Source organism: Coregonus clupeaformis, unplaced genomic scaffold (genome assembly GCF_020615455.1).
Source record: "Coregonus clupeaformis isolate EN_2021a unplaced genomic scaffold, ASM2061545v1 scaf0892, whole genome shotgun sequence".
NCBI classification, from domain to species: domain Eukaryota; kingdom Metazoa; phylum Chordata; class Actinopteri; order Salmoniformes; family Salmonidae; genus Coregonus; species Coregonus clupeaformis.
In genome coordinates, this window is record NW_025534346.1 from 1 (window position 1) to 116,715 (window position 116,715).

The 116,715-nt window shown below is 41.3% G+C and overlaps 2 protein-coding genes, 14 non-coding genes and 16 pseudogenes across 16 annotated transcripts; 22 read left to right on the forward strand and 10 right to left on the reverse strand.

The window, feature by feature from the left end:
* Window positions 1–494: 494 nt before the first annotated feature.
* Window positions 495–611, forward strand: LOC123485890 (annotated as a pseudogene).
* A 1,244-nt stretch (window positions 612–1,855) lies between these two features.
* LOC123485892 lies at window positions 1,856–1,964 on the forward strand (annotated as a pseudogene).
* A 1,170-nt stretch (window positions 1,965–3,134) lies between these two features.
* Window positions 3,135–3,253, forward strand: LOC123485887. Its single transcript, XR_006659180.1, has one exon. It is a non-coding gene; the product is annotated as a 5S ribosomal RNA (ribosomal RNA).
* Window positions 3,254–4,463: 1,210 nt separating this feature from the next.
* On the forward strand, window positions 4,464–4,572 carry LOC123485893 (annotated as a pseudogene).
* A 1,168-nt stretch (window positions 4,573–5,740) lies between these two features.
* Window positions 5,741–5,849, forward strand: LOC123485891 (annotated as a pseudogene).
* A 1,192-nt stretch (window positions 5,850–7,041) lies between these two features.
* LOC121559363 lies at window positions 7,042–7,160 on the forward strand. The gene has a single exon (XR_005998765.2). It is a non-coding gene; the product is annotated as a 5S ribosomal RNA (ribosomal RNA).
* Window positions 7,161–8,321: 1,161 nt separating this feature from the next.
* On the forward strand, window positions 8,322–8,439 carry LOC121559335. Its single transcript, XR_005998754.2, has one exon. It is a non-coding gene; the product is annotated as a 5S ribosomal RNA (ribosomal RNA).
* Window positions 8,440–9,606: 1,167 nt separating this feature from the next.
* Window positions 9,607–9,725, forward strand: LOC123485885. Its single transcript, XR_006659179.1, has one exon. It is a non-coding gene; the product is annotated as a 5S ribosomal RNA (ribosomal RNA).
* Window positions 9,726–19,107: 9,382 nt separating this feature from the next.
* On the forward strand, window positions 19,108–19,226 carry LOC121559345. Its single transcript, XR_005998763.2, has one exon. It is a non-coding gene; the product is annotated as a 5S ribosomal RNA (ribosomal RNA).
* A 410-nt stretch (window positions 19,227–19,636) lies between these two features.
* Window positions 19,637–19,755, forward strand: LOC121559321. Its single transcript, XR_005998741.1, has one exon. It is a non-coding gene; the product is annotated as a 5S ribosomal RNA (ribosomal RNA).
* Window positions 19,756–20,024: 269 nt separating this feature from the next.
* Window positions 20,025–20,143, forward strand: LOC121559342. The gene has a single exon (XR_005998760.1). It is a non-coding gene; the product is annotated as a 5S ribosomal RNA (ribosomal RNA).
* A 550-nt stretch (window positions 20,144–20,693) lies between these two features.
* Window positions 20,694–20,802, forward strand: LOC121559364 (annotated as a pseudogene).
* A 409-nt stretch (window positions 20,803–21,211) lies between these two features.
* LOC121559358 lies at window positions 21,212–21,329 on the forward strand (annotated as a pseudogene).
* Window positions 21,330–27,955: 6,626 nt separating this feature from the next.
* LOC123485888 lies at window positions 27,956–28,074 on the forward strand (annotated as a pseudogene).
* A 409-nt stretch (window positions 28,075–28,483) lies between these two features.
* Window positions 28,484–28,601, forward strand: LOC123485889 (annotated as a pseudogene).
* A 551-nt stretch (window positions 28,602–29,152) lies between these two features.
* LOC123485886 lies at window positions 29,153–29,271 on the forward strand (annotated as a pseudogene).
* A 588-nt stretch (window positions 29,272–29,859) lies between these two features.
* Window positions 29,860–29,978, forward strand: LOC121559338. Its single transcript, XR_005998757.1, has one exon. It is a non-coding gene; the product is annotated as a 5S ribosomal RNA (ribosomal RNA).
* A 409-nt stretch (window positions 29,979–30,387) lies between these two features.
* On the forward strand, window positions 30,388–30,505 carry LOC121559354 (annotated as a pseudogene).
* A 1,899-nt stretch (window positions 30,506–32,404) lies between these two features.
* On the forward strand, window positions 32,405–32,523 carry LOC121559331. Its single transcript, XR_005998751.1, has one exon. It is a non-coding gene; the product is annotated as a 5S ribosomal RNA (ribosomal RNA).
* A 275-nt stretch (window positions 32,524–32,798) lies between these two features.
* LOC121559341 lies at window positions 32,799–32,917 on the forward strand. Its single transcript, XR_005998759.1, has one exon. It is a non-coding gene; the product is annotated as a 5S ribosomal RNA (ribosomal RNA).
* A 1,078-nt stretch (window positions 32,918–33,995) lies between these two features.
* On the reverse strand, window positions 33,996–34,114 carry LOC121559359 (annotated as a pseudogene).
* Window positions 34,115–34,524: 410 nt separating this feature from the next.
* LOC121559326 lies at window positions 34,525–34,643 on the reverse strand. Its single transcript, XR_005998746.1, has one exon. It is a non-coding gene; the product is annotated as a 5S ribosomal RNA (ribosomal RNA).
* A 410-nt stretch (window positions 34,644–35,053) lies between these two features.
* On the reverse strand, window positions 35,054–35,172 carry LOC121559332. The gene has a single exon (XR_005998752.1). It is a non-coding gene; the product is annotated as a 5S ribosomal RNA (ribosomal RNA).
* Window positions 35,173–36,389: 1,217 nt separating this feature from the next.
* LOC121559344 lies at window positions 36,390–36,508 on the reverse strand. Its single transcript, XR_005998762.1, has one exon. It is a non-coding gene; the product is annotated as a 5S ribosomal RNA (ribosomal RNA).
* Window positions 36,509–36,923: 415 nt separating this feature from the next.
* LOC121559337 lies at window positions 36,924–37,042 on the reverse strand. The gene has a single exon (XR_005998756.1). It is a non-coding gene; the product is annotated as a 5S ribosomal RNA (ribosomal RNA).
* A 415-nt stretch (window positions 37,043–37,457) lies between these two features.
* On the reverse strand, window positions 37,458–37,576 carry LOC121559367 (annotated as a pseudogene).
* Window positions 37,577–41,212: 3,636 nt separating this feature from the next.
* On the reverse strand, window positions 41,213–41,321 carry LOC121559366 (annotated as a pseudogene).
* A 6,994-nt stretch (window positions 41,322–48,315) lies between these two features.
* Window positions 48,316–48,434, reverse strand: LOC121559362 (annotated as a pseudogene).
* Window positions 48,435–49,074: 640 nt separating this feature from the next.
* LOC121559357 lies at window positions 49,075–49,194 on the reverse strand (annotated as a pseudogene).
* A 6,436-nt stretch (window positions 49,195–55,630) lies between these two features.
* LOC121559313 (putative solute carrier family 22 member 31) lies at window positions 55,631–70,045 on the forward strand. The gene is given in 10 exon segments (XM_041872595.2): window positions 55,631–55,672; window positions 58,538–58,641; window positions 58,850–59,004; window positions 64,490–64,658; window positions 64,798–64,943; window positions 66,503–66,611; window positions 66,813–67,027; window positions 67,356–67,467; window positions 67,681–67,694; window positions 67,696–70,045. Coding segments are annotated over 10 exon segments (1,497 nt in total). The 3' UTR covers window positions 68,127–70,045.
* Window positions 70,046–70,135: 90 nt separating this feature from the next.
* On the reverse strand, window positions 70,136–84,035 carry LOC121559314 (annotated as a pseudogene).
* Window positions 84,036–104,622: 20,587 nt separating this feature from the next.
* LOC121559307 (sulfotransferase 2B1) lies at window positions 104,623–107,281 on the forward strand. The gene is made up of 6 exons (XM_041872587.2): window positions 104,623–104,828; window positions 105,209–105,417; window positions 105,541–105,667; window positions 105,764–105,861; window positions 106,537–106,717; window positions 106,866–107,281. The coding sequence occupies exons 1-6, from the start codon at window positions 104,690–104,692 to the stop codon at window positions 106,988–106,990; spliced, it is 879 nt and encodes a 292-aa protein (XP_041728521.1). The 5' UTR covers window positions 104,623–104,689; the 3' UTR covers window positions 106,991–107,281.
* The last annotated feature ends 9,434 nt before the right edge of the window (window positions 107,282–116,715 follow it).

Sequence of the window (116,715 nt, forward strand, 5' to 3'; positions counted from 1 at the left end):
GCGCACCGCACACATGCACACAGACAGGGGCATTCCTGTGCCGTTTCAGAAAGTTCATGGAAATAGAATCACTGATGCATTTTGTTCATGTCTTATGATTGACTTGGGCAAATGAATGCGTTTTAACAAGTTGAATAGATTTAGTTGATTTCTTACTAAGTTCAATAAATGTTTGAATATTGTTGAATTTCGGTTTAATGTCTGGATTCCGTGATTCGGTCCGCAACGCCTATTTTATAGGGCCCTAGTCAATGAACTTGTCATAAATCAACATAGGATATGCCCTCTTCCCCCGTCCCCCAACAAGACTCAAAATATATATATATATATATATATATATATATATATATATATATATATATATATATATATATTGGAAATGTAAGCAAGGGTTGAGCTTCTTCAGTTTGTGTGACAAAGTGGATACGTTTCTGTGTCCCTTTCAGAGTGAGTGACACATTGACTTTATATAGTGTACCAAGAGTTGTTCCCTCGCTTACTGCCATACCAGCCTGAATGCGCCCGATCTGTCCGATCTCGGAAGCTAAGCAGGGTCGGGCTGGTCAGTACTTGGATGGGAGACCGCCTGGGAATACCAGGTGCTGTAAGCTTTGTCCCAGTACAGTGTGCTCTTGTGTCATGGAGCAACTGCCTTTTATTTATCACCCTAATAATATCATGGATTGTTATTGGACTAAATGCAGTTTGTGTGTGCTGCCCTGCCCCTGAACAAATCAAATAATGGACAGTGCGTTTCCTCAAAATATAGGCAGTACATGCAGCCTTTGTTTTTAGTCTAGAGACAGTCAATGTTCTGTAGTCCATTAGGGAACTATAAAATCCCTTCAATGTTTTGCCGATTCCGTTAATTCCCAAGTTCCCTTTTCTCCATTTAGATTTCCCGTTGACCGCTTTGTCCCTGTTTTGGCAGGTTTTCGCTCCTCAAAAGTACACCTTTTAATAGCAAAACAGCACAATTGGATGTTCTATGTCCACAACAATGTTTAAACCCTATCAGGTGACCATTTGTGAGGTCTGGGAAAAATGTAAGACATTTAGATTTTGGGGGTGTAGTTACCCTTAAATGCAAGCGTGCACCAGGAAGAGACCTTTGTTTGGTTAAGCGGTGTTGCTGTAGAACAAATGGCCACTGGAGTGATGCAAATGATCATGGTATAATTCTGCCAGGCAGGCATAGGCTACTTTGTAGTTAACATTTACTTGCGAAGGTTTTTGGGAAAGCCATTCCTTCCCTACCAGAAGAAGGTTATCATTAGCATCATCGCTAACGGCTACACAAAGTGTAGACATACGCGCGTACCGCACACATGCACACAGACAGGGGCATTCCTGTGCCGTACAGAAAGTTCATGGAAATACGAATCACTGATGCATTTTGTTCATGTCTTATGATTGACTTGGGCAAATGAATGCGTTTTCTAACAAGTTGAATAGATTTAGTTGATTTCTTACTAAGTTCAATAAATGTTTGAATATTGTTGAATTTCGGTTTAATGTCTGGATTCCGTGATTCGGTCCGCAACGCCTATTTTATAGGGCCCTAGTCAATGAACTTGTCATAAATCAACATAGGATATGCCCTCTTCCCCCCCCAACAAGACTCAATATATATATATATATATATATATATATATATATATATATATATAAAAAAATATATATATATATATATATATATATATATATATATATATATATATATATATATATATATTGGAAATGTAAGCAAGGGTTGAGCTTCTTCAGTTTGTGTCACAAAGTGGATACGTTTCTGTGTCCCTTTCAGAGTGAGTGACACATTGACTTTATATAGTGTACCAAGAGTTGTTCCCTCGCTGACGGCCATACCAGCCTGAATACGCCCGATCTCGGAAGCTAAGCAGGGTCGGGCCTGGTTAGTACTTGGATGGGAGACCGCCTGGGAATACCATGTGCTGTAAGCTTTTTGTCCCAGTAGAGCGTGCTCTTGTGTCATGGAGCAACTGCCTTTTATTTATCACCCTAATAATATCATGGATTGTTATTGGACTAAATGCAGTTTGTGTGTGCTGCCCTGCCCTGATCAAATCAAATAATGGACAGTGCGTTTCCTCAAAATATAGGCAGTACATGCAGCCTTTGTTTTTAGTCTAGGAGACAGTCAATGTCTGTAGTCCATTAGGGCACTATAAAATCCCTTCAATGTTTTGCCTGATTCCGTTAATTCCCAAGTTCCCTTTTCTCCGTTTAGATTTCCCGTTGACCGTTGTCCCTAGTTTTGGCAGGTTTTCGCTCTCAAAAGTACACCTTTTTAATAGCAAAACAGCACAATTGGATGTTCTATGTCCACAACAATGTTTAAACCCTATCAGGTGACCATTTGTGAGGTCTGGGAAAAATGTAAGACATTTAGATTTTGGGGTGTAGTTACCCTTAAATGCAAGCGTGCACCAGGAAGAGACCCTTTGTTTGGTTAAGCGGTGTTGCTGTAGAACAAATGGCCACTGGAGTGATGCAAATGATCACGGTATAATTCTGCCAGGCAGTCATAGGCTACTTTGTAGTTAACATTTACTTGCGAAGGTTTTTGGGAAAGCCATTCCTTCCTACCAGAAGAAGGTTATCATTAGCATCATCGCTAACGGCTACACAAAGTGTAGACATACGCGCGCACCGCACACATGCACACAGACAGGGGCATTCCTGTGCCGTTTCAGAAAGTTCATGGAAATACGAATCACTGATGCATTTTGTTCATGTCTTATGATTGACTTGGGCAAATGAATGCGTTTTCTAACAAGTTGAATAGATTTAGTTGATTTCTTACTAAGTTCAATAAATGTTTGAATATTGTTGAATTTCGGTTTAATGTCTGGATTCCGTGATTCGGTCCGCAACGCCTATTTTATAGGGCCCTAGTCAATGAACTTGTCATAAATCAACATAGGATATGCCCTCTTCCCCCCCCCCAACAAGACTCAAATATATATATATATATATATATATATATATATTGGAAATGTAAGCAAGGGTTGAGCTTCTTCAGTTTGTGTGACAAAGTGGATACGTTTCTGTGTCCCTTTCAGAGTGAGTGACACATTGACTTTATATAGTGTACCAAGAGTTGTTCCCTCGCTTACTGCCATACCAGCCTGAATACGCCCGATCTCGTCCGATCTCGGAAGCTAAGCAGGGTCGGGCCTGGTCAGTACTTGGATGGGAGACCGCCTGGGAATACCAGGTGCTGTAAGCTTTCTGTCCCAGTACAGTGTGCTCTTGTGTCATGGAGCAACTGCCTTTTATTTATCACCCTAATAATATCATGGATTGTTATTGGACTAAATGCAGTTTGTGTGTGCTGCCCTGCCCTGAACAAATCAAATAATGGACAGTGCGTTTCCCTCAAAATATAGGCAGTACATGCAGCCTTTGTTTTTAGTCTAGGAGACAGTCAATGTCTGTAGTCCATTAGGGAACTATAAAATCCCTTCAATGTTTTGCCTGATTCCGTTAATTCCCAAGTTCCCTTTTCTCCATTTAGATTTCCCGTTGACCGTTGTCCCTGTTTTGGCAGGTTTTCGCTCTCAAAAGTACACCTTTTAATAGCAAAACAGCACAATTGGATGTTCTATGTCCACAACAATGTTTAAACCCTATCAGGTGACCATTTGTGAGGTCTGGGAAAAATGTAAGACATTTAGATTTTGGGGTGTAGTTACCCTTAAATGCAAGCGCACCAGGAAGAGACCTTTGTTTGGTTAAGCGGTGTTGCTGTAGAACAAATGGCCACTGGAGTGATGCAAATGATCACGGTATAATTCTGCCAGGGCAGGCATAGGCTACTTTGTAGTTAACATTTACTTGCGAAGGTTTTGGGGAAAGCCATTCCTTCCTACCAGAAGAAGGTTATCATTAGCATCATCGCTAACGGCTACACAAAGTGTAGACATACGCGCCAGCACCGCACACATGCACACAGACAGGGGCATTCCTGTGCCGTGCCAGAAAGTTCATGGAAATACGAATCACTGATGCATTTTGTTCATGTCTTATGATTGACTTGGGCAAATGAATGCGTTTTCTAACAAGTTGAATAGATTTAGTTGATTTCTTACTAAGTTCAATAAATGTTTGAATATTGTTGAATTTCGGTTTAATGTCTGGATTCCGTGATTCGGTCCGCAACGCCTATTTTATAGGGCCCTAGTCAATGAACTTGTCATAAATCAACATAGGATATGCCCTCTTCCCCCAACAAGACCAATATATATATATATATATATATATATATATATATATATATATATATATATATATATATATATATATATATATATATATATTGGAAATGTAAGCAAGGGTTGAGCTTCTTCAGTTTGTGTCACAAAGTGGATACGTTTCTGTGTCCCTTTCAGAGTGAGTGACACATTGACTTTATATAGTGTACCAAGAGTTGTTCCCTCGCTGACGGCCATACCAGCCTGAATACGCCCGATCTCGGAAGCTAAGCAGGGTCGGGCCTGGTTAGTACTTGGATGGGAGACCGCCTGGGAATACCATGTGCTGTAAGCTTTTTGTCCCAGTAGAGCGTGTTTTGTGTCATGGAGCAACTGCCTTTTATTTATCACCCTAATAATATCATGGATTGTTATTGGACTAAATGCAGTTTGTGTGTGCTGCCCTGCCCTGATCAAATCAAATAATGGACAGTGCGTTTCCTCAAAATATAGGCAGTACATGCAGCCTTTGTTTTTAGTCTAGGAGACAGTCAATGTCTGTAGTCCATTAGGGCACTATAAAATCCCTTCCATGTTTTGCCTGATTCCGTTAATTCCCAAGTTCCCTTTTCTCCGTTTAGATTTCCCGTTGACCGTTTGTCCCTGTTTTGGCAGGTTTTCGCTCTCAAAAGTACACCTTTTTAATAGCAAAACAGCACAATTGGATGTTCTATGTCCACAACAATGTTTAAACCCTATCAGGTGACCATTTGTGAGGTCTGGGAAAAATGTAAGACATTTAGATTTTGGGGTGTAGTTACCCTTAAATGCAAGCGTGCACCAGGAAGAGACCTTTGTTTGGTTAAGCGGTGTTGCTGTAGAACATATGGCCACTGGAGTGATGCAAATGATCACGGTATAATTCTGCCAGGCAGGCATAGGCTACTTTGTAGTTAACATTTACTTGCGAAGGTTTTGGGGAAAGCCATTCCTTCCCTACCAGAAGAAGGTTATCATTAGCATCATCGCTAACGGCTACACAAAGTGTAGACATACGCGCGCACCGCATCACATGCACACAGACAGGGGCATTCCTGTGCCGTTTCAGAAAGTTCATGGAAATACGAATCACTGATGCATTTTGTTCATGTCTTATGATTGACTTGGGCAAATGAATGCGTTTTCTAACAAGTTGAATAGATTTAGTTGATTTCTTACTAAGTTCAATAAATGTTTGAATATTGTTGAATTTCGGTGTAATGTCTGGATTCCGTGATTCGGTCCGCAACGCCTATTTTATAGGGCCCTAGTCAATGAACTTGTCATAAATCAACATAGGATATGCCCTCTTCCCCCCCCAACAAGACTCAAATATATATATATATATATATATATATATATATATTGGAAATGTAAGCAAGGGTTGAGCTTCTTCAGTTTGTGTCACAAAGTGGATACGTTTGTGTCCCTTTCAGAGTGAGTGACACATTGACTTTATATAGTGTACCAAGAGTTGTTCCCTCGCTTACGGCCATACCAGCCTGAATTCGCCCGATCTCGGAAGCTAAGCAGGGTCGGGCCTGGTTAGTACTTGGATGGGAGACCGCCTGGGAATACCATGTGCTGTAAGCTTTTTGTCCCAGTAGAGCGTGCTCTTGTGTCATGGAGCAACTGCCTTTTATTTATCACCCTAATAATATCATGGATTGTTATTGGACTAAATGCAGTTTGTGTGTGCTGCCCTGCCCTGATCAAATCAAATAATGGACAGTGCTTCCCCTCAAAATATAGGCAGTACATGCAGCCTTTGTTTTTAGTCTAGGAGACAGTCAATGTCTGTAGTCCATTAGGGCACTATAAAATCCCTTCAATGTTTTGCCTGATTCCGTTAATTCCCAAGTTCCCTTTTCTCCGTTTAGATTTCCCCGTTGACCGCTTGTCCCTGTTTTGGCAGGTTTTCGCTCTCAAAAGTACACCTTTTTAATAGCAAAACAGCACAATTGGATGTTCTATGTCCACAACAATGTTTCAACCCTATCAGGTGACGATTTGTGAGGTCTGGGAAAAATGTAAGACATTTAGATTTTGGGGTGTAGTTACCCTTAAATGCAAGCGTGCACCAGGAAGAGACCTTTGTTTGGTTAAGCGGTGTTGCTGTAGAACAAATGGCCACTGGAGTGATGCAAATGATCACGGTATAATTCTGCCAGGCAGGCATAGGCTACTTTGTAGTTAACATTTACTTGCGAAGGTTTTGGGGAAAGCCATTCCTTCCCTACCAGAAGAAGGTTATGATTAGCATCATCGCTAACGGCTACACAAAGTGTAGACATACGCGCGCACCGCACACATGCACACAGACAGGGGCATTCCTGTGCCGTGACAGAAAGTTCATGGAAATACGAATCACTGATGCATTTTGTTCATGTCTTATGATTGACTTGGGCAAATGAATGTGTTTTATAACAAGTTGAATAGATTTAGTTGATTTCTTACTAAGTTCAATAAATGTTTGAATATTGTTGCATTTCGGTGTAATGTCTGGATTCCGTGATTCGGTCCGCAACGCCTATTTTATAGGGCCCTAGTCAATGAACTTGTCATAAATCAACATAGGATATGCCCTCTTCCCCCAACAAGACTCAAAAATATATATATATATATATATATATATATATATATATATATATATATATATATATATTGGAAATGTAAGCAAGGGTTGAGCTTCTTCAGTTTGTGTCACAAAGTGGATACGTTTCTGTGTCCCTTTCAGAGTGAGTGACACATTGACTTTATATAGTGTACCAAGAGTTGTTCCCTTGCTTACGGCCATATCAGCCTGAATACGCCCGATCTCGTCCAATCTCGGAAGCTAAGCAGGGTCGGGCCTGGTTAGTACTTGGATGGGAGACCGCCTGGTAATACCAGGTGCTGTAAGCTTTTTGTCCCAGTAGAGCGTGCTCTTGTGTCATGGAGCAACTGCCTTTTATTTATCACCCTAATAATATCATGGATTGTTATTGGACTAAATGCAGTTTGTGTGTGCTGCCCTGCCCTGATCAAATCAAATAATGGACAGTGCGTTTCCCTCAAAATATAGGCAGTACATGCAGCCTTTGTTTTTAGTCTAGGAGACAGTCAATGTCTGTAGTCCATTAGGGCACTATAAAATCCCTTCAATGTTTTGCCTGATTCCGTTAATTCCCAAGTTCCCTTTTCTCCGTTTAGATTTCCCGTTGACCGTTGTCCCTGTTTTGGCAGGTTTTCGCTCTCAAAAGTACACCTTTTTAATAGCAAAACAGCACAATTGGATGTTCTATGTCCACAACAATGTTTAAACCCTATCAGGTGACCATTTGTGAGGTCTGGGAAAAATGTAAGACATTTAGATTTTGGGGTGTAGTTACCCTTAAATGCAAGCGTGCACCAGGAAGAGACCTTTGTTTGGTTAAGCGGTGTTGCTGTAGAACATATGGCCACTGGAGTGATGCAAATGATCACGGTATAATTCTGCCAGGCAGGCATAGGCTACTTTGTAGTTAACATTTACTTGCGAAGGTTTTGGGGAAAGCCATTCCTTCCCTACCAGAAGAAGGTTATCATTAGCATCATCGCTAACGGCTACACAAAGTGTAGACATACGCGCGCACCGCACACATGCACACAGACAGGGGCATTCCTGTGCCGTTTCAGAAAGTTCATGGAAATACGAATCACTGATGCATTTTGTTCATGTCTTATGATTGACTTGGCCAAATGAATGCGTTTTCTAACAAGTTGAATAGATTTAGTTGATTTCTTACTAAGTTCAATAAATGTTTGAATATTGTTGAATTTCGGTGTAATGTCTGGATTCCGTGATTCGGTCCGCAACGCCTATTTTATAGGGCCCTAGTCAATGAACTTGTCATAAATCAACATAGGATATGCCCTCTTCCCCCAACAAGACTCAAATATATATATATATATATATATATATATATTGGAAATGTAAGCAAGGGTTGAGCTTCTTCAGTTTGTGTCACAAAGTGGATACGTTTGTGTCCCTTTCAGAGTGAGTGACACATTGACTTTATATAGTGTACCAAGAGTTGTTCCCTCGCTACGGCCATACCAGCCTGAATACGCCCGATCTCGTCAGATCTCGGAAGCTAAGCAGGGTTGGGCCTGGTTAGTACTTGGATGGGAGACCGCCTGGGAATACCATGTGCTGTAAGCTTTTTGTCCCAGTAGAGCGTGCTTTGTGTCATGGAGCAACTGCCTTTTATTTATCACCCTAATAATATCATGGATTGTTATTGGACTAAATGCAGTTTGTGTGTGCTGCCCTGCCCTGATCAAATCAAATAATGGACAGTGCGTTTCCCTCAAAATATAGGCAGTACATGCAGCCTTTGTTTTTAGTCTAGGAGACAGTCAATGTCTGTAGTCCATTAGGGCACTATAAAATCCCTTCAATGTTTTGCCTGATTCGTTAATTCCCAAGTTCCCTTTTCTCCGTTTAGATTTCCCGTTGACCGCTTGTCCCTGTTTTGGCAGGTTTTCGCTCTCAAAAGTACACCTTTTTAATAGCAAAACAGCACAATTGGATGTTCTATGTCCACAACAATGTTTAAACCCTATCAGGTGACCATTTGTGAGGTCTGGTAAAAATGTAAGACATTTAGATTTTGGGGTGTAGTTACCCTTGGTTAAGCGGTGTTGCTGTAGAACAAATGGCCACTGGAGTGATGCAAATGATCACGGTATAATTCTGCCAGGCAGGCATAGGCAACTTTGTAGTTAACATTTACTTGCGAAGGTTTTGGGGAAAGCCATTCCTTCCCTACCAGAAGAAGGTTATGATTAGCATCATCGCTAACGGCTACACAAAGTGTAGACATACGCGCGCACCGCACACATGCACACAGACAGGGGCATTCCTGTGCCGTACAGAAAGTTCATGGAAATACGAATCACTGATGCATTTTGTTCATGTCTTATGATTGACTTGGGCAAATGAATGTGTTTTATAACAAGTTGAATAGATTTAGTTGATTTCTTACTAAGTTCAATAAATGTTTGAATATTGTTGCATTTCGGTGTAATGTCTGGATTCCGTGATTCGGTCCGCAACGCCTATTTTATAGGGCCCTAGTCAATGAACTTGTCATAAATCAACATAGGATATGCCCTCTTCCCCCCCAACAAGACTCAAAATATATATATATATATATATATATATATATATATATATATATATATATATATATATATATATATATATTGGAAATGTAAGCAAGGGTTGAGCTTCTTCAGTTTGTGTCACAAAGTGGATACGTTTCTGTGTCCCTTTCAGAGTGAGTGACACATTGACTTTATATAGTGTACCAAGAGTTGTTCCCTTGCTTACGGCCATATCAGCCTGAATACGCCCGATCTCGTCCAATCTCGGAAGCTAAGCAGGGTCGGGCCTGGTTAGTACTTGGATGGGAGACCGCCTGGTAATACCAGGTGCTGTAAGCTTTTTGTCCCAGTAGAGCGTGCTCTTGTGTCATGGAGCAACTGCCTTTTATTTATCACCCTAATAATATCATGGATTGTTATTGGACTAAATGCAGTTTGTGTGTGCTGCCCTGCCCTGATCAAATCAAATAATGGACAGTCGTTTCCCTCAAAATATAGGCAGTACATGCAGCCTTTGTTTTTAGTCTAGGAGACAGTCAATGTCTGTAGTCCATTAGGGCACTATAAAATCCCTTCAATGTTTTGCCTGATTCCGTTAATTCCCAAGTTCCCTTTTCTCCGTTTAGATTTCCCCGTTGACCGTTTGTCCCTGTTTTGGCAGGTTTTCGCTCTCAAAAGTACACCTTTTTAATAGCAAAACAGCACAATTGGATGTTCTATGTCCACAACAATGTTTAAACCCTATCAGGTGACGATTTGTGAGGTCTGGGAAAAATGTAAGACATTTAGATTTTGGGGTGTAGTTACCCTTAAATGCAAGCGTGCACCAGGAAGAGACCTTTGTTTGGTTAAGCGGTGTTGCTGTAGAACAAATGGCCACTGGAGTGATGCAAATGATCACGGTATAATTCTGCCAGGCAGGCATAGGCTACTTTGTAGTTAACATTTACTTGCGAAGGTTTTGGGGAAAGCCATTCCTTCCCTACCAGAAGAAGGTTATGATTAGCATCATCGCTAACGGCTACACAAAGTGTAGACATACGCGCGCACCGCACACATGCACACAGACGGGCATTCCTGTGCCGTGCCAGAAAGTTCATGGAAATACGAATCACTGATGCATTTTGTTCATGTCTTATGATTGACTTGGGCAAATGAATGTGTTTTATAACAAGTTGAATAGATTTAGTTGATTTCTTACTAAGTTCAATAAATGTTTGAATATTGTTGCATTTCGGTGTAATGTCTGGATTCCGTGATTCGGTCCGCAACGCCTATTTTATAGGGCCCTAGTCAATGAACTTGTCATAAATCAACATAGGATATGCCCTCTTCCCCCAACAAGACTCAAATATATATATATATATATATATATATATATATAGGAAATGTAAGCAAGGGTTGAGCTTCTTCAGTTTGTGTCACAAAGTGGATACGTTTCTGTGTCCCTTTCAGAGTGAGTGACACATTGACTTTATATAGTGTACCAAGAGCTGTTCCCTCGCTTACGGCCATACCAGCCTGAATACGCCCCTTTTTGGAATTTCAGGAAGTGGATGAGCGGCAGGTGTCTGAGTGCTTGAGAGAAGATATCGTTTTTTGGAGGTTTATTTGATTTATAAGTTTGAAAGTTTGTGTGTGATTGTAGTTGATTTTCTTTGAAACTTTTTTGTTATTATCCCCATCGGCGTGAGCTGTTTGGGGGATATTTATTAAAATAACCGGATGGACAACATGGCGTCAACATCAAGAATACAAACGACGACGAGAAAGGACAACAGTGAAATCAGAATTTCAAATGAAGAACTGAAGAAAAGAAAGTATGAGAAGGAACTGACGGTGAACGTAGAAATAATTGGAGAAGGGAAAATAACAACGATGGAATTGCTGAGAGGAATAAGGGAAGTTTGTGGAACAATACTTGGATGTAGAATGAGAGACGGAAATAAGTATGAAATAACAATGTCTCATGTAAAGGGAAAAGAAAGACTAATGGACGGGCTAAAGATAAAGAACTGTCAAATCATGGCTAAAGAGCTAGGGAACGATGAGCTTGTGGTGTCCTTTTTTGAACTTGCCTGCATACATTACAGATGGGGAGATATATGAGAAACTAAGAGGCTGGAAAGTGAAGGCGACCACGCCAATCAAGAGGAGGATGTGGCCAGGAACAGACATTGTAGACGGGACGAGATTTTGCAAGGTGAAGTTCACAGACAATGTGCAATCCTTGCCATATTCTACCAAATTTAACACTGTCGAGGGATTTGAATATTTTCGTGTAATCCATGACAATCAAGTGAAGGTATGTAGACTATGTATTCAGCCGGGGCACATACTTAAGGAATGTCCAGAATTCACTTGCCATAAATGCAGTGAACAAGGGCATTATGCCAGAGAATGTTTGAACATAGGTAATGTGTGTGAAATGTGTGACAGACCGAAAGTTAGATGTAGCTGTAAGAAGGGAAAAGATCACTTACTTTTGCAAACAATGGACCTCACTTCTGAGGAAGAGGAGGGGAGTGTGTTTATGGAGGGAGAAAAAGAGAGTGACATGGGGGAGTGTGACTTCAGAGACAGTGGCAGATATGCCTGAAGAGCCTGTAATGTCTTCTGGCAAAACACGAGAAACAGTAGGTTTTGAAAGGACTTGTTTTGCTCTGATTATACCTCTGCACACATTAATAATGATTACAGTCGCATCCCTAAATGGTAACAGTTTGAGAAACATGAGCAAATTTGAGCAGGTTTTAGTGTCTGTTAAGGCAGACATGTTGTGTTTTCAAGAGACCAATTGGACAGATTCCAAAATACAGGAGTCACAAAGTGGATACGTTTCTGTATCCCTTTCAGAGTGAGTGACACATTGACTTTATATAGTGTACCAAGAGTTGTTCCCTCGCTTACGGCCATACCAGCCTGAATACGCCCCTTTCGGTAATTGAGGAAGTGGAAACAGGTGCGGTGGTATTGGAGGAGAAGGAGAGGGAATTGGTTGCTGCGTTTTGAAATCTTTTTTGTTTGGTTATTTATGTGGAATTTGATTTTGTTTTTGATTTATTAGTAAGAGTTGTTTCTCCCCAGCAGCTTTTGCTGGGGGGAAGGAAAGGAGGGAAAAATACAGATATAATTAGTTAATCGGACGGACAACAATAGATACAACGACCTACGCGATGGAACAGACAAAGAGTACTGGACATGGAGGAAAAAGTTCCTGATGCACCATCATCGAGGGAAAAGTCCTATGATAAGACTTGTACGGTGGCGGTGGATATCACTGGGGAAAAGAAATTAACGATGATGGAATTGCTGAGAGGGATAAAGGAGGCGTGTGGAACGGTGATAGGGTGCAGATTTAAAGGTGATCAGAAGTATGAGATTACGATGTCCCATGTCCATGGGAAGGAGAGGTTAATGGATGGACTAAAAATCAAATCGGGCACGGTAATGGCGAGGGACATTTCAGCGGATGAGCTGGTGGTGTCCTTTATGAATTTACCAGTGTATATTAGTGACGATACTATCGTGGCAAAATTGGAAGGATGGGGTGTGAAGGCGGTTTCTGGGATTAAGAGGAGATTATGGCCAGGAACAGAGATCGCTGATGGCACAAGATTCTGTAAAGTTCGGTTTACAGACGTGGTGCGCTCACTACCATATTCTACCAAGTTTGAGACGTTGGAGGGGACTGAGTACTTTCGAGTGATACATGACAGGCAAGTTAAAGTGTGCCGAATTTGTATTCAGTCTGGCCACGTAGTACGGGACTGTCCTGATTTTCTATGTCGGAGATGCGGAGGCACAAGGGCACTATGCAAGAGAGTGCGTCGAGAGAGAGGAGAGACCATGTAATGGATGTGGGGAGAGAAGAATGCGCTGTACGTGTACTGGGCCAACAGATGGTGAAGACATGGAACAACAGGAGGAGGAGATGGAAGAAGAGAGAGTGGAGGAGGGGGACGTGATGGAGGACGGGGAAAAAGGAGACAAGGATGGTGGAGGAGGAGGAGATGGTGAATCTACTGCGACAGAGGGGGGATGGAATTGGGGCGAGCATGGATGTCGAATTCCTAGATGACTACTGCACAGATGGAAAGGAGCCTGATGGTGGAGAAGGAGGAGGAGGTGAGCAGGAAACGGAAACATCTGAAGGTGAGGGAGATGAAGATAATGGAGGGGTTGTACCTGACACTATTCCTGAAAGTATGGATGTGAAGGGGGAATCCGCCAAGAGGAAGGACTCTGAGAGTGAAGTGTCCGCGGGTGAAGTCCAAAGGGTGAGGGAAGAAGCAAAGGAAAGTAGGAAGAGCAAGATCAAGAAGAAGAAGAAAAAGACTGGGTCTTGATGATGGGAAAAATCAACATATTAATTGTACTTATGGTGAGTGTTGTATCTGTTAATATTAATGGACTAAGGAATATGGGAAAGTTAGAACAGACAGTGAGTCTACTACAGGCTGATATTTTATGCTTCCAAGAGACACACTGGACTGACAGTATGATGGATGGAGTAAGAAAGAGATGGATGGATTTGATTTATTATAATAATGGTGGGGAGAGGACGTGTGGGGTTGCTATATTAATTAAGAGGGATAGTGTACAGAATATTAGGCAAGTGTATGCGGATAAAGAGGGTAGACTTTTGAGTGTTAAATTTGAATTTCTAAATGTGCAATACACTTTATTGAATGTTTATGCACCTAATAATGAGAGTGACCGAGAAGTATTTTTTAAGGCACTTGAGCAACATTGTGTGGGTAACTGTATATTGGTTGGGGATTTTAACGTTAGATTGACAAAACTGGACACGTCAAGGAGTACTTTGTTGCGCTCTGACATGTCTAGGCGAGTATTGTTGGGGATAATGAAGGATCATTGTCTGAGTGATGTATGGAGGGGAATGCATCCAGGTCAGAGAGTTTTTTCAAGGAGGCAGGTTGTTTTGAAGGTTCTCAGGCAAAGCCGCATAGATTATTGTTTAGCGGCGGAAAATATAGTGCAATATATACAAAAGATTAGGTATGATTTTAATACATTAAGTGATCATGCCTCTCTTGGTTTCCTGCTGGGTCCTAGTGTGCCTTCTAGAGGGGGTGGTGTATGGTGTTTGAATGCTGAGCTACTAAAAGAAGGAAAATATATTGATATGATTTCTGATTGTATAAATAGAGAAATATTGAGTGATTTTAAAAGTGTTAATATTGGTTTGTGGTGGGAGGGTCTAAAAGAGAAGATTAGAGGGTTGAGCATTAAATATGCAAGACGAAGGAATTTTCTTTTAAAGAGGGAGAGGATAGCTTTGAATAAAAGACTAGACATTGAGCTGGGGAAAGTTGATACGGTGGAGGGTTATGATATGGCAGGTTTTATGGAAGCTCAGGCTGCGGTACATAACTTTGAAAAGAGTGCATGTATGGGGGCAATAGTAAGGAGTAGAGTACAGTATGCCATAGAAGGAGAGAAATGTACATCCTTCTTTTTAGGGTTAGAAAAGAAGAAGCAGGCTAGAAACTATATTACAGAAATCGAGAATGAGAGGGGGGAGACAGTGAATGATCTGGTGGGGATTTTAGATACAATAGAATGTTTTTATAGTAATCTTTTTAAAAAAGAATGCAATGATCAAGGATGTATAGAAGAGGTGTTGAGCTATGTAGATGCCAGAATATCAGAGGATGAAAGACTCATGTGTGACACAGACTTGGCGGTCACAGAGATACGGGAGGCGATTTTGTCTGCTCATAGAAATAAGAGCCCTGGCTCTGATGGGCTGACAAGTGAGTTTTACAAAACATTTGTGGATATAATGGCACCTGTTTTATTAGATGTGTACAAATATATGGAGCAATCTCAGGAAGTCTCGGAATCGATGGCGACTGGCTTAATAACTATAATATATAAAAACAAGGGAAGTAGGAAAAGATTAGAAAATTTTAGGCCATTATCTATTTTAAATGTAGATTATAAGATCTTAACTAAGGTGCTGGCTAACAGAATTAATAAAGTAATGGGAAGTATTATTTCAGAGACACAGGCTTACAGTGTTCCTGGTAGAGAAATAGCAGACATTATTTGCACTTTAAGGGATGTCATAAGACATATGAAGGGTGAGGGAGGTGTAGTATTGAGCATTGATTTAAATAAAGCTTTTGATAGAGTAGAACATTCATTTCTAATGCAGACGCTTAAAACTTTTGGATTTGGGAGCAGAATGGTGGCCTGGATACAGCTGCTATACGGTGCTGCAGTAAGTAGAGTAAAATGTAACGGGTTACTTACTGATGCTTTCCCATTGGAGAGGTCGGTGAGGCAAGGATGTCCATTGTCTGCGGCCTTATATTGTATGTCGGTTGAGCCTCTGGTGGCTCTCCTTAAAGCAGACCACCAGATCCGAGGCGTTTCTATTCCAGGGGGTGGAGTCAGCATTGTGCAGCAATATGCAGATGACACTACAATTACTGTTAGAGATGTGGAAAGTGTAAATAGAGTGATGGAGTGTTTTGAGCTCTTTGGGAAAGCATCAGGTGCTAAGATTAATGTAGAAAAGACTGAGGTTTTGTATGTGGGGCTAGTGAATGATAATGGGTGTAGGTATCATTTTAAAAGAGCTAATGGCTATTTTAAAGCGTTGGGAGTTATTTTGGGTATTGATGAAAAGGAGGCATGTGATAGGACTTGGGCAGGTGTATTGAATAAAATCAAACAAACTATGGCATTTTGGAGATGGAGGAATTTAAAATTGAAAGGAAAGGTAGTGGTAACAAATTCTTTACTAATATCTAAATGTGTATATGTCATGGATGTGCTTCAGATGCCAGAGTGGGTTTTAAAAGAACTTAATTCTATTGTTTCTAACTTCTTGTGGGATGGCAAAGGGGCTAGAATATCTAGGTCTACACTTGCTGCAGAATATAAAGATGGGGGTCTAAAATTAGTGGACATAGACGTGAAAAGAAAAGCATTAAGAATTAAAATTATACAGAAGTATTTATATGGGGAGGAAGAATATGGGTGGAAGAGGTTCTTTAGGAATTATTTGTATAATAATGGAGGATGTGAAGAGAGTGGGTTATTAATGATATGGAAAAAGCCTATGTATGAACAAGTTCCTCTGTTTTATCAGGAAGTGTTACGTGCATGGGGAGAATTTCTTCCTCGTGTAAAATATGTGTGTGTGAACATAAGGATATAATACTGAATCAACCTGTGTTTTTAAATCCCAAAATTATGTTCAATGATGAAGTGTTGTATAATCCCCCTTTTTATGAGGGCTGGACTGAGACTTATTAAAGACTTTGTATATGAAGTTATTCCTGGGTTTCTAAGAGGCCAGGCCATTTATGACAATGTGAAGGATGTGGATGATACAGTTTGGAAAGGTACTATATTGAATGGATTTGAACGGGTGAAAAGTAGCATTCCAGCAGAATGGGTTTCTGTCATTAATGGAGATGGAATTTGGGGAAGATTTATATGTATTACCGAATTTATATATTGACAATGGGGATAAATGGAAAACATTGGCTAGTGTCAGAACAAATGTTTTTTATAAACAATTACTGGTTACTGACAGGCCTGCTGCTGAGAAGAGGTGGGTAGAACTGTTTCCGAAGATGGATCGAAAAGTATTATGGAAAAACTTATACTTACATGGGAATAAATTGGAATGTGAAAATAACGATTTTAAAATAAGACATAATCGGATATACACAAAAGTAGTGCTGCATCAAATAAATAAAGAAATAAAAAGAGAATGTGATATATGTGGTAAGGCACCAGAAAATTTATTACACTTATTTGTAGAATGCGAGGATTTAAAAGATATGTTTTGTAAAGTAAAGGAAATAATATGTAAAAACTGGGGGAGTGGTTTGTTGGAAAAGAATGCGTGGGAGGAATTGGTTTTATTTGGAGTGGGAGATGAATGTAAAGGGGTTAATGTGAGGTTGTTGAATATTGTATTGAGTTTTGTTAGGTATGCTATTTTTTGTGGGAGGAATTATGCTTATTTTGAAGGGAGGAGGGTAAGGGTGTGGGGTATTTTTGTAGCTTTGTTTAAGAAGCACATCGATATGTTTTATAGTTATGGATTGGAAGATTTTGATGAACTTTTTGTAGAGGGGAGTGGGTTAATTGCAAGGGTGGATGGTGGAGGAATCACTTATAATTTTTGAAAGGAATATTTTGATATTTTCTATGTTTATTTTTATTTGACAGGGAGATGCTTTTAAATCTGCCTATTTAATATGTGGAATTTGATATGTCTTAGTCATGTCTGGTTTTTGTATACTAGGTTTTTGTTTTTATTTCTTTGGGTTCTTTGATTTGATAGGGGGTGAATTGTTCGCCTGCCTATGGTAGAATAGTTTCTAGTGTATGGTTTTTTGTATATAACACTGTACATGGTATAATATAAGTGTATTTGATGAATATTTTACAATAAAAAAAAAAAAAAAAATACGCCCGATCTCGTCTGATCTCGGAAGCTAAGCAGGGTCGGGCCTAGTTAGTACTTGGATGGGAGACCGCCTGGGAATACCAGGTGCTGTAAGCTTTTTGTCCCAGTAGAGCGTGCTCTTGTGTCATGGAGCAACTGCCTTTTATTTATCACCCTAATAATATCATGGATTGTTATTGGACTAAATGCAGTTTGTGTGTGCTGCCCTGCCCTGATCAAATCAAATAATGGACAGTGTGTTTCCCTCAAAATATAGGCAGTACATGCAGCCTTTGTTTTTAGTCTAGGAGACAGTCAATGTCTGTAGTCCATTAGGGCACTATAAAATCCCTTCAATGTTTTGCCTGATTCCGTTAATTCCCAAGTTCCCTTTTCTCCGTTTAGATTTCCCCGTTGACCGTTTGTCCCTGTTTTGGCAGGTTTTCGCTCTCAAAAGTACACCTTTTTAATAGCAAAACAGCACAATTGGATGTTCTATGTCCACAACAATGTTTAAACCCTATCAGGTGACCATTTGTGAGGTCTGGGAAAAATGTAAGACATTTAGATTTTGGGGTGTAGTTACCCTTAAATGCAAGCGTGCACCAGGAAGAGACCTTTGTTTGGTTAAGCGGTGTTGCTGTAGAACAAATGGCCACTGGAGTGATGCAAATGATCACGGTATAATTCTGCCAGGCAGGCATAGGCTACTTTGTAGTTAACATTTACTTGCGAAGGTTTTGGGGAAAGCCATTCCTTCCCTACCAGAAGAAGGTTATCATTAGCATCATCGCTAACGGCTACACAAAGTGTAGACATACGCGCGCACCGCACACATGCACACAGACAGGGGCATTCCTGTGCCGTGCCAGAAAGTTCATGTAAATACGAATCACCGATGCATTTTGTTCATGTCTTATGATTGACTTGGGCAAATGAATGCGTTTTCTAACAAGTTGAATAGATTTAGTTGATTTCTTACTAAGTTCAATAAATGTTTGAATATTGTTGCATTTCGGTTGAATGTCTGGATTCCGTGATTCGGTCCGCAACGCCTATTTTATAGGGCCCTAGTCAATGAACTTGTCATAAATCAACATAGGATATGCCCCCCCCCAACAAGACTCAAATATATATATATATATATATATATATATATATTGGAAATGTAAGCAAGGGTTGAGCTTCTTCAGTTTGTGTCACAAAGTGGATACGTTTCTGTGTCCCTTTCAGAGTGAGTGACACATTGACTTTATATAGTGTACCAAGAGTTGTTCCCTCGCTTACGGCCATACCAGCCTGAATACGCCCGATCTCGTCCGATCTTGGAAGCTAAGCAGGGTCGGGCCTGTTTAGTACTTGGATGGGAGACTGCCTGGGAATACCAGGTGCTGTAAGCTTTTTGTCCCAGTAGAGCGTGCTCTTGTGTCATGGAGCAACTGCCTTTTATTTATCACCCTAATAATATCATGGATTGTTATTGGACTAAATGCAGTTTGTGTGTGCTGCCCTGCCCTGCCCTGATCAAATTAAATATTAGTCAGTGCGTTTCCCTCAAAATACATGTGTCATGGAGCAACTGCCTTTTATTTATCACCCTAATAATATCCTGTATTTTTATTGGACTAAATGCAGTTTGTATGTGCTGTCCTAACCTGATCAAATTAAATAATAGACAGTGCATTTCCCTGAAAATAAAGGCAGTACATTCAGCCTTTGTTTTTAGTCGGTTCATTAAGTTGCATGGAAATACGAATCACTGACAAATTTTGTTCATGTCTTTATATAGTGTACCAAAAGTTGTTCCTGCGCTTACGGCCATACCCTCCTGAATACACCCGATCTCGTCTGATCTCGGAAGCTAAGCAGGATTGGGCCTGGTTAGTACTTGGATGGGAGACCGCCTGTGAATACCAGTTGCTGTAAGCTTTTGCTTCCACTAGAGAGTGCTCTTGTGTCATGGAGCAACTGCCTTTTATTTATCACCCTAATAATATCATGTATTTTTATTGGACTAAATCAGTTTGTATGTGCTGTCCTAACCTGATCAAATTAAATAATAGACAGTGCATTTCCCTGAAAATATAGGCAGTACATTCAGCCTTTGTTTTTAGTCGGTTCATTAAGTTGCATGGAAATACGAATCACTGACAAATTTTGTTCATGTCTTTATATAGTGTACAAAAAGATGTTCCTGCGCTTATGGCCATACCAGCCTGAATATGCCTGATCTCGTCCGATCTCGGAAGCTAAGCAGGATCGGGCCATGTTAGTACTTGGATGGGAGACTACCTGGGAATACCAGGTGCTGTAAGCTTTTTGTTCCACTAGAGAGTACTCTTGTGTCATGGAGCAACTGCCTTTTATTTATCACCCTAATAATATCATGTAATTTTATTGGACTAAATGCAGTTTGTATGTGCTGCCCTGACCTGCCCTGAACAATTTAAATAATAGACAGTGCGTTTCCCTCAAAATATATGTGTCATGGAGCAACTGCCTTTTATTTATCACCCTAATAATATCATGTATTTTTATTGGACTAAATGCAGTTTGTATGTGCTGCCCTGCCCTACCCTGATCAATTTAAATAATAGACAGTGCGTTTCCCTCAAAATATATGTGTCATGGAGCAACTGCCTTTTATTTATCACCCTAATAATATCCTGTATTTTTATTGGACTAAATGCAGTTTGTATGTGCTGTCCTAACCTGATCAAATTAAATAATAGACAGTGCGTTTCCCTGAAAATATAGGCAGTACATTCAGCCTTTGTTTTTAGTTGGTTCATTAAGTTGCACGGAAATACGAATCACTGATACATTTTGTTCATGTCTTTATATAGTGTACCAAGAGTTGTTCACTCGCGTACTGCCATACCATCCTGAATATGCCTGATCTCGGAAGCTAAGCAGGATCGGGCCTGGTTAGTACTTGGATGGGAGACTGCCTGGGAATACCAGGTGCTGTAAGCTTTTTGTTCGACTAAAGAGTACTCTTGTGTCATGGAGCAACTGCCTTCTATTTATCACCCTAATAATATCATGTATTTTATTGGACTAAATGCAGTTTGTATGTGCTGCCCTGCCCTGCCCTGATCAAATTAAATAATAGTCAGTGCGTTTCCCTCAAAATACATGTGTCATGGAGCAACTGCCTTTTATTTATCACCCTAATAATATCCTGTATTTTTATTGGACTAAATGCAGTTTGTATGTGCTGTCCTAACCTGATCAAATTAAATAATAGACAGTGCATTTCCCTGAAAATAAAGGCAGTACATTCAGCCTTTGTTTTTAGTCGGTTCATTAAGTTTCATGGAAATACGAATCACTGACAAATTTTGTTCATGTCTTTATATAGTGTACCAAAAGTTGCTCCTGCGCTTACGGCATACCAGCCTGAATATGCCTGATCTCGTCCGATCTCGGAAGCTAAGCAGGATCGGGCCTGGTTAGTACTTGGATGGGAGAATGCCTGGGAATACCAGGTGCTGTAAGCCTTTTGTTCCACTAGAGAGTGCTCTTGTGTCATGGAGCAACTGCCTTTTATTTATCACCCTAATAATATCATGTATTTTATTGGACTAAATGCAGTTTGTATGTGCTGCCCTGCCCTGATCAAATTAAATAATAGTCAGTGCGTTTCCCTCAAAATACATGTGTCATGGAGCAACTGCCTTTTATTTATCACCCTAATAATATCATGTATTTTATTGGACTAAATGCAGTTTGTATGTGCTGCCCTGCCCTGCCCTGATCAAATTAAATAATAGTCAGTGCGTTTCCCGTAAAATGCATGTGTCATGGAGCAACTGCCTTTTATTTATCACCCTAATAATATCATGTATTTTATTGGACTAAATGCAGTTTGTATGTGCTGCCCTGCCCTGCCCTGATCAAATTAAATAATAGTCAGTGCGTTTCCTTCAAAATACATGTGTCTTGGAGCAACTGCCTTTTATTTATCAACTTAATAATATCCTGTATTTTTATTGGACTAAATGCAGTTTGTATGTGCTGTCCTAACCTGATCAAATTAAATAATAGACAGTGCGTTTCCCTGAAAATATAGGCAGTACATTCAGCCTTTGTTTTTCCTCTGTTCATTAAGTTGCACGGAAATACGAATCACTGATACATTTTGTTCATGTCTTTATATAGTGTACCAAGAGTTATTCCTGCGCTTACGGCCACACTATCCTGAATACACCCCTTTTTGGAATTTCAGGAAGTGGATGAGCGGCAGGTGTCTGAGTGCTTGAGAGAGGATATCGTTTGTTTGGAGGTTTTTTTGATTTATAAGTTTGAAAGCTTGTGTGTGATTGTAGTTGATTTTCTTTGAAACTTTTTTGTTATTATCCTCCATCGGCGTGAGCTATTTGGGGGATATTGATTAAAATAACCGGATGGACAACATGGCGTCAACATCAAGAATACAAACGACGACGAGAAAGGACAACAGTGAAATCAGAATTTCAAATGAAGAACTGAAGAAAAGAAAGTATGAGAAGGAACTGACGGTGAACGTGGAAATAATTGGAGAAGGGAAAATAACAACGATGGAATTGCTGAGAGGAATAAGGGAAGTTTGTGGAACAATACTTGGATGTAGAATGAGAGACGGAAATAAGTATGAAATAACAATGTCTCATGTAAAGGGAAAAGAAAGACTAATGGACGGGCTAAAGATAAAGAACTGTCAAATCATGGCTAAAGAGCTAGGGGAACGATGAGCTTGTGGTGTCCTTTTTGAACTTGCCTGCATATATTACAGATGGGGAGATATATGAGAAACTAAGAGGCTGGAAAGTGAAGGCGACCACGCCAATCAAGAGGAGGATGTGGCCAGGAACAGACATTGTAGACGGGACGAGATTTTGCAAGGTGAAGTTCACAGACAATGTGCAATCCTTGCCATATTCTACCAAATTTAACACTGTCGAGGGATTTGAATATTTTCGTGTAATCCATGACAATCAAGTGAAGGTATGTAGACTATGTATTCAGCCGGGGCACATACTTAAGGAATGTCCAGAATTCACTTGCCATAAATGTAGTGAACAAGGGCATTATGCCAGAGAATGTTTGAACATAGGTAATGTGTGTGAAATGTGTGACAGACCGAAAGTTAGATGTAGCTGTAAGAAGGGAAAAGATCACTTACTTTTGCAAACAATGGACCTCACTTCTGAGGAAGAGGAGGGGAGTGTGTTTATGGAGGGAGAAAAGAGAGTGACATGGGGAGTGTGACTTCAGAGACAGTGGCAGATATGCCTGAAGAGCCTGTAATGTCTTCTGGCAAAACACGAGACGCAGTTTTGGTCTCTGCTGCTGACAAGGTGGAACAGCAGCACATGATGGGTGAAATACATACACAGGTAGAGATGGTGCAAGGTGCTTCTCAGGTGCCTGAGCCAGTTTCAAGCGTGTGTAAAAATGACACCAAAGAGCGAGCTGGGTCCACTGAAGTCACTGGCACTGTTAAAGCGCACTTTTCAAAAGGCTTCCCTGCCGCTCCAAATCAGGAGACGGAGGATGAAATAGATAGTGAGGATCATCAGTTGTTTGCAAAAAATAAGAGGTCATTGTCGAAAACTAGGGAGATGATGGGATTTGGAAAAAAGAAAAAGTAGGTTTTGAAAGGACTTGTTTTGCTCTGATTATACCTCTGCACACATTACTAATGATTACAGTCGCATCCCTAAATGGTAACAGTTTGAGAAACATGAGCAAATTTGAGCAGGTTTTAGTGTCTGTTAAGGCAGACATGTTGTGTTTTCAAGAGACCAATTGGACAGATTCCAAAATACAGGAGATTAAGAGTAAATGGTCTGATTTAATTTTTGTAGTCATGGAAGTGATAAAACATGTGGTGTGGCTATTTTGATAAAAAACGATGTGGTTCAAAATGTAAAACAAATATATGCTGACAATGATGGCAGACTTATTGCAATTGAATTTGAAGTGCAAAATGTAGTTTTTCGTTTAATCAATGTTTATGCTTCAAACATTGAATCTGAAAGGAGAGAAATGTTTCACAACTTAAAAACACTGTGCTCAGAAAACTGTATATTGATAGGAGACTTTAATGTGAGGTGTAGTAGAATGGATGCCTCTAGTTGTGCTAGATTCAGATATGACTCTTCTAGAAATGCATTATGGAAACTTATGAATGAGGAGAATCTAGTAGATATATGGAGGGCTGAAAATCCAAACAGAAGAGTGTTTTCTAGAAGGCAGGTGGTGCTAAAGGAATTAAAACAAAGCAGAATTGATTTATGTCTAGCAAAACAAGAATTGGTGCAGCATGTTAAGAAGATGTCATATAACTTTACAGCATATAGTGATCACGCAGTAATGTCATTTCAAATGGGTTTTGGTGTGGAGAGGAGAGGGGGGAGGTGTCTGGTGTTTAAATGCCAGTCTGTTAAAGGAGGAAGGATATAGAAATGAAATTGTTGAATGTATTAATGATGAAATGTCTAATGTACTGTTAAAAGAGAATGTGTGTTTATGGTGGGAGGAAGTGAAAGGAAAAGTAAAAAACAGGAGTATTAGGTATGCTAGAAATCCCAACCGGTTAGATAAGCAGAAAGAAACAATGCTTAGAAATAGGATGTTGCATGAACTTGAAAAGGCTGATACTGATCCAGACTATGATGTTGTGAATTATTTGAAAATCCATGCAGAGCTGGGTCGTTATGAAAAAAAGAAATGTTTGGGTGCTATTGTTAGGAGTAGGGCACAGTACGCTTTGGAGGGAGAGAAATGTACATCCTTTTTTTTGGGGCTTGAAAAAAGAAAACAAACTAAGAGTTACATTGTAGAGTTGGAAAATGAAAAAGGTGTAAAGGTAAACGATTTTGTTGAGATCTTAGATACAGTTGAATCCTTTTACAGAAATCTTTACAAAAAGAATGATGTAGATAAAGTATGTGTTGAAAAAGTGCTGGATACAATTAGTGCCAAAGTATCTCAGGTAGATAGAATGATGTGTGATGAAGAGATTTCGATTATGGAAATCAAGGAAGCAATTGTTAACACTCAAGGCAATAAAAGTCCGGGTTTGGATGGTTTAACAAATGAGTTCTATAAAGTCTTTGTAGATATTTTGGCACCCATTTTAGGGAAGGTGTTTCATTATATGGAAGAGAATAAGGAAATCCCTGAGTCTATGTCAACTGGTATGTTAACGATTTTATTCAAGAATAGGGGCAGTAGATTCAAGTTAGAAAATTATAGGCCTATTAGTCTTCTAAATTCCGATTATAAGATATTGACTAAAGTGTTAGCGAATAGGATGAAAAAGGTGATTGGGAGTATTATTGCATCAACACAAGCCTACGGTATACCTGGAAGAGATGTTGCAGATGTAATTTGTACAATTAGAGATGTTGTTAATCAAATGAAAAATGAAGGCGGTATAGTATTAAGTTTGGATTTTAACAAAGCCTTTGATAGAGTGGAGCATAGCTTCCTATTACAGACTATGGAGAGGTTTGGTTTTGGGCCAAAGTTTGTAGCTTGGATCAACCTGTTGTACAGCGGGGCTAAAAGTTGTGTCAAATGTAACGGAGTGGTAACAGATACTTTTCCTGTAGAGAGGTCAGTAAGGCAGGGCTGTCCTTTGTCAGCTCTGTTGTACAGTATTTCTACAGAACCGTTAGCTACTTTAATAAATAGTAATAAAGAGGTAAGGGGTGTCGGAATCCCAGGTGGTGGTATCAGTGTTGTACATCAGTACGCTGATGACACTACTTGCACTGTGAAAGATATAGGAAGCATTGGAAGCATTATGAGAATCATAGATATATATGGTAAGGCATCGGGCGCTAAAGTTAATATAGAGAAGACTGAAATAATGTTTGTTGGGGATATCGATGCAAATAAGTGTGAGATTCCATTCAAGATAGCAAGGGATTTTATTAAAGTGCTGGGAGTAAACATTGGTGTAAAGGAGAAAGAGGCAAAAGATATAACTTGGACTGGGATCCTTAATAAAGTCAAGCTAACGTTAAATTTCTGGAAAAATAGAAAATTAAGGTTAAAAGGTAAAGTAATTGTTGCAAATGCTTTGGTATTATCTAAATTTGTGTATGTTTTGGGAGTCCTGGACATGCCTGAGTGGGTGCTAAATGAATTAAATAAGGTGGTGTCTAATTTTATATGGGATGGTAAAGGTGTTAGAATATCTCAGAAAACATTGATAGCTGACTATGTGGATGGAGGTTTAAAACTTGTAGATTTAGATGTCAAAAGAAAAGCTATTAGGATAAAAACAGTAAAGAAATATTTGTATGACAGTGAAGATTATGGCTGGAAACACTTCTTTAAGGTCTACTTAGAGGAGAGTGGTGGATGTGGAGATAATGGTTTATTGATGGGGCTTAAAAGGAAAATGTTTGAAAAGGTACCAGATTTTTATAAAGAGGTGCTAAATGCATGGGCAGAGTTGTTGCCTAATGTATATTATGAATGTGGTCATATTGACCTGATTATGAATCAACCTATATTTCTGAATGAGAAAATCAAGAACAAAGAACAAGTTTTGTATAATAAAGTATTTAGGAGTGCAGGTCTACGACAAATAAAAGATTATACCTATGAGGTAATTCCAGGGTTTTTACCTGAAGAAGCTATTTTTGATATTATCAGGGAATGGGATGAAGAGGTGGGAAGGGGAACAGTGAATAATATGTATGACAAGATAAAGAATAGCATACCAAGCGCATGGGTGGATTTAATAAATAGTGAGGTTGAAAGAGAAAATCTGTTTGTATTTCCTAATTTGTTCATTGGTAGCAGTGAGAAGAAAGTACATTTATCTACTATAATAATGGTAGGAAAATGTTATAGAAGGCCGGCTGCTGAAAAATTTTGGAAAACAGTTTTTCCAGAATTGGATGAAAAAAAGATATGGGAAAATTTAAATGTAAAATATAATAGTAAGGAGTGTGAAAATAATGATTTTAAGTTAAGACACAATAGAATATTTACAAAGGTGGTGTTACATCAAATTAATTGTGAAGTAAAAAGGGAATGCGATATATGTGGATGTTTCCCAGAAACGCTTATGCATTTGTTTATAGAATGTGAGGAATTAAAAGACATGTTTTGTAAAGTTAAGGAAATGTTAAGTAAAAACTGGGGGGGTGATTTCTTGAAAAAGTATGTGTGGGAGGAACTTGTGTTATTTGGAGTGTCTGGTAAATGTGATGGCGTTAATGTGTGCTTGTTGAATATTGTTTTGAGTTTTGTGAGGTATGCTATTTTTTGTAGGAGGAATTATGGTTTTTTGACAGGAAGAGGGTGAAGGTGTGGGGTATTTTTATATCACTGTTTAGTAAACACATGGATATGTTGTTTAATTATGGGATGGAAGATTTTGATGAACATTTTGTTGAGGGGTGTGGGTTGATTGCAAAGGTGGATGGTGGAGGAATCACTTATAATTTTTGAAAGAATTATTTTGAATATTTTCTTTGTTTTTATTTTATTTTTATTTGATAGGGGGTGGCTTTTATCTGCCTATTTTGTGGGTGGAATTTGTTATGTCTTAGTCATGTCTGTTTTTTTTTTGTATAATAGTTATTTTTTGTATTTTTATTTCTTTGGGTTCTTTGATTTGATAGGGGGTGAATTGTTCACCAGCCTATGTTAGGCTAGTGTCTTCTGTATTGTTCTTTGTAATATTGTACTGTAAATATTGTAAAAAATTGAATTTTTTGATAATAAAAAAATAAAAAATAAAATAAATAAATACACCCGATCTCGTCTGATCTCGGAAGCTAAGCAGGATTGGGCCTGGTTAGTACTTGGATGGGAGACCGCCTGGGAATACCAGTTGCTGTAAACTTTTTGTTCCACTAGAGAGTGCTCTTGTGTCATGGAGCAACTGCCTTTTATTTATCACCCTAATAATATCATGTATTTTTATTGGACTAAATGCAGTTTGTATGTGCTGTCCTAACCTGATCAAATTAAATAATAGACAGTGCGTTTCCCTGAAAATATAGGCAGTACATTCAGCCTTTGTTTTTAGTCTGTTCATTAAGTTGCATGGAAATACGAATCACTGATACATTTTGTTCATGTCTTTATATAGTGTACCAAGAGTTGTTCCTGTGCTTACAGCCATACCAGCCTGAATATGCCTGATCTAATCCGATCTCGGAAGCTAAGCAGGATCGGGCCTGGTTAGTACTTGGATGGGAGACTTCCTCGGAATACTAGGTGCTGTATGCCTTTTGTTGATACTAGAGAGTGCTCTTGTGTCATGGAGCAACTGCCTTTTATTTATCACCCTAATAATATCATGTATTTTATTGGACTAAATGCAGTTTGTATGTGCTGCCCTGCCCTGCCCTGATCAAATTAAATAATAGTAAGTGCGTTTCCCTCAAAATACATGTGTCATGGAGCAACTTCCTTTTATTTATCACCCTAATAATATCATGTATTTTATTGGACTAAATGCAGTTGGTATGTGCTGCCCTGCCCTGGTCAAATTAAATAATAGACAAAGCGTTTCCCTCAAAATATAGGCAGTACATTCAGCCTTTGTTTTTAGTCGGTTCATTAAGTTGCACGGAAATTCGAATCACTGGTACATTTTGTTCAAGTATTTATATAGTGTACCAAGAGTTGTTCACTCGCTTACGGCCATACCAGCCTGAATACACCTGATCTCGTCTGATCTCGGAAGCTAAGCAGGATCGTGCCTGGTTAGTACTTGGATGGGAGACTTCCTGGAATACTAGGTGCTGTAAGCCTTTTGTTGATACTAGAGAGTGCTCTTGTGTCATGGAGCAACTGCCTTTTATTTATCACCCTAAAAATATCATGTATTTTTATTGGACTAAATGCAGTTTGTATGTGCTGCCCTGCCCTGCCCTGATCAATTTAAATAATAGACAGTGAGTTTCCCTCAAAATATATGTGTCATGGAGCAACTGCCTTTTATTTATCACCCTAATAATATCATGTATTTTTATTGGACTAAATGCAGTTTGTATGTGCTGCCCTGCCCTGCCCTGATCAAATTAAATAATAGTCAGTGCGTTTCCCTCAAAATACATGTGTCTTGGAGCAACTGCCTTTTATTTATCACCTTAATAATATCCTGTATTTTTATTGGACTAAATGCAGTTTGTATGTGCTGTCCTAACCTGATCAAATTAAATAATAGACAGTGCGTTTCCCTGAAAATATAGGCAGTACATTCAGCCTTTGTTTTTCCTCTGTTCATTAAGTTGCACGGAAATACGAATCACTGATACATTTTGTTCATGTCTTTATATAGTGTACCAAGAGTTATTCCTGCGCTTACGGCCATACCAGCCTGAATATGCCCGATCTCGTCAGATCTCGGAAGCTAAGCAGGTTTAGGGCTGGTTAGTACTTGGATGGGGGACCACCTTGGAATACCAGTTGCTGTAAAAGCATGTAAGAAGCTATGACGTGGACTGATAATCTGTGTTATATGCTGAGATGTGAAGATGTGATGTGAAATATGAAGCTATGATATGGAAAAATAAGCTGTGAAGCTATGATGGGTTATTAGGAGCTGTGATATAAGAAGCTATGACATTGTATGATAATCTGTGTTATAAGCTGAGATGTGAATATATGATGTGAAATATGAAGCTATGATATGTAAAAAAAAAAAAAAAAAATACACCCGATCTCGGAAGCTAAGCAGGATTGGGCCTGGTTAGTACTTGGATGGGAGACCGCCTGGGAATACCAGTTGCTGTAAACTTTTGTTCCACTAGAGAGTGCTCTTGTGTCATGGAGCAACTGCCTTTTATTTATCACCCTAATAATATCATGTATTTTTATTGGACTAAATGCAGTTTGTATGTGCTGTCCTAACCTGATCAAATTAAATAATAGACAGTGCGTTTCCCTGAAAATATAGGCAGTACATTCAGCCTTTGTTTTTAGTCTGTTCATTAAGTTGCATGGAAATACGAATCACTGATACATTTTGTTCATGTCTTTATATAGTGTACCAAGAGTTGTTCCTGTGCTTACAGCCATACCAGCCTGAATATGCCTGATCTAATCCGATCTCGGAAGCTAAGCAGGATCGGGCCTGGTTAGTACTTGGATGGGAGACTTCCTGGGAATACTAGGTGCTGTAAGCCTTTTGTTGATACTAGAGAGTGCTCTTGTGTCATGGAGCAACTGCCTTTTATTTATCACCCTAATAATATAATGTATTTTATTGGACTAAATGCAGTTTGTATGTGCTGCCCTGCCCTGCCCTGATCAAATTAAATAATAGTAAGTGCGTTTCCCTCAAAATACATGTGTTATGGAGCAACTGCCTTTTATTTATCACCCTAATAATATCATGTATTTTATTGGACTAAATGCAGTTTGTATGTGCTGCCCTGCCCTGGTCAAATTAAATAATAGACAAAGCGTTTCCCTCAAAATATAGGCAGTACATTCAGCCTTTGTTTTTAGTCGGTTCATTAAGTTGCACGGAAATTCGAATCACTGGTAAATTTTGTTCAAGTATTTATATAGTGTACCAAGAGTTGTTCACTCGCTTACGGCCATACCAGCCTGAATACACCTGATCTCGTCTGATCTCGGAAGCTAAGCAGGATCGTGCCTGGTTAGTACTTGGATGGGAGACTTCCTGGAATACTAGGTGCTGTAAGCCTTTTGTTGATACTAGAGAGTGCTCTTGTGTCATGGAGCAACTGCCTTTTATTTATCACCCTAAAAATATCATGTATTTTTATTGGACTAAATGCAGTTTGTATGTGCTGCCCTGCCCTGCCCTGATCAATTTAAATAATAGACAGTGAGTTTCCCTCAAAATATATGTGTCATGGAGCAACTGCCTTTTATTTATCACCCTAATAATATCATGTATTTTTAGTGGACTAAATGCAGTTTGTATGTGCTGCCCTGCCCTGGTCGAATTAAATAATAGACAGTGCGTTTCCCTGAAAATATAGGCAGTACATTCAGCCTTTGTTTTTCGTCTGTTCATTAAGTTGCACGGAAATACGAATCACTGATTGAAAGACTGGTCATGGCTCACATCAACAGCATAATCCCAGAAACCCTAGACCCACTCCAATTTGCATACCGCCCCAACAGATCCACAGATGATGCAATCTCTATCGCACTCCACACTGCCCTTTCCCACCTGGACAAGAGGAACACCTACGTGAGAATGCTATTCATTGACTACAGCTCAGCATTCAACACCATAGTGCCCTCTAAGCTCATCACTAAACTAAGGATCCTGGGACTAAACACCTCCCTCTGCAACTGGATCCTGGACTTCCTGACGGGCCGCCCCCAGGTGGTAAGGGTAGGTAACAACACATCTGCCACACTGATCCTCAACACGGGGGCCCCTCAGGGGTGCGTGCTCAGTCCCCTCCTGTACTCTCTGTTCATCCATGACTGCATGGCCAGGCACGACTCCAACACCATCATTAAGTCTGCCGACGACACAACAGTGGTAGGCCTGATCACCGACAACGATGAGACAGCCTATAGGGAGGAGGTCAGAGATCTGGCCGTGTGGTGCCAGGACAACAACCTCTCCCTCAACGTGACCAAGACAAAGGAGATGATTGTGGACTACAGGAAAAAAAAGAGGACTGAGCACGCCCCCATTCTCATCGACGGGCTGTAGTGGAACAGGTTGAGAGCTTCAAGTTCCTTGGTGTCCACATCACCAACGAACTATCATGGTCCAAACACACCAAGACAGTCGTGAAGAGGGCACGACAAAGCCTATTCCCCCTCAGGAGACTAAAAAGATTTGGCATGGGTCCTCAGATCCTCAAACAATTCTACAGCTGCACCATCGAGAGCATCCTGACTGGTTGCATCACCGCCTGGTATGGCAACTGCTTGGCCTCCGACCGCAAGGCACTACAGAGGGTAGTGCGTACGGCCCAGTACATCACTGGGGCAAAGCTTCCTGCCATCCAGGACCTCTATACCAGGCGGTGTCAGAGGAAGGCCCTCAAAATTGTCAAAGACTCCAGCCACCCTAGTCATAGACTGTTCTCTCTGCTACCGCACGGCAAGCGGTACCGGAGTGCCAAGTCTAGGTCCAAAAGACTTCTCAACAGCTTCTACCCCCAAGCCATAAGACTCCTGAACAGCTAATCATGGCTACCCTGACTATTTGCACTGCCCCCCACCCCATCCTTTTTACGCTGCTGCTACTCTGTTAAGTATTTATGCATAGTCACTTTAACTCTACCCACATGTACATATTACCTCAACTACCTCAACTAGTCGGTGCCCCCGCACATTGACTCTGCAACGGTACCCCCTGTATATATAGCCTCCCTACTGTCACTTTATTTTACTTCTGCTCTTTTTTCTCAACACTTTTTTTGTTGTTTTATTCTTACTTTTTTTGTTTAAAATAAATGCACTGTTGGTTAAGGGCTGTAAGTAAGCATTTCACTGTAATGTCTGCACCTGTTGTATTCGGCGCATGTGACCAATAAAATTTGATTTGATTTGATTTGATTTGATACATTTTGTTCATGTCTTTATATAGTGTACCAAGAGTTGCTTCTGCGCTTACAGCCATACCAGCCTGAATATGCCTGATCTCGTCTGATCTCGGAAGCTAAGCAGGGTTGGGCCTGGTTAGTACTTGGATGGGAGACTGCCTGGGAATACCAGGTGCTGTAGGCTTTTTGTTCCACTAGAGAGTGCTCTTGTGTCATGGAGCAACTGCCTTTTATTTATCACCCTAATAATATCATGTATATTTATTGCACTAAATGCAGTTTGTATGTGCTGTCCTAACCTGCCCTGATCAAATTAAATAATAGACAAAGCGTTTCCCTCAAAATATAGGCAGTACATTCAGCCTTTGTTTTTAGTCGGTTCATTAAGTTGCACGGATATTCGAATCACTGATCAATTTTGTTCATGTATTTATATAGTGTACCAAGAGTTGTTCATTTGCTTATGGCCATACCAGCCTGAATACACCCGAACTCGTCTGATCTTGGAAGGTAAGCAGGATTGTGCCTGGTTAGTACTTGGATGGGAGACCGCCTGGGAATACCAGGTGCTGTAAGCTTCTTGTTCCACTAGAGAGTGCTCTTGTGTCATGGAGCAACTGCCTTTTATTCATCACTCTAATAATATCATGTATTTTATTGGACTAAATGCAGTTTGTATGTGCTGCCCTGCCCTGATCAAATTAAATAATAAACAGTGCGTTTCCCTCAAAATATATGTGTCATGGAGCAACTGCCTTTTATTTATCACCCTAATAATATCCTGTATTTTTATTGGACTAAATGCAGTTTGTATGTGCTGTCCTAACCTGATCAAATTAAATAATAAACAGTGCGTTTCCCTCAAAATATAGGCAGTACATTCAGCCTTTGTTTTTAGTCGGTTCATTAAGTTGCACGGAAATACGAATCACTGATACATTTTGTTCCCTCAAAATATATGTCATTTATTATTAGGGTGACACAAGAGATGCTATGTCTGTTCCATGGGGTTAGTATTTCCATGCAACTTAATGAACCAACTAAAAACAAAGGCTGAATGTACTGCCTATATTTTCATGGGAACGCACTGTCTATTATTTAATTAGATCAGGTTAGGACAGCACATACAAACTGCATTTATTCCAATAAAAATACAGGATATTATTAGGGTGATAAATAAAAGGCAGTTGCTCCATGACACATATATTTTAAGGGAAACGCACTGTCTATTATTTAATTTGATCAGGGCAGGGCAGGGCAGGGAAGCACATACAATCTGCATTTAGTCCAATAAAAATACATGATATTATTAAGGTGATAAATAAAAGGCAGTTGCTCCATGACACATATCTTTTGAGGGAAACGCACTGTCTATTATTTAAATTGATCAGGGCAGGGCAGGGCAGGACAGCACATACAAACTGCATTTAGTCCAATAAAAATACATAATATTTTTAGGGTGATAAATAAAAGGCAGTTGCTCCATGACACATATATTTTGAGGGAAACGCACTGTCTATTATTTAAATTGATCAGGGCAGGGCAGGGCAGCACATACAAACTGCATTTAGTCCAATAAAAATACATGATATTATTAGGGTGATAAATAAAAGGCAGTTGCTCCATGACACAAGAGTACTCTGTAGTGGAACAAGAAGCTTACAGCACCTGGTATTCCCAGCCGGTCTCCCATCCAATTACTATCCAGGCCCGACTCTGCTTAGCTTCCGAGATCAGACAAGATCGGGCATTTTCAGGCTGGTATGGCCGTAATCTTGAGAAAAAATATTGGTACACTATATAAAGACATGAACAAAATTTACCAGTGATTCGAATTTCCGTGCAACTTAATGAACCGACTAAAAACAAAGGCTGAATGTACTGCCTATATGTTGAGGGAAACTCTTTGTCTATTATTTAATTTGACCAGGGCAGGGCAGCACATACAAACTGCATTTAGTCCAATAAAAATACATGATATTATTAGGGTGATAAATAAAAGACAGTTGCTCCATGACACATATATTTTGAGGGAAACGCACTGTCTATTATTTAAATTGATCAGGGCAGGGCAGGGCAGCACATACAAACTGCATTTAGTCCAAAAAAAATACATGATATTATTAGGGTGATAAATAAAAGGCAGCTGCTCCATGACACAAGAGTACTCTCTAGTGGAACAAAAAGCGTACAGCACCTGGTATTCCCAGGCGGTCTCCCATCCAAGTACTAACCAGACCCGATCCTGCTTAGTTTCCGAGATCGGACGAGATCAGGCATATTCAGGATGGTATGGCCGTAAGCGCAGGAACAACTCTTGGTACACTATATAAAGACATGAACAAAATGTATCAGTGATTCGTATTTCCATGTAACTTAATGAACAAACTAAAAACAAAGACTGAAAGTACTTCCTATATTTTCAGGGAAACGCACTGTCTATTATTTAATTTGATCAGGTTAGGACAGCACATACAAACTGCATTTAGTCCAATAAAAATACATGATATTATTAGGGTGATAAATAAAAGGCAGTTGCTCCATGAAACATATATTTTGAGGGAAACGCACTGTCTATTATTTAATTTGATCAGGGCAGGGCAGGGCAGCACATACAAACTGCATTTAGTCCAATACAAATACATGATATTATTAGGGTGATAAATAAAAGGCAGTTGCTCCATGACACAAGAGTACTCTCTAGTGGAACAAGAAGCTTACAGCACCTGGAATTCCCAGGCAATCTCCCATCCAAGTACTATCCAGGCCCGATCCTGCTTAGCTTCCGAGATCGGACGAGATCAGGCATATTCAGGCTGGTATGGCCGTAAGCGCCGGATCAACTCTTGGTACACTATATAAAGACATGAACAAAATGTATCAGTGATTCGTATTTCCATGCAACTTAATGAACCGACTAAAAACAAAGGCTGAATGTAGTGCCTATATTTTCTGGGAAACGCACTGTCTATTATTTAATTTGATCAGGTTAGGACAGCACATACAAACTGCATTTAGTACAATAAAAATACATGATATTATTAGGGTGATCAATAAAAGGCAGTTGCTCCATGACACATATATTTTGAGGCAAACGCACTGTCTATTATTTAAATTGATCAGGGCAGGGCAGGGCAGCACATACAAACTGCATTTAGTCCAATAAAAATACATGATATTATTAGGGTGATAAATAAAAGGCTGTTGCTCCATGACACAAGAGTACTCTCTAGTGGAACAAGAAGCTTACAGCACCTGGTATTCCCAGGCAGTCTCCCAGCCAAGTCCGACTCTGCTAAGCTTCCGAGATCAGATGAGATTGTGCATATTCAGGCTGGTATGGCCGTAAACTTGAGAACAAATCTTGGTACACTATATAAAGACATGAACAAAATGTATCAGTGATTAGTATTTCCATGCAACTTAATGAACCGACTAAAAACAAAGGCTGAATGTACTGCCTATATTTTCAGGGAAACGCAATGTCTATTATTTAATTTGATCAGGTTAGGACAGCACATACAAACTGCATTTAGTCCAATAAAAATACAGGATATTATTAGGGTGATAAATAAAAGGCAGTTGCTCCATGACACAGATATTTTGAGGGAAACGCACTGTCTATTATTTAAATTGATCAGGGCGGGCAGGGCAGGGCAGGGCAGCACATACAAACTGCATTTAGTCCAATAAAAATACATGATATTATTAGGGTGATAAATAAAAGGCAGTTGCTCCATGGCACATATATTTTGAGGGAAACGCACTGTCTATTATTTAAATTGATCAGGGCAGGGAAAGACAGCACATACAAACTGCATTTAGTCCAATAAAAATACATTATATTATTGGGGTGATAAATAAAATGCAGTTGCTCCATGACACATATATTTTGAGGGAAACGCACTGTCTATTATTTAAATTGATCAGGGCAGGGCAGGGCAGCACATACAAACTGCATTTAGTCCAATAAAAATACATGATATTATTAGGGTGATAAATAAAAGGCAGTTGTTCCACGACACAAGAGTACTCTCTAGTGGAACAAGAAGCTTACAGCACCTGGTAATCCCAGCCGGTGTCCCATCTAAGTACTAACCAGGCCCGATCCTGCTTAGCTTCCGAGATCGGACGAGATCAGGTATATTCAGGCTGGTATGGCCGTAAGCACAGTAACAACTCTTGGTACACTATATAACGACATGAACAAAATGTATCAGCGATTCGTATTTCCGTGCAACTTAATGAACCGACTAAAAACAAAGGCTGAATGTACTGCCTATATTTTGAGGGAAACGTACTGTCTATTATTTAATTTGATCAGGGCAGGGCAGGGCAGCACATACAAACAGCATTTAGTCCAATAAAAATTCATGATATTATTAGGGTGATAAATAAAAGGCAGTTGCTCCATGACACATATATTTTGAGGGAAATGCACTGTTTATTATTTAAATTGATCAGGGCAGGGCAGGGCAGCACATACAAACTGCATTTAGTCCAATAAAAATACATGATATTATTAGGGTGATAAATAAAAGGCAGTTGCTCCATGACACAAGAGTACTCTCTAGTGGAACAAAAAGCTTACAGCACCTGGTATTCCCAGGCAGTCTCCCATCCAAGTACTAACCAGGCCCGATCCTGCTTAGCTTCCGAGATCAGACGAGAGCGGGCGTATTCCGGCTGGTATGGCCGTAAGCATGGGAACAAATCTTGGTACAGTATATAAAGACATGAACAAAATGTATCAGTGATTAGTATTTCCATGCAACTTAATGAACCGACTAAAAACAAAGGCTGAATGTACTGCCTATATTTTCAGGGAAACACATCGTATATTATTTAATTTGATCAGGTTAGGACAGCACATACAAACTGCATTTAGTCCAATAAAAATACATGATATTATTAGGGTGATAAATAAAAGGCAGTTGCTCCATGACACATATATTTTGAGGGAAACGCACTGTCTATTATTTAAATTGATCAGGGCAGGGCAGGGCAGGGCAGCACATACAAACTGCATTTAGTCCAATAAAAATACATGATATTATTAGGGTGATAAATAAAAGGCAGTTGCTCCATGACACAAGAGTACTCTCTAGTGGAAAAAAAAGCTTACAGCACCTGCTATTCCCAGGCAGTCTCCCATCCAACTACTAACCAGGCCCGATCATGCTTAGCTTCCGAGATCGGACGACATCGGGCATATTCTGGCTGGTATGGCAGTAAGCACAGGAACCACTCTTGGGACACAATATAAAGAAATGAACAAAATGTATCAGTGATTCGTATTTCCATGCAACTTAATGAACCGACTAAAAACAAAGGCTGAATGTACTGTCTATATTTTGAGGGAAACGCACTGTCTATTATTTAATTTGATCAGGGCAGGTTAGGGCAGCACACACAAACTGCATTTAGACCAATAAAAATACATGATATTATTAGGGTGATAAATAAAAGGCAGTTGCTCCATGACACATATATTTTGAGGGAAACGCACTGTCTATTATTTAATTTGACCAGGGCAGGGCAGCACATACAAACTGCATTTAGTCCAATAAAAATACATGATATTATTAGGGTGATAAATAAAAGGCAGTTGCTCCATGACACAAGAGTACCCTCTAGTGGAACAAAAAGCTTACAGCACCTGGTATTCCCAGGAGGTCTCCCATCCAAGTATTAACCAGGCCCGATCCTGATTAGCTTCCGAGATCGGACGAGATCAGGTATATATTTTTTTATTTTAAATTTTTTATTTTTTATCAAAAAATTCAATTTTTTACAATATTTACAGTACAATATTACAAAGAACAATACAGAAGACACTAGCCTAACATAGGCAGGTGAACAATTCACCCCCTATCAAATCAAAGAACCCAAAGAAATAAAAATACAAAAAAAAACTATTATACAAAAAAAACAGACATGACTAAGACATAACAAATTCCAAATTTTCAAATAATTCACAACATCATAGTCTGGATCAGTATCAGCCTTTTCAAGTTCATGCAACATCCTATTTCTAAGCATTGTTTCTTTCTGCTTATCTAACCGGTTGGGATTTCTAGCATACCTAATACTCCTGTTTTTTACTTTTCCTTTCACTTCCTCCCACCATAAACACACATTCTCTTTTAACAGTACATTAGACATTTCATCATTAATACATTCAACAATTTCATTTCTATATCCTTCCTCCTTTAACAGACTGGCATTTAAACACCAGACACCTCCCCCTCTCCTCTCCACACCAAAACCCATTTGAAATGACATTACTGCGTGATCACTATATGCTGTAAAGTTATATGACATCTTCTTAACATGCTGCACCAATTCTTGTTTTGCTAGACATAAATCAATTCTGCTTTGTTTTAATTCCTTTAGCACCACCTGCCTTCTAGAAAACACTCTTCTGTTTGGATTTTCAGCCCTCCATATATCTACTAGATTCTCCTCATTCATAAGTTTCCATAATGCATTTCTAGAAGAGTCATATCTGAATCTAGCACAACTAGAGGCATCCATTCTACTACACCTCACATTAAAGTCTCCTATCAATATACAGTTTTCTGAGCACAGTGTTTTTAAGTTGTGAAACATTTCTCTCCTTTCAGATTCAATGTTTGAAGCATAAACATTGATTAAACGAAAAACTACATTTTGCACTTCAAATTCAATTGCAATAAGTCTGCCATCATTGTCAGCATATATTTGTTTTACATTTTGAACCACATCGTTTTTTATCAAAATAGCCACACCACATGTTTTATCACTTCCATGACTACAAAAAAATTAAATCAGACCATTTACTCTTAATCTCCTGTATTTTGGAATCTGTCCAATTGGTCTCTTGAAAACACAACATGTCTGCCTTAACAGACACTAAAACCTGCTCAAATTTGCTCATGTTTCTCAAACTGTTACCATTTAGGGATGCGACTGTAATCATTAGTAATGTGTGCAGAGGTATAATCAGAGCAAAACAAGTCCTTTCAAAACCTACTTTTTCTTTTTCCAAATCCCATCATCTCCCTAGTTTTCGACAATGACCTCTTATTTTTTGCAAACAACTGATGATCCTCACTATCTATTTCATCCTCCGTCTCCTGATTTGGAGCGGCAGGGAAGCCTTTTGAAAAGTGCGCTTTAACAGTGCCAGTGACTTCAGTGGACCCAGCTCGCTCTTTGGTGTCATTTTTACACACGCTTGAAACTGGCTCAGGCACCTGAGAAGCACCTTGCACCATCTCTACCTGTGTATGTATTTCACCCATCATGTGCTGCTGTTCCACCTTGTCAGCAGCAGAGACCAAAACTGCGTCTCGTGTTTTGCCAGAAGACATTACAGGCTCTTCAGGCATATCTGCCACTGTCTCTGAAGTCACACTCCCCATGTCACTCTCTTTTTCTCCCTCCATAAACACACTCCCCTCCTCTTCCTCAGAAGTGAGGTCCATTGTTTGCAAAAGTAAGTGATCTTTTCCCTTCTTACAGCTACATCTAACTTTCGGTCTGTCACACATTTCACACACATTACCTATGTTCAAACATTCTCTGGCATAATGCCCTTGTTCACTACATTTATGGCAAGTGAATTCTGGACATTCCTTAAGTATGTGCCCCGGCTGAATACATCTCTACATACCTTCACTTGATTGTCATGGATTACACGAAAATATTCAAATCCCTCGACAGTGTTAAATTTGGTAGAATATGGCAAGGATTGCACATTGTCTGTGAACTTCACCTTGCAAAATCTCGTCCCGTCTACAATGTCTGTTCCTGGCCACATCCTCCTCTTGATTGGCGTGGTCGCCTTCACTTTCCAGCCTCTTAGTTTCTCATATATCTCCCCATCTGTAATGTATGCAGGCAAGTTCAAAAAGGACACCACAAGCTCATCGTTCCCTAGCTCTTTAGCCATGATTTGACAGTTCTTTATCTTTAGCCCGTCCATTAGTCTTTCTTTTCCCTTTACATGAGACATTGTTATTTCATACTTATTTCCGTCTCTCATTCTACATCCAAGTATTGTTCCACAAACTTCCCTTATTCCTCTCAGCAATTCCATCGTTGTTATTTTCCCTTCTCCAATTATTTCCACGTTCACCGTCAGTTCCTTCTCATACTTTCTTTTCTTCAGTTCTTCATTTGAAATTCTGATTTCACTGTTGTCCTTTCTCGTCGTCGTTTGTATTCTTGATGTTGACGCCATGTTGTCCATCCGGTTATTTTAATCAATATCCCCCAAACAGCTCACGCCGATGGGGGATAATAACAAAAAAGTTTCAAAGAAAATCAACTACAATCACACACAAACTTTCAAACTTATAAATCAAAAAAACCTCCAAACAAACGATATCCTCTCTCAAGCACTCAGACACCTGCCGCTCATCCACTTCCTGAAATTCCAAAAAGGGGCGTATTCAGGCTGGTATGGCCGTAAGCGCAGTAACAACTCTTGGTACACTATATAACGACATGAACAAAATGTATCAGTGATTCGTTTCCGTGCAACTTAATGAACCGACTAAAAACAAAGGCTGAATGTACTGCCTATATTTTGAGGGAAACGTACTGTCTATTATTTAATTTGATCAAGGCAGGGCAGGGCAGCACATACAAACAGCATTTAGTCCAATAAAAATACATGATATTATTAGGGTGATAAATAAAAGGCAGTTGCTCCATGACACATATATTTTGAGGGAAATGCACTGTTTATTATTTAAATTGATCAGGGCAGGGCAGGGCAGCACATACAAACTGCATTTAGTCCAATAAAAATACATGATATTATTAGGGTGATAAATAAAAGGCAGTTGCTCCATGACACAAGAGTACTCTCTAGTGGAACAAAAAGCTTACAGCACCTGGTATTCCCAGGCAGTCTCCCATCCAAGTACTAACCAGGCCCGATCCTGCTTAGCTTCCGAGATCAGACGTATTCCGGCTGGTATGGCCGTAAGCATGGGAACAAATCTTGGTACACTATATAAAGACATGAACAAAATGTATCAGTGATTAGTATTTCCATGCAACTTAATGAACCGACTAAAAACAAAGGCTGAATGTACTGCCTATATTTTCAAGGAAACACATTGTATATTATTTAATTTGATCAGGTTAGGACAGCACATACAAACTGCATTTAGTCCAATAAAAATACATGATATTATTAGGGTGATAAATAAAAGGCAGTTGCTCCATGACACATATATATTTTTTTTTTTTTGAGAACTCTGTTTATTAAGTTTTACACACACACAAACAAGACAAAGCAATATAAATAATATACTCAACTAGACAAAAATACAAATAATACATATAAAGAAAAAAATAACTTTAAAGATACCATACTTTAGACAAGTTAAACACACCAGGCAGAAGGCTACAAAAGGTTAAAGGGCAATCTATAGTATAGGGACAGAGCAAACACCTCACCATTGTTCCTGTGAACAGTTAAGGGATGGGGTGGAGAAATGCAACCACTCACAGACAGTCAAGGCCACAGACCAATCATCCACTGGACCAAAAATAAAAAAGTTTACAATGCTTTAAAATAAAAATGAATATTGATAATTTTATGTAGGCGTGAACAGAATTAAAAAATAAAAATAACTGGGAAAAACAAGCTCACACCTTAGTCTCTGCCCGGGCGAGATGAACAAGGCATCCGGAGGTCACAATCAATAAGCACATCAACCTTAATGCCCCCCACCCCCACCCCAGAAAAAAACACAGAGAAATGCTCATCCAACCCCTAAGTCACAGGGGGTCAAATACAGACTTATTTTGGTTTTAATAGGAATGCCATCAGAGGATGGACTGTTTAAAGTAAGACCGGAATGGAGCCCAAGCCTCATTAAACAGTTTGGGGTTCCCACGTGAATTGAATTTAATTTTTTCTAGTTTCAGAGAGCACAACACATCTCTCACCCAATATTTATAAGATGGGGGAGCTGCCATCTTCCAGTTCTGTAGTATTAGCCGTCTAGCTAAAAGAGTTGTATAAGCAACAGTGTCCGACTGGATTCTTGACAGGGGGGTGCTTATGGGCAGTACTCCAAAAAGGGCTGTAAGGGGAGAGGGATCTATAACAGTGTTATATATATCAGAGAAACATTTAAATATTAATTCCCAGAAACCTGACAGTTTATGACAGCCCCAGAACATATGCAACAGTGTGGCCGGTTCAATTTTACATCTGACACAGGTAGGATCAAAATCAGAGAATATTCTTCCAAGTCTGGCCCCAGACCAGTGGATACGGTGAACCACCTTGAATTGAATGAGGCTGTGTCTAGTGCTAAAAGAGGACGAATGCACCCTGCGCAGCACAGATTCCCAGGTGTCTTCCCCAAGTTCCTCCCCCAAATCCTTTTCCCATCGAGTCTTTAAAGGCACCAAAGAAGGGTTCTGTAAGTCATGAATGATTGCATATACATCTGAAATTGCGCCCCTAGGAAGCTTGTTCAGCTCCAGGATGCTCTCTATAGCTGTATTCACAGGCCTATGGGGAAATTCAGGTGTGTTAGCTCTGACAAAGTTCCTAGTCTGGAGATAGCGGAAAAAGTGGGATTGGGGGAGGTTGAACCTTTCCTGTAACTGAGCAAAAGAGGCAAATGTATCATCAAAGAATAATTGGGCTAGTGAGGAGAGGCCTAGTGAGTGCCAGATGTCAAAAGCCCCATCATTCAAAGATGGAGGAAATAAAATGTTCTGATTGATTGGGCCTGATAGAGAAAAGCCTCGGAGGCCAAAGGCTAAGCGGAACTGATTCCAAATTTTAAGAGACTGCCTTACAATTGGGTTGACACACCTTTTGCCTAGGGACACTGGGAGAGACGAGCACAACACAGAAGAAAGTGCAGCAGGTTTACACGATTCAGACTCCATCTGGACCCAGATTGGTCTAGGGCCAGTAGGATCAGTCTGCAGCCAGTACAGAAGGGCTCTGAAATTTGCAGCCCAATAGTATGTCTGAAAATTTGGTAGAGCTAAACCCCCAATGACTTAGGCTTCTGTAAATGTTTTCTACCAATCCGTGGTACCTTGCCATCCCAAATAAAATGCATGAATGTTTGATCCAGTGAAATAAAAAAAGATTTTGGAATAAAAATGGGTAGACATTGAAATAAATATAGAAATTTGGGCAACACACTCATTTTAATGACATTAATCCTTCCGATAAGAGAAAGAGGTAGCGCATTCCAAAAAAGCAAAAGATTGTTTCAAACTGTCTGCTAGAGCAACCAAGTTTTCCTGAAACAGATTTGAATATTTCCTTGTCACTTTAACTCCCAAGTAGGTGAATTGATCCCGGACAATCCTAAACTGAGAACTTGTAAAAGAGCACTTTAAAGCAGCCTTGTTTACAGGAAAAAGCTCACTCTTGCCTAGATTCAGCTTGTACCCTGAGATTGATCCAAACCTTTTAAGAACAGATAAGGCGCGTGGCAATGAGGTATCAGGGTTAGAGATAAACAAAAGGAGGTCATCCGCATATAGCGAGACTTTCTGCTCTGAGCCCGTCCGGATTATTCCTTGAATGGCATCATTAGAGCGTAATGCAATGGCGAGAGGTTCGATTGCCAAAGCAAACAACAAGGGGGAGAGTGGACAGCCCTGTCTGGATCCCAGCGGTGCAAGGGAAAATAGTCAGAGGACAAGTTGTTAGTCCGTACCGAAGCCATGGGGGAAAAATAAAGAATCTTTATCCACGCAATGAATTTGGGGCCAAAGCCAAATCTATAAAGGGTGGCTGTTAGGTAATCCCACTCAACGCGGTCAAACGCTTTTTCTGCATCAAGTGAGACCACCACCTCTGGGTCCTCCGACGCAGGGGAGTACAGTATATTCATAAGGCGCCTAATATTGAAAAACAAATGCCTATTTCTCACAAAGCCAGTCTGGTCAGAGTGTATTACTTGATGCAGCGAGCCTTCCATACGGATGGCTAAAAGCTTGGCTAGGATTTTGTAATCACAGTTTAAAAGCGAGATTGGGCGAAAGGATCCACATTCCAGGGGTCTTTGTTTTTCTTTAATAGTAATGAAATTGAAGCTTGATAAAGACTAGGCGGTAGCTTTGAGGTATTAAGGCACTCTGCAAATAGTCGAGACAAGAATGGGCAAAGCAGACCAGAAAACGTCCTGTAAAATTCGGTTGGAAAACCATCCGGACCCGGTGATTTACCGCTTTTCATTGCGGACACTGCTGTTGCAATCTCCTCAGGTGTAAATTATTCTTCTAGATAGTCATGGGTGTCTGTATCAATTGAAGGCATATTCAGGCCATTAAAGAAGGAATCAATCAGCAAAGGGTCTTGAGGGGATTCAGAGGTGTATAGCGCAGAATAAAATTCTTTGAATTGATCATTGATCTCTTTATGTATAACTGTGGTGGCACCAGACGGGGTCCTTATTTGTGGGATTAAACGTGAGGCCTCAGATTTACGGATCTGATGTGCAAGGAGTTTACTGGCCTTGTCGCCTTGTTCATACACTCTGTACCGAGCTCGCAAGAGTAGCTGTTCAGCTTGCCTGGTAGAAAGCTCATCAAATTCAGATTGGAGTAGTTGGCGCTCTTTATGCAGATCAGAGGAAGGAACCGTGGCATACTTCTCATCCAATGTGGCTATGGATTCGCTCAGGTCCCGGAAGTCGCTGAGAGCGAACTCTGTTTTGGTTGGCTGTATAAGAAATAATTTGGCCACGTAGGTATGCTTTGAGAGACTCCCATATGGTAGAGCAGGACATACCTGGTGTTGAATTAGTTTCTAGGAATAAGGTGATTTCAGAAGAAATGAAATTGACAAACTCCTTATCTGAGAGTAAAATGGGGTTAAGACGCCATTGATAACACATAGGAGGTCGCTGGGGAAACTCTAGTTCAAGCACTAATGGTGAATGGTCCGAAATAAAAATACTCTTGTAAGTACACTGCCGAAGGTTAGGCAAAAGTTTTTTGTCCAAAAAGAAGTAATCAATCCGGGAGTATGTTTGATGAACATGAGAATAAAAGGAATACTGTCTATCTGTAGGATGTAGGAAACGCCAGGCCTCAAACATGGCATATTTCTGAAGAAAGGCTTGAATAAGTAGGGCACATTTAGATGGGCCTGTAGTTGTTCGTGAGGACTTGTCAAGAACTGGGGACATTTTGCAGTTGAAATCCCCCCTAAAATCAATAAATGAGAATCTAAATTGGGTATAGCAGACAAAAAGGAAGAAATGAAACTTGTGTCATCCCAATTGGGAGCATAAACACTAGCCAAAACAAGAGGGGTAGAAAACAGTTTACCGGTTACTATGACGTATCGTCCCTTAGGATCAGCGATAACCTCAGAAGCTACAAAGGGAGTGACTTTATCAACCAAAATGGCAGCCCCTCTTGATTTACTATGAAAGTTAGAGTGGAACACTTGACCAACCCAGTCCCTACGCATCCTAAAGTGCTCACCAGTCCTCAAGTGAGTCTCTTGTAGAAATGCAACATTTGCATTCAAACCCTTTAAGTGTGTCAACACCCTCTTACGTTTCACTGGGTTATTAACCCCTTTGGTGTTCCACGAAATGTATTTGATCGCATTGTTTCGGCCCCTCTGGGCATTCCCGTTATACAACCCCGTCATTAGAGCATAGAATGGAAAAGCAATGAGCGCCCAGAAACCCCAGAATAACTTGTCTCAGAGTAATAATGTACGGTGGTAGATGTTGAGAAAAAGTACCGAAAAAAAAACAAAAAAGACAGAATGACAACATTAGAACTGAACAATTCAACCCCTCCCCCCACCCCCTCCCCCATCCCAGACAGTACCTCCCCAAACGAGGTACAAGCCTAAATAGAGCATGTTCTCTTCGCACAGTATGTCTGTGAGAGTGCGGTCTTAAACCTAAACCCACAGTCCCGCTCTTTAAAGTCGTGTTTTGTTAGTGGATCAAACAGCAAAAAGAGATAATCATTTTTTAAATAAAAGAAATTAAGGTGAATCCCTTGTGCAGACGAAATTACAAAAGCACCACTTGTAGATGTATATAATTATATTCCCAGTCTTATAACAGGCATTTGAGAGAGAAAATAAAGAAAATAAATAGAATGTGTAACGGCTCTCAGCCGAAAACCTAATTTGAAGTAAGGAAATCGTAGTAAGACAATCAAAAATGATAATAATTATTATTATTATAATAGTTGTCTAGTTGAATGCTGAGACAGCTTACAACCAAGACCAAAAAACTACGTGTGCGCAACGTTTAACGCTTGCTGGGCATAAATGACGCTCAGAGCCTTAAAATGTAAGTGAAGACCCCAAAAAAACGTGTCGCCTCGGGAAGCATTTACTGTTTACTGGGTCAATGCAAACGGATGCAGTAAGCAAATAACCAAGAATATTTTGAGTCACTGAGACACTATGTAAACAAACTGAATAGGTGAGCAAGACAGCCTAGAAAACACAGGAGTATAGTAAAACCGCAATACAATGAAATTAAACTGACTGAATGCTTGTAAGGCAAGCACACTAGATGATCAAAACATTAGATCACATCAAATAAGCCTGAATGGGTACGCCAACCCCCCAACTATACAAAATTAGCCTGTTGTAGCTAAACATAGTTGTACCACAGGTGGGTTACTTACTATCCACAGTTCGCTAGCAAAAGTTGCTGAACTATGAGCAAGTTCAAGACTTCTTGATGTGACGTTGAATGTGAGAGAGAGCCTCATCCGGAGATTCAAATGTGTAGTCTTTACCATCATGAGATAGCCATAAACGGGCCGGGAATCGCAGTCCGTACTTCACACCTGGATGGTCCCGAAGTAGTCGTTTGGCCTGTCCGAAAGCTGCGCGCTGCCTGGAAACAGTGGGGGAGTAGTCCTGGTAGATGGAGAAGCTCTGTCCTTGAAAGCTCAGAGTGGTATTGCGGGCTCGTCGGAGAATCTCCATCTTCTCATGGAAAAAGTGCACTCGAAGAATTATGTCACGGGGCCTCTCCCCATCCCGGGGCTTTGGGCGCAGCGACCGGTGGGCACGATCAATCAGGGGCTTTTCATCTAAGGCTAGAACATCTTTCAGCAGCCCAGAAACGAAATCCGTGGCGCGAGGCATTTCCGCTGACTCTGGGACTGATACAAGTCTCAGGTTATTGCGGCGAGAGAATCCCTCCAAACTTACACAGCTCTCCTTCACCTTTTTCAAGTCCGCAGCTAGGCGTTTCACGTCAGCCTCCAGGGATGTAGTTAAGTCGGAGACATTTGTAGCGAAGGTCTCCAGTGCTGCAATCGTTGTAGTGTGCGACTCCATTGTTGTTTTGAGTGATGCGATTGCCGGCACCGTCTCGTTCCGCAGGATGGTTAGATCTGCTTTTAAAGTATCAGAAACCTCCTTTATTCGGGCCTCAATCGTAGCAACCACCTCCGTTTTCATTTCAACTATCTCAGAGCGTAGTAGTTTGATGGCCTCGAGAATGTTCACTTCAGCGCCGCCAGGCTACGCCGCCCCGGGTAGAGTATCAGTCCCCGGGTCGTCAGGCTCAGGGGAGGGCGGTGATGAGAGTGTGTCTTGTAGGCCGGGTTTTCTCAAAGTCATGCTTTTGGCCTTATGTTTCGTCGACATGCTGATATTTGGAAGTAAAGTAGTCTTGGTTTTTACGGGAAGGGATCACCAAAATAATATATGAAAATAAATACGGTTTTGCTGCAAAATTCACATAAACTTTAAAAATACCACGGGAGCAAACGGAAAACACGTCAGTCGCACATGGCGTCCCTCCAATCCCCCCATGACACATATATTTTGAGGGAAACGCACTGTCTATTATTTAAATTGATCAGGGCAGGGCAGGGCAGGGCAGGGCAGCACATACAAACTGCATTTAGTCCAATAAAAATACATGATATTATTAGGGTGATAAATAAAAGGCAGTTGCTCCATGACACAAGAGTACTCTCTAGTGGAAAAAAAAGCTTACAGCACCTGCTATTCCCAGGCAGTCTCCCATCCAACTACTAACCAGGCCCGATCATGCTTAGCTTCCGAGATCGGACGACATCGGGCATATTCAGGCTGGTATGGCAGTAAGCACAGGAACCACTCTTGGGACACAATATAAAGAAATGAACAAAATGTATCAGTGATTCGTATTTCCATGCAACTTAATGAACCGACTAAAAACAAAGGCTGAATGTACTGTCTATATTTTGAGGGAAACGCACTGTCTATTATTTAATTTGATCAGGGCAGGGCAGGGCAGCACACACAAACTGCATTTAGACCAATAAAAATACATGATATTATTAGGGTGATAAATAAAAGGTAGTTGCTCCATGACACATATATTTTGAGGGAAACGCACTGTCTATTATTTAATTTGACCAGGGCAGGGCAGCACATACAAACTGCATTTAGTCCAATAAAAATACATGATATTATTAGGGTGATAAATAAAAGGCAGTTGCTCCATGACACAAGAGTACCCTCTAGTGGAACAAAAAGCTTACAGCACCTGGTATTCCCAGGCGGTCTTCCATCCAAGTACTAACCAGGCCCGATCATGCTTAGCTTCCGAGATCGGACGAGATCAGGCATATTTTTTTTTTTTTTTTTTTAAATATTTTTTTTCCTTATTATTTTTTTCATATCATAGCTTCTTTATTTCACATCATATATTCACGTCTCAGCCTATGACACAGATTATGATACCATGTCATAGCTTCTTACATGCTTTTATAGCAACTGGTATTCCAAGGTGGTCCCCCATCCAAGTACTAACCAGCCCTAAACCTGCTTAGCTTCCGAGATCGATACGAGATCGGGCGTATTCAGGCTGGTATGGCCGTAAACGCAGGAACAACTCTTGGTACACTATATAAAGACATGAACAAAATGTATCAGCGATTCGTATTTCCATGCAACTTAATGAAATGACTAAAAACAAAGGCTGAATGTACTGCCTATATTTTCAGGGAAACGCACTGTCTATTATTTAATTTGATCAGGTTAGGACAGCATATACAAACTGCATTTAGTCCAATAAAAATACAGGATATTATTAGGGTGATAAATTTACATTTACGTCATTTAGCAGACGCTCTTACCCAGAGCGACTTACAAATAGGTGCATTCACCTTATAGCCAGGGGGGGGGTAGAAGGATTACTTTATCCTATCCCAGGTATTCCTTAAAGAGGTGGGGTTTCAAATGTCTCCGGAAGGTGGTGAGTGACTCCGCTGTCCTGGCGTCGTGAGGGAGCTTGTTCCACCATTGGGGTGCCAGAGCAGCGAACAGTTTTGACTGGGCTGAGCGGGAACTATGCTTCCGCAGAGATAGGGGAGCCAGCAGGCCAGAGGTGGATGAACGCAGTGGGTGTAGGGACTGATCAGAGCCTGAAGGTACGGAGGTGCCGTTCCCCTCACAGCTCCGTAGGCAAGCACCATGGTCTTGTAGCAGATGCGAGCTTCAACTGGAAGCCAGTGGAGTGTGCGGAGGAGCGGGGTGACGTGAGAGAACTTGGGAAGGTTGAACACCAGACGGGCTGCGGCATTCTGGATGAGTTGTAGGGGTTTAATGGCACAGGCAGGGAGCCCAGCCAACAGCGAGTTGCAGTAATCCAGACAGGAGATGACAAGTGCCTGGATTAGGACCTGTGCCGCTTCCTGTGTAAGGCAGGGTCGTACTCTCCGAATGTTGTAGAGCATGAACCTACAGGATCGGGTCACCGCCTTGATGTTAGCGGAGAACGACAGGGTGTTGTCCAGGGTCACGCCAAGGCTCTTCGCACTCTGGGAGGAGGACACAACGGAGTTGTCAACCGTGATGGCGAGATCATGGAACGGGCAGTCCTTCCCCGGGAGGAAGAGCAGCTCCGTCTTGCCGAGGGTTCAGCTTGAGGTGGTGATCCGTCATCCATACTGATATGTCTGCCAGACATGCAGAGATGCGATTCGCCACCTGGTTATCAGAAGGGGGAAAGGAGAAGATTAGTTGTGTGTCGTCAGCGTAGCAATGATAGGAGAGGCCATGTGAGGATATGACAGAGCCAAGTGACTTGGTGTATAGCGAGAATAGGAGAGGGCCTAGAACTGAGCCCTGGGGGACACCAGTGGTGAGAGCACGTGGTGCCGAGACAGCTTCTCGCCACGCCACTTGGTAGGAGCGACCGGTCAGGTAGGACGCAATCCAAGAGTGAGCTGCGCCGGAGATGCCCAGCTCGGAGAGGGTGGAGAGGAGGATCTGATGGTTCACAGTATCAAAGGCAGCAGACAGGTCTAGAAGGACAAGAGCAGAGGAGAGAGAGTTAGCTTTAGCAGTGCGGAGAGCCTCTGTGACAAAGAGAAGAGCAGTCTCAGTTGAATGACCAGTCTTGAAACCTGACTGGTTTGGATCAAGAAGGTCATTCTGAGAGAGATAGCAAGAGAGTTGGCTAAAGACGGCACGCTCAATAGTTTTGGAGAGAAAAGAAAGAAGGGATAGTGGTCTGTAGTTGTTGACATCAGAGGGATCGAGTGTTGGTTTTTTGAGAAGGGGTGCAACTCTCGCTCTCTTGAAGACGGAAGGGACATAGCCAGCGGTCAAGGATGAGTTGATCAGCGAGGTGAGGTAAGGGAGAAGGTCACCGGAAATGGTCTGGAGAAGAGAGGAGGGGATAGGGTCAAGCGGGCAGGTTGTTGGGCGACCTGCTGTCACAAGTCGCAAGATTTTATCTGGAGAGAGAGGGGAGAAAGAAGTCAAAGCATAGGGTAGGGCAGTGTGAGCAGGACCAGCAGTGTCATTTGACTTAACAAACGAGGATCGGATGTCGTCAACCTTCTTTTCAAAATGGTTGACGAAGTCATCCACAGAGAGGGAGGAGGGGGGATTCAGCAGGGAGGAGAATGTGGCAAAGAGCTTCCTAGGGTTAGAGGCGGATGCTTGGAATTTAGAGTGGTAGAAAGTGGCCTTAGCAGCAGAAACAGATGAAGAAAATGTAGAGAGGAGGGAGTGAAAAGATGCCAGGTCTGCAGGGAGTCTAGTTTTCTTCCATTTCCGCTCAGCTGCCCGGAGCTCTGTTCTGTGAGCTCGCAATGAGTCATCAAGCCACGGAGCTGGAGGGAGGACCGAGCCGGCCGGGAGGATAGGGGACATAGAGAGTCAAAGGATGCAGAAAGGGAGGAGAGGAGGGTTGAGGAGGCAGAATCAGGAGATTGGAGGGAGAAGGATTGAGCAGAGGGAAGAGATGATAGGATGGAAGAGGAGAGAGTAGCGGGAGAGAGAGAGCGAAGGTTGCGACGGCGCATTACCATCTGTGTAGGGGCAGAGTGAGTAGTGTTGGAGGAGAGGGAGATAGAAAAGGATACAAAGTAGTGGTCGGAGACTTGGAGGGGAGTTGCAGTGAGATTAGTAGAAGAACAGCATCTAGTAAAGATGAGGTCAAGCGTATTGCCTGCCTTGTGAGTAGGGGGGGACGGTGAGAGGGTTAGGTCAAAAGAGGAGAGGAGTGGAAAGAAGGAGGCAGAGAGAAATGAGTCAAATTTAGACGTAGGGAGGTTGAATACCTGGGAATACCTGGGATAGGATAAAGTAATCCTTCTAACCCCCCCCAAATTGTAAAGTGGTTATCCCACTGGCTATAGGGTGAACGTACCAATTTGTGAGTCGCTCTGGCTAAGAGCGTCTGCTAAATGACGTTAATGTGCCCTTGAGCAAGGCACTTGACCCTAATTGCTCCTGTAAGTCGCTCTGGTTAAGAGCGTCTGCTAAATGACTAAAATGTAAATGTAAAATGTTGAAATCCCCCAGAACTGTGAGTGGTGAGCCATCCTCAGGAAAGGAACTTATCAAGGCGTCAAGCTCATTGATGAACTCTCCAAGGGAACCTGGAGGGCGATAGATGACAAGGATATTAAGCTTAAATGGGCTAGTGACTGTGACAGCATGGAATTCAAATGAGGAGACAGACAGATGGGTCAGGGGAAAAATTGAGAATGTCCACTTGGGAGAGATGAGGATTCCTGTGCCACCACCCCGCTGACCAGATGCTCTCGGGGTATGCGAGAACACATGGTCAGACGAGGAGAGAGCAGCAGGAGTAGCAGTGTTTTCAGTGGTAATCCATGTTTCCGTCAGCGCCAAGAAGTCGAGGGACTGGAGGGTAGCATAGGCTGGGATGAAGTCTGCCTTGTTGGCAGCAGAACGGCAGTTCCAGAGGCTGCCTGAGACCTGGAACTCCACGTGGGTCGTGCGTGCAGGGACCACCAGGCTAGTGAGGCAGCAGCCACGCGGTGCGAGGTGTTTGTGTAGCCTGTGTGGAGGAGAGAACAGGGATAGGCAGAGGCATAGTTGACAGGCTGCAGCAGATGGCTACAATAATGCAGAGGAGATCGGAATAAAATGAACTAAACATCAGGGAAAGGAGAGAGCGGGGCCTCCCTCACCACAACTCCCAAATATAACTCTCCCAACTTCCACCTCAGAAACTATAATTGTTGTAAACTACAGCGGCTCAATGTTTTCTAGGAATAGACTAACCTAGTTAATTCAGCTAGCTAACTAGGTGCAGTATTATTCCGTGAAAAACGTCCAGGCACCTCATCATAAGACGCCACAGCCAGCTAGCATGCCGGTCTCCAACAGCAGGGTTTAGCGCCAATACTCAGCCACAACAACCACCAGTGTATCAACACACAAGCAGATCGTCCGTGTCTAACGTTGTGGGTTAGTCCCGACAGCTTGAGCGAGTCCGTCGTCAATTTATTCAGCCAGTTAGTTAGCTAGAATAGTTAGCAAACTAGCTAGCCATTGCTTTCAGACAAAGAAGAACCCCTCCTTTCATGGCACGAACACACAGAGAGAGCCAAACTAACGTTAACTAGTCACCCATGTCCCAAATTCCTTGAGCGACTCGGGCTATCAATATGTAAAAAACTAAACACAAGTGTAGGTTATGACTTACCCCTAGCAGCTACTGTTAGCTAGCCAAGTGCAAAGCTAGCCACTGAATTGACTCAGCCAGTTCGCGTCTGTTCGCTCGGTCGTTCCAGCTATTGTTTACAAGTAGCTATCCAGGTTGCAACAAGCTTGCTAATTTTCGAGCACAGTAGCCACTTGCTGCCTAACGTTAACGGTTCAGACAATGAGGTTAGAAAACAGCTGAATGGTAGGCAATTATTGTATGTAATTATTGTAGGCAGCCAGCTAATAAAACAACTATTGAAAGGTGTGTGTGTGTGTGTGTGTGTGTGCATGTAAAAATACCTAAATTAATGTGTAGCTCCCAACCTACAACCTATATACTTATTATGGACACAGTATGCTTACATTATTAGTTATCTTGTTATTAGTTATTGTTATTAGTCCCATCCTTCAACTCCATTCGACACCACCCATCTATCTCTTAACACCATCCATATAGGATTTCTATTTGCCATATATTTTTCAACTGTACTGTGATGTTTTACAAAAGTTCTGAACCTTTCTATTCTCATTGTTTCTACAGATTGTAAATTGCATTTTTTTTTGTTGTTGCTAAAAGTATTATTATATTATTGATCGATTTACTATGACTTTTCAGATCACCCAGTAATGCTATCTGTAAGGTTAGCTCCAGGTAAATAAGCAACAAATGGACAGTACCAAAACAAATGATCTAATGATTCTCTCTTCGCAGCAAAATCTGCAGAGCTGGGAAGATTGTATCCCCCATATAAATAACATTCTATTGGTAGCAAGAATTGTATATAATAATTTATAAAAACTATGCCATGGGATCGGTACGGGATCGGTACGTCAAAAATCTCTTCCTAACTATTTTGCAATCTATATGGGATGCCTGTCAATCCTTTGGTCCTTAAATGAAACGGGTATACTTTTTTAATTATCACAGTTTTCTTTAACCAATTATGTTCTTTAATGCAAGGCCGACAGACAAGTTCCTTACTTTCTCCCCCTTCCAATTTCCTCTTCAATTTTTGCGGTAAGGCTGCAATTATTTGGTTGTAATTTTGGGTAGAGCAGACATTTCCATATATTTTTGTTAGCTGCATGTGCGACAACTCCACCAGTCCTACCGATGATATCATTTACGAAGATTATACCATTTTTAAACATTTTGTCAAAAAAAAAAAAATGTTTTGTCAATTAGTATATTTGAGTTTAACCACAATATTTGTTGCATTATTTGTTCTGTCGTTTCTGGAGGATTACATTGAAATTGCAACCAACTTTCTATGGCTTGTTTTAGAAATTGTGATATTTGGGAGATGATTTCCTTTTTAAATAACTGAAAGTGAGAGGTTGTAATCTGAGTAAAGGGAAAAAGGCCATTGTCTCACCCAATGTTCAAGAATCTTACTAATTTGCTGGAGAACCAGTTCGCATTTAAGTATAACTTTTGTATGACTGAAGCTTTTAGTGATAGGTCTAAAGCTTTAATATTTAATAATTTCTGTCCTCCGAATTCATATTTATTATATAAATAGGCCCGTTTAATTTTGTCTGGCTTGCCGTTCCAAATAAAATGGAATATTTTTTTTCTCATATATAATTTTAAAAACTGTTCGCTAGGCATAGGCAAGACCATAAGCAAATAGGTAAACTGGGATAATACTAAAGAGTTAATCAGGGTGATTTTTCCACAAATTGACAGGTATTTACCTTTCCATGGTAGCAAGATCTTAACAATTTTTGCTAACTTTCTATTAAAATGTTTTGGAGTGAGATCATTTCCTTTTGGGATATGTATTCAGAGTATATCCACATCACCATCAGACCATTTTATTGGTAAACTACATGGTAATGTAAATTTTTTATTTTTTAGTGATCCAATACATAATATAGTACATTTGTCATAATTTGGTTGTAATCCAGAGAGGTTAGAAAATGTATCTAGATCCTCTATGAAGCTGTGGAGGGATTCTAGTTGTGGATTTAAAAGAAAACATGAATCATCAGCGTACAATGACACCTTTGGGGAAAAGGTTATACATGGAACCCAAAAGGGTTCTTCAAATGGTTCTCCTATGGGGACAGCCGGAGAACCCTTTTAGGTTCTAGATAGCACCTTTAAAAAATAAAAAGTTTTACAAAAAATAAAACAACTATTGAAAGGGTGTGTGTGTGTGTGTGTGTGTGTGTGTGTGTGTGTGTGTGTGTGTGTGTGTGTGTGTGTGTGCATGTAAAATACCTAAATTAATGTGTAGCCTGTAATCTGTAAGAGAACAACAAGAGCATGTCTTTTTGGCACAACTGCAGACAGATACAGGGACTACTCATAAAGCCTAGACATAGTAGGGGGACTTCAGACATGGCCATAAAGAGAGAGGGGGCAGGGCACTGGAGATCTGAGGTACAGAGAGGAGATGTGTGTGTGTGTGGCTCTCTGAAAATAAGAAAATACTGTGTAGCCATAACACAGCTAAACAAACAAATGGCCCCTGGACGTCATGGACCAGTCGATGGAACGTAACTTCACAAAAAGTTTTAACACCCTGGTTTTCAAGTGGTTTTAAATAAAATAAATATATTCACCTTTAGTCTTGTAAGAGACCAACAAGAGCATCTGTGAATTCTCCAGTGTGTGAGTTTCAAATCTGTCAATTCAGAAATCTATGTAACCCAAATAATGAATGCTATCCTAAGACTTTAGAAACAAATTACTTTATGAATTGACTGAATTTAAACGAAACTGATGTGTGTGTGAAAAGAAAGGTACAATGAGGGAGGTCAAAACAACAACCAGACAACTCCTCTCCTCTTCCTGTCCTTCCTGTGAGCTGGTCGGCTAAATTGACTCCATCTCTGGAAGGGAAGAGAAAAACAAAACATACAAGCATGGCTACCACAGCATTCTGCAGCGATACGCCATCCCATCTGGTTTGGGCTTAGTGGGACTATCATTTGTTTTTCAACAGGACAATGACCCAAAACACACCTCCAGGCTGTGTAAGACCACTGTATTTGACCAAGAAGGAGAGTGATGGAGTGCTGCATCAGATGACCTGGCCTCCACAATCACCCGACCTCAACCCAATTGAGATGGTTTGGGATGAGTCGGACCGCAGAGTGAAGGAAAAGCAGCCAACAAGTGCTCAGCATATGTGGGAACTCCTTCAAGACTGTTGGAAAAGCATTCCAGGTGAAGCTGGTTGAGAGAATGCAAAGCTGTCATAAAGGCAAAGGGTGGCTATTTGAAGAATCTCTAAAATAAAATATACAATACCGTTCAAAAGTTTGGGGTCACTTAGAAATGTCCTTGTTTTCGAAAGAAAATCATTTTTTTTGTCCATTTAAAATAACATCAAATTGATCAGAAATACAGTGTAGACATTGTTAATGTTGTAACTGGCTATTGTAGCTGGAAACGGCTGATTAAAAAAAAATAATAAATAAAAATGAATATCTCAGACGTACAGAGACCCATTATCAGCAACCATCAGTCCTGTGTTCCAATGGCACGTTGTGTTTGCTAATCCAAGTTTATCATTTTAAAAGGCTAATTGATCCTTAGAAAATTATTTGGCAATTATGGTAGCACCGCTGAAAACTGTTGTGCTGATTTAAAGAAGCAATAAAACTGGCCTTCTTGAGACTAGTTGAGTATCTGGAGCATCAGCAATTGTGGGTTCGATTACAGGCTTAAAATGGCCAGAAACAAAGAACTTTCTTCTGAAACTTGTCAGTCTATTCTTGTTCTGAGAAATGAAGGCTATTCCATGCGAGACACGCAAAACACCAGTCTCAACGTCAACAGTGAAGAGGCGACTCCAGGATGCTGACCTAGGCAGAGTTGCAAAGAAAAAGTCCAGTGTCTGTGTTCTTTTGCCCATCTTAATCTTTTAGTTTTATTGGCCAATCTGAGATATGGCTTTTTCTTTGCAACTCTGCCTAGAAGGTCAGCATCCCAGAGTCGCCTCTTCACTGTTGACGTTGAGACTGGTGTTTTGCGGGTACTATTTAATGAAGCTGCCAGTTGAGGACGTGAGGCGTCTGTTTCTCAAACTAGACACTAATGTATTTGTCTTCTTGCTCAGTTGTGCACCGGGGCCTCCCACTCCTCTTTCTATTCTGGTTAGAGACAGATTGCGCTGTTCTGTGAAGGGAGTAGTACACAGCGTTGTACGAGATCTTCAGTTTCTTGGCAGTTTCTCGCATGGAATAGCCTTCATTTCTCAGAACAAGAATAGACTGACGAGTTTCAGAAGAAAGTTATTTGTTTCTGGCCATTTTTAGCCTGTAATCGAACCCACAATTGCTGATGCTCCAGATACTCAACTAGTCTCAAGAAGGCCAGTTTTATTGCTTCTTTAATCAGCACAACAGTTTTCAGCTGTGCTAACATAATTGCAAAAGGGTTTTCTAATGATCAATTAGCCTTTTTAAAATGATAAACTTGGATTAGCAAACACAACGTGCAATTGGAACACAGGACTGATGGTTGCTGATAATGGGCCTCTGTACGTCTATGTAGATATTCCATAAAAAAATCAGCCGTTTCCAGCTACAATAGCCGTTTCCAACATTAACAATGTCTACACTGTATTTCTGATCAATTTTATGTTATTTTAATGGACAAAAAAATTTGCCTTTCTTTCGAAAACAAGGACATTTCTAAGTGACCCCAAACTTTTGAACGGTAGTGTATTTTGATTTGTTTAACACTTTTTTGGTTACTACATGATTCCATATGTGTTATTTCAAAGTTTTGATGTCTTCACTATTATTCTACAATGTAGAAAATAGTAAAAATAAAGAAAAACCCTTGAATGAGTAGGTGTGTCCAAACTTTTGACTGGTACTGTATGTGGCAACAGGGTCATTCCATGTCATTTCAGAAAGCCATGACACCCGCCCTCTCAGATTGTTCTGAAATCGTTTCTGTAGTTAGAAACAGATAAGATTAGCCTTCCTGAAACATTGTTTTGTTGAAATAAGATTGTATCTCTGAGAAATTAAGCTAATTGATTGCACCCAAATAGTTACTATATGAATCCTATACATTTAAAATGGCCAATTTGGGTAAAATCAATTAGCTTAATTTCTCAGAGATTAAATTATGTTTCAACAAATAATGTTTGAGGAATGCTAATCTTATCTGTTTCTAACTACAGAAACGATTTCAGAACAATCTGAGATGGCGGGTGTTGAAATCCTCTTTATTGTTCTTTTTGAGGTGGAATGACTCACCATCTCGCTCTCTCGCTCTGCTCCACAGTGGAACCTAGTGTGTGGGGACTACTGGAAGATTCCTCTGCAGCACATCTGCTTCATGACAGGGTGGATTGTGGGATATGTCCTCCTGGGCACAGTGTGTGACTGGTAACTCCACCCTCTGCATGTTTCATGTGTGTGTGTTCATGATGTTTCTGTTGTATGTTTGTATAATTGTAAACTACAATTTTATTAATTTCACCCTACGTATTTTATGTTTCTGTTATTGATGCTATTATGAGTGTTTAATATGTGTGTATGTGGCTGTACGCATAGGAAGCTATGTATCTAACTGTATTATTTTCTCTATGTTCAGGTTGGGTCGTCGACAGGGCTTCCTGCTGTCTGTGTCTCTGTCCGGTCTGTTAGGAGTAGCTGTGTGTCTGTCCAACAGCCCTGTAGTGTTTCTGCTGCTACGCCTGTCTCAAGGCGCCATGTTGGCTGGGGTCTTCCTCTCCTCTTACCTCGCCAGTGAGTATACTTGACTTACCCTACTAATACCTCTCACTCCTGAGTACACTCTTAATGGGGCAGTTTAGGGTTGGGCGGTATCCAGATTTTCAAATCGTCATACCGTCCTTCTCTCATCTCGGGATTAATGGTATTACCGGTTTAGTATCCCAAAAAATTCAAAAAAGCCCATTGGGCATCTATTACCAGAATGCTAACAAAATTAACAAAAGTAATAGCAGATGGGACGAGAACGGAGAGGATAAAAAAAATGCTAGGAAATCAAGATGGCAGGGGCAGCTGTACAGATAACTCATCCAAAGGGCTTTGACTTCTCAAACACGGAAGAAAGCTAACACTATATGATGCCCCGTCCCCTTATTAATTCAGTCACTTACTTAGACAACTAGCAAGTTACATTTTACGGGTTGCGTTAATGCAAAATGCAGGTGTTTTTTCACCCAGAAAAAATATATAAAACACATAAGAAATATCCAATGGGCATTCTATCAGCAGACAGCGCACTGACTGATGTGTAGCTACTTTTCTCCTGTACTTTTCTCAGTGTAGCCTACTTTTCTCCGGTAAAATGCAAGATTACATTTAAGCAAAACCTTAGGAAATGTAGCTGGCTACATTCTTTCTATGATAAACATTGGAAATATGATGGCGATGCATCGTTTATGCAATAAAAACCTTGCTATTTCATTGTAAGCTCATTTACAACGCCAAATAGCGTTGCGCACTTTCTGAATGTGTTGCACAAATGTATTTTCTGTGAAGGAAAACGATATAGTTGCACATCCCTGATCACTCTATTGAAGCCAAAAAACGGTTTACTTTCAATATAAAACGTGTCCCCTGTCAATACACAGCTGGACTCACCTGCTCCCGCTTTTTCCCCGTTGTGCTATTTACAAACAAACACTTGACTGGCTCAACTGTTCTGGGGAACTACGGTAAGCTTTATAATGTGAAAGGTGAAATGAAGAACGCGGTCTGCTTTATTTCCTAACGTATTGCAAAAGTTGACTGCAGGTATTTACTTAAAGCTATAAATATGTCAATTTATTGACAAACTTCAAATAAATAGTTTCAACTGTATTGACGGTATTGAAAAACCATCCTGTGGCTATTTCCAAATACCCCGGTATACGGTATACCGCCCAAGCCTAGGGCAGTTACTGGTTATTGTTCCTACGTCAGTTCAGTGTATTTCTGTGAAATGTAATCACGTTTCCTCTTCAAAATGTAATATTGTTTGTAAAATGGTCATGTGGATCATATTGTAGATTTCTGTATTCTGGACAGTTCAGTTTGAATATATTATTTAACCTGATTGTGCCCTTGGGAGTTCTACCTAAGACTTTGTTTAGCTGAATTAAAGCAGTCAGCAAAATGTATTAATAGCAGTTTTTATTACTTCTTCTCACTTGGAAATGTGTCAGTGGCTAATGTCTGTTGGATAAATATAGAGCTAACCCATATATCAGAAGCTCCCTCACAAAGTGCTTTCCATAGTGCTGTGTAGGGACACTGGTCTATGGGAAGCCAGGACAAAGTCATTTTCACGATTTCACTAATATCATCAAAATCAATTAATCAAAGCACGTTTTTGGGTTCATTCAGTTGTTTTTACCTGATTTAAGTAGAATCATGTTGAAAAATTATGTTAAGTACCATTTGTAAAACATAAGTTAATACTGTTGCCGCTTCCTGTTGTCATGTATTTTTGATTTATAGCAGAGTGTCAAAACACCTGTTTTAAATGTCCAAATTCCAATTCAGTATGCTGAAATAAGTCCTGATATGTTGAAGATAATACATAAAAAATACTTCCTATACACACGTCACACTTGTGTTCAGATTACTTGTATACTGAACAAAAATATAAATGCAACATGTAACGTGTTGGTTTCATGAGCTGAAATAAGATCCCAGAAATCTTCCATACGCACAAAAAGCTTACTTCTGTCAAATTTTGTGTACAAATTAGTTTACATCCCTGTTAGTGAGCATTTCACCTTTGCCAAGATAATCCATCCACCTGACAGGTGTGGCATATCAAGAAGCTGATTAAACAGTATGATCATTACACAGGTGCACCTTGTGCTGGGGACAATAAAAGGCCACCCTAAATTGTGCAGTTTTGTCACACAACACAATTCTACAGATGTCTCAAGTTTTGAGGAAGCGTGCAATTGGCATGCTGACTGCAGGAATGTCCACCAGAGCTGTTACCAGAGAATTGAATGTTAATTTCTCTACAATAAGCCACTTCCAACGTCATTTTAGAGAAGTTGGCAGTACATCCAACCAGCCTCACAACCGCTGGCCACGTCTAACCACGCCAGCCCAGGACCTCCACATCTGGCTTCTTCACCTGCGGGATGGTCTGAGACAAGCCACCCGGACAGCTGATGAAACTGTGGGTGTGCACAACCGAATAATTTCTGTACAAACTGTCAGAAACAATCTCAGGGAAGCTCATCGTCGTCCTCACCAGGGTCTTGACCTGACTGCCGTTCGACGTCATAACCGACTTCAGTGGGCAAATACTCACCTTCGATGGCCACTGGCATGCTTGGAAAGTATGCTCTTCACGGATAAATCCCAGTTTCAACTGTACCGGTCAGATGGCTGAAGCGTTGTGTGGGCGAGCGGTTTGCTGATGTCAACGTTGTGAACAGAGTGCCCCATGGTGGCGGTGGGGTTATGATATGGGCAGGCATAGGCTACAGACAACAAACACAATTGCATTTTATCGATGGCCATTTGAATGCACAGAGGTACCGTGACGAGATTCTGAGGCCCATTGTCGTGCCATTCATCCGCATGATAATGCACGGCCCCATGTCACAAGGATCTGTACACAATTCCTGGAAGCTGAAAATGTCCCCGTTCTTCCATGGCCTGCATACTCACCAGACATGTCACCCATTGAGGATGTTTGGGATGCTCTAGATCAACGTGTTTGACAGCGCGTTCCAGTTCCCGCCAATATCCAGCAACTTCGCACAGCTATTGAAGAGGAGTGGGACAACATTCCACAGGCCACAATCAACAACCTGATCAACTCTATGCGAAGGAGATGTGTCGCGTTGCATGAGGCAAATTGTGGTCACAACAGATACTGACTGGTTTTCTGATCCACGCCCCTACTTTTCTTTTTAAGGGACTGTATCTGTGACCAACAGATGCATATCTGTATTCCCATTCATGTGAAATCCATAGATTAGGGCCTAATGAATTTATTTCAATTGAAGTTGCATGTTGCGTTTATATTTTTGTTCAGTGTATTTAGCTAAATTATTACCTTAACTGCTCTCGCATCAACATTTACCAAGCGGTCACTCCAGACTGCAATTGATTACCTTGTTCTACTTTAATCAATAGCGTGCACAGGTTAATCAATCACGTCAATATTGTATGGAAATCAATGGAACTGGGACAATTCGCTGCCACTACATGTCATTTGCACTCTTCTAAAAGTAGGGCAAAGCTACTGGTAATTTACCAAAGTTACGGGAATCTTCAGTCATTTCGATAATTAACATAAAATATATGGCAATCTATCGTAACACTGGTAATTTATACTTGGATAACTATATATATATTTTTCTTCATAGTTTTCATTTGTTATTTGTCCATGAGGAGAAACTAGCAGATACACCATATGGTTCAAGAGAAAATAGCCTAATTAATGAATGAAAGCATCTTATCAACAATGCCATTATTTTCTATTAACTCTGCAACTCTTCCAACTATTGACATTTTTCACAACTGTCACCAGTTTGATTGCAAAACATTGAGAACAAATGCATATTGACATAGTAAAAAGGAAAAAGGCTTTTACTGACAGTAGACAGCTAGCTGTGTGGCATTCCCCCTACTTCCCATAGCAACCTGGTCTCATAGACTAGATGTAACATAGTAAAAGGTAAATCCGAGACACTCATGAGTATGATATGTTACTTTTGGTATGGTTACATAAGACAGAAGGTTACTTATGGCAAAACGAATGCAGGGTGGATCGGTGGGTGTATAACCCGAACTTCTAGCAACCCAAAGGTTGCGTGTTTGAATCTCATTACGGACAACTTTAGAATTTTAGCAAATGTGCTACTACTTTCTACTTTTTAAGCTACTTTGCAACTACTTAGCATGTTAGCTATCCCTTACCCTAACCTTAACCTTTTAACCTAACTCCTAACCTAAACCCCTAACCCAGCTAATGCTAGCTACTTAGCTAACATTAGTCACAACAAATTGGAATTCGTAACATATCAAAAGTTTTGCAAATTCATAACATATTGTACGAATTGCAATTCGTAACATGTCGTACGAAATGGATGATGGACAGCCACAAATTAATACATACCATACAAAATGTAACATGTCATACTAATTGGAGTGTCCCGGATTTATGTTTATGTTACGTCCAGGTTGCCCATAGCCCTCTATTGCTGCTATGGGGGTTAGAAAGTCCTTACATTATGCCCCATGATCCCACACCAACCGCTAGCCTCAGCATTACTCACTTGGGGGTTTCCCTCTGTTGCCAACAAACATCAAGGATCACTGTAGGGAGAAGCGATAGGGGGATGTTGAAGGGATAGGGAAAGATGACAGGTTAGGGATTGACCATGTGTCTGGGCTGTGGTCCGATACCCAGGTCACTGAGTGCCATATTGTTGCACTGCTGTGATGTTGGGGTTCAAAGGGCACTGGTTGGAATCACACCCCTGAGCCAAACTGAGCATTCCTCATTCACTGACTCCCTCCTTCCCCCCTCCCTCTCTCAGAGAGATGGCTTGAGTGTGAGGTAACACAAGGCTCTGTGGGCTAGGATGTCTAGGCCACCCCTGGACCAAGAGTCGTCCCCTCCCTGATGTTGTTCCATTGTTAGGGTGGTCTGGGTTTTCTTGCTGGAACCTTCCTGTGATTGTGAGGAGATGGTGTGTGTTTGTATGTGGACAAATCTTTGCTGAGTGAAAGCAGTCAAAGAGTGCTCAATGTGTTTTTAAGACCCTTCTGTTTATGGGAGTAATGGTGCTAGATACAGCCTGAGAGGGAGGCCCTCCGAAGTCTGCCTTTAACATACCCACACACATACATGTTCTTCTTAAATTCCTCTAAGGTCACTGGTAAATTGACTTCAGACTTTTGGTTTTAAGCTGAATTCTGGAGGACTGCCTCTCAGTGATCTACTGCCAGAGAGTTTTTCAAAGGAGAAGTGGGGGAACAATAGCAGGACAGAACATAGTGGAAGGAAATGTGTTAATTTTTTTCATTTTTTCTCTGTGAGGGGTTTTGAAGGAGGAGAACTAGGGCATTGGAGTTTAGGTCAAAGTAGAGCGGAATTTCAAACCACTTCATTCAATTTCACAAACGGTCACGAATAGTCTTATGGTCAGTCAGGCTACTAGTTCCAGTTGCATTTTCCTTCTCTCTTTCCGCTATCTCCTTTCTTCATCCTCTCCATCTCCCTTTGTGTGTTCTCCAGGACTGGAGCTGTGTGACCCTCCCCATCGTCTCATGGTTGAAATGGTCAGTGGCTTCTTTGCCGTCGCGGCAGAGCTCTTGTTGCCAGGGCTGGCGGTGCTGTGTCGTGATTGGCCAGTTCTTCAAGCAGTGGGAACCTTGCCACTGCTCCTGCTGCTCTCCTATTGGTGGTGAGTCTGTCATAAGCATTATTTTGTGTAGACACAGTATAGTGTATATTGTTTATGTCATGGGACAGAAAGTATAGAGGCATGGATAAAGAAAGAGAGGGGTGTATTTTATATTCCTGTTTTCTCTAATCATCTTCAGCTGTCCATCAGTGTTTCCAGAGTCTCCCCGCTGGCTTCTGGCCACAGGTCAGATCCACCAGGCTAAGAGGTGTCTCCAGAGCTTCTCCACCAGGAACGGAGTGTGTCTCCGTGAGGACATCTACCCTGCTGAGAACCTGCTCTCAGGTATCATCATCCCCCACCCCCCACCCTATCCTGGCCCTTTTAGCTGGTCTGTGTCAATGAATAATGTCTGCTGCCTGGGGTAGTGTAACAGGTTGCGGCGAAATCCTGCACGGAGCCTTCACTGTGCGCTGCCACTTTAAGAGCCCATCAGCAGTCAGGAAGGAGGAAATAAAGATGACTTTTCCGGCATTGTGTGAGAGCTCTCGGTTGGCGCGGCAATTTCGACCGTGTGTAACTCTTTGCAGAAGTGTTGTTTATTTTCAGCGTGCTTTAGTTTGTAAAGTTTTTAAGTCGATCGCCGGTGTTATCGCTCTATGTCGGGTTTGGAATCTGTTGGGACCGCTCTTGTCATTGATCGCATGGATTAGTAGCAACATTGTTGCGAAGCGTTGACAAATATACCAACAAACCAACAGGTGTATCAGACAGACTTTGGGACATTTTTATGGCCTCTTTTTTTTTGTCTACACCCACACAATTTCATACACTCATTCACTCTTCCCCCTGGTAATTAATACAAATAATTTGTAGATCACTGGGTTCATTATTGTCAATTGCCTATGAATCGTTATAATCCTTGGGATTATTGGTTGGGTTACCCCTGTGCTGTGTTTTAGCCAGTGGAGAGAAAGGATATCTGGCAAACAGGCTACACTTAAGGCAGTGTCTTCTGCTAGTGTGTGTGTGTCTCTGGTATCATTACTCTCTCTATCCTACTCTTAATACCTGCCTGGCGCCCAAACAAACATCTTTACCCCTCTAACAATACCGCTACAAGGTTAACTAATGCTTTGGGTAATACATCCAAATGACCAGATTTCCCCATATCTTATGTTATTGGCTTTCACTCATCCACAATCAGCACAGCAACACATAACAAACAACCCATCCAGTCCACTCACAGCATTCCCTCATATCCAATATTAGTGATATTTGTTTGAGGTACACATGGCATAGGACGTTTCTGAGATGGTTCAGACGTGTCTATGGTTCCTGGTTACCTGTGCTAGCTAGACAACTGAGCTCTCTCACAGCTCCACCTCTCACAGGCAACCAGTCACTTAATGAGTGAGAGAGAGCACCCAACACATGAGTTCTCCTGTGGTAGCCATGATAAGAGCTCTTTGTTTACTGGACATTTCAATACGACCGTAGTGTACTAAATCGCAAACTGGAATGACCTCAGTCCAAATCAAGACCCATTACATTTTACGTTTACATTTTGGTCATTTGGCAGAGCAATTGGGGTTAAGTGCCTTGCTCAAGGGCATATCGACAGATTTTTCACCTAGTCGGCTCAGGGATTCGAACCAGAGACCTTTCGGTTACTGCCAACGCTCTTAACCTCTAGGCCGAACTAATGGTTCCATTTAGTGTGATTTAATAGTAGGCACTGGTTCTGAGGAGATAACTTCCCTATGGAATGTGGGTTATATGTTTGCACCAAGTGAACAGTGTTTGGGTCAAGTGCCCTTTGGCATTGGTAGTGTGAATGTAGGCTCATATCTCTCCTTCCCCCTCCTTCTCTTTCTCTCCCACCCTCCTTTTGTTCTCTGTAGAGATAGATGCGGAGTACCCAGATGATACCCAGCCTGGCTACCACTCAGTCCTGGAGTTGCATTCCACCCGAGTGATCTGGAGGAACTGCCTCATCCTTAGCTTTACTATGTGAGTTAGGATCTAACATAGATGATGAATGATTTTCTGCTTTTATGACCTTCTATATGACTCCCTCCACTGAACAATACAGCCACGAGGAATGGTAATGTTACCATTTACCGCAGCTGCTTTTAATAGTACTGTTTGGACAGAGTGAGTTTCATGTTTTGGGCCAAGGACCTAACCTTCCTAACTCTCCTCCTCCTCCAGGTTCATAGGCACAGGCATCCAGTACTGCTTCACCAGGAACCTCCGCAGCTACTCCCACAACTTCTACTTTAGTTACTTCCTGCGTGTGCTGACTGGAGCTCTGGGCTGTATCTTCCTCTGCCTGTCCGTCAACCGCTTTGGTCGCCGTGGTATCCTGCTGCTGTCTGCCATTATCACCGGCCTGTCCTCACTGCTGCTTCTGGCCCTCACACAGTGTAGGTTTAACCTGCTCTATATATATATGTGCTATGACTGATGAAACTATGTTGCTATACAATTTTTATACACACATTGACTTTAGAGCCTCTATACAGGGTCTCATACCATCTTCTCTCCCCTGTACATGGTTCATTAGTAATTATTCTCATCATACAGTAGCCCTAGGTTTGCCATGACAACCCCATTCATAATGTCACTGTTATGATTCTGATTGGCCATTTGATTTATTCAGGTGATTTCAGGTCAATTTTTTGAAGGGCCTGTTTCCTAGTTTGCCTAGTTTTTAGTGAGTCATCAGAATAACATGTCCTTGTCCTTCTGTAGATCTGCGTGGAGTGCTGGTGTTGGTGCTGTCTGTGCTGGGGCTCCTCTTCTCCCAGGCCCTGGCCATGCTCAGTGCATTCTTCGCCAGTGAGGTCATGCCCACCGTAGTCCGGTAAGTATTATCTGTCCGTACTGTCCTGATCACACTAAACTGTCATTAGTTTGTCTGTGGGTGGGTGCTTGTTTGTCCATGTATTTTCTGTCTGAGGGAGGAATATGAAATGTGGGTTGTATGTCTGGACCAAATGCAAAATGCTGGGTCAGGTGCCCTTGACAATGTTAGTGAGCTCTATCTCTCCTGACCCTCTCTCTCCCTCTGTCTCAGTGGTGGTTGTCTGGGGGCTGGTGCTAGCGGCTGGCTGTATGGGCATGGCTGCCTCCTCTATGATGGAGCTCCAGAACAACAGGGGTTACTTCCTCCACCACGTCATCTTCGCCTCCTTCGCCGTCCTCTCAGTGCTGTCCATCATGCTGCTGCCGGAGAGCAAGCGCAAGCCGCTACCCGACTCCCTGAAGGACGGAGAGAGCCAGCGACGGCCCCCTCTCTTCCTGTCCCGTGAAGACAACCTGCCCCTGCTCTATACCCGCCGCCGAGCTTCCGAGTACAGCCCTGATAACTACTCACGCCTGGTCTCCGCCACCAGGAAGATGCTCATCAAAGACAATTTACCCTATAAGATCGTCGCGCCCTCCCAGCCCCCACTGCTGCCTTCCAACGGCGAGGTGCACTGCATACTGGAGGAAGAGGCACTAAGAGAAGACTTGTCCTAGCAGCCTCTAACTACCATCCTCCTCTCCCACAGAGAGACCTCGCCTCAAACCCACTGGATATCTCTCCCTCGGATCATCCACTGGGCTAGCTGGCTGGTTCCCTTTCACCAGACTGAGACACAGTGATCCAGACTCGTATCGCTCTGAACGACGGCTCTTCGTGAATATTTTGAAGGGGAGAGTTGGAGATTATATGTGTATTTACTGTGTCTTTTTTTTGTGTTGTGCCAAATGTTTCAAACTATACAAAAAAACAATGTGTGTGTACTTGCACAGACTCTACTGAAATACTATGCTAGTGCTAGGCCTTTGTTTTTGTACTGATGGAGAACTGCTGTTTCTAAGACTGTGTTAACACCCTCTCTTCTCTAGGTTGTGCAGTATGGTGCTATGGCTTTATTAACCACTAAGGCTAAAGGCTCACTTGAGAAGCGTTGCTTGTCCACTTAACTGGTGACTCATGCTTTTCATTACTGCTGTCTTGTGCTGTGAGAGAGAGAGAGAGAGAGAGAGAGCAGGGTCCTGACTGTTACTTAATCTGATTCACTGGTGACTCAACGAGGGGAACTCAAAGATAGAAGTCAGTTTGGCTCAAACTGGAATGTATTGTAGCCCCTTGTTTGATTTGGGGGGAACACAAGGAAGTATCAGTCACTGATAATATGACCTAAGTTATGACCTTAGCAATGAAATGTCATTACATCCTGTCCACTTGTTGGACATGTGTTAAGAACATGAGATGTTGTCACATGATGATTTGCACCCCGAACAAAGTTCCTAGATAAAGAGTTGTTTTAGATTATTGAAATGTGCTTAGGTCATGACCTCTACTCTGAGTCATTATAAACTTTCAAATGGGACTTTACCTCGTATTGTGTAGTAGTTGTATCACATCCATCTCTCTGCCTTAAACTGTGAACTTTACTTTTCAAAGAAGGCAGTTGCTAGGACATGATACTTAACATTCTAGAAGTCATTTAACTGAATATACATTTTTATCAACTATTAAACCACTTTTCACTGCTCTCTTTGGTATTTGACTGTGGTTTGAGGTTTGAGTTGTTGCCCTTCTTGGCCTATCTGTGGAACTGTTTTACATTATTGTTGGATAGGATGTTTACACTCTTATTATTCCAACTCATTCTCTTTCATCCCCCTCTGTTTTGCTTGCATGGGAACAATCCCCCTGCACAGTAAGTTGATTTGGGAAGGAATCAACTTTCCCCCACAGCGGACAATATTCTGTTCTTCTGGAGATACTTATATTAAATTCAATATACAAAGTATTATTCTTTTCAGCAATGAATAAATTGTCCAACTCTCAGAAGTTTAATTTGATTTATTTGGAAGCTGAGGCCATATAATGTTGATTTACTGTTTGCCCCTCTACACATTTCTCAAAAAAAAAAAAATCTGAAAAAGTTGCAAAAATTATGTCCTCAAGCATAAATTAAAGAAATGCACAATTTCCTTTCAGATTATGAAAAACACACTGTCCCTCAGACCCGGCCAGGACATTTTCAACAATGCTATCCAACTTTTGACCTCAACAGGGTCTTAACAAGGTCACTTTTTTAAGCTGGTCCACTTTTTCTATTTTTAACTTTATTCGCTTGTTCACTTCACTTTTCAAAAATGAAATCTGTTAAACAGTTAATCAAGTTTGTATGGCCTAAACTGAAAATGTGTCGAGTTCTGCACTGTGCTTCATGTCTGATACAATGCTTACCACAAGATGGTGCTGTTCTCTTATAAATGTATTGAATGTACAAAATCTACCATTTGTCTTTCTCAACTGGGTGTTATGTTTGATTATCAACAGTCAGATTTTTGTACTTTGAAGAATTGCAAATGTTATGAGTGTGAATAAAATAATGGCCAGGTGCTTGGAGTTAGTCCAAACACACCATTGCCAAACAGCCTAGTTCATGAAGTCTGTTTGTACAGCATTCTCAAAATGATTGAACCAGATGGGATAATAGACACAGTTTTGTTGAATGAAACACACCGTTCTGGCCTGGCCTTGAGTTTGAATTGTATATGTGAAAATGAAGTTCATTGTGCTCATTGGACAGTGTTCCATTAATGTTCTATTGACTCTTAAGGCTGTATAAGAACAGGGGAAGGAAGTAAAGCAGATGTTGTCTCAACCATAAACTCCCCTCCGAAAGCTTTTCAGTCTGTTTAGTATTTCCTTTGTCACATGCATCACACTAAAACAAAAAAAGGCAGCATGGTAAAGTTTTTATTAGATGCATATTATTATATACAAAAAAACTAATGATTATACTATTTTCCTGATTATTTATTTACTGAGGGCCACATTTAACCATTCAATTTAAACTAAAATGTAAAGTAGCCTGGTCATGGGTTTGCTTGGTATAAGGTCAACACCGTTTCGGAAGCACTTACTGGTTTAGAAATGTTAACATTTCTATGTACAAATCCTTCCTTCAATCACAGTTCATGGACTCCATCCCCAATAGAACTTGTGAAAGATGAAGTGACCACAGAACTCAAGTAGTAAGGTGTTACAATGCCTTGGGCAGCCGTACTGCCATAGACAAGGGGTGATAATACCATCACACCCAGCATGGTCTATGTAGAGGGGGCCTATGGAGACCAGGGCCCAGATTCACAAAACACTTACGTAAAAACGTTTAAAAAATAAGTTCATAAGAATGAATGATTTTCTTACAAACATCTTCTTGCAAATCTTAAGCTGTTTGTTGCTAGGCAATCGTTTTAGCTAGCTAGCGATGGCAATCATCTTAATCTCAGTAAGAAATATGCTATGGTTCTAAAACATGTTCTTGGGTTTAAAATAATCAATACTGACACTTTCAGATGAAGTTTGTGAGTGAATTTAACATGTTCAATTGCTTTCATGAGCTTTATCTCTCACTGCCCTGAGATTAAGACAAGGGTTTAGCTATCTTGGAATAAAGAACATTTCCAAGAACTTAACTTTCAAGAATCTAATTTTTTAACTTTTTGCTTAAGGAGAAACATAAGAAATAGCTCAAGCAAATTTCCAATAACCTTTTCGAGGAATAATAACTTTGCTTAACTTTCTTCTTAAGTATATAGTTAAGTAAAAAATGGCAGTTAAGAAGAAATGTCTTCTTCAGAAGGTTTTGTGAATCTATGCCCAGGACAGCAGGCTGCTCAGAGTCAGTGTTATTGCCAGGGCCAGAGGGCTGAGGGACAGAAACGTCCCAGCACTGTCTGGGTTGGGGACAGGGTAGCCATAGCTGGTCCTGCAGTCGTTCTCCACTTCTTCATAAGGGATAGGCAGATCATCTGGAGCCGTACCATTCAGGCTATCTCGTACCTGGAAGATAGGAGTTCAGAGTCAGGGAGGGTAACAAGGCACTGGACCAAATAGTGCATTAAATATGCCTGTAATATCTGTGTGTATGACACTGTATTTTGCATTGCATCAGCCCTTTGCCCTTTTTAAATAGATCTATGGAGGCTTGTGTGTTGATGTCAAGCTTGTGGAAACAGTGGTGTTGTGAATGGTGCTAAGCTGTAGAGGTCAGTGTGTAACTGTTACTGTAGGACTCACATGCTCCACCTCTCTGAACACTGAGCAGGTTGTCCCCCAGAGCAGCTTTCACCTCAACATCTGTCCATCCTTTCCTCAGCAGCTCTGCCACCAGGGCAGGGTACTTGGACACATCCTCCAGACCCTCCGGTACCCTGACAGACAGCACAGGTAGAGGTGTGTGTGTGTGTCAAACTGAAGCCAATATTATGCACTCCTCCCCCAGCAGAATGGGTTTCTTTCCACGTAAAACATTTATAAAATGTTTTACTACTACTACTCAGACATGACTTTTTATGTTTTACTACTACTACTCAGACATTACTTTTTATAATGTTTTACTACTACTACTCAGACATGACTTTTTATAATGTTTTACTACTACTACTCAGACATGACTTTTTATAATGTTTTACTACTACTACTCAGACATTACTTTTTATGTTTTACTACTACTACTCAGACATGACTTTTGATCAAATGTTTTACTACTACTACTCAGACATGACTTTTGATCAAATGTTTTACTACTACTACTCAGACATGACTTTTTATAATGTTTTACTACTACTCAGACATTACTTTTGATTAAATGTTTTTCTACTACTACTCAGACATGACTTTTGACTTTATTTTAAAAAATTACTACTACTACTCAGACATATGACTTTAGACTTTTTTTACTGGTATATTACAATGAGCAACTTTTAAGATAATACACTTTGCTCAATCAAGTTCATTGGTGTTTTATTGTAACTAGGTGAATAACTCCTAGGTCAATTCACTCTACTCACCTGCCCACTCCATCATAATCCCCACCAAAACCAATGATACTGTGTCCAGCCACAGTCTTTATGTGGTCAAAGTGATCTAGATTGAGCATGAAAAGAAAGGTGAATATACAGTGCATTCGGAAAGTATTCAGACCCCTTCCCTTTTTCCACATTTTGTTACGTTACAGCCTTATTCTAAAATGGATGGGGAAAAATGTTTTTCATCAATATCCCATTAAAAAATGCTAATTTATAAAAAATACAAAACAGAAATACAGTTGAAGTCGGAAGTTTACATACACCTTAGTCAAATACATTTAAAATCAGTTTTTCACAATTCCTGACATTTAATCAGAGTAAAAATGCCCTGTCTTAGGTCAGTTAGGATCACCACTTTATTTTAAGAATGTGAAATGTCAGAATAATAGTAGAGAGAATGATTTATTTCAGCTTTTATTTCTTTCATCACATTCCCAATGGGTCAGAAGTTTACATACACTCAATTAGTATTTGGTAGCATTGCCTTTAAATGGTTTAACTTGGGTCAAACGTTTCGGTTAGCCTTCCACAAGCTTCCCACAATAAGTTGGGTGAATTTTGGGCCATTCCTTTTTCAGTCCTGCCCACACATTTTCTATAGGATTGAGGTCAGGGCTTTGTGATGGCCACTCCAATACCTTGACTTGTCCTTAAGCCATTTTGCCACAACTTTGAAAGTATGCTTGTGGTGATTGTCCATTTGGAAGACCCATTTGCGACCAAGTTTTAACTTCGTGACTGATGTCTTGAGATGTTGCTTCAATATATCCACATAATTTTCCTTCCTCATGATGCCATCTATTTTGTGAAGTGCACCAGTCCCTCCTGCAGCAAAGCACCCACACAGCAAGATGTTGCCACCTCCGTGCTTCACGGTTGGGATGGTGTTCTTTGGCTTGCAAGCTTCCCCTTTTTTCCTCCAAACATAACGATGGTCATTATGGCCAAACAGTTCTGTTTTTGTTTCATCAGACCAGAGGACATTTCTCCAAAAAGTAAGATCTTTGTCCCCATGTGCAGTTGCAAACCGTAGTCTGTTTTTTTATGGCGGTTTTGGAGTAGTGGCTTCTTCCTTGCTGAGCGGCCTTTCAGGTTATGACGATATAGGACTTGTTTTAATGTGGATATAGATACGTTTGTACAGATGAACGTGGTACCTTCAGGCATTTGGAAGTTGCTCCCAAGGATGAACCAGACTTGTGGAGGTCTACCATTTTCTTTCTGAGGTCTTGGCTGATTTCTTTTACTTTTCCCATGATATCAAGCAAAGAGGCACTGAGTTTGAAGGTAGGCCTTGTAATACATCCACAGGTACACCTCCAATTGACTCAAATTATGTCAATTAGCCTATCAGAAGCTTCTAAAGCCATGACATCATTTTCTGGAATTTTCAAAACTGTTTAAAGGCACCGTCAACTTAGTGTATGTAAACGTCTGACCCACTGGAATTGTGATACAGTGAATTATAAGTGAAATAATCTGTCTGTAAACAATTGTTGGAAAAATTACTTGTGTCATGCACAAAGTAGATGTCCTAACCGACTTGCCAAGACTATAGTTTGTTAACAAGAAATGTGTGGAATGGTTGAAAAACTAGTTTTAATGTCTCCAACCTAAGTGTATGTAAACTTCTGACTTCAACTGTACATTATTTACATAAGTATTCAGACTCTTTGCTATCAGACTCGAAATTGAGCTCGTGCATCCTGTTTCCATTGATCATCCTTGAGATGTTTCTACAACTTGAATGGAGTCCACCTGTGGTAAATTCAATTGATTGGACATGATTTGGAAAGGCTATATAAGGTCCCACAGTTGACAGTGCATGTCAGAGCAAAAACCAAGCCATGAGGTCGAAGGAATTGTCCGTAGAGCTCCGAGACAGGATTGTGACGAGGCACAGATCTGGGGAAGGGTACCAAAACTTTTCTGCAGCTTTGAAGGTCCCCAAGAACACAGTGGCCTCCAGCATTCTTAAATGCAAGAAGTTTGGAACCACCAAGACTCTTTCTAGAGCTGGCCACCTGGCCAAACTGAGCAATTGGGGGAAAAGGGCTTTGGTCAGGGAGGTGACCAAGAACCCAATGGTCACTGACAGAGCTCCAGAGTTCCTCTGTGGAGATGGGAGAACCTTCCAGAAGGACAACCATCTCTGCAGCACTCCACCAATCAGGCCTTTATGGTAGAGTAGCCAGATGCAAGCCACTCCTCAGTAAAAGGCCTGAAAGCCTGCTTGGAATTTGCCAAAAGGCAACTAAAGGACTCAGACCATGAGAAACAAGATTCTTTGGTCTGATGAAACCAAGATTGAACTCTTTGGCCTGAATGCCAAGTGTCACGTCTGGAGGAAACCATCCTTACGGTGAAGCATGGTGGTGGCAGCATCATGCTGTGGGGATGTTTTTCAGCGGCAGGGACCGGGAGACTAGTCAGGATCGAGGCAAAGATGAACGGAGCAAAGTAAAGAGAGATCCTTGATGAAAACCTGCTCCAGAGTGCTCAGGACCTCAAACTGGGGCGGAGGTTTTCTTTCCAACAGGACAACGACCCTAAGCACACAGCCAAGACAATGCAGGAGTGGCTTCGGGACAAGTCTCTGAATGTCCTTGAGTGGCCCAGCCAGAGCCCGGACTTGAACCCGATCGAACATCTCTGGAGAGCCCTGAAAATAGCTGTGCAGCGACGCTCCCCATCCAACCTGACAGAGCTTGAGAGGATCTGCAGAAAAGAATGGGAGAAACTCCCCAAATACAGGTGTGCCAAGCTTGTAGCGTCATACCCAAGAAGACTCGAGGCTGTAATCGCTGCCAAAGGTGCTTCAACAAAGTACTGAGTAAAGGGTCTGAATACATATGTAAATGTCATATTTCAGTTTATTTTTTATAAATTTGCAAAAATTTATAAAAACATGTTTTCACTTGGTCATTATGGGGTATTGTGTGTAGATGGGTGATAAAATAATCTATTTAATTAATTTTGAATTCAGACTAACACAACAAAATGTGGAATAAGTCAAGGGGTATGAATACTTTCTGAAGGCACTGTGTAATAACAATTTGAGAGACAAGGTTGGGTGAGTGAGTGGTGGAGAGTAAAAAGTCATGATAAAAACAATGTTTTATTTAACTGCTACTCACCTGCCACCTGTGATAGGTTGGCTGTATTGCTGCATGTGACATAGTCGTTGTAAAAGTTCACCATGACAATGCCTTTTTTGTCTCGCTGGTGAGAAAAAGGATGCAGACACATGTAACTGCGTGAGGAGTCAGAACTATAAACTCAAGTCACTAACCATTACAATGAATAACTGTAGCTACCATATTGGTATAGTCAGTTGGGCTTTTATGTTCTGTTGTTAACATTTTATGGTGCTATACAGAAACAGTTTTTATGGGCCCTTACAGGTGAATAACTAAAATGTTTCCCGTACTCTTGTTTTGTAAGCTACTGTCAGCTTGAGGGATTTCACAATAAATGTTCAACTCCTTCCTTCTGACGTGAGCTGGGTTTAATAGTGTAATAAAACTTCTTAGTTTGTGCCTGTTTTCCAAAGTATTGGAAAGATCTGATGGCTTTTCTAACTTGCTTTTGATATCATTGTAGTTTTAATATTACTGTAGACATAACCACATCTTTTTGCTTACTTTTCTTTGTCTTTGCCTAAAACAACCTGTCTCAACCTTCCTCTTTCTCATCCCCTCAGCCTCTATTCCCACAGACACCTCCTTTTCACTCTTAAACCCCTTTTCTGTTCCCTGTCTGTTTTCTCTCCATCTTCTTCCACTTATCCCCCCTGTCACATACCCCTTCATCCTATCACATGTCCACTCACCACCACTCTCAGGTCCAATTGCTTTATACACCTCACCTTCCTCAGCATCCAATCCCCTCACTCTGCCTGCTCCCCTAGTCCTTCTCCTCTCACTACCCGACTCCCAATTCTCTATCCCCTCGTCTCTCACCCTTCTCCCCTGACTCACCACCCTCCTCAGGGGAGGGATGAGGTCTAAGGAGAAAGAATGGCTAAATTCCTCATATGTATTCCGTAATCCACTATCCTCTTGCCCCTCTCCCCCTTCACTCACCACTTTCCTCAGGACATCGTCAGGCACGTTCCTCTTGTGTGGGCACACAGCGTAGGCAGACGAGTGGCTGAAGATGACTGGGGCTTTGGACAGGTCCAGAACCTGGTTCATCACTTTCTCTGACACGTGGGCCAAGTCAATCAACATCCCAATGCGGTTCATCTCAAAAATCAGTTGCTGTCGAGTGAAAAACCATTATGAATGTTTCTGCCAGGACTGGGAGAAATTACCCTCTTACTGTGGCATCCTACTGGTGTCATAGAGACAATTACAGTTGAAGTCGGAAGTTTACATACACTTAGGTTAGAGTAATTAAAACTCGTTTTTCAACCACTCCACAAATTTCTTGTTAACAAACTATAGTTTTGGCAAGTCGGTTAGGACATCTACTTTAGTAGTAATTTTTCCAACAATTGTTTACAGACAGATTATTTCACTTAGAATTCACTGTATCACAATTCCAGTGGGTCAGAAGTTTACATACACTAAGTTCACTGTGCCTTTAAACAGCTTGGAAAATTCCAGAAAATAATGTCATGGCTTTAGAAGCTTCTGATAGGCTAATTGACATCATTTTAGTCAATTGGAGGTGTACCTGTGGATGTATTTCAAGGCCTACCTTCAAACTCATTGCCTCTTTGCTTGACATCATGGGAAAATCCAAAGAAATCAGCCAAGACCTCAGAAAAACATTTGTAGACCTTCACAAGTCTGGTTCATCCTTGGGAGCAATTTCCAAACGCCTGAAGGTACCACGTTCATCTGTACAAACAATAGTACGCAAGTATAAACACCATGGGACCACGCAGCCGTCATACCGCTCAGGAAGTAGACGCGTTCTGTCTCTTAGAGATGAACGTACTTTGGTGCGAAAAGTGCAAATCAATCCCAGAACAACAGCGAAGGACCTTGTGAAGATGCTGGAGGAAACAGGTACAAAAGTATCTATATCCACAGTAAAATGAGTCCTATATCGACATAACCTGAAAGACCGCTCAGCAAGGAAGAAGCCACTGCTCCAAAACCGCCATAAAAAAGCCAGACTACGGTTTGCAACTGCACGTGGGGACAAAGATCGTACTTTTTGGAGAAATGTCCTTGGTCTGATGAAACAAAAATATATAACTGTTTGGCCATAATGACCATCGTTATGTTTGGAGGAAAAAGGTGGAGCTTGCAAGCCGAAGAACACCATCCCAACCGTGAAGCACAGGGGTGGCAGCATCATGCTGTGGGGGTGCTTTTCTGCAGGAGAGACTGGTGCACTTCACAAAATAGATGGCATCATGAGGAAGGAAAATTATGTGAATATATTGAAGCAACATCTCAAGACATCAGTCATGAAGTTAAAGCTTGGTCGCAAATGGGTCTTCCAAATGGACAATGACCCTAAGCATACTTCCAAAGTTGTGGCAAAATGGCTTCAGGACAACAAAGTCAAGGTATTGGAGTGGCCATCACAAAGCCCTGACCTCAATCCTATAGAAAATGTGTGGGCAGAACTGAAAAAGCGTGTGCGAGCAAGGAGGCCTATAAACCTAACTCTGTCAGGAGGAATGGGCCAAAATTCACCCAACTTATTGTGGGAAGCTTGTGGAAGGCTACACGAAACGTTTGACCCAAGTTAAACAATTTAAAGGCAATGCTACCAAATACAAATTGAGTGTATGTAAACTTCTGACCCACTGGGAATGTGATGAAAGAAATAAAAGCTGAAATAAATCATTCTCTCTACTATTATTCTGACATTTCACATTCTTAAAGTAAAGTGGTGATCCTAACTGACCTAAGACAGGGAATTCTTACTAGGATTAAATGTCAGGAATTGTGAAAAACTGAGTTTAAATGTATTTGGCTAAGGTGTATGTAAACTTCCGACTTCAACTGTATATGCGATTCATTCAGCCTATCAAACCTAATGATATGGTTTGTAGCTAGGATAGTCTGTCAAAAGAATGAACATGTTTTCATCAAGAGTGTTTTATACAGGTGATGTCATACTGCTATAACATAAATGTCAAGCTGTAGATGAAAATGAGTCTTTGAGGGTAACCCAATAGTTTCTGAGGAATTGCTCATTTGATTAAAACATTTACTTGAAATATTCCCTATGTTTATGACAGGCATTTACGTCTGATTTCCAAGTAAACTCAAAAGCAGAAGTATTACAAGCTGCACTAAATAGTATCTTAGATTTGACCTTTGAAATGAGTGGGTATTTCCACTGTGTGTGTTTGGCTCAGTGTGATGGACCAACCTTGCCAAACTCAGACAGTCCATTGTGCTGTGATGGCTCGGCTCCGAATCCACGAGCCAATTATCTGCCCTGGAGGGAAAACACACACAACCGCAGTAAAACACCAGGTCAGCTTCTGAAAGTGATCTTTCCTTTCCATGCTCCTATATCCTGCTAATATGATTTGAGTCAGTGAGGGGCTGATGGGGGATTCACTAGGCTCTGTGGTCTGTCCAGGGCCATGGTTTGATTAGCTAGCCCATCTGTTTAGACAACTCTCCCAGAATATGATACCTCTGAAACAGGTGGCGACAGGAATCCCCTATTTTCCCAACCACAGAAGTCATTGAATACAGTATTTTGTTTGTCTATTAATAAGCTGTTTCAGCTGTTACCTGTTGTCTCATTCATTTGTATTCTTGTCATTTCTAGCTCTTTGAGAGAGCATCATATGGGGTCTAAAGTGTTGATATACTTAGGAATCTCAACTATAAAGTACCACAAAAAAAAAACACCTTGTCACTTACAAAGTATAATCTGTGGCAACTTGTCCCCAGACCAGGGTGGCCCTGTCGTCAGCAGGCTAGCAGAGCCTATCCTACTCACCAGGGTGTGTTGCAGCTGTGTGTGAGGGTGAGGTAGCGGACCCCCAGGTGGTACATGGTGCGCAGGGTGCCCAGGCTGCTGTCCAAAGAGTGTCCTCCTTCCACCCCGATCAGACTGGCTGTCCTGTTCTGACTAAAGGCATCCATGATATCTGTGGTAAAAATATACTTGATAATACAGGTGGGAAGTGAATACAACTCTGTTATCTATGGTATTTCACAGTTGAGTGTTCTAAAGGGGTTTCATTCTCACAACCAAATGTAGGGCTCTATTCAATCCGCATCGCAGAAGTTCAGCTTTACAGTGTGATTGAAATTTAAAGGCAATGTTCCCCAAACCATCCCCAAACCATCACACCACCACCACCATGCTTGACCTTTGGTATGATGTTCTTAGTGTGGAATGCAGAGTTTGGTTTTCGCCTGGCATTACTGGAACCATGTCGTCCAAAAAGTTATACTTTTGATTCATCTGTCCATAGAACGTTCTTCCAAGAGTCTTGATGATCATCCAGGTGCTTTTTGGCAAACTTGAGTCAACTTTTTGGACGAGATGGGTCCCATTATGCCTGGCGAAAACCAAACACTGCATTCCACAGTAAGAACATCATACCAAAGGTCAAGCATGGTGGTGGTGGTGTGATGGTTTGGGGATGCTTTGCTGCCTCAGGACATGGACGACTTGCCTTAATAGAAGGAACCATTAATTCTGCTCTGTATCAGTGAATTCTACAGGAGAATGTCAGACCATCCGTCTGTGAGCTGAAGCTGAAGCTGAAGCTGAAGCGCAGCTGGGTCATGCAGCAAGACAATGATCCAAAACACACAATCAAGTCTACATGAAAATTGCTAAAAAGCAACAAATTGGAAGTTTTGGAATGGCCTAGTCAAAGTCCAGACCTAATCCCAATTGAGATGTTGTGGCAGGACTTGAAACAAGCAGTTCGTGCTTGAAAACCCACACGTCACTGAGTTAAAGCAGTTCTGCATGGAAGAGTGGGCCAAAATTCCTCCACAGCGACGTGAGAGACTGATCAACAACTACAGGAAGCATTTGGTTGGAGTCATTGCAGCTAAAGGTGGCACAACCAGTTATTGAGTGTAAGGGGGCAATTACTTTTTCACACAGGGGAATTGGGTGTTGCATAACGTGGTCCTCTGTAGCTCAGCTGGTAGAGCACGGCGCTTGTAACGCCAAGGTAGTGGGTTTGATCCCCGGGACCACCCATACACAAAAAAAATGTATGCACGCATGACTGTAAGTCGCTTTGGATAAAAGTGTCTGCTAAATGGCATATTATTATAACTTTGTTTATGAAATAAATGAAATAAATATGTACAGTGGGGAAAAAAAGTATTTAGTCAGCCACCAATTGTGCAAGTTCTCCCACTTAAAAATATGAGAGAGGCCTGTAATTTTCATCATAGGTACACGTCAACTATGACAGACAAATTGAGAATTTCTTTTCCAGAAAATCACATTGTAGGATTTTTAATGAATTTATTTGCAAATTATGGTGGAAAATAAGTATTTGGTCACCTACAAACAAGCAAGATTTCTGTCTCTCACAGACCTGTAACTTCTTCTTTAAGAGGCTCCTCTGTCCTCCACTCGTTACCTGTATTAATGGCACCTGTTTGAACTTGTTATCAGTATAAAAGACACCTGTCCACAACCTCAAACAGTCACACTCCAAACTCCACTATGGCCAAGACCAAAGAGCTGTCAAAGGACACCAGAAACAAAATTGTAGACCTGCACCAGGCTGGGAAGACTGAATCTGCAATAGGTAAGCAGCTTGGTTTGAAGAAATCAACTGTGGGAGCAATTATTAGGAAATGGAAGACATACAAGACCACTGATAATCTCCCTCGATCTGGGGCTCCACGCAAGATCTCACCCCGTGGGGTCAAAATGATCACAAGAACGGTGAGCAAAAATCCCAGAACCACACGGGGGGACCTAGTGAATGACCTGCAGAGAGCTGGGACCAAAGTAACAAAGCCTACCATCAGTAACATACTACGCCGCCAGGGACTCAAATCCTGCAGTGCGAGACGTGTCCCCCTACTTAAGCCAGTACATGTCCAGGCCCGTCTGAAGTTTGCTAGAGTACATTTGGATGATCCAGAAGAGGATTGGGAGAATGTCATATGGTCAGATGAAACCAAAATAGAACTTTTTGGTAAAAACTCAACTCGTCGTGTTTGGAGGACAAAGAATGCTGAGTTGCATCCAAAGAACACCAGACCTACTGTGAAGCATGGGGGTGGAAACATCATGCTTTGGGGCTGTTTTTCTGCAAAGGGACCAGGACGACTGATCCGTGTAAAGGAAAGAATGAATGGGGCCATGTATCGTGAGATTTTGAGTGAAAACCTCCTTCCATCAGCAAGGGCATTGAAGATGAAACGTGGCTGGGTCTTTCAGCATGACAATGATCCCAAACACACCGCCCGGGCAACGAAGGAGTGGCTTCGTAAGAAGCATTTCATGGTCCTGGAGTGGCCTAGCCAGTCTCCAGATCTCAACCCCATAGAATATATTTGGAGGGAGTTGAAAGTCTGTGTTGCCCAGCGACAGCCCCAAAACATCACTGCTCTAGAGGAGATCTGCATGGAGGAATGGGCCAAAATACCAGCAACAGTGTGTGAAAACCTTGTGAAGACTTACAGAAAACGTTTGACCTGTGTCATTGCCAACAAAGGGTATATAACAAAGTATTGAGAAACTTTTGTTATTGACCAAATACTTATTTTCCACCATAATTTGCAAATAAATTCATTAAAAATCCTACAATGTGATTTTCTGGAGAAAAAAATTCTGATTTTGTCTGTCATAGTTGACGTGTACCTATGATGAAAATTACAGGCCTCTCTCATCTTTTTAAGTGGGAGAACTTGCACAATTGGTGGCTGACTAAATACTTTTTTCCTCCACTGTAATTGTTGTGTTATTTGTTCACTTATGTTCCCTTTATCTAATATTAGGTTTTGGTTGAAGATCTGATAACATTCAGTATCACAAATATGCAAAAGTAGAGAAAATTAGAAAGGGGGCAAATACTTTTTCATAGCACTGTATATAGCGGAATCTACAACACTTCCGCTTTACATATTGAGTAGAGCCCTTACTGTATTACTTTTTATTAAAACATTTTTTGTAGATGACTGTCTCACCTTTGCTGCTGGTAGCAAACATGAAGGCTTCAGGGTATTTCATGCACATTCTGTGGATGACGTCAATAAACATTTGATCAGTTTTTTATTATTGTTATGGTGTAATACAGGGTTCCCCAACTGGCGGTGGTTTTATTTGACCCCCCCTCCCCCCAAGTTTTCTGAACATTTTTTTTTTGTTTTTTTGTTTTTTTATTGATGAACATGAATAACTGTAAAAACACCAGGAAATCAGCTCCAAGTGATTTTAATTTGGGAAATCTGTTCCCAAGTATTTCCACGTATAATAGAGAGATGCTTGATCATATACAAATGTAAGCAAGGTTTGAAATTATTATGTTTTAGTCAAATATTATATCTGTTTGGGCTTCTTGTGGTCAATTTGCAGTCTACAAATTATTTGTAATTATGTTCCGACCCCCGACCATCCGCTCAAGAAAATAAATCGGCTTGAGGCTGAATCTAGTTGATGATCCCTTATGTAATACATGTATTATTATCAGGCACCCTCACATACACCTTTGGTGAGTCCTTGTCGGTTTGTGTGTGTGTGCGTGCGTGCATGCGTGTGTGTACCTGTGCTGCCAGTCGTCCCTCCCTGATCTTGGGGATGTTGGTGTGTGTGTTGTTGAGGGTGTACAGATCCACTTTATTCAGCTGGTTGTTAAACTTCATCCTCATCTGCCAGGGCAGGTCATTATGGCTGTAGTCAGACAGAGAGATACAACGCATGATACTATTCATACAGGGCAGTCAGTGCTGCTAACACACGGCCATTCTTTAACTGTACATTAGGAAAGAACCATCTTGAAACATTAAAAAACAGCCTCCAAAATCTTATAGAAGCATGTACAGTACACAGCTCACATTGACATTTGTTTTGTGCCATTAACATTACAGTATGCATAAAATGTGTAGATGTAATGTATTATAAAATATTCATTTTGGTTTAAACATTAAAATCACCCATCCTAGGGTCTTATGAGAGAGAAATGTCTTGGTCACTTACCCATCAATCAGTGGTGTCTCTGACATTAGTCTCAGTGCGTTGTTCATGTGTTCATCCTGTGCCAAGGAGAGTTTGAGAGCACAGGACAGTACCAGCAGAGTCCCCCATACAATACTTCCAGACAACATCTCTTACCCTCTCTCACTACACCGTAACTAACACACAATCTGATCCAGCCTGACCTGGACTTGTCCTCTCCAACAGCCTCTGGTTCCCTACAGCCACTATGGTTTTCTCACTAACTCTGTTTGTTACTAACTCAAAAGGTGTCTTTTGACTTGTTTCAATACATTTCTCAGCCTACACTAAGTTAGTTTGTCTTTGGTCTGTCTTGTGCCTCTTCAGATTTCACAGTGTTCCCTCCGCACTCTTCCTCTGTCCCCAAAGTGTCTCTTTGTGGGTCAGGCTCAAATACAGAGAGAGTTTATTATGCCTCCTCAGTTCCTCTGTCATTATCACTTTGGTTGTAAAGTAAACGCATGAAGTTAAGCATATTGGTTAATGTGTAACGTTCAGGACAACTCCCTCAAATTTGAAATCCATATGCAAGACAACCCCAGTAATGATTTAGATGTGGATTAACGTTGGACACTGCCCGATACCCGATAATGGCATGACCACTCAAATAAGAAATTATATAAAAAGGTGTTATAAATATCAACAATATGTGCTGAGGGTCAGAGTCTATCAGGGGTGAGGGCAAGTTTAATCAGATCTATCTAAAGGGTTAACCTTTTGCTGTACTTGGAGTAGAGTCACTGTAATACATCTAAAAAGATACATAAATCTATATTTGAGTCACAATACCTGCGTATGACATGACAACAGACAGCCTAGTGGTCAAGAGTGTTTGGCCAGTAACTGAAAGGTTGCTGGTTTGAATCCCTGAGCTGACTAGGTGAAAAATCTGTAGATGTGTGCTTTAGCAAGGCACTTAACCCTTATTTCTCCTGTATAAGAGCATCTGCTAAATGTACATGTTGTTTTATATATATAAATGTTTTTTGTGCTCATGAGTAGAGCACACAATTGACTCTTCAATGCAAACATAAGGTTAACCTCTGCACCCTCATTTAAAACCATCATTATAGAGGAACATTCTTCTCATTCTTGTTTTCATCCCTCTTAAGCCACACTTTAACGAGCCTATGCTGCTGAGCTATGCTGTCTCTGCACAGCTTCTGCTTCATGGTAGCTCTCTAACCTTTGATGAGAAAGTGAATTAAAATGTATGAAACGTAGTTGTAATTCATACAGCTCCTAGATAATTAGCTAGGTGCAATGTACACAATTCAAATCTTATGTGTTTTTCTTTGAATTGTAATTTTCAATAAATCAAATGATTTGGCTTTCAGCATTAATCATTTTCTCAAATGACAGGCAGTGAAACTGGCCTCTGTATATCACTATAGCAGTGGGTTTCTGAATGCTAGTACATAACCCTTGTAGTCAGTCTATAGTCATGGTCAAAAGTATTGGTCTTCACAAAGTTCGCTGCTTCAGTGTTATGAGATATTTTTGTCAGATGTTACTATGGTATACTGAAGTATAATTACAAGCATTCCATAAGTGTAAAAGGCTTTTATTGACAATTACATTAAGTTTATGCAAAGAGTCAATATTTGCAGTGTTGACCCTTCTTTTTCAAGACCTCTGCAATCCGCCCTGGCATGCTGTCAATTAACTTCTGGGCCACATCCTGACTGATGGCAGCCCATTCTTGCATATTCAATGCTTGGAGTTTGTCAGACCCAAAATTTCGATGTTTTGTTCCCCGAGCCACTTAGTTATCACTTTTGCCTTATGGCAAGGTGCTCCATCATGCTGGAAAAGGCATTGGTCGTCACCAAACTGTTCTTGGATGGTTGGGAGAAGTTGCTCTCGGTGGATGTGTTGGTACCATTCTTTATTCATGGCTGTGTTCTTAGGCAAAATTGTGAGTGAGCCCACTCCCTTGGCTGAGAAGCAACCCCACACATGAATGGTCTCAGGATGCTTTATTGTTGGCATGACACAGGACTGATGGTAGCGCTCACCTTGTCTTCTCCGGACAAGCTTTTTTCCGGATGCCCCAAATAATCGGAAAGGGGATTCATCAGAGAGAATGACTTTACCCTAGTCCTCAGCAGTCCAATCCCTGTACCTTTTGCAGAATATCAGTCTGTCCCTGATGTTTTTCCTGGAGAGAAGTGGCTTCTTTGCTGCCCTTCTTGACACCAGGCCATCCTCCAAAAGTCTTCGCCTCACTGTGCGTGCAGATGCACTCACACCTGCCTGCTGCCATTCCTGAGCAAGCTCTGCACGGGTGGTGCCCCGATCCCACAGCTGAATCAACTTTAGGAGACGGTCCTGGCGCTTGCTGGACTTTCTTGGGCGCCCTGATGCCTTCTTCACAACAATTGAACCTCTCTCCTTGAAGTTCTTGATGATCCGATAAATGGTTGATTTAGGTGCAATCTTACTAGCCCTTTTTGTGCAAAGCAATGATGACGGCACGTGTTTCCTTGCAGGTAACCATGGTTAACAGAGGAAGAACAATGATTTCAAGCACCACCCTCCTTTTAAAGCTTACAGTCTGTTATTCTAAATCAATCAGCATGACAGAGTGATCTCCAGCTTTGTCCTCGTCAACACTCTCACCTGTGTTGACGAGAGAATCACTGACATGATGGCAGCTGGTCCTTTTGTGGCAGGGCTGAAATGCAGTGGAAATGTTTTTTTGGAGGATTAAGTTCATTTTCATGGGAAAGAGGGACTTAGCAATTAATTGCAATTAATCTGATCACTCTTCATGACATTCTGGAGTATATGCAAATTGCCATCATCAAAACTGAGGCAGCAGACTTTGTGAAAATTAGTATTTGTGTCATTCTCAAAACCTTTGACCACGACTGTATAGTCTCTTTCTTATCTTATATGGTAAGGCTTATTTTTCCATTAGGCGGTAAATATCATGTTCTTCCTGTCAAATGGCTTCTTGTTGAATTATTATATTATTTTTTAATGTGTGTTGACATTTACAAACTTGATGATACAGTGCACACTTCACATGATCCATGTATTCTGTATATCATAGCTGGATGCTGTAATTTGGGAACAGCCTGGTTGGAGATCAAACCATGGACCCCGAATCTGATACTACGCAGTATGACTCACAATTAATACATATGTGGTATACACTGAGTATACAAAACATTAAGAACATCTGCTCTTTCCATGACATAGACTGACCAGGTGAATCCAGGTGAAAGCTACTCAATGTTAGGAAGGTATTCTGTTAGATTAATTTGTATTTTAAGAATAATGACTAAAGGTTTTCACCCCAAATACAGTATAAATGTGTAAACTGTGTTATAATTATAATGTAGTATCAACCCACCAACAGAGGGGGGCGAGACTAAACATTCCAGGGTGAAGGAGAAGGTGGAAACTGTTTAAGAAAGCCTCCTAAAGGTGGGCGGAGCAAAGTGCCTTTGTGTGTCAAGAGGTATAAAACAGGAGTGTATGGGTTTTGGCGCCAGAGCTCTCCATGAAAAAAAATACAGATCATTCTTGCTGGTTGTGGACCTTGAATCATTTATGATTAAAACCAGAGCCTTACAACCTCTGGTAATGATTCAAGCTTAGGTTGAATTAGAGATAGATTTCTCGTGACAGAGTGGTCCTTTGAGCGGAGCTTAAAAACGTCTTTGTCGTTCTAAGGACACCGAAACCGTGCACGGGCGAATGATTGCATCCGTGGAGAATAGTGCTGGCCTTCGACGTTAAGGTTATAAACAGGCCGGTGATTACTCTTATGAACGATAAAGACGTTAACGAGTTTGAAAAAGCATTTAAATCCAAACTGCAAGGAAAAGGTCAGTAATTTTTATTCATGGGTTTTGGTGAAATGATTTGAACTTGTATAAGAATAGTAATTATTGTGAAGGGCAGAGAATAGTTACCAAAATCTCAAAGGAAGTAATAATTATTATGATGGAAGGAAGGAGGGTCCGTAATTGACCCTAGGTAAATAGCTATTACCAAAATAATCTAGTCCGAAATGACACGAGGTGAATGGCCATCACCAATGTAAACTAGTTAATATTGAGATTGTACGAGGTACAGTGTTACGATATAAACAGGAAGGGGGATAATTTTCGTTGTGTGCTATGGATACATTAAACAGGTCAAAAGTCGCGTAAACAACTGGGGATTTGCTATAACTCTGTCTGTTTCATGAAACTGGAGCAGTTGCGACCTCTAGGTTACGGATAGGGTTAGCAAATGATTGTATAATGTTGTGTACGTGTGAGACTTGAGAATCCATCGGAATACGTGATAATTGTTTCAAGGAGGGACTGAATTAGTCGCGTGAGAAAAAATGGTTATCTGACTCTTTTCATGAAACCGGAGTTTTAAAAAAAACTCTGGGTTAGGGGTTAGATCATTTTAAATGGTTAATTACAAAAGCAGATCATAACATTGGCTCAAGAGACGCACTAATAATAGCTCCTAGGAAAATAATTCTGGATTGAATTATTACTAAACGGGGGGATTTCTTATTTTTCCACCATGGGAAAGAAATATTCTAAAAAGGTCCGAGAATTAACGGGGCATAAAATATATATGTTAGGAAGAGATCGAAGAAATATGTTTTATGGATCCATTCGGGAGAAGAGGTATGGATTTATTGGGCATCTCAATGTGGAAAAGTTAGAAGTTATGATTAAGCAGATGCATGTAAACTGTGGAACGGATTTGAAAAAACAGCGAAAGGAGGGGCTAGAGACAGCGAGGGTCTTTTTGAAGCGCGAAGGAGAGAGGAAGTGCTTTTACTGTAACAAAGGAATATTTGGCAAGGGTGTATGGCCCCGTGTAGATACTGTAACAGAACAGGTCATAACCATCGTGACTGCAGGGGTAAAGGAAAGGGCAGTGTCGGAGATAGGACAGTCTATTTTTTGGTTCAACGGGTAAAATGTTTGAAAAAATGATTAGTGTCGATTAAGAATTGGCTAAAAACACCACGAAGCGATTATTTGAGAGGTACCTATAAAATTCCAACGATAAATACGTATGAACTTTCTCACCCAAACGTAGACGTACGTCATGAGTGAGAAAGTAGAGAATATTTACATTTGCATGTTTGGTCATTTGGCAGACGCTCTGGTCCGGAGCGACTTGCAGGAGCAGTGGGGGTTGTGTGCCTTGCTCGGGGGCACATCGGCAGATTTTTCGCCTGGTCAGCTCGGGAGTTGGAGCCGGCGACCTCTCGGTTACTGAAACGGTGCTCTTGGTTACTGGGCTACCAGCCGGCCGATATGAGTTTAAGGTTGTGCCGTTGTTTGATTAGGTGATACGGTTTTGTGATAAGGTTTAATGGGTAATCGGACCATAACTAAAGTGGTTATAGAAGTAATGTATAAATAGTAGAGAGCCAATAGAGGGTTCCATTGAACTATTATGTTGTGTTGGGCATTTGAATGGCATAAGGTAAAATCTGTGTGTATGAGGGAATTCAACGGCTGGTATGAATGATAACCGGATACTACTTAGTATTTGGTTGGTTAAATGCTGAATAAAATATTTGAGGCGTGGTTGGGGGGTAACTAGGAAGACACACTTATTCAATGGGGAATGGGTGTAGGGAGAGAGAGTTTTTACGTGTATTAAAAGTTGCATTAGATAGCTTTAGTAGTATTCTAGATAGGTCTATGAAAATATGTTACAAGTACGAATGACATTATTTCCTAAGAAGGAAGATTTGTAGGGAAGGTCCCCGCGCCTCCCCCATAATGTAGGAAGGAGCAGGAGAGGGGGGGAGAGGTGAGAGACAGTACATAGTTCAGATGGTAGGAATGTCATTAAGTGTATGCTTATCAACGATATCAAGTATTTGTTTTATTGATTGGGGCCGAATCAGAGAGAACGGTTAAAGAGATTGAATAGCGAACTGAAATGGGTTAGCGGGAAAATACAAATAGTTGGTAAATTTTAGAACGATAATTTATTTTCGTTACGGGGAAGCAAGTGGCATTGGCTGTTGTGCTGGGGGAATAGCGCCAGCCTGTGGTGGGTTCTGGATTTGTTATAAAGAAACGTATATTTTAAACTAAAGTGATGGAATAGGCTACAATTATAACATTATCAGAAAAAGGGCACAATATAATTTGTAATAGTTATTACAATTATTATTGATAGTTATTACAGTTATTATCATTGATTCAGTAATGATAGAAGGATAGTAGAGGAAAGGCAAGGGATTAAATCTCATTTAGGGAAATAAGAAGAGTATGAAATATTAGGGAGAAAATACCATTAACTGAGGGAACATTTGATGTAACCGTGATTGTATTGGCTAAAAACTGAAATATGACATTTACAGGGGGGACAGGAACAATAGAAAGGGGGACAGATTTTCCTAGGGGGTTGAACAAATAATTGATAATGGATAATTTGAAAGGAGATCACATGTAGCAGATTTAGGGTAATCAATTAAATAATCATTGGATACTCGAGGAATTTTGAGTGGTTTTATGGATTAGTTATGAGGAATTAGATTGATACAAACATTATTGATGGTTTAGGACTGGGGATATCTGTATCATGTTTTGTGTGTACTACCATCTTTAGATTACTGATGGTAATTGAAGGTTAACAAAATGTATAACCAGGAGAAAGAGATTAGCTTATCTCATTGGAATGTTGCTAAGGGTGAGGGGCTGCTGTAAAGCTTGGGTACTCCATTATGTACTGCATACTGGTAAATTAAGTGATCTTATCTATGGGAAGGCAATGGCAGCCCATGGTAAAATCATTTGGAACTCTGAGGAGGAAGAACAGTTTATGTTGTTGCTCTCTTCCCAAACAGTCTTAGCTTTTTATACATATATCAGGGATGTTACCCAAATGGTAGAGAGTAAAGAGGGATATGACATTGGTCGTGATTTAAAGATGATGAGGTTTTTTTTTGGTGGGCTATTAGATATAACTGGGTTAATCACGAACATAGAGGTTTTTATTCTTTGTTGCTAGGCAGAAGACTTAGGTGACCTAAATATGGACTTTTCATGTCCAACAATCAGTCTTCAGGTCAAGCCCGGGAGAGCTGGGGTAGAACAGAGTTTGAACTAAACATAAGTGTTTTTACAAGATAAGAGATTGATTGATTGGATTACTAATTGATTCTGAACTGAATGAAAGTCGAATTTAGCCGCCATAAAGACAAAGGAAGTGGGAGGAGCAATAAAGAAGCAAAAGACAATCTCAAAAATGAAAGGCATGGCAATTGGTTGATAAATTACCTAAGGGATTGTTTAGGTAGGTGGTAATATTGACACATGAGCAGAACTATGTGTCAAGAGGGGGGAAGAGGCTAATTGTAGGATTAAATCATATACGAAGGAGAGGACAAAATACTTTTTAAAAAAATAAAAAATGTAGATACAGTCTAGAAAGAGAATGCAGTCAGAAATTGTTAGATTAATCTGAACATGTGTGAAGATAGTTTATTAACCACACCCGTATGTCAGAGGTTTTGTGCCCCACAGGTGAACTAAAGGAGAAGGTGACCCACTCCATCTAACCAGGTGACTGGTGAGCCTCCAGTCACTAGAAGAATAACTGGAAGGAGGCCTGTTGGGAAGGGCCCTATCAGGTTATATTGGTCACTGCCTTGGCCATTAGAATAGCAGAGAGAGTAACCTGAGTCCATGTTACCCACTGCAAGAGGTAAGACCACATACAAGCACCACTGAAACACACACAGAGTTGGAGAGCAGAACTGGACCAATAAGGTCCGGGGATCACCTCTGTCAACGAAGATCTCCTACCCCGACCTATCATCACTGTAGTGTGTTCTTAGGGTGTGAGTATGGGGTGGTACCAAGCAGAAGGACTAAAGGCAGGAGTGGGTTGGCGGTTTTTGGGAATATGGGTGACCCTGAGCTGCATCATAGTCTCGGCAATAGTCTTGGTATGTCAAGATCCACCACCACCTCGCACCAATTACGCTATGGCCTTACCATTATTAAGAAATAAAAGGGGAGCGACCCGACATACTGACCGTCAAGGACGAGTGATCTACAAGATAGGAGTCAGAGAAGGGTGTGGAGTAAGATTCAACATTGGGATTAGGGATCTTATCAGGACGGATAAGCAAGCAACGTGGGATTATAAGATCCCATTGTATTTATGTTCAGCTCCCTCTGCGGATTGTTCCTGGGCTCAGGTATGTAGAGATACTGGGGGACGGAGATATGAGACGGGGGGGCTGGACGTCCAGATGGAGGATAAGAAGGTATAACGGCATCCCCACGGAGATGGTAGTAACAATAGTAAAGGTCACTAAAGAGGACATGAAAATAACTTACTGGGCTTGCGCGGACGAATACGGACGGGATACTTGTCTAAGATTACATTTGATGGAGTCAAAAGATATGGAGGGCACAGGTACTGTCATTAATCCATTAATAGCAATAGACCGAGTAGATCAGTCAAGGGATGACAGAGTCAATTCGACTAACCTGTCCACTATGAAAGATTTTCTCCTCCAAGAATGGAACCAAGGGAAAGTGGAGGGGGTCCCTGATGAGAATCTCTGGTTAAAGTGGATGAAGTACACCGCTAGGGCCTTGGGGGAGACCAATTGTTATGCATGCTCCATTGGGCGACCGACAATGTTGACCGCCCCAAAGCCAAAGGCAATGTTTCCCTGTGTGTTAGACCTGGGGTCCAATCAAAAAGAGCCAAATTGCACAGGGATTGGGCTGGCAAAGTTGACTTACTCGGCCAGCCCACCTAGATTCACTTTAACTCCTGGCAAATACCAGTGTTACAGACATAGAAATGGCACCCGTAACTTGGGTGATTTTGATGGCTGTAAAGAGATAAATAATGTGACTGATTTAGATAAGGAAGGGAGGGGAAAAATTAGGAACCTTACCATCCCTCTGACTGATAAGGGTGGGCATGTACTAACAAAGGGAGCATTCGACAGACATTACCAGAAGGATGGGTGGGTATTTGTGCACCAATATTGTTGGTCCAAACCTGTAAGAATTAGTCATCAAAGACCAGTGACAGGAAGAATAATCAGGAGGAGGAGAAATATAGGTCAGGAAGGAAATAGCCCAATTTGGATAGATGTTATAGGCATCCCCAGGGGTGTTCCAGATGAATACAAAGCTATGAATCAAATATGGGAGGGTTTTACCACAACATTCTTCTGGTGGGTGAGAATAAACAAAAATGTGGATTGGATAAATTATATCTATTACAACCAACAACGATTTATTGACCAGACTAGAGATGCATTAAAGGGGATCTCCGAGCGATTATCCGCCATCCCGCTCATAACTTAGTAGAGGTTGGTTCTAGATCAGGCAGAAAGGGCCGTTGTCTATAGAATGATAAACCATTGTTGCACATTTATCCCTAACAACACCACACTGGATGGGACAGTCACCAGAGCTCTTACAGAATTAACTGCACTAAGTGAAGAATGAACTGAGAACTCAGAAGTTAGTACATCGTGGATAGGGTGGTTTGATGAAATATTTGGTAAATGGAAAACCATAGCAGCCACCATCTTAGGAGCCATCAGTGTTTGTATGGGTATTCTTGTATTATGTGGTTGTTGTCTTGTTCCCTGTGTCCGAGGATTGGTGAGTCAGGCGTTGGTGAAATGCAGTATCTAAACAATGATGAGAGATGGACTGACTCCGGACTCTGACCAGGGGAATGTGAAAAACGATCCTCCAGGCATAGTGGATGACGAGGATTTGGACCCTGAAAGACCGCAATTGGATGAAATGTTTATTAGTTCTGACGTGATCTCTGAGATTAATCATGCTTGTAAAATACATTTATCCTGAATGTGAAGAAATGTAGTCAAAGGGGTGGATTGTTAGATTAATTTGTATTTTAAGAATAATGACTAAAGGTTTTCACCCCAAATACAGTATAAATGTGTAAACTGTGTTATAATTATAATGTAGTGGCAACCCACTAACAGAGGGGGGCGGGACTAAATATTCTAGGGTGAAGGGGACTGAGAAAACTGGTTAAAAAAAAGCCTCCTAAAGGTGGGCGGAGCAAAGTGCCTTTGTGTGTCAAGGGGTATAAAACAGTAGTGTATGGGTTTTGGCACCAGAGCTCTCCATGAATAAAAATACAGATAATTCTTGCTGTTTGTGGACCTTGAATCACTTATGATTAAAACCAGAGCCTTACAACCCCTGGTAATGATTCAAGCTTAGGTTGAATTAGAGATAGAAAATCTCGTGACATATTCCTAATGTTTGGTAGACTCAGTGTATAATACAATTGAGGTTTAAAAAATATATATACATACAGTGGGGGAAAAAAGTATTTAGTCAGCCACCAATTGTCCAAGTTCTCCCACTTAAAAAGATGAGAGGCCTGTAATTTTCATCATAGGTACACGTCAACTATGACAGGCAAAATTAGAAAAAAAATTCCAGAAAATCACATTGTAGGATTTTTAATGAATTTATTTGCAAATTATGGTGGAAAATAAGTATTTGGTCAATAACAAAAGTTTCTCAATACTTTGTTATATACCCTTTGTTGGCAATGACACAGGTCAAACGTTTTCTGTAAGTCTTCACAAGGTTTTCACACACTGTTGCTGGTATTTTGGCCCATTCCTCCATGCAGATCTCCTCTAGAGCAGTGATGTTTTGGGGCTGTCGCTGGGCAACACAGACTTTCAACTCCCTCCAAAGATATTCTATGGGGTTGAGATCTGGAGACTGGCTAGGCCACTCCAGGACCATGAAATGCTTCTTACGAAGCCACTCCTTCGTTGCCCGGGCGGTGTGTTTGGGATCATTGTCATGCAGAAAGACCCAGCCACGTTTCATCTTCAATGCCCTTGCTGATGGAAGGAGGTTTTCACTCAAAATCTCACGATACATGGCCCCATTCATTCTTTCCTTAACACGGATCAGTCGTCCTGGTCCCTTTGCAGAAAAACAGCCCCAAAGCATGATGTTTCCACCCCCATGCTTCACAGTAGGTATGGTGTTCTTTGGATGCAACTCAGCATTCTTTGTCCTCCAAACACAACGAGTTGAGTTTTTACCAAAAAAGTTATATTTTGATTTCATCTGACCATATGACATTCTCCCAATCCTCTTCTGGATCATCCAAATGCACTCTAGCAAACTTCAGACGGGCCTGGACATGTACTGGCTTAAGCAGGGGGACACGTCTGGCACTGCAGGATTTGAGTCCCTGGCGGCGTAGTGTGTTACTGATGGTAGGCTTTGTTACTTTGGTCCCAGCTCTCTGCAGGTCATTCACTAGGTCCCCCCGTGTGGTTCTGGGATTTTTGCTCACCGTTCTTGTGATCATTTTGACCCCACGGGGTGAGATCTTGCGTGGAGCCCCAGATCGAGGGAGATTATCAGTGGTCTTGTATGTCTTCCATTTCCTAATAATTGCTCCCACAGTTGATTTCTTCAAACCAAGCTGCTTACCTATTGCAGATTCAGTCTTCCCAGCCTGGTGCAGGTCTACAATTTTGTTTCTGGTGTCCTTTGACAGCTCTTTGGTCTTGGCCATAGTGGAGTTTGGAGTGTGACTGTTTGAGGTTGTGGACAGGTGTCTTTTATACTGATAACAAGTTCAAACAGGTGCCATTAATACAGGTAACGAGTGGAGGACAGAGGAGCCTCTTAAAGAAGAAGTTACAGGTCTGTGAGAGCCAGAAATCTTGCTTGTTTGTAGGTGACCAAATACTTATTTTCCACCATAATTTGCAAATAAATTCATTAAAAATCCTACAATGTGATTTTCTGGGAAACAATTTCTCAATTTGTCTGTCATAGTTGACGTGTACCTATGATTAAAATTACAGGCCTCTCTCATCTTTTTAAGTGGGAGAACTTGCACAATTGGTGGCTGACTAATTTTTTCCCCACTGTATATGAGTAACAATGAATTTCACCTGAAATGATATTGCTCAGTCTTATACAATGACATTATTTCCAGTGAATTGTTATTGCCTTCTCCCACGGTATTATCTGGCCTCAGCAGGGTGTAGTATTTAAACAGTTTACAATTTTGCTGACGTTTGCAAATGGTGTGTTAGAGGAAGTTGACTCAGCTTGCGGAAGCATCTGGAAAGCATTACAATAGGGGCCCCCTAAAACAGAGGAAGTCTGTTATGTGGAGTAAAGGGGGGGGGGGGGGTAGAAGGATTACTTTATCCTATCCCAGGTATTCCTTAAAGAGGTGGGGTTTCAAATGTCTCCGGAAGGTGGTGAGTGACTCCGCTGTCCTGGCGTCGTGAGGGAGCTTGTTCCACCATTCGGGTGCCAGAGCAACGAACAGTTTTGACTGGGCTGAGCGGGAACTATGCTTCCGCAGAGGTAGGGGAGCCAGCAGGCCAGAGGTGGATGAACGCAGTGCCCATCACTGTATATATCAGTCTTTTTGCCTCTGCCTTGCTCATTGACACTACAACATCAACATCCCCACTACTAAGTGCTTGTTTAGCCTGTGCATCTACTGCCTCATTCCCCTCCACCCCCACATTGGCTGGAACCCAAGTAAATCTTATCTGAATACCCATCTGTTTAATCCTGCCATGGGTTTGTAGCACCTCATAAAGAAGGTCTTGTCTGCTACGTGAGCTAAAGGACTGGAGACTCATTAACACTGCACATGAGTCAGAGCAAATAACTACTCTGCTAGATTCCTCCACCCACTGCAAGGCCAACAGCAGTATGGCCATCAGCTCTGCCGTATATACAGCCAGATTATCTTTCTGTAGTCTCTCCAACACTTCTAGATCAACTACTGGAGGCGGGAGTAGCCATGGTGGATTTATAGGAATAACTACCGTTGGACTAAACTCCCTTCCATACAGTCCCATCTCCTTCACCTGGGTATTACCCATCCACCCAAAGCTTGTGTTCTGTCTTCGCTCATGTTCCCAGCATGCCTGTAAAATCCCTTTCGCAGGATGAGACACCCCATGTCCCTGTAGGTTGACCCAATAATTCATTGCCAACTGCTGTCTCCTAATCTGCAATGGCATATCCCCCATCTCCACCTGTAATGCAGCCACTGGGGACGTTCGAAACGCCCCACTACATATTCTGAGTCCTTGCCGCTGTATGACATCTAGCCTTTCCAGTGAGGTCCGGGCTGCCGAACCATATGCTATACTTCCATAATCTATTACAGATCGGATCCCCTTTGTCAGTGATTGGTCAACAGTACTATATCGAGCGAGATACCTGCCAAAAGGTTGAACGTACGTATCGTAAGGATCGTAAAAAAATCCATATGTAAATTGTTAGGATTGTGTGAAATTTCATCTGTGAACTGTTGTGTCGAGAAAACGTTGCTAATTATGCTGTGGAGGACAAGGAAATCCGCTGACGCTGTACTTTGATCATAAAGGTTTATTATATCAGAGTATTCCAGCTTCAATTTATGGATGTCTGCAGGCACCCGGAGAACAGCCGACCCAAATTCAAATATGCTATTCTCACCGTCCTTTGTCCCAAACCATAGCATACAGTGGGGAAAAAAAGTATTTAGTCAGCCACCAATTGTGCAGGTTCTCCCACTTAAAAAGATGAGAGAGACCTGTAATTTTCATCATAGGTACACGTCAACTATGACAGACAAATTAAGAAAAAAAAATCCAGAAAATCACACTAGGATTTTTAATGAATTTATTTGCAAATTATGGTGGAAAATAAGTATTTGGTCACCTACAAACAAGCAAGATTTCTGGCTCTCACAGACCTGTAACTTCTTCTTTAAGAGGCTCCTCTGTCCTCCACTCGTTACCTGTATTAATAGCACCTGTTTGAACTTGTTATCAGTATAAAAGACACCTGTCCACAACCTCAAACAGTCACACTCCAAACTCCACTATGGCCAAGACCAAAGAGCTGTCAAAGGACACCAGAAACAAAATTGTAGACCTGCACCAGGCTGGGAAGACTGAATCTGCAATAGGTGAGCAGCTTGGTTTGAAGAAATCAACTGTGGGAGCAATTATTAGGAAATGGAAGACATACAAGTCCACTGATAATCTCCCTCGATCTGGGGCTCCACGCAAGATCTCACCCCGTGGGGTCAAAATTATCACAAGAACGGTGAGCAAAAATCCCAGAACCACACAGGGGGACCTAGTGAATGACCTGCATAGAGCTGGGACCAAAGTAACAAAGCCTACCATCAGTAACACACTACGCCGCCAGGGACTCAAATCCTGCAGTTCCAGATGTGTCCCCCTGCTTAAGCCAGTACATATCCAGGCCCGTCTGAAGTTTGCTAGAGTGCATTTGGATGATCCAGAAGAGGATTGGGAGAATGTCATATGGTCAGATGAAACCAAAATATAACTTTTTGGTAAAAACTCAACTCGTCGTGTTTGGAGGACAAAGAATGCTGAGTTGCATCCAAAGAACACCATACCTACTGTGAAGCATGGGGGTGGAAACATCATGCTTTGGGGCTGTTTTTCTGCAAAGGGACCAGGACGACTGATCCGTGTAAAGGAAAGAATGAATGGGGCCATGTATCGTGAGATTTTGAGTGAAAACCTCCTTCCATCAGCAAGGGCATTGAAGATGAAACGTGGCTGGGTCTTTCAGCATGACAATGATCCCAAACACACTGCCCGGGCAACGAAGGAGTGGCTTCGTAAGAAGCATTTCAAGGTCCTGGAGTGGCCTAGCCAGTCTCCAGATCTCAACCCCATAGAAAATCTTTGAGGGAGTTGAAAGTCCGTGTTGCCCAGCGACAGCCCCAAAACATCACTGCTCTAGAGGAGATCTGCATGGAGGAATGGGCCAAAATAGTGTGTGAAAACCTTGTGAAGACTTACAGAAAACGTTTGACCTGTGTCATTGCCAACAAAGGGTATATAACAAAGTATTGAGAAACTTTTTGTTATTGACCAAATACTTATTTTCCACCATAATTTGCAAATAAATTCATAAAAAATCCTACAATGTGATTTTCTAGATTTTTTTTCTCATTTTGTCTGTCATAGTTGACGTGTACCTATGATAAAAATTAAAGGCCTCTCTCATCTTTTTAAGTGGGAGAACTTGCACAATTGGTGGCTGACTAAATACTTTTTTTCCCCACTGTATATCCTATGTAATCTGATATGGGTGTTTCCCCTACAGACCAATCCCAGGAGGTCACCTAACAGACTTCCTCTGCTTTAGGGTACTCCTATAAAACTGCTCTCCAGATGTCTCCCTGGGCCAAATCAACATTCTCTAAGCTACCATTTGCAAACATTAACAAAGTCATAAATTCCTCAGATACTACATATTCCCCCTTCGAGACAAATTAAGTCTCGAAAACAAACAGAATAGGTTTATGACAAATAACAATTTCTCTTCTTGAGTATCTTTTAACAACAAACCAAAAATACATTTTTCTAGGGAGTGTAAATACATTTCTATGAAATATGAACAAATCTTTATGGAGTGTAAATACATTTCTATGAAATATGAACAAATCTTTATGGAGTGTGAGAGCGAAAAACCTGTCTGGCAGCCTTCTTTCCAAATATCCATCCATCAATCAAGACAGTAAATTTCTCTCACGGCCCCTCTGCCCCAGGCAACCACTTAAGTACTCCAGATCAATTCATAAATCTTTATCAATGCATTTGAAACTATGATGCAATTAAATACACATGAAAGCCTCAGCAAACAAAATACTATCAAGAAATGTCCACATTCAGGCTGGTCGACCCATCGGACCCTCCTGTGGATTCTCTCTATCCCTGCCTAGACCCCATGTCCCTAAGCATCCACGAAATAAACAAAAACATCTGAGATCCCCACATGTACCCAATAACAGCAAATATCATTCTTCAAAAATTAATACTTAATACAGAAAGAATATGACACAAATTATGTATTACACATGCAATTATGTCTATATATCATTGCAGACACTGGAATGTAGTCCACTACACTTAATCTCCTCAGCAGTGTCGACTTCCAATGCATTGTTGATGATGGAATCTGAACATTTCCACATCTTCCTTGTTCCACTTCCTCCAGTCCATTCATATTGTCCCTTCATATTGTCCTTGTTTGAGTATTTGAATCCCCTCTACATATTCCCCCATATGCTTCTGGAAGAAAAGAAAAGACCAAACAGTATCTTTTGCAAAACAACACATTCAAATTAAAACATCAATATCAACTAAAAATATAAAAATAAATCACATTCTATTTCGCCCCTTTGATTCATAACCAAATACTAAAATCACACTAATATTTAAAAACATTTAAAAAATGATCGGATCCCAGGAGGTCACCTAACAGACTTCCTCTGCTTTAGGGTACTCCTATAGAACTGCTCTCCAGATGTCTCCCTGGGCCAAATCAACATTCTCTAAGCTACCATTTGCAAACATTAACAAAGTCATAAATTCCTCAGATACTACAGAACATACAAACACCATGTTACGATTACGGACTGACATTTTAGGCATGAACAAATCTTGTGTTGCAATTCTGTCATACATTAATACCTTTCAGATTTTTGACAGTTTCATCTCACCAACAAAAAAAACATACACCAAACGGGATGTGTGGAATGCTACGCAAACAAGCATAACACAGTGAAAAAAGAAACGGAAGTCAGGAAAACCAGAAAGAGGTATTCTGCACGTTTTCAATTTAAAAGTCTCCATTCTCTATTACTTCTCAGTTGAGTTTACTTCACATTTAGGTAGCTAATGTAATGGATTTGTTTGCCAGCGCAAGTCTAGATAGCACTCGCTGTATTATGCCTACAACAGTGAAGTGTTATAGTCTGCCAGGTGTATCTCTACAGCATGGGCATATCGCTGGGTGACGTGGACATCGCCATGCATGCACCTTATCAAAATATGACTAATTCATTATTGCACCATCCCATTCTCTGGGCTCTGTCTGCAATCATAACCAATAGTATCTACCAGGAATAATGAAACATAGAACAATAATAGATGTTTGGTGAATCTATGAATCATGTATGACTACTGGAGTCTTTGCCACTCAATGTTTTTTAAATATAACATTTTGATATTTATTTCGTCACTCAAAATCTTGCCAAAGCATATTCTGTAGGAGGGGTTAATATGAATTTTAAATGATTTTACATGATTTCTATGAATCAGGTCATAAACATATGGACTTTGAAATGAACAAGAGAGAGGTTAAACGTAGGCTAAATCTGGCATAAGCTTATTCCCACACTTTACAATAACTCTGTCGCAGTGGTCTCCCTATAGGTTATTCCCTCCATCGCCACACTGCTGCCCAGTTGAAGAGCTTGTGATCTCCATGCGACACCACAGAACCATGCGCCTTTGGAAAAGCACCCCTCAGCCTCAGAAGATGCCCCTTCTGGAGGCATGCAGCCATAGAGTCATTATACCCTAATGTAGGCTTATTTGCCTACTAGCCAAATAAAGTGCAGAGCATGCATGATGCGTGCAACTCGTTATTCCAACATATTTGAACATTTAATTAATCCTTCATTCAGTTCAGTCAGTCAGTATGTCATCCATTCAGTAATTTGTCTGAGTTGCAAAAGGAACTAAATCAAAGAGAGTAGAACAGTCTTATCCATTTGTTTATTGAAATTCATGTGTGTATTCAAAATTATCAAAATTCTCCAAAGTTCTTTAGCCTATCACTTTAATAATTAAATGTTTAATTTAGATCTATCCAAATAAAAAATAGGCCTTCAACTTGTAGGCATTGCAATTTAGGCTATCATTTTGGTTACTGGTGTCTTGCGGAATAATTTTAGAACTCTATTTGTGTTTTATAACTGTGTTTATTATAGGGATCCCCTTAAAAAGAGTCCCTAGCTCACGGGCCTCTAAATATAGCCTCTAAATATATTTTTAACAAAATAGTTGAAGAAGCATGTGCAGTGGCTGATAGGGAAAACAGATCTGGCAATAAGAATAGGCTATAGATAGTCTTGACCATTTGGGACCCCTTGGCTATTAAACTCAGGACAGGTTATAGCCAAGACTTAATCAATATTTTGTTTTGTCTCATTTATTGATATGGATATAGCCTCTGCTTGATGGGATTGTGCAACGCAAATGGCTGTAACAAGCCTACATACCGAGTGGAATTCACTAATACAACAGTCAAAATGCCTAATATAAGGCCTACTGTCCGTGCTCCCAAATACTGGAAAAAGTGTGATTCACACATGATCACCACAGTAGCCCCATTCGGCTATAAAAAATAAATTAAGCAATTATTTGGCCATTAAATAACACACAACAGCATGTCATATTTAGATAGCGGAATAGGCCTAGCCTAAATCATATTTACTTTCTGTTTTGCAGCTCAGGCGGTTATTCTAGACAAGGCCCTTCTGTGTCTTTATCATATTTACACAAGTCATTTGCTGAAGGCCCAATCCTATTCTACGCCATCTACTGGTATAACGTTGTTATTGAATGCAGTTCTAAAACAAGCTCTAGACTTTTATTTTGGAAATGAAACCGGAAGCTGCAAAGCAACTCTAACATCTGGGAAACTTTTGCTGCTAAATAGCATATGATACATTACAGGTATTCCTAATAATCCTAAATAGTAAGCCTTAGACAAGTAAGCCTTGTCTGAGCCAGAATGACACATAGGGGCAGGAGCAAGTACACCCCCTGGACAGGACGCTAGTCAGTCGCAGGACCTTACCCCCAATCCATTTCCTTAATGTCGAGTGCCAAGCAGAGAGGCATGAGGTTCGATCCTTGGTATGACTCAACCAGGGATGGAACCCCCAGTCTTCCAATCTCAGTGCAAGCACTCTAACCACTGTGTTGGCCATTGTGTTGGTTTATTCATTTATGACTGAATTCATCGTTTTTATGGGTATCATTAGCTTATCATCCTGACTATTGTGAGGACCATCCCGTAATAGCCTCTTATGATTGGTTACTTTGAAGTCTTCTCTAAAGATAAGTGTTTGGAGGTGAGAGGTTAATTTGAATCAGATTACAGTCAGCTCTCTATCAGGAGCAGTAAAGAGAGCCTTGAGTCTTATCTATCCATGACCATGGAGATGAGTTGCGAAGGTCATGACTTGTTTGCATTATGATAATCAACTCTTAGATAAAACGTCCTTAGAGCGCCCTCCGGACTCTTCGCTCATCATCAACAACTCTGGTCCTTGAGTCAATAAAGCAGTGGAAAAAATTTAACTCAACACTGTAGTATAATCAGGGACCCCATTCACCCTGGTCATGAATCAGGCAAATCCTTCAGTCTGGTAGAGAGTACTGAAGTATTAAAGCTAGAATCCTTAATTGAAACAATAACAAAACCGTCACCCTGCCTGTGTTTTGGTAAAAAGCTGAGAGATGGGCCTAGAGAAATATAACCACTCTCAAACTCATAGACAGAGCTATGGATACAAGTACGGACCTCCATGATATCAAAATGATAGTTTTAGGGCTCTATTCAATCTGTATCGCTGAAGCATTACAGATTGCGCAATATAAATGTAAAGGTCATTTCTGATTGAGCCGACATAAGCAGTGTTTACCGTGAATGCTGTCTCCGCTAACGCAGGAACATTGCCTTTAAATTTCAATCATTCTGTAACACTGAATTTCCGCAGTAAGGATTGAATAGAGGAGCCCTTAAAGGTCCAATGCAGCCATTTTGATCTCAATATTAAATAATTTCTGGGTAACAATTAAATACCTTACTGTGATTGTTTTCAATTAAAATGGTCAAAATGAAACAAAAATAGCTTTTTTAGCAAATAGCAATTTCTCAAGCAAGAATTTTGCTAGGACTTTCTGGGAGTGGTCTGAGTGAGGAGGGGAAACTGAAAACTAGCTGTTATTTCTTTCTTACTAATTTACCACCTGGTGATGTCACCAGGCAGGTCAAAACTCCATCCCACCAAAACAGGCTGAGATTTCAGGTGGTCTTTTCAAACAGCTCTTACACTAAAATGGCATTATCATAATTTTTACAATTTCACAGTATTATTCCAACCTCATAGTGTGGAAATATATATAAAACACAGGAAAATACATGTTTTCTGCACTGGGCCTTGTTTGTTTACAAACATTGGAGTAAAACAAGCTTGTATTTTGGATTCTGATGCGGTAGGAGTTGAACTAAACTCATGAGGCATTTATAAGTTATATTCTTTAAGCATCAATGAGTATATGACTGGAACGAACTGCAAAAATCTCTGAAGCTGGAGACTCTTATCTCCCTCACTAACTTTAAGCGTCAGTTGTCAGAGCACCTTACCGATCACTGCACCTGTACACAGCCCTTCTGAAATTAGCCCACTCAACTACCTCATCCCCATATTGTTATTTATTTTGCTCATTTGCACCCCAGTATCTCTATTTGCACATCATCTCTTGCACATCTATCATTCCAGTGTTAATACTAATTGTAATTATTTTGCACTATGGCCTATTTATTGCCTTACCTCCATAACTTACTACATTTGCACACACTGTATATATATTTTCTGTGGTATTTTTGACTTTATGTTTTGTTTACCCCATATGTGACTCTGAGTTGTTGTTTTTTATCGCACTGCTTTGCTTTATCTTGGCCAGGTCGCAGTTGTAAATGAGAACTTGTTCTCAACTGGCTTACCTGGTTAAATAAAGGTGAGAAAAAAAAAAGAAAATTAGTCTATAAGTCCAAAAATTGATGTAGAAACTAGGGATTCCAGCTTTAAGACCCAGACCACCAGGCTCAGAGACAGTTTCTATGTACAGGCAGTGCAGATCATTTTACTCAGTGGTAATTCCCATAGCTACAGTACCTCCTGGGAGATTCCCCTTCATGCAGACAACATTAAGGTCACCCACTCAGCTTTTCTCCCATGAGTTCCTCTTACAGTTCCTGTTGTATCTTGCTGGTTGGCTATTTAAGGTCTGTAGCAAGCCAGAGCATTTCATACTTCCCTCCTCACAGATAGTCAGTCAGACAAACAGACAGAGAGACAGACAGGCAGACCGACAGCCAGACAGGCAGACAGGCAGTTAAGTAGACAAGCAGACAGGCAGACAGGCAGGCAGACGGACAGACATGGCCAGGCTGGACGTGACAGAGACCTTCCATCACATCTCATTCCCTGGGCACATTCACACCCAGGACTCCCTGAACTATGCCCTCCACTTCCAGTTCCAGGACAGGGACACAGTCATTGCCACCTACCCCAAATCAGGTGAGGAAAGGACAGCTGTCACACACCTGCTCGGTGTCACAACACATTAGACATGCTGCAACAATAGCCAACTACAGTACTTCTCCCTCTTTCACACACTTTGCAGTTGAAGCAGACAGTCAGGGCTTTAATAACTGCATATGTACAGACTATAGTAGGTTATTGTATTGTTACTGTTGGTTTTACTTGTCATTGATGAATTGTTTTCAGGATACACTTCTCTCAGACCACCTGTCTTTATTGAACTTGTACTGGTTTAGGGAGGGGTTCAATGAAGAAAGAGGTATTAGGTATATAGTTCTCTCTCTCACTCTCTCTCTCGCTCTCTCTTTAACTCTCTCTCTTCTTTCTTTCTTTCTCTCTGTGATCTCTGGTTAAAGGGACTACCTGGATGCAGGAAGTGGTCACTCTTGTGAAAAACAGAGGGGACCCACAACTCTCCAAAACTGTGCCCAACTGGGCCCGAGCCCCCTGGCTGGAACAGCATTACTGTGCAAAGGTGCTGGGGGCCTCCCAGGGCCCCCGAATCATCACCACTCACCTGCCCTACCACCTGCTGGCCTCTGCCCTCCAGGGTTCCAAAGCTAAGGTAAGATGTGGTTATGTTGAAAATACTATTCTCAATGCTGTGAGACATTTCCTATTTTGTAAAGCAACTCTATGGAAATGATATGTTGACAGTTAGTGACACTCTCTCCACCCCATCTCTTAGGTAATCTATGTCGCCAGAAACCCCAAAGATGTTGCTGTGTCATATTACCACTTCCATAAAATGGCCAAGTTCCTCCCAGAGCCCAACTCATTTGATGAGTTTCTGGATGGTTTTCTAGAGGGTACAGGTGAGTTGACACTTAATGATTTGTACCTTGGGCAGTTCTGGGATTTAATCCTCCTGTTAACAGTCAGATTTAATCCAATGTTGACCATTTTTACAGTGAGTTATGGGTCCTGGTTCGATCATGTGAAAGGCTGGACCAGTCAAGCAGGAGTCTTGGCACATTTCCTTTATATCTCCTATGAGGAGATGTGGCTGGTAAGAGAGCTATTGTCTATTACTGTCTGCTATTTATTGTTGTTGTCATAAATTGCTCAGCAAACAACCCATTACATTCTCTGCAGTAAAACTTCAGTAAATGAGGCTCTTCCTCATAGAAGTTGTCACCACTAACCATATTGTAGACATGTCCATTTAAGGACATCAAAACACAACACTTGTATCACAGCAGTCTCATGAGTCTCTAAGGTTGTGTTGACTACATAAATAGGCTAGCCTTCAGACATACACTACCAGTCAAAGGTTTTAGAACACCTACTCATTCAAGGGTTTTTCTTTATTTTCACTATTTCTACATTGTAGAATTATAGTGAAGACATCAAAACTATGAAATAACACATTTTTTGGTTAAATCAGAGACATTAAAATATTAATCATAGATTATAAATAGACCTTTGTGAGATGCTATTTTAAGTGACATTAGGATTTATTCTTGGAGAATAGGTGCACATCAAATACTGCATGAACATTGTTTTAGGAAAAATAATTGCTTGCATTGTAGATATTCACTGTATCCAACTTAATGAGCGTTTGATCTCTTAGTATTCCACAAATATTGTGGATAGACTAGACATAGAGGATCGATTCAGCCTCTTGTGAAAACAACCCTCTTTGTCCATATCTATAATAAGAGAGAGCATTGACCTTCCTCAGGACCTGCGAGGCTCGATTGAGAGGATCAGCTCTTTCCTGCAGAGCCCCCTGGTGGGCAAGGAATTAACCAGCTCCCTAAGACACTGCAGCTTCAGCAGCATGAGAGACAATGCCATGGTGAACTACACTCTGATCCCACAGGAGATCATGGACCACAACAAAGGCAAATTCATGAGGAAAGGTGAGGCTCCCTTGCTCAACAGGAGTACAATCCTGACTAGAGTTATGTGTCAGTCAGCGTCAGAAGGATAGAACAATGCCATAGGCCTCCCCTGCACTCACAGTGCTGTGGAGAGAGATTGGCCATAATAATGAAGTTCTTTTTGCAGGTAAAATCGGTGACTGGAGAAACACTTTCACAGAGGAGCAGATTGGTTGTTTCGACACTGTCTACAGCTGCCAGATGCAAGACTGTCCCCTGACCTTCCTGTGGGAGTGTCCTCCTGAGTCCTGAGGGGGAGGAGGAGGAGGAGGAGGAGGAGGAGGAGGAGGACAGGCCTTTGGGGATCAGGATAGGGCCCTTATTCATGCCGCCGGAGATTGATGGATACGCTTCATACAAACCCTGGAATTGTCCCACTGATGTTCTCTGTGTTTTCATGAATGTAAATGTAATGTACATAAGCCAATATAGTAAAACTATACAATAAATGTATATGCTAATATAAACAAATATGGTGGGTGACCTATTTGTTGTTGTAGTTGGGTTTTTCCACCTCTAATAAAATCGAAATGTTACAGTTAACCGAATGAGACTGAAGTTTCTCCTCCATCTTGGCTTGTGCTGCAATAGCTAGATGAATAAACCATGTCTCCTCCCTAGCTAGCACTGTCAGCCTGTCCCTCTCATTAGCCTGCTGATGGGATCTGAGAGGGAAACATTTAACTCCCTGACATTGACATATTAGAAAACCTCCCAGTGTGTGGCAGTGCATCAAGCAGAAGGGCTGATACATTAACTCCAGAAAGGCTGACGTGTACATTAACAGCTGTTGTTACGTCAGTCACATAGCTTGACTCCGAACAACCTGGATTTCCCATATATAGCTCATAGCTACGTACTGTACTTCCATCAGTAAGGTTCATAGCCCTGAGTTGTTGGAAAACTATGTGACTGATGCTAACGTATGGGCAGATATCATCATTAGGCCTATGAAATCCCAGATTCCATGTGCTCCTCAACTAAAATAATGTGAAGGATGGTGAGTTGTGTAATGAAAGCGTTCGTGACAGTTAGGATACTGTCTCACCCACCAGAGACTGTGGTCATGTGTCTTTATCATAGTGCTCTGGTTGTCTCATTGATGCTGCTAAAATATACACCCACATATGTCCACCTAATGCCATGTAATTCAGTCTGGGTTGGTTGTTGAAGATGAACCCAGAGTTGTCTTTGTGGGGGCTTGTGTGTCATGGGTCTTGTGGTCAGCTGTCAGTGACTGTTATAGACCTATATCCATCCTGCCCTGCCTTTCGAAAGTATTTGAAAGCCAAGTTAACAAACAGATCACCGACCATTTCGAATTCCACCGTACCTTCTCCGCTATGCAATCCGGTTTCCGAGCTGGTCAGGGGTGCACCTCAGCCACGCTCAAGGTCCTAAATGATATTATAAACGCGATCGATAATAGACAGTACTGTGCAGCCGTCTTCATCGACCTGGCCAAGGCTTTCGACTCTGTCAACCACCGCATTCTTATTGGCAGACTAAATAGCCTTGGTTTCTCTAATGACTGCCTCGCCTGGTTCACCAACTACTTCTCAGATAGAGTTCAATGTGTCAAATCGGAGGGCCTGTTGTCTGGACCTCTGGCCGTCTCTATGGGGGTGCCACAGGGTTCAATTCTCGGGCCGACTCTATTCTCTGTGTATATCAATGATGTCGCTCTTGCTGCTGGTGACGCTTGGATCCACCTCTATGCGGATCGACACCATTTTGTATACATCTGGCCCTTCATTGGACACTGTGTTAACAAACCTCCAAACGAGCTTCAATGCCATACAACACTCCTTCCGTAGCCTCCAACTGCTCTTAAACACTAGTAAAACTAAATGCATGCTCTTCAACCGAACGCTGCTTGCACCCGCCCACCCGACTAGAATCACTACTCTGGCGGGTCTGACCTAGAGTATGTGGACAACTACAAATACCTAGGTGTCTGGTTAGACTGTAAACTCTCCTTCCAGACTCACATTAAGCATCTCCAATCAAAAGTTAGATCTAGAATCTGCTTCCTATTTCGCAACAAAGCCTCCTTCACTCATGCTGCCAAACATGCCCTCGTAAAACTGACTATCCTACCGATCTTTGACTTCGGCGATGTCATTTACAAAATAGCCTCCAACACTCTACTCAGCAAATTGGATGTAGTCTATCACAGTGCCATCCGTTTTGTCACCAAAGCCCCATATACTACCCACCATTGTGACCTGTACGCTCTTGTTGGCTGGCCCTCACTACATATTCGTCGCCAAACCCACTGGCTCCAGGTCATCTATAAATCACTGCTAGGCAAATCCCTGTCTTATCTTAGCTCACTGGTCACCATAGCAACACCCACCCGTAGTCTGCGCTCCAGCAGGTATATTTCACTGGTCATCCCCAAAGCCAACATCTCCTTTGGCCGCCATTCCTTCCAGTTCTCTGCTGCCAATGACTGGAACGAACTGCAAAAATATCTGAAGCTGGAGACTCTTATCTCCCTCACTAACTTTAAGCGTCAGTTGTCAGAGCAGCTTACCGATCACTGCACCTGTACACAGCCTTTCTGAAATTAGCCCACCCAACTACCTCATCCCCATATTGTTTTTTATTTTGCTAATTTGCACCCCAGTATCTCTATTTTCACATCATCTTTTGCACACCTATCATTCCAATGTTATACGAAATTGTAACTATTTCTGCACTATGGCCTATTTATTGCCTTACCTCAATAACTTGCTACATTTGCACACACTGTATATATATTTTCTGTTGTATTTTTGACTTTATGTTTTGTTTTACCCCATATGTAACTCTGTGTTGTTGTTTTTTTATCGCACTGCTTTGCTTTATCTTGGCCAGGTCGCAGTTGTAAATGAGAACTTGTTCTCAACTGGCTTACCTGGTTAAATAAAGGTGAAATAAAATAAATAAATTAAAAAAAACGTCAGGATACACCACTGGATTCCATTTCAAAGTGTTGTGCCACAGAGCTATTTCTGGGGGTCAACCCGAACTCTGTCCCTGTATGCCATGTATCAGCAATATTAGTACAGGAAGTGGTTTAGTCAAAGAGGAAATGGTCTCTTCTTTCACTGGTGGTAAGTTCCGCGTCATGTGTCACCATCCCCCTTGGGCCTGTCAAGCTGGGAACATTATGGTGACGTTATGCGAACACTAACAAAGGTCATAATCCCCCCGATCATAGCTTATATCAATGAGTTGCAGTGTATCACGCTGATCCAATGAGTGTTCCCTTGATTAGTACTTACACGACAAGCCAAGTGGTGCTTCAGAGAGCGCATACCTGGCAGGAATGTTTCTTTGATGAGAAGTGTTTGCTGTTTATCAGAGGAAAGAGCTAGAGCTAGATCACTGCACCTGGAGACCTGCTGCTGCCCTCATACACCACCCAAATATAACTCTATGAATCTATAGTTCAGAATAAGGGCATGGTGATGGGTCTTTGGATGAATATACACTACACGTGGACACCTGCTCGTCGAACATCTTATTCCAAAACCATGGGCATTAATATGGAGTTGGTCCACCCTTTGCTGCTATAACAGCCTCCACTCTTCTGGGAAGGCTTTACACTAGATGTTGGAACATTGCTGAGGGGACTTGCTTCCATTCAGCCACAAGAGCATTAGTTATGGTCGGGCACTGATGTTGGGCGATTAGGCCTGGCTCGCAGTCGGTGTTCCAATTCATCCCAAAGGTGTTTGATGGGGTTGAGGTCAGGGCTCTGTGCAGGCCAGTCAAGTTATTCCACACTGATCTCGACAAACCATTTCTGTATGGACCTCACTTTGTGCATGGGGGCATTGTCATGCTGAAACAGGAAAGGGCCTTCCCCAAAATTGTTGCCACAAAGTTGGAAGCACAGAATCGTCTAGAATGTAATTCTATGCTGTAGCATTAAGATTTCCCTTCACTAGAACTAAGGGGCCTAGCCCGAACCATGAAAAACAGCCCAAGTCCATTATTCCTCCTCCATGAAACTTTACAGTTGGCACTGTGCATTGGGGCAGGTAGCGTTCTCCTGGCATCCGCCAAACTCAGATTCATCCGTCGGACTGCCAGATGGTGAAGCGTAATTCAGTACTCCAGAGAACGCGTTTCCACTGCTCCAGAGTCCGTTGGCGGCAAGCTTTACACCTCTCCAGCTGACGCTTCCCATTGCGCATGGTGATCTTAGGCTTGTGTGCGGCTGCTTGGCCATGGAAATCCATTTCATGAAGCTCCCGACGAACAGTTCTTGTGCTGGTTGCTTCCAGAGGCAGTTTGGAACTCTGTAGTGAGTGTTGCAACACGTTCTGTGAGCTTGTGTGGCCTACCACTTCACGGCTGAGCGTTGTTGCTCCTAGACATTTCCACTTCACAATAACAGCACTTACAGTTGACCGGGACAGCTCTAGCAGGGCCGAAATTTTTATAAACTGACTTGTTGGAAAGGTGGCATCCTATGATGGTGCCATGTTGAAAGTCACTGAGATTTTCAGTAAGGCCATTTTACTGCCAATGTTTGTCTATGGAAATTGCATGGCGGTGTGCTCGATTTTATACAGCTGTCAGCAACGGGTGTGGCTGAAATAGCCGAATCCACTCAATTGAAGGGGTGTCCACATACTTTTGTATATATAGTGTATGTTGAATTTGCATTTCCACACCAGATTGGCCCAAAGATATTTATGATGTTTTGGATAAATGAATGTAAAGACATTTAGCTATTCTTAGTCTAAACACTACTCATATTTCAAATGACACCAAGACTGACTTTGTAGCATATACAGACTCATCGTTGTAGTGTCACACATTTCCCAATTCTAATCAATTATTTCTCAATAATAATTTTGGATTTAGACTTCAAAGGTGTTCAAAACATCCTTCCCCCAAAGGGCCTTTATATGGTTTTATTTCAGGAAGATCCAAAACATCATAAATATCTTTGGGCCAACCTGTCGTGGAATTGCACCTAGCAAACAGGCAGAGCTAAGTGAGGAGTAGGGCAGCAACGGGCTAAAATCCTCACAATAGCTGTCCTCACATTCACTCCATATAATTATCATAGCTATGCTAATGCAAACTGTGCAGTGCACGTGTTATTTTAACAACTGCTAATTAAGTTATGCGCAGTGAAACAATTAATGGAAACACAGGCTAAGAGGAGAAAAACACAGTTTGTTGTCATAAGTTCCTCTGGAGTCCTCATGTTGTCCAGAGACCACCTCAGTTTTACTCTGACTGAGACACACGCACAGTGCTCGTGGGGATCCTCTTCACACCACTCCACCTGTGCACTGGGCTAAGAGGAGAGATAATTGTCAGTGTGAATATCTGTCACAACATTTGGTGAATATAGGTATTGGTCTGCTCTGAAGTTTTACAGCTTTCACTGTATGAGACTCCACTGAGTCACTATTTTCTTTTATTAAATAACAGATAAATTGTTGTGTGGGAGTGAAATCAGACAAATCTCAGCAGACCTTGAATGTGTAGCATGACAATAGTCTCTCTAGACAGACGGGTTGCCTCCCACAATGTACCAATTTTCCTGCATACGCGTCTGTAGAAGTTCCGGCGTGAGTTGGGACATAGAGAACGAGTTGGAAATGGGATGCGCGACACCGGTGACGTCACTGCCGTATCCGCTTGTTGCCCTAGCTAAACATGAGCACAGCTCCCGCCCACATTTTAAGCCCTGCCTTAGCAAACCTCGTGATTTGTTGGGAGAGTTGTCTGTCTGAAGAGGACTCTCCCCAGAACCCTCCTAGGTATCAGAGACTAGCACTGATGGTTGTGTGACCAAAGTGTTTAGTCATTGTGCACTATACTGTATATGCATTCCATTATAATTAATCATCATGGTTGAATAAAGAGCATATTTCTCACATCCAAAGTCACATTTCTCACAGAACAAGAGCCCTATCTGCCCTACTGAGGTCCACATATCACCCATGCCATTATAGACTAGACCTGGCTCCAGCCATCTTAATATCAACATGTTTTCATATGGATTTTGAGAAAGGCGTGACACAGACACACTATTTTATATGCTAAATGACTACAGCTGTGAGTCACATAACATGTCCTCCTTCAGATCCAGCAGCACATGGCTGTGGCTCCAGCCAGACTGTGGTCTCAGAGACATGGGGACATAAGGACACAGAGCTGCATCCCTCTGGGGAAATGGGGGGAGGGGTGTCAGGGGAACTGTGTGACATGCTCTGGGATGTTTAGCCAACACAATACACTGGCATTCACCCTCAACGTCCCCACAGTGCCCCGGGTGATGACCCTGTGTGTGTGCTCGCGCGCGTGTGTGTGTGTCAGAGAGATGGAGAGAGACGATCAAGAAAACTATCGAGAGAGAGCGAGAGAGACAGAGAGAGAGAGACAGAGAGAGAGAGAGAGAGAGAGAGAGAGAGAGAGAGAGAGAGAGAGAGAGAGAGAGAGAGAGATGATCAGTGTGGCCACCTGAGCTCCCCCTCTACCCATGGTCCAGATGCCTCTCCTGTAAATAAGGCTGGGTGAGGACAAGAGAGAAGGCCATCGCAAGCTGCTGCCTAAAACAGGTGTGACAGACATGGCATTTAATACCTGTCCACTCTCATTTACACCATCGTAATGCCCCATCGTGTCAGAACCTGGAAAGGCACTTAGCCACTGAGGGAGCTGTGAAGAAAAGAAGCCCAGCCCCGTGCTTATAACCCACCCACCAACCACCCTTAGAGACAGAACACAGTCACTCCTGCTCAGAGACAGGCACGCGCTCCACAGATATACAATATAACTTATAGTATATTTACAACATACAAGACACACACACACACACACACACATAGTGTTGAGTGTCTCTGGAATACTGAATAGAGCATATTGTTATAATTACCTGCTGGTCCATGACGTTCAGCCACAGAGACAGAGGACCCTTAAAAGGCCATGTAACAGAATGAGTTTCCTCTGTAGTGGAGTGTGAGTGACAGTGTTGGGTACCGTGTGTGTCAGAGCAGCTCCTTACTCCATAGTGTGTCTCAATGCTGATGACCAGGAGACACACACACATACACACACATCGTGTCTCTGTCCAGCACACCCTGGTTGTAATGGGGCAGCTGTGTAGAGCCTGGCCTGGGGCAGTAATGAGCGTTTCATTCCTGAGTGGAGGGGGTGTCTTGGAAGAGTCACTGAGACAGCCAGGGTTCCTGTGCCATCTGGGACCAACGTCCCCAGTTCTTATAGTTCCAAACCAGGCCTGCCTGTCTGTCTGTCTGCCTGTCTGTCTGTCTGCCTGCCTGCCTGTCTGTCTGTCTGTCTGTCTGTCTGTCTGTCTGTCTGTCTGTCTGTCTGTCTGTCTGTCTGCCTGCCTGTCTACCTGTCTGTCTGTCTGCCTGCCTGCCTGCCTGCCTGCCTGTCTGTCTGTCTGTCTGTCTGTCTGTCTGTCTGTCTGCCTGTCTGCCTGTCTGCCTGTCTGTCTGTCTGTCTGTCTGTCTGTCTGTCTGCCTGTTGGTCTGTCTCTTTGTCCAAATTATCATCATCATCACCCGGCTCTCACACAGCAGAGCTTTTAGTCAGAGAAACATGTTTAAATAAAATTACTATGCAACTTTTGAAAGCTTTCCATGAGGAACTCAATATGAAAAATATTTAATTTACAATTGGTTAAAAACAGACCACCCAGAGATTTGGGGTGCCTAGGGTCATTGTGAATCATCGGCTGATTCCCATTCCGAAGGAAGTTCCTGTAAATTGTATTAATTTATTAAAAATGTTCCAGAGGAGGTGAGATTGGAGGCCTGGAACATAATTTTTTGGGGAATGTGGTGAATTATTCATTTGAATCACTAAAATTCATCAGGAATAGTGGTGAAGGGGAGATCATCAAACCACTGCTAACAGCAGCAGAATAATTAATATTTCCTAAAAAAGTAAACCTCATTGGCTGTGCTACTCACTTCAGCATACAAAGGGACTAGAGGTAAGTGTCGAGTGGAAGTTGCCTTTCCTCTCTGTGCCTCTATCCAAATTGGTTCCAATTACAACATCATCTCATCCACTTCTCAGGAAGTTAAGCCTTGGCCTTTTTGTTCAATCAAACTCTGTCAGCCGGAACCTTGTTAATCGTGAATTAATTACCAGATGACATCAAAGCCAATGAGCACTGCCTCTCAGACCCAAGAAGAAAAATATAAGAATGAATGAAGAGTGAAGCAGTTGAGTTTGTGCACAGTGGTTGCTGATCAGTTGAAGCAGAACCACAACGTTTCCCCTAAGCGATTCAGACTGTGAAAAACATAATTTCATGCCTGATCTTTTCAGCCAATTGGCTTCAATATTGTATTTGAACTCGTTTTCCCTCTTTTCTTATCATCTTAAGAGCCTGTCTGGGCAGCATGTTGACATTCAGTAACTAAGAATCAGTGAACTAAGTAACAACTCTGAAATGCCGTCTCATGAGTCAATAATTAATAATGTTCTTCATCTGAATGTAAATTGTATTCTCAAACATAATCAAGCAGCTGAAAGCCTGTGTCTTCCTACAGAGACAGCATCATTACAGAGAGCTTTACCAGTCATACTGTTGTAGAGGTCTCTAATGCTACACTGACAGTCATAGTGCTTGTAATGTCAGTAGTCAGGGAGAATTACACTTGTTGCAGTCAAATGGTGAGATATGCCAATCTAGGGTCAGAAGGGAAAATAATTTGTGGATTCTGGTAATAATAGCTAGATGATGTGCTATGACATTATTCCAACAGGTACAGACAAAACTGAATGCTTGTTATTATTTGATTTGATTTGATTTTTTTTAGCTGCTTATCTTTCTTATCTATGTTTTGATCATGTAATTCAGATGGCCGTGTCCTCTGCTATATGAATCAAACATAATGAACGTGAACCAGTTATGTTATATAACCTAATCTGCAAACTCAATCAGAATGGATGACAAAGGGCAGAGAAACCACAGAACGAAAGATGAAATATGTCACACATACACAGCACTGTCTGCAGCACTGAATAGTCATCTATTTAAATCCAGTAACTTTCAGAGTGGTTTCTTCAGCCCTTATGCACAGGCCAGGGATATAAACAAATCAGATAATCTGCTTTTGGAGACAGTGATAACTCCCTGTCTCTATTAGTGACTTAATTCAATTATCCCCACTGTGTGTGTGATTTAAAAAGCCACATTAAACAGGAGAGGATTGGGGTTGCAGGGGGTTCGGACACATGGAAGAATTGTCAAAAGGTGCAATATTTTCCAGTATTTTCTGATGCCCTGTGTGATAAAGTATTCTCTTACATCATATCTCTCAGTGACTTGATCTCTGCATGTTGGTGTCTCTGGCATCCTGTCATACAGTCCTCTCAACTCCATATAAAACTCTCTCTATCTTTTCTACTTTCTCTTTATTCTGTCACTGGGAAAACATTACCCCTCAGCTCCCACCTGGAGTGAGGGGCTGTCACTCATACAACACCATTGAGTCTAGTAGTATCCTTGGGAGCTAATTCATGGGAGAGTTAGCCACGGTCACCACAACCAGTCAGAGCTGTCCCAGCTTCTCAGGTGTGGGTGGAGGCCAATAATCATTAAAGGGGTCGTTGAGTCATTATGGTTCCACTTAACACCATTACCCTAACCAAAGAACACTTGACGAACCCTCTTTTCTAAGTGTGTACTAGCGTTATCAAATGTGTGTTTGTATACCGGCCATATCTATAACAATTAAATATCGGACTAGTTCAATATTACTTTTCTGGTAGAGTTCACAGGCTTCTGTGGATATACAGTATCTCTGATACTGTTGCTTGTTGGAAAGGTACATTTGTGTCAGCTGTCACTGTTTCCTTTATGGTTGGCTTGGCAGCTATTCGTTTCCCAGATGCAGTGGAGGACGTGAGACACAGCCAAACAGCTGTGTACACAGTGTCCTCTCCACAACGTCAGAGCGATTGAAAAAAACATATTA

Bases quoted from the DNA above. Each gene is read 5' to 3' on its own strand.
- LOC121559307 (XM_041872587.2), top strand. From the start codon at position 104,690: ATGGCCAGGCTGGACGTGACAGAGACCTTCCATCACATCTCATTCCCT. The intron at 105,418-105,540 runs GTAAGATGTGGT...CCCATCTCTTAG, and splicing joins TCCAGGGTTCCAAAGCTAAG to GTAATCTATGTCGCCAGAAA. The intron at 105,668-105,763 runs GTGAGTTGACAC...CCATTTTTACAG, and splicing joins TGGTTTTCTAGAGGGTACAG to TGAGTTATGGGTCCTGGTTC.